At 47.1% G+C, this 114,386-nt stretch overlaps 2 protein-coding genes, 1 long non-coding RNA gene, 1 other non-coding gene and 1 pseudogene across 6 annotated transcripts; 2 read left to right on the top strand and 3 right to left on the bottom strand.

The window, feature by feature from the left end:
- Nucleotides 1-8,483: 8,483 nt before the first annotated feature.
- Nucleotides 8,484-8,575, bottom strand: LOC128109235 (uncharacterized; annotated as a pseudogene).
- Nucleotides 8,576-17,115: 8,540 nt separating this feature from the next.
- On the top strand, nt 17,116-48,111 carry Rab1a (RAB1A, member RAS oncogene family). The gene is made up of 6 exons (XM_052734754.1): nt 17,116-17,365; nt 34,051-34,123; nt 37,051-37,146; nt 44,182-44,277; nt 45,555-45,686; nt 45,844-48,111. Exons 1-6 carry the CDS (start codon nt 17,343-17,345, stop codon nt 46,039-46,041), a joined length of 618 nt encoding a protein of 205 aa, XP_052590714.1. The 5' UTR covers nt 17,116-17,342; the 3' UTR covers nt 46,042-48,111.
- A 227-nt stretch (nt 48,112-48,338) lies between these two features.
- Nucleotides 48,339-80,209, bottom strand: Cep68 (centrosomal protein 68). 3 transcript variants are annotated; one of them, XM_052734751.1, is made up of 7 exons: nt 80,085-80,208; nt 66,416-66,776; nt 63,323-64,810; nt 62,219-62,341; nt 57,754-57,850; nt 51,733-51,906; nt 48,339-50,825 (listed from the first exon to the last, which is right to left on the bottom strand). In XM_052734751.1, the coding sequence occupies exons 2-6, from the start codon at nt 66,731-66,733 to the stop codon at nt 51,737-51,739; spliced, it is 2,196 nt and encodes a 731-aa protein (XP_052590711.1). In that variant the 5' UTR covers nt 66,734-66,776; nt 80,085-80,208; the 3' UTR covers nt 48,339-50,825; nt 51,733-51,736. The 3 variants fall into 3 exon arrangements, with proteins under 3 accessions (XP_052590711.1, XP_052590710.1, XP_052590713.1); XM_052734750.1 differs by having other exon boundaries at nt 48,339-50,792; nt 80,085-80,207; XM_052734753.1 differs by lacking the exons at nt 48,339-50,825; nt 51,733-51,906 and having other exon boundaries at nt 62,173-62,341; nt 80,085-80,209.
- Nucleotides 51,913-55,150, top strand: LOC128108329 (uncharacterized). Its single transcript, XR_008217432.1, has 2 exons — nt 51,913-53,374; nt 54,540-55,150. It is a non-coding gene; the product is annotated as an uncharacterized LOC128108329 (long non-coding RNA).
- Nucleotides 80,210-90,945: 10,736 nt separating the features above from the next.
- LOC128109199 (U1 spliceosomal RNA) lies at nt 90,946-91,109 on the bottom strand. Its single transcript, XR_008217739.1, has one exon. It is a non-coding gene; the product is annotated as a U1 spliceosomal RNA (small nuclear RNA).
- Nucleotides 91,110-114,386: the final 23,277 nt, after the last annotated feature.

Here is a 114,386-nt window from a genome sequence, read left to right as displayed (position 1 = left end):
TACAGAAGGTATTGGTTGCCCCTTATCAACACAAAGGCTGGAATATCAAGTCACAAAGAAACCTAGGACAAATGGCTAACTGTGGTATCTATTAGCATATCAAAGGTTACCCTTGGCCCTAGGCCCACCTGGTGCCAGTGGTTCCTCTCAGCTCTTCTCACTACCCCCACTCTAAACCTCTCCAGCCCAGGTGCTTCCTTTCCCTTCCCCCAGCTTCTCTTTCCTATATAATGCCTTGAGCTCTCTTGGTTCTTCCTGTTAGGGTCTGCGAGATGTCCCATAAAAGACCACCAGTCACGATGCAATCAGCAAGAACATTTATTACCAACATATTGGGGGCTAGCCGTCTGACAAAGTGGCAGGGACGGTGACCCGGGAGAAGCTCACAGGCTCCTTTCACGCACAGCTGAAGGAATTCTAAAAGCATCATGATTATTGGTTAGGGCTAGCAGGGGTGGGCTAAGGCTATAGCTTTTCCATTCTTGGGCAAGTCTGGACAAATCCCCAGGCCTTGTTCTTATTTGGTTATTGCCTTGAGGTACCTGGGGGGCTGGGGAGTTGGCCCAGCGTATGTGCTGTTCTACTCACCCACTGTCAGGGGCGTTGGTGATTGATTGCCCTTTGTGAACTGAGGCCTGGTTCTCAACTGAGTTATTAGGGGCCTGTGATGATGTTTGCCTGGCCCTCTCACTTCTCTTTATCCTTTTGGGTCCTCTGCTCTCACTCCTGGTGCCCTGTCTTGCCCCTCATCTTCTCTTCCTCCACCCTCACCCAGTCTTCTCTGTTGGCCATGTTCAATTTACCACTTTCTCTCTCTGCTTTAGACTCTTCTAAATACCTCGGTTGAATTTTCTCTCCTATGTACAATAAAACCTTCTCTTCAACCATACCTCGGAACTGTCATGTCCTCATCTGCATTCAGGAGGCAGAGGTAGGCAGATCTTTGTGATTTCAAGGCCAGCCTGGCCTGTCTACATATCCAGTTCCAGGACTGGTGTCAAAGTAAATTAGTAATAATACTACTACTACTAATAATAATAAATTTAAGAAGCCTTTGAATAAAGCATTTCACTTGATCACATAGCACTAAACCCATCTTCTTCTGCTTAGAATATTTCAAGATAGGAAACAAATATTAAATAAAAATTACAGGAGGCTACTGTTTGGGCTAAAACCCACCTGTACTAGGTCTTAACTGATTCAGAAAATCTAAGTAGTGTCCTTCAAGCTGTAGTGCCTGCTTCCAACAGGAGCTCCTTATCTGAGAAATCAACCAGCTACCTGAATTTCCCCATACAGACTCACTTTAATTGGCATGATAATGAATCACACCTTTGCCCCAATCTGGCCCTAATCTCTCCCAAGAAGGCAACACCTGAAAAGAAGTGATGTCATCAGTTTCTCCGTGCCCAGGGCGGACAGGGAGAATCAGTTCTTTGTCTCCTTTCTCTCTTCTGCACCCTTTTACTGTCCATAACAACCAAGTCGTTCTGCCCACTGGGGTCTCCTTCCAGTTTACTGGATGAAGTGTGCTCGTTTGCCAAGAACATAAGGCCAACCCAGAGTAGACTTAGTGTGATTAAGGCCGTTGACACAATTTTACCCAAAGTTCCATCAGAGCAGCTTGGACCTCGGAGGCATCAGGGAGGTGCTTACTTGCAGGAGTTGACAAATGACTGTGTATGAAACTCGTCAAGGCAAAGCACATCCTAAACTCAAACAGTTAAATCGCCTTTTCCAGCTAAAGGGTTGTTGCGGCTCCTTTTCGAGTCCCTCGGGCCCAGCCACATCTCCAAACCAGAATCCAGACGACCTGTCTGACCACAGCTGGGCTCAAGCAGGAGGATGTTCTGGAACTGGTTTTGCTGTTGTTAGGCAAGAGTTTTAATCTGGCGTTGTTAAGGTAGCTGGGCATGGATGCTCATTCACCCTGCTTTTTAAAAACTTATTTATTTAAGAAGAAAACAGCCTTACCCCCAAAATGCTGTGTATTACCAGTTTTTAGGGATTTAGTCATGATTCTGGGAATGAATATTGAGATCTCAGAGCAGAACATATAGTGGGTTTTTTTGTTTTTGTTTGTTTGTTTGTTTGTTTTGTGTGTTGTTGTTATTTGATTGTTTTTGTTTTGTTGTGTTTTGGTTTTTGAGGCAAAGTCTTGCTATGTGGTTCTGGCTTGCCTCAAACCTGTGGTGATCCTCCTGCCTCAGGCCTGGTGCACACTTGTAATGCCAGCACTCAAGAGGCAAAGACAGGAGGATCAGGAGTTCAAGGCTAGCTTCAGCTACATGAGTCAAGAAAGAAAAGCAGGAAGGGAGGGAGAGAGGGAGGGAGGTACGGAGGTCACTGTAAATCACAGCAGTAAATATCAACAAGGCTCTGCCCTCCATTAACCCTCATAGTGTATCTGAAAGGATAAATAAAAAAGAAAGGCGAAGTGGGTACCTTTCATCGGGCCCTGCCAAGGTATGCACTAAACAAACATGCCACACACAACAGAGTTAGTGCAAGAGGTTTATTGGTGGTGCGGTGTGTGTGTGTGTGTGTGTGTGTGTGTGTGTGTGTGTGTGAAAGGCCATGTCAGAGTGGGGACATGAGAGAGGCAGACAGAGATCAGAGGAAGAAGAGAGGCGAGGGAAGAAAGAGGAGGTAAGAGAGGAACAAGAGGGATAAAGGAAGAGGAGAAAGGAGAGTGAGCTGTGCCTGGCGGGCACTTTTAAAGGGTGCCCATGTGGACGGTGGAAAGGCACCTGGTGACAGGTAACCATGTAACTGTTTTGGTGGCAGAGGCAGGCTGCTGCCCTGGTGGATACTAACAGTAAGTACTGTTCCCTTTCCTATCTTGCTGATCTTTGAACAAGTTCTCAAACATTCTAACAAGATTCCTTTCTGCCACAGGACCTTTGCACATGCTTTCTCACCCTCCCACTCCCACGTCTCCATTCCTTCATCTAAGCAAACACTGCTTTTGCCTCAGTTGTAACACAGGTTCTTCACAGGTGTTTTTGTTGGCCTCTGCAGAGGACATGAAGTGCCCCAGTTGTATATCTCCATAGCCCCTTATTTTCTAAATAGCATATTTTGTAATCATAATTGCATACCTTCATCTGGGCAGCTACTTCATTTCTCTCAAGGAGAGCATTTTTCATATGCTCATGGGGCCATCTTCATGGATTTTAACACGGATCTTTTGTCTGATGCTTTCTTCATGTTAAACACTATTCTAGGAAACTCAGACCTGGGAAGAGAAAAGTTGTGAATAACTTTATTGTTGATTCCAGGGACTTCCAGGAAGACCCACCAACTCTTCGAAATAAGGTATCAAGATGACAATTTGTTTAACAAGATTCTTGGAATCCCTGCATTCAACTTCTGCCCAGTCCTACCAGTCCACAGGCGACCTTCAGAAAATGTTAACCAAGGCTTCTCTGGCCTCTCTCTCTCCCCCTCTCCCTCTGTGTGTGTGTGTGTGTGTGTGTGTGTGTGTGTGTGTGTGTGTGTGTGTGTGGTGTGTTATGCTTTCCCTTGTAGCACAGGCTAGCCTTACACTGACTGTGAGGCCAGGCTGGTCTATAGCTCACCATGATCCTTCTACCTCCACTTTCCAAGCACTGAGATTAGAAGCATGCACTATCATGCCTGTCTTCTCTACCCTCATTAGAACACTTACCTTAAACTCTAGTTTTGAAGAATAGTCCAATCTTGCCTATACCTGCTGAGCTGCTGCAAAGACTGTCTAGACAATGTTCTGTCTTGCCACATAAGCAATAAACTGAATTCTATCCAACAAGCTGCTTTGGTGATGTCTAAGGAACTAACTTTCTTTCTCTTTTGATGCAGGTCTAACTAGGTTTCCCTGGCTGTCCTAGAACTCACTCTGTAGACCAGATTGGCCTTGAACTCAGAGATCCACCTGCCTCTGCCTCCCAAGTACTAGGATTAAGGCATGCACCATCACACATGGCACATAGGGAGAGATTTGTTAATACTGACATCTAACCACTATGTATATTTAGTGTTCTTCCTCTGCTTCCTCCATTTTTCTGCCCTTCCTGGAAAGTTATAATTTTTTTTTTGTTTTGTTTGTTTGTTTGATGTGTTTTTTGTTTTTTGAGACAGGGTTTCTCTGTGTAGTTTTGGTCCCTGTCCTGGATCTCACTCTGTAGTCCAGGCTGGCCTCAAACTCTCAGAGATCCACTTGGCTCTGCTTCCCGAGCGCTGGGATTATAGGCATGCACCACCACTGCCTGGCGGAAAGTTATAATTTAAACCATGGTGGAAATTAGTGATACTCTGGATTTGAAGAAATAATTGAAACTGATAGACAATTCTTTCTCATCAATTCATGTTCTCAAGGAGAACATAGACCTGGTCAGCTTTGGTCACTGATATATCTCAATGTCTGGGAAGAATAGTTGCTTAGTACATAATTGATAGATGGTAGGGTGCATCAGTGAACAGATAAATACCAAGTCCCTGGAGGATGCAAAAGCAGCTCTTCCTGATAAGACTTTTGGCTGAGCCTCTTGAAGCAAAGTAAAGGGGAGGGCCATTGTAGCCGGAAGCTTCTCTGGTCCTGACTGGTCCCACAGTCGGGAGGAATCTCTCCTACCCATGTCCCACAGCAGCTTGGTCCCAAGTAAACATGTAGAGGCTTATATTATTTAAAAACTGTATGGCCTATGGGTCAGGCTTCTTGTTAGCTAGCTCTTATAACTTAACCCATCCTATTTCTATTAATCTATATATTGTCACGTAACCGTGGCATTAACAGTATGCGGGATCTTGTTGCTCCTTCGGTGGTGGGCTGCTGTCTCCCCAGCTCCATCCTTCCTCATTTCATCTCAGTTTGAATGTACCACCTAACCTTATTCTGCCCTGCCATAGGCCAACGCAGCTTTATTTATCAACCAATCAGAGCAACACATATTCCCGGCGTACAGAAAGACATGGCATAGCAGGGCATTAGTCGCAGCCCTCAGGAGGCAGAGGCAGGCAGATCTCTGTGAGTTTCAGTTTAGCCTGGTCTACAGAGTGAGTTCCAGGTCAGCCAGGGCTATGTAGTGAGGTCTTGTCTTAAGAAAAAAAAAAAAAAAAAGGAAGAAAAACAATTTCTATCTTTGTCTGTTTTGTTTTGGTTAAGTTCTCATGTAATCCAGACTAGCCTTGAACTCACCATGTAGGTAAGAATGGTCTTGCATTCTGATCCTCTTGCTTCTGTGTCCCAAGAGCTAGAATCACAGACATGTGTTACTAAACTTGGCTTACTAACCCCCATTTGCTTGCCCTACCACTCTTACCCAGTTCCGGGAATATCTCCTCACCGAGGCAGGCAAGCGTAGGGAAAGGCTTAGCAACCTGTTTGGGCTGTACACATACCCATCTCACAACACGTCTGGCAATCTGTGACTCCAATCTGCAGGGAGCTACACACACCCCTCCTAACAATGGAGTTGTCCTCCCCTTGATAACCATCCTGGATAGATGGTTTCTATTTAATTTTTGGAGAATAAAGGGGCCAGTCTGGTCTAAACTACTTTGGGTACACATAAAATAGAGCAAACTGTGTCCCCTGAGTGAACTTTTAAGGAGAATCCCCATTTGCTACCCTATGCCTATGCATAATTGGGTATGCATATGATTAAAATTAGAGACATCATGGGAGGGGACAAGCACAGTAAAGAAAGGGTTGTATGACTCAAATCTGTCAATCAAAGCAGAGGCCCGCCCAAGCAAACCTTTAGACCACATAAAGGAAGCCCCATGCAATAACCTGGCCCTAGTGTACTCTTCCATTCATGTAGACTGCTGTCACTCTTGACAGCTTTGCATTTGATAGCATTTTCTTGCTACGTTGCAGTCTCTATGAACCTTTATTACAATTCTTTGGCTAAGAGACCAACAACTTGGAAATACACAGTCTGGACATCAACCATTGGTGACACAACTGTGTAGATGTTTTATGTTCTGGAATAGTCTTTTTGTACATTGTGAAGATGTGTTGCTCTCATTGGTTTAATAAAGAGCTAAGTGCCAATAGCTAGGCAGGAAGAGTTTAGGCAAGACTTGTGGACAGGGGAAAAGTGCAGGGATGAAGAAGGGTGGAGCTGCCAGGAGACTCAGGGGAAAAGCAAGATGAATATGCTGTGTTGAGAAAAGGTACCGAGCCATGTAGTAGAGTGTAGATAAGAAATATGGATAACTTAAGTTGTAGAGCTAGTTAGTAACAAGCCTAAGCTATTGACTGAGCATTTATAATTAATAATAAGTCTCTGTGTGGTTACTGGGGAGTTGACAGGTAGGACAGAAAAGTCAGCCTACAGTTTTAAGTTTTCAAAATTTTTAATTTTTAAGTTGTTCTTTTGTGATGCTGGGGACTAAACTTGAGGCCTCTGCTTGCTGAGAAAGTGTTCTACCACTGAGCTACATTTTCACAGACCTCTATAGAATTCTTTTTCCTTTTCCTTTTTTCTATTCTATTCTTTCTTTCTTTCTTTTTTTTTTTGAGACAGTTTGATGTAGTCCAGGCTGGCCTTGAATTCCTGATCCTCCTCCCTCTACGTCCAAAAACTCTATAATTATGTGGGCCACCACATCTGGCTACTAAAGGAGTTTCTATGGGATGCTAATAGTGGCCTCATGTTACCATATAGCTACCAGTTGTTTTGTTCTAGGATTGTTTTGGTTTGTTTTGTGCATGTGTGATGTGTATGTATATGATGGTGTGTATCTATGTTTGTGAGTGTAAGTGAAAGTGCACATTGGCCATGATTCAAGGCCTGTATGTGCTCTGGCACACACGTGGAGGTTAGAGGACCACCTTGGGTGTTGGTCCCTGTCTTCTACCTTGAGACAGATCTCTTTGTTATTGCTGTTGATTGTGCCAGGATAGCTGGCCCATGACCTTCGAGAGTTTCCTGTCTCTGCCTCCTATCTGGCCATATCGGTGCTGGGATTGCAGGCACGGGATTACAGGTACAGGCTTCCGGGCCTCGATTTCCATGGGTTCTAGGGATTCAAATTTAGTGCTCACACTTGCTCAGCACACACTTTAACCACTGAGCCCCTGGTTTTTATTTGTTTGAGACAAGGTCTCAAGATGTAGCCTTGACTGGCCTGGAACTCTATGTGGTCCATGCTGGCCTCAAACTTGCAAGGATCAGTCTCCTGGGTATTGGTCCCAGGCATCGCTATCACATCTGGCAAATTCTCTCTCCTCAGTGCCCTCAGACACTTTCTTTATAAAGTAGTGAGAAGAGCATGGGAGTCAGGACACAAGACCATTAACTTCCCACTGGGTTTGGTTTCCTGTCTAAAAAGAATCAACGGTCCTGTACTGGATGTTTTCCAGTATTCTGTCTTCTCATCAGAATTTCAGGATACAGGCTGGTGCAGCCCCACCTTGCTCCATGTGAAGAGGTTCCAGCTGAAGGGATACAGGGATGTCAGAGCCACGAGGGCTCTACCCTCCTGTCTTTAGGAAGCAGAAGTGAAGGATACTTCACCTCCCTAGGGCAATAGGAGAGTGCCTGAAAGTTTGGAGAGGAGCTGAAAGGCAGTCCAGTGGTGGAGAACACCTTAACAGGAAGTGGGGTGTGTTAAAAGGTGGTTGAGAGTATGTGGTCGGGGTAAGGCTGAGGATGGGTAGGGGCTGTATGGAGAAACTGGGTGGTGGTGACTAGGACATTTGAGTCCTGAGAACTTCTTTCCGCTTCAATGCCCTTAGACTTTTTATCCCTATTACTTACTAGTCACAAATCAAATATTGTATCTTAGAGTTATTAAGATAAAACAACTTAATTTTGCAATCATTATGAGCTAGAAGAGGAAGGGCTTGCCTCTTCCCAAATGACATTTTTTTCAGACATTTTTTTTTATTTTTAAAATTAAATTTATATATTTTATTTTATGTGAGGAGGTTTTGTCTATATGTATGTATATGTAACACATGTGTGCCTGATGCCCACGGAGGTCAAAAGAAGGCATCTGACTGGTGGTGGCGCACGCCTTTAATCCCAGCACTCGGGAGGCAGAGGCAGGCGGATCTCTGTGAGTTCGAGGCCAGTCTGGACTAAAGAGTGAGTTCCAGGAAAGGCACAAAGCTACACACAGAAACCCTGTCTCGAAAAACCAAAAGAAGAAGAAGTAGAAAGAAGAAGAAGAAGAAGAAGAAGAAGAAGAAGAAGAAGAAGAAGAAGAAGGGCATCTGATCCCCTAGAACTGGAGTTATGAATGGTTGTGAACTACCTTGTGGGTGCTGGGAATCAAACCAGGTCCTCTGCAAGATGGATATGTGTTCTTAACCTGTGAGCCATCTCTGCAGCCCAAGGACACACATAGTACCACAGGATGGGTACTATGGTATGCATTTACATATGTATATATAAATATATGTGGGACTAATAACAGCATTATGTTCTGAATTGACATCGGCAACAGCTTTTCCAGGTTCTGCAGTTATCCGAGAAAAATTGTACGGACAAAAATATATGGAACGCTTCACAGATTTGCATGTCATCCTTGTGCAAGGACCTTGCTAATCTCTGTAATTTGAATTTATGTGCTGCCAAAGCAAGTCTGCCCATGACTTGAGCCTGATCCTCCTGAATCACCTCAGATTTACAGGCTTATGAGCCGGCTCTCAGCCTTTCTCACTGAGCTATCAATCCTACCATACTGAGGACTGAATTCAAAGGCCTCTCACCAGCGACTCAAGCACTCTGCCCTCCACCGCTGAGCTATATCCCCAGCCTGCGAGGACTCTCTGAAACACAGCTAGACATTCGGGAATAAACTCTTGCTCTTGCTCCCAGCCCAGTGGGTGCCTTGTTTTAACTTCTTTCGCTAGCTGCAGTCGTGGAGATCCAAAGTTTGTTTTGAGCGTGCAGTAAAGACCACTTGCTGCTTGCTCTTCCAGAGGACTCCTTCGCTTCCTAGCACCCATGAGCCACAGCTGATAGCTGTCTATAACTCCAGCTCCAGGGGTCCGTCACCCTCTTCTGGCCTCTGTAGCACCTGCACACCTGAATCATATACTCACAAACAGATACAGAAAATTAAAAAAGAAAAGCGTTAATAATAAAAAGTTTGCTTCTCCTCCAAATAAACCCAGATGAACAAACTCAGCTGGTCTCGGTAAATGAGCCAACCCTAGCTCTGCACAGTCTTCCCCAAGACCATACATTAGCTTTAAAGCATTTCCTGCCTCATGCTTCCTGGCATGTGAGTTCAACACCCAAGTCAGCTTTGTTCACCTTTGACAGACTTCTGTTCTGTCAGCTTTAAATTTTTGGGGAGGGGGTCGTGCGGGGTGGGGGCGGGATTGAGCAGGGCCTTGCACACGCTAGTAAGAGTTTTCTCTCCCACTGAATCACATCTCTAGCACCCAGGCTTTTTGTTTTTGTGCCGAATTCAGCTGATAGTTTCTAGTAGTCCAGGTATTCTGCAGCAGCCAGCTCTGAGTCGGACCTCAGAGCATATAGCACATAGCCTTCCTTCTCTGCTCCATTTCTTTCTGCTCTCGAACTTTCCTGGGGCCTTGCTTCCCTGTTGGCAGGTAAGCTGGGTGTTCCTGTTATCTTTTAGCTCCTCCCTTCCCTCCACACTCAGTCTATCTTCCTGAGGAATCTCCCCTTCTTTCTGTTCCAGGTAGATCGCCCTTTGACTGGACACACAAGCTCTTACCTTAAGGAATCCAATTACTTTTTAACAGTTCAGTTGATCTTCCTACCTGCAGGCTCCACACAGCTCCTGAGTGCTGAGCTCACCAACCCACATTCCTCCACTTGGCGTTGCTTGTTGCTGCCTACTGACTAGTCTAAACATTTTACTAGGCACCCGGAGGCTCCCCATGACCTCACCTAAGCCCAGACATCTCTCACTTTAGCACCCAAAGAACCCGTGACCAGTAATCCTCAAATTGGTGTGCACATTCCAAGTTAAGTGGCTTCTCTCCAATTTCTGTTAATGTTCGAAACTTCAGTCTTTTATCCCCTCGACCTCGTTCGTAACAGTGACCGAGCTGAAAATCCTGCAACTGTTTTCTTCTTTCTGTACCTTCACTCACCTCTCACCATTCTCTAAATGCCTGGTTTATAACTGGAATTTTTCTCCCATGGGGAAACTAGGCCATGCCCACCCCCGCCCCACCTCTAAGGTCCCAACAACAAACAGAAGTTGGATTCCATTTACTGGACTGACTGACTGAGCATGGGTGAGTGGCTCTGACAGGAGAGGAGCTGCAAAGCTGCACTGGGAAGTCTTCACCTAGCATGGACGATGGCTCCCCACTAGTCACACGAGTGGAGCCCCCTACCCTGGTCGTCCCCAGCTTACACACCTTAGGCCCTCCCTGAGATCACCCAGGCCACCTGCGATTGCATCCAAGCAGCTGGAAAGTGTCTGCATACTTGGGCTAGAGTCCCATGACCCTCTCCACCCACTCCTTCTATGAAGGAGCGTCAAGCAGTCAACAAGTCCAGCTGGGATGATCTTTTTCAAACAGGCAGAGCTGGACTCGGGGCAGCAATGGCTGCTGTTTGGCTTTGAGGTTAGTGCTATACAATATATATAATATATAAATAAATTATGATCTTAATTTAAGGAAATCTTGTTTTTGTTGTGGTGGTGACAGTGTGTGTGTGTGTGTGTGTGTGTGTGTGTGTGTGTGTGTGTGTGTGTCTGTACATGTCACAGCACACCTATGGCAGTCAGAGGCTAACTCTGAGAAGCCAGACCTTTCTTTCCGCCTTTAGATGGAAACTCAGGTTGCCAGGCTTTCAAGGCACATGCCTTTACCCATGAGCCATCTTGCTGATCCTAACTTCTATCTTTTGGATGGATAGGACTGTGAGTCTTTTGGTGACGTTGGAACTCAAACCCAAGAGACCTGGGTGTTGACAAGCACATGTGGTTATGTAACTGGTCATCATTACAATGAAGATTCGGGATAGTTCCATCAAATCAAAGAGATGCATCCTTTGTGTCTCTTTCCAGACCATCCCTTCCTCCCGTTCCTAGCTTCTCGCAATCAGTGTGCAGGTCACAGCCTTTAAATGTATTTTTACACTTTCCCCTGTAGGCCCTGCCTGTATTCTCAGATCCTTCCAACTAAATGGTAATCTCCACAAAGACAAAGAGTTGTCTTTTTTTTTCCATTCAATTTTGTATTGCTTAAGCTTAAGTTCCAAGTGCAGCTGGGCATGGTAGGGTATGCTAGAAATCACAGCACAGGGAGGCTGAGGCAGCAGGATCAGAGGAGTTCCAAGCCATCCTCAAGGATATAGTGACTTTGAGGCTAGCCTGGGTTACATGAGAACCTATCTCAAAACAGCAAAACAAACCTACCCCTTCCCCCAAACCCAGAACAAGTTCCACATATATTTATTAAGTGCTAGGTCATATATCTGAAAAAGAGAGTGGGAAGGAAGGGAGGAAAGAAAATAACAAAAGCGGGGAGGAGCTGGGGACTCAGTGGGTAAAGGTGCCAGCTGCCAAGCCTGTGTCCCGAGTTAAATCCCAGAACCCACTTGGTGAGATAACCAAGTCCTGAAACTTGTTCTCTGCCCTCACCTGTACCCTGACATGTACCCCCATACACCTACACACCTCTGCCCTCACCTGTACCCTGACATGTACCCCCATACACCCACACACCTCTGCCCTCATCTGTACCCTGACATGTACCCCCATACACCCACACACCTCTGCCCTCATCTGTACCCTGACATGTACCCCATACACCTACACACCTCTGCCCTCACCTGTACCCTGACATGTACCTCATACACCCACACACCTCTGCCCTCACCTGTACCCTGACATGTACCCCCATACACCCACACACCTCTGCCCTCACCTGTACCCTGACATGTACCCCATACACCCACACACCTCTGCCCTCACCTGTACCCTGACATGTACCCCATACACCCACACACCTCTGCCCTCACCTGTACCCTGACATGTACCCCATACACCCACACACCTCTGCCCTCACCTGTACCCTGACATGTACCCCATACACCCACACACCTCTGCCCTCACCTGTACCCTGACATGTACCCCATACACCCACACATCTCTGCCCTCACCTGTACCCTGACATGTACCCCATACACCCACACATCTCTGCCCTCATCTGTACCCTGACATGTACCCCATACACCCACACACCTCTGCCCTCATCTGTACCCTGACATGTACCCCCATATACCTACACACCTCTGCCCTCACCTGTACTCTGACATGTACCCCATACACCCACACATCACTGCCCTCATGTGTGTGCCCTGACATGTACCCCTATACACCTACACATCTGTACCCTCATGTGTGTGCCCTTACATGTACCCCTATACACCTACACATCTGTACCTTCATGTATGTGCCCTGACATGTACCCCCATACACCTACACATCTGTACCCTCATGTGTGTGCCCTGACATGTACCCCCATACACCCACACATCACTGCCCTCATGTGTGTGCCCTGACATGTACGCCTCACACAAAATAAATACATGTGAAGAAGGAGGAAAAGGAGGAGGGGAAACTGAGAGATAGATAGCTCAGTGGTTAAAAGGAGTCCTTGCTCTTGCAGAGGACCTTTCTCATATTCTAGCATCCTTGTCAGGCAGCGCACACGCCTCTGTGAATCCAGCTTCAGTGTCCTCTCCTGGTTTTCTCCAGGTACCTGCACACATATGCAAACACCCCCCTTTTATATAAGGAAAAAGCTAACAGCCCCAGAAGAGGCATTCTGTTGTCTCTAGCACTGAGAAGCAAACCTAAGTCTCACTCATGGTGTGCCAGTACTCTGCTACTGAGCAGACCTCCACCCTCTAGAGAGGTTCTGATTCAACATCAGGGCAGCTAACAGAGTAGATGGCATTTTAATGAATTACTCTGTTTTCAAAGACATTTTGTTTTCGAGTCGGTTTCATATGTAGCTTTGGTTAGAAGGCACTACGTAGCTCAGACTGTCCTCAAGTTTCCATCAATCCACCTGTCTTAGCCTTTCCAGTGCTAGGGTTACAAGAGTGAGCCACCAATGCTTGGTTTATTTTGAGTTATTAATCTGAAGCATTGGTAAAAACTTAAACATGAACTACATTGGAGTTTGAGCCAGCAAAACTGGTTAAAGGTATGCATTTGGGGCCGGGGAGTCAGCTCAGTGGGCAAGTGTTGTATAAGCGTGAGGACCTGAGGTTTCTTATCCCCATGTAAAGGCAGGTGATGCACATCCATGGAGCTTATGCTGGAAGAATAGAGAGAATGATCCAGGAGTTCACTAGCCAGCCAGTCTAGCCAGCTGGTGAGCGAGCTCAGGTTCAGGGAGAGACCTTGTCTCAAAAAGTACAGTGGAGAGCAACAGAGGAAGACCTTTGATCTCTACCTTTATGTGCAGACACATGGTCAAGCACAATCTCCACTGTGCACATACACACATACATGAGAGAGAGCAAGAATGAGAGAGAGAGAGAGAGAGAGAGAGAGAGAGAGAGAGAGAGAGAGAGAGAGAGAGTATGATAGAGAAAGAGGCAGTCACAGGGGGGAAGGAGGGAGGGAGAGGGAGATTATTATAAGATACATCTAAGAGCTGGGCATAGTGGTGCACACTTTTGATCCTACCACTTGGGAGGCAGAGGCAGGTGGATCTCTGTGAGTTTAAGGCCAGCCTGGTCTACAGAGTGAGTTCTAGGCCAGCCAGAGCTACATAGTGAGACCCTGCCTGGGTGTAGGGTGAAGAGAGAAAAACATTCATCTAAGTTTGGAAAGGAAGTATTTAATTATTATTTTATTTATTAATTTTGTTTTTGGTTTTTCCAGATAGGGTTTCTCTGTGTAACAGCCCTGGCTGTCCTGGAACTTGCTCTGTAAGACCAGGCTGGCCTTGAACTTGAAGAGATCCACCTACTTCTGCCTCCCGAGTGCCAGGATTAAAGGGTTGCACCACCACTGCCCAGCTATTTTATTCTTGTATTTGAGTGTTTTGACTGCATGTCTGTATATGTACACCACCTGCATGCAGTCCCTGAAGAGGCAAGGAGAAGGCATTGTATTGTATGGAACAGTTATAGATGGCTGTGAGCTACTATGTGGGTTCTGGGAGCCGAACCTGGGTCTTCTACAGGAGCAGTAATTGTTCATAACCTCTGAGCCATTTCTTCAGTTTCATGGGGAGGAATCTTAATGTCAATGACACCTATGGTGCAGCAGGATACAGGAAGCTGGCACTCACCATTCCACAGCCACGACTGTTTCTAATCCACTTACGTGTTGTCACAAAGTGACTAAGACAGGAAGTTTTCTGTCCTCTGCATACAGCAGGTACAGTTAAGCTTTGGGGTGTCAAGGAAGAATTGTGCTATATAGTTCACACTGCTTCTTCTGTCACTTAGGCTGTATGTAAGTTACTAGAAGATAATTTGTTGGGAAATGAAATAGTTAATGGAAGAAAACTGAGGAAAATAACCTCCGAGGATACAGACAGAGAAAAATGGGGTTTGGGTGGTAGTGTCTCAGAGAAACCAACATCCGTTCTCTTTCGGATGTCTTTCTTTCAGAGAGTCTGCTTTCTCCGTTAACATTTAGTGCTTGAGCTTTTGTTAAAATATCATCTATAGCCGGGCGGTGGTGGCGCACGCCTTTAATCCCAGCACTCGGGAGGCAGAGCCAGGCGGATCTCTGTGAGTTCGAGGCCAGCCTGGGCTACCAAGTGAGTCCCAGGAAAGGCGCAAAGCTACACAGAGAAACCCTGTCTCGAAAAACCAAAAAAAAAAAAAAAAAAAATATCATCTATAAAACCCCAGCTTGGGCTGAAGAGATGGCTCGTCCACTCAGGGTACTTTTTGTTCTTGCTGGGGACTCACATTGAATTCCCAGCACCCACATGTTGATTCACAGCCATCTGTAACTCCAATTTCAGGGTATCAAATGCCCTCTTCAGGCCTCTGAGGGCATGAGGCACACACATGGCACACATACATATACATACATGAAAAACATTCATATACATAAAATTAAAATTAAATGATAGATTATGGGGGGGGTTTGAGACTGTCTAACTACGTGTAGCTCTGGCTCTTCTGGAACTTACTACATAGAACAGGCTGGCTTCAAACTCACTTGTCTGCCTCCCAAATCCTGGATTAAAGGCATGATCCACTACACTGGGATTAAGTGGCAAATCCTAAAAAACAAAACAAAACAACAAAACAAAACTTTGCTTAAAAAATTGAGTTTGGTGACACTTCTGAGTTTTTTTTTTTTTTTTTTTTTTTTTTTTTTTTTTTTTTTTTTGGTTTTTCGAGACAGGGTTTCTCTGTGTAGCTTTGCGCCTTTCCTGGATCTCGCGCTGTAGACCAGGCTGGCCTCGAACTCACAGAGATCCGCCTGGCTCTGCCTCCCAAGTGCTGGGATTAAAGGCGTGCGCCACCACCGCCCGGCCACTTCTGAGTTTTTATTTTGCAAAATGACAATGAGCAGGGACTACTGTAGGCTTCAGGGTCCAGGGCTATCTATACACACTTGTGTTTTACTTATTCATCTAGGGGCATTTTGGGGTGGTAACCAAGTTCATTTCAGCAGTTAACTGTAAAAGAACCCTTATGGGATCGTCGTGACAGCGCACACCTTTCTTCCTATCACTCAGGAGGTAGAGGAGGAAGGATTACTGAGTTTGAGACCAGCCTGGTCTACAGAGTGAGTTCTAGGACAGCCAGGGCTACACAGAGAAACCCTGTCTCAAAAACTCAAAAACCAGTAACAAAAAAAATAAAACCTCCCAAACCCCAAAACCTATATATAGTCTGATGAGGTTGTCAATTAAGGCACATGAAGGAACTCAAGGGGGGAGTGTAAAGATGTTCTGAGTATCTGGTTCGAAATGAGAACAGTCTCTTTTGAATAGTTTGGTGTCACGGAAATTTAAAGTAATTCTGCAGTCAGCCTCAGGAGATAATATTCTTGCTTAGAACAAGTTGGAAGGTAAACTTTGGACAGTGTATTATACTATGCCCTTTGTAATAAATAACCCAAGATAATGTGTTAAAGTTTAGTCGAGATTTAAATTCCTGAGCTGATTAAAGTTAAGACCATAAGGTCTAAAAAATGTATTAATATTAGTTCTGAAGTCCATAGTGAAGAATTGCATGGCTTAAAAAAAATCACTTTATAACTGCCCAATTTTGAAGACTGATACAGAATTAAGCTCTAACTAATAAAACGAACAAACAAACAACATCAAAACAAAACAAAACCCTCAACAATTCAACTTTAAGTCTAGGCCTCAAGTAGGCAGACTGGTTCAGGCTGACTGTAGCCTGTCTCAACCACACAATGCAGAGCCTCTGAAGGTTGGGAGGTCACCATGGAGGTGCAGTTTCAGAAAGATAAATCTGGCTGTGTGTGCAGTGGACGGGGGCAGAAAAGAGACGGAAGCAGGGTCCATTTGCAGCTACTACAACGTCAAGATGCTGGAGTAAAATGGTTTAAAAAAAAAAACCAATTCAGAAAAGAACAGGAGGGGTCGGGCTAGTGGGAAAGCGCCAGGTCTACAGAGGCGGCTTGACTTTCCCTCTGTCCTTAGAGCCGTCCGGAGGATAGGGGGGTGGCGGCCCCCGGGGTCGTGCCAGAGCAGGGTCCGCCCAGTTGTCCTCACACTTCCCTTCCAGTCCCAATGGCCCCTCCCCGCCCTGTCCTGGCGGACGTCCCCAGGAGCCCCCACCCCCTCGGCTGCGGCGCCGCCCTCCGCCGGGTTCCTTCCCCTCCCCTTCCCGTGGGGCGCTGACTCGCCCAGCTGCCACGTCTCACTGATGACATCAACACAGTCGGCTCGGCCTTAGCCAATCCGCTAGGGGGAGTCCGAGCGAAGTCCTAGCCAGCAAGCCAGCGGGGAGGGGAGCAGGAAGGGCGGGGTGTGGGGGGTGAGAGAATCGGGACGGGGCGGGCGACAAGCTCGCGGTTGCGCATGCGTGCCGGGCGCGGGGCCTAGTGGGAAGCTGAGTGCAAGCTGTCCTCGGCCCCGTCAGGTTGCCCAGCGCGCGGTGTGCTCACGACTCTGTTTCCCGGCATGCCGCGCGACGCGGCCGCCCTCTGGGCCGCGACAGGCCCCTTGGCCTAGGCTTCCCTAGTTCCTGGTTCGCCGGCGGCCATTTTGGGTGGAAGCGATCCCTGAGTGGCGGCGGCTGCTGATTGTGTTCTGAGGGTCGGAGTGGGGTCGACGTTTGCTCTACCGGAACCACTTAGCTCCTTCCTTCCCTTCCATTACCCGTGGCGCGGAGAGTCGGGGCGGCGGCTGCGTCAGCAAGGGCGGTGGCGGCGGCGGCAGCTGCAGTGACATGTCCAGCATGAATCCCGAATAGTGAGTGCAGGAGAGCCGGGGCTGGCCGGGGTGAGGGCGTCCGGCCGGGACGGGGGGTGAAGGCCGCCGGGAGGTTCGCTGCGCGGCAGCGGGAAGGAAGGTCGGCCGGGCGAGCGAGGCGGAGCAGCCCGAGGGCCCCATTGTCTGACGGCCGAGGGCCGCGGCGGGGAGGGGTCGGGCCTCCGGGGCAGGGGCCGGCGGGCCGGCGGGGAGCTGTGTGCCGCGGCCGGGCGTTGGGGACTCGGCCTCGGACGGCGGCCCGGAGGGGCGCGTCTCGGGGAGGCAGTGGCGGCCGGAGGAGGGCTTGTTTTTAAGGGAGGTAGGTGGGAGAGCTCTGTTCGAGGGCACTGTCAGACCCTGCGCCGGCTCCGCGGAGCTGTCAGCCTCGGCGGCGAGGACACCAGCTTTGCTTGGAAATCCTGAGCTCGTGAGAGCCCTCTCCCCGTCAGGGTTCAGGTAATATGGATGCTTCTCGGGACTGCGTGGGCTTGAGGGGAATGGGGAGATGGTGAGAAGCTACTGACAGTGTTTAGTTTCCTTTTCGGCTTCTCTACTTGGAAGAGTTCTTTCAGAACTGCGAGCCATGGCCCTTCTAAAATCCTAGGCATTTGTGAATTTTTTGTCTTAGAGGACACCTAAGTCTCCAAGTCACCTTTTGTCTTCAGTAGGTCAACAATAACAACAATACAAAACTGAACTAAAATTAAAAAAAAAAAGATGTCTTCCTGTACCACCAAATTAAAGTCGAGTTTGCTGACAAATTGGAAAAGACACGGATGGGACCTTTGATAGAGCTGTAGGTTTTAGATTACCTAGTTGAAAGCCTGTAGATAGGGAATGAGGTTCCATGACGTGTCATGAAAAGTTAATGCATTCCTTTTTCTTGCTTACTCAAGAAGTCACTCGAGCAAATGTGACACACCTGGCGCCTTTCATGGGAACTGGTGATCTCTCTCCTCCGGTAGACTTCGTTGGGCTCTCTGGAACGGCGCCAAAATCCTCCTATGGTTTCCATATGTGAAAGTCGGTAATAACTTGAAGAGATGTCATTCTTATTCCTCGTTAGTGTCAGAAATCTTTAAGGGAGGAGATACACACACACACACACACACACACACATACACACATATATATACACATATGTGTATATATATATTTTTTTTTTTTTGATAAGAGAAATCAGTATTGCCCTAAAAGCAGGATTTATTTGTTGCTTTAGTCAGTTCCCGCTGAGTGTTTCCCCATGAAAGGCGCCATCAGCTTAGCTGACTTGTCATGTGTCTGTCACATGGCTCTTGCAAAATGCATTCTAAGTTCAAGTTTTGAAAGACTGTGGTTTAATGCTGAGATGTTCTTTTTCATCTGTGCTAAGCAGAAGTCATCGTATCTTGGTAGAATTCTACCTTTTAATTCTATTGTGTGTGTAATGCATGTGACTGCAGGAGCACAGATGCCACAGTACTTGTGTGAAAGGTCAGGGGACAACTTTTGGGAGTTGGTTCGACCTTCCATTGTGGCTTCTGGAGATTGAACTCCGACAAGCACTCTAACCATAGAGCCATCTCACTGGCCCAGGCTTTTGTACTTCTTTAGGAGGTCGGGAACAGTTCATGTAGTGATAGACTTGCTGTGCTGGCAGCCCCTCCGGTCCCGGGCTCTGCAGGACCAAATTGGTTTAGTTGAGCAAAGTTGAATTGGGGTTCTTCAGTTAGTTTTCCTGGCAACAGTAAAGAACATGAATTTGCTAGATTACGGAGGTTTGTAAACCTGTACTATTTGAGGACTTTCCTATACGTTACATATATGCTTAAATATTATTATTTGTGTGTGTGTGTGTGTGTGTGTGTGTGTGTGTGTGTGTGTGTATAGAGCAGTGGTTCTCAACCTTCCTAATGCTGTGACCCTTTAATACAATTCCTCATGTTTTGGTGACCCCAACCATGAAATCATTTTTGTTGCCTTTTCATAACTGTACTACTGTTGTAATTGGTAGGGTCACAACCCACAAGTTGAGAACCACTGGGTTAGAACTATCCCCTGGAGCCAGAGTTACAAGCAGTTGTGAGCTGCTGATGTGGGTGCTGGGAATTGAACTCGAGTTTTCTGCAAGAACAATACATGATCTTAGCAAACACTTCTCAATCTCTCCAGCCTTGTTACTTATATTTTTTTTATTACTGTAAGAAGGTTTTGAAGATTAACTAGATGACAAAAATTTGATGTTACTCAGACTTTTAATTTGTTCTTCTTTTTGTAAAGTAGTATAAAAAAATCATTTTTATTACCTATTAAGGTAGTAGTGTGGCTCATGAGTAGGTAAATACTTGGACAGCTAACCAGAGCATGTTGTAGGTGGTGTAAATCATTTTTAAGTAAGCATTTCAGTTATGCCGGGATTTAGGAGTGTGAACCTTAACCTCAAGGGGCCTGCAACATAATAAAGAAAATAGATTTTCTACATGTCAGATACTAGTAGATAGAGCTGCATGGATCAGAGCGGTAGGATTTCAGGGGGAAGTCACTTGTGGGAGGCTGCTTTGGAAGACTGTTAGAGAAGAGACATGTAGGAAAATGACCAGTGCACCAGTGAGACAGCTCAGCTGCCACCTTGATGATGAGTTCCATCCCTGGACCTGCGTGTTCTCTGGTCTCCACATGTGCCCCGGAATAATCTAAATAAATATAAAGAAGAGACAATTATTGGCACAGGCGTGAGCCGGGGAGACTTTTCAAGAGGGAGAAGGAAGAGGAAAGTCTGGTAAATAAATGGCAAGGCAATAAGTTTTTTTAATCCATTCCTTAATTTAAGACACACTTTGTGGTGTAGCCCTGGCTCTCCTGAGACACACTGTAGACGAGGCTGGCCTTGTGTCTGCTCCAGTCTTCCTGCCTCTGCCTCCCAGGTGCTGAGTTACAGATTGGAGTCACCACGCTCTGCATGGACAATCATTTCTTCAGTCTTTGTTTTGAGGTCTCAAGTCGGCCAATATCTGACCTGTATTTGCTTTCTAGATTGTATAATAAAATAGTCCAGGTGTTTGGGGGAAGGATGAGAGGTAATGATAGATATTTTATTAGTGAATATCACAAGTGCACTCAATATACCAATACTGATTAAGTTATAATCTGTCTCTCTGATTGTGCTGTGTGTGTGTGTTTATGATCTGACTAAAAGCAATTTATTAGGCTGGTTTGGAGAAAGGAAAGCCTGTTATCTTTAAGATAGGAGTTAAGGGTAATGATTGAGTCACTTGGACTTCAGCTACAAACAAAACCACTGCAAGTGTGATCCTAACGTGGAACAGTAGATGGAAATGGTCAAAGTTTCTTTTCTTTTTTTTTTTTCTGGAGATCTGAGGAAATGTTTGACGTTATTACACTTATTTTGTGTATGGAGAGGGACACAGGGATGCTACAGGGCACGTGTGGAGGTCAGAGTAACTTGCAGGAATCAGTTCTCTCCTACCATGTGGGTCCTGCGGATTGAACTGTCTTTAGTTTTGGCTGTAAGCACCGAGCTATGGCCAAGATTTGATTTTCAGAGCTGGTAGTGAAGCAGGCAGTGATTATTCCAGCACACTGATTGGAAGTACTAAACAGTGCCAGGAGTGGAGGGGTCTGTGCTCTGAGCACTTGAGCCAGAGGCAGGAGGGTCACTGAAGGTTCTAGGCCTCCCTGGCCTACATTAATGAATTCTAGATGATCTAGGGCTACACAATCTGTGAGCTTCATTTTTATTTTGAGACAGGGTCTCAAGCTCACCCTATGACTGAGGATGACCTTCAGCTTCTAATCCTTCTATCACTGCCTGCTGAGTGCAAAGGCACAAGGGGCTGGGAGTCGAACCCATGGCATGCTGCCTAGCCGAGTTCTGTTACTAGCCTTGAACTAATGTGTGCATGAAGGCATATATGTGTGAGTATTGGGCTATGTGCACATGTGTGTGCATGCATTTGGTCTCCTAAGGTCAACCTTGGGTTTCATTCCTTGGGAGCTGTCCACTTTCTTTGTTTTTAGCCTGATTTTATGTGTGTTTGCCTGAATTGTGTCCGTACCATGTGCATGGTGCTTGCAGTGACCTCACAGGTCAGAAGAGGCTGTCTGCGTTACAGATGGTTGTGGGCTGTCAGTGCTCTTAACCACTGAGCCACCTCTCCAGTCCCCATTTCGTTTTTCTTTTGGAGACAAGGTTTCTTACTGGGACCTGGGGTTCATAGAAATTGGCTAGGTTGGCTGGCCAAGTATGCTCAGCACACCAGATTTGGCTTTTTGGTTTTTTGGTGAGTTCTTGAGACCTAACTCTGGTCCCCATGCTTGTCAGAGAAGCACTTTACCAAGGAAGCATCTCCCAGCCACCAAGTTTTAAACATTTTTAATAAATTACATTTAGAGTGTGTGTGTGTGTGTGTGTGTGTGTGTGTGTGTGTGTGTGAGAGAGAGAGAGAGAGAGAGAGAGAGAGAGAGAGAGAGAGAGAGAGAGATAGTATGTGGTGTGTGGAGGACAGCCTGTGAGAGTCAGTTCTCTCCTACCGTGTGGGTGCCAGGGATTGAACTCAAGTCATTAGGCTTGTTTGATTATTCAAGTGACAAAAATCGTGTCGTGGCTCATGAATGTAATCCCAGCCATTGAGAGGTGGAGGTAGGAGGACTGCCTGAAGTTTGAGGCCAACCTGGGCTACATAAGGCTTTGTTTGAAAAAGCTAAACCAAACCCAACCTCACCGTAGATGGGGATGATTGAATTCCTGATCTTGCAGTTCCCGTTTCCCAGATGTTGAGATTCCAAGTGAGCAGCAGCACCTCTCCTGGCTTCTGCAGGGCGGCCGTTCAGTGTGCTTCTCTCCCTCCCTTCTTCACTTTGAAATGAGTCTTCAGGCTCTCTGAACATGTCAGCAGTCCTCTGCTTTCCTCTAACGGTCAGGTCTGTTTCCAGTAAGTGCCCCCTTCCAATGTAAGTGTTGGAAAATAAAAGTGAGGTCATCAGTTGTCTGTCCGACAGGATATTAATATCATTTTTTGCTTTCATGTAGTTTGTCATTAGAATTTTTGTTTTTATTGTTGTGTGTTGCTGGTAATCAAATCCAGGGCTTGGCACATGCCAGGCAGAAGTCCTCTGTCACTCTATACTCCAACCATTCTAGAAAAATTGGAGGAAGAAAAGTAATTGGTTCTCTCACTGTGTAGAATGTTATTTTTCAGCATCTACAGAATCAACTCTGTAACTGTTGGTGGAAGGTAGCTGTGTAGAATCTTCACAGAATTATCAGGCTTGCAAATCCCAAGTGGAAGCAGGAGGTAGAAGTGCAGGGCCAGCCTTGGCTCCAGGGCAGTCTGGGCGGGGATAGACTTGTTGCAGAGGAAGCCTAGAAGGGAGGGAGGGAGGGAGAGGGGACTTAGGACAGCAGCACAAAGCTGCTGCCGTTACATGAGCTGTGGTAGATTTGACTTTGCTTTTTTTTTTTTTGGTTTTTCGAGACAGGGTTTCTCTGTGTAGCTTTGCGCCTTTCCTGAAACTCACTTGGTAGCCCAGGCTGGCCTCGAACTCACAGCGATCCGCCTGGCTCTGCCTCCCGAGTGCTGGGATTAAAGGCGTGCGCCACCACCGCCCGGCGACTTTGCTTTTTATTACTCTGTCTGAATTTTCCTTTCCAGTTTTTGTAAGAGACACTGGCAACCCCCCCCCCCCCAAGGAGAAGGGAGTGGTCAGCCTATTTCTGTTTTTCTGTAGAAGTTGGGGCTAAAATTGCTGCTTTGATATCCTGAATATGACTAAAATTTTTAAAATTAGTATTTTATGTATGTCTGTGTACCTAACACATGCCTGGTGCCAGAGGAAGCCAGAAGAGGGATTTCAATTCCCTGGAACTGGAGTTAACAGGAACTGAACCTGGATCCTCTGGAACATTGTACAGCCAGTGCTCTTAACTGCTGGCTGTCTCTCCAATCCCCTGGAATAGAGTTGAAGGAACGAAACTGAAATCTTATTTTTCGTTGCAATCAGCCCAGATTCTGTTAGTTTGGAAGTGGGGGAGCAAACCAGTAGTGGCAGCAGGGCAAACTGAGGCTCCGGGAGCCAGAGAACGTGTTTGTTTGTTGGGTGGTTTGCTGACTCAAACATGTCGGAGATGCAGCCCAGAAGTAGGCAAGGAAACTTTTTTGTGGTGGTTTTAATTTGTCATTGTGTATGTGAACATTTCTTCCATTTTTATGTGGGTTCTGGGCTTTTTAAAAAACTCATATTTTCAAGTTTGCGTGACAAGTGCTTTCTCCTGTTGAGCCTTTTTGTTGCTTCAGATTCGTGATTTTTTTATGAAACTGGGTGAAGTCCATAATTGAAGCTTTCCAAGAACAGTGATAGATGTAATTTCTGATTGAGTTTCTTGTATATAGCAGTAGTTCTTAAGTAGAATTAGTCCCTGTCCTGTCTACTCTGAATATAGTTATATTCCATTTTCTTGACGTAGGACAACTTTATCTTGTTTGATACATAGTCTCACTGTGCAGTCCTTTCCCGAGCTATACTCCAACCAACTACATGTGTGGGAGTGCTTATCAAGGCCTATAGAGGGCATTGGACCCCTGGAGCTGGAGTTACAGGGATTCGGAAGGGAACTAAATTGCTAACCTCTGGAAGGTCAGTTAGCCCTTAGCTGCTAAGCTGTCTTTCCTTGGCCCTTACCTCACCCAGGTAAACAAACGAACTGCCTCCACAGCCCCGACTTAGTTTTTACAGAAAGTATAATTGATGTTGACTATTAACTGGAGAGAACTCGAACATTGAGGAACATACTTAAGGACTTTGGTGTTGATCTTGGGACTAATAATGGATAATTGGCCAGGCGGTGGTGGCGCACGCCTTTAATCCCAGCACTCGGGAGGCAGAGGCAGGCAGATCTCTGTGAGTTCGAGGCCAGCCTGGGCTACAGAGTGAGTTCGAGGACAGCCAGGGCTACACAGAGAAACCCTGTCTCGAAAACCCAAAATAATAATAATAATAATTGATAATTGAAATTTGTACCACCTGCCCTAAAGTTTATGTCTAGACATGCCTCCCTGGTGCTGGGATTAGAGGCATGCGCCACCACTGACGGGCCCTAGTTTTGTCTCTGTTTGGGTACAGGGAAGAGTTAAATGGCTTGCACAAGTGTGTTTAGAGTAAGCATCATAATTGGAATTGTAACTAAAGGGCTTCTAATTTGTATTCACTTATTTATTTAAATTATTTAATTTCACTTTTATTTATTTTGTGTGCCCATGTGTAAGTGTATATGGGTGTACACCTACATACCAGCATGCACATGTGGAGCTCTGGACAGCTCACAGGGTTCAGTGTTCTTCACCTTGTTTGTGGGGATTGAGCTCAGGTGGTCAGGCTTGGCAGCAGGAGCCTTTACCCGCTGAACCATCTTGCTGCCTACCTCTTTTTTTAAAAAAAAGTATTATTATTGTGTGTGTGTGTGTGTGTGTGTGTGTGTGTGTGTGTGTGTGTGTGTGTGTGATCGTTCATGCAGGCACGCGTATGGAGGTCAGAGGACAACTGTGTGGAGTTGGTTTTCTCTTTCCACTTTGCCATGGCTCCAGGGATCAAACTCAGGTCCTCAGGCTTACGAAGCAAGTGCTTTACCTGCTAAGCCATAGGGCTGGGCGGGGACTTGTATTTTGACTTCCCAGGTATGTTACCACTTTCTGTATGTGGTTACAGATTTTTGTGCCACCAGGGATTGAATTTATGGCTTCCAAATGCATCCCCTTCAACCCTAAAATTTTTAAATTTAAGCCAGATAACATTTGGATGGACAGCTACCTTAAACATTAGTGGAGAGATTTTGTTACACACACACACACACACACACACACACACACACACACACACACACACACGTACATGCACTCACACTCACACACTTTTTGCACTGGGGATTTGACTAGCCCATTCTCCATGCTAGGCATATATTCTACCACTGAACTTTAGCTCTAGTTCCTTTTATTTTTTATTTTGACACAGGATTAAAAGGGGAGTTCAGGCTGGCCTGCATATGGGTAGGCCTTGAACTTGTGATCCTCCTGTTTCAGCTTTCTAAGTAACTTGAGATTAAAGGCCTGCCACCAGGCTCCAATGGAGAGATTTGAAAATAGGAAAGAGGGTGTGTTGAGCAGGGAATAATAACGTTCCTGTACACTTAGAGAAGTCAGAGGAAGTTTGGGAGTTGAGGCTAGTCTCGGCTACATAATGAGTGCTGAACAAGAAGAGTTTGTGAAGTTTGCATGGTAGCCCATGCCTGTAATTCTAGCTTCTCAGAAGGCTGAGGCAGGAGAATCGTAAGTTCCAGTTCTAAGTCTTAAAATTGAGAGATCCCCCCCCACCCCCTTTATGACAACAACAGCCTCAGCAACAGAATAGGAACTATAGGTCTTAGTGGCCTTGGCCTTCTATTTTTTTAAGTACTTTATTGGGTTGGTCTTTCTAAGTTTCCCAAATGCTGCAATTAAACATATCTATTCTGTTTCTCTCTTTCTTGCCTATTCTTGGATATTTATTGTTGGGGCTTTAGAAGTTGTGAACATCTTTCTGACAATGAGAAGCCAGAGAAGAAAGCCATTTTACTCTTGAACTCAGAGCAGCCACGCTCACTTGCATAAGACCTTGACATGATGAAACCAGGGATGTCAGGTTAGTTAGGGAGGGGCTGCTCTCCAGCATAGCCTTCCCTGAGCGTCTATAGGCAGCTAATGGTTGCTGGGGGAGGGAGATCCATTTTCTCAGTGGTGTAGCCATAAGTAAGGTGCCCAGGCTCCTGTGAATAACCCTAAAGAAATTCCTTGCCACCTTGCACCCCGCCCTCCATGAATGTAGAAGAGGAGTTGCATGGAAAGGAAAGGGATCAGGGATGCTTGAGAGTAGGACAAGAGAGGGCAGTGTGTGATCAAAGTACACACATGGAAGAATGCTGTGCTAAGTCCAGGATGTGTAATTAATGTGTGCTAACAATAGTTTTGAAAGAGCCTGTCTCAGTTTCCCAGACCTAGTGTCAAATTTGTATCCATAGAGTTTCTTGTAAAGAAAAGAATGATTTGGTTAGACTAGCTGGCAAGATGCTGCCAAGACCCTCCTGTCTGTCTCCCTGTGCTATCTTGTGCTGTGCCCAGCTGTTCTTGTTTTGTTTTTTGTTTTTTCAAGACAGGGTTTCTCTGTGTAGCCCTGGCTGTCCTAGAACTCACTCTGTAGACCAGGCTGGCCTTGAACTCAGAGATCTGTCTGCTTCCTGAGTGCTGGGACTAAAGGTTTGCATCACCACCACCACCTAGTTTTTTTGGTGTTTTTTTTTTTTTGAGACAGGGTTTCTCTGTGTAGTTTTGGTGGCTGTCCTGGATCTGCTCTGTAGACCAGGCTGGCCTTGAACTCACAGAGATCCGCCTGCCTCTGCCTCCCGAGTGCTGGGATTAAAGGCGTGCACCACCACCACCGCCCGGCTTGTTTTTTTTTTTTTTTCGAGACAGGGTTTCTCTGTGTAGCTTTGCGCCGTTCCTGGAACTCACTTGGTAGTCCAGGCTGGCCTCGAACTCACAGAGATCCGCCTGGCTCTGCTCCCGAGTGCTGGGATTAAAGGCGTGCACCACCACCGCCCGGCCCGGCTTGTTTTTTAAAACTGAAAAGTAATTTTCTTTTTCATAAAATATATTCTGATCATTCATTTCCCTTCCTTTCAACTCTTCTCAGATCTTTCCTCCCTCCCCACCACCCGACTTCATGTCCTTTCTTTCTCTCTTTAAAAACAAACCAAGAAACCCTCTCTGTCTTTCTGCCCAACCCAAACCAAGACATATAAACAAAAGACCAATAAGACAGAAAATACCCAAACAGAGCACTTTGAGACAAAAAATCCACAAAAATACCATTGGGTTGGTTTTGTATTTGTGCCCAGCTTTTTATGTGAGTGCTGGGACTCTGAACTCAGCTTCCCATGTCTGCACAAGCAAGTGCCTTACTGACTGACCGAGCCCTCTCCCCAGCCCCTTAGGGCTTGTCGGACAACCTTAAGTCACGTTTTCTGGCAGTGCTCAGATTGACTGCAGCGTGCTAGGCAAACAGTGTACTGATGAGCAGTAGCCCCATCCTGAGTGTTTCTTTTCTGGCGGCTCAGCAGCTAAGGGTGCTTACTGGTCTTGCAGAGGACTCACTCGGTTCCCAGCACCCACATGGCAGCACACACCACCTGGAACTCCAGCTCCTCCCTCAGATAACCTTAAATGCTTGATTCTGCTCCCTTAGCTTCCTGGGTGCTGGATTATAGCTGTGTGTCCCTAACCTAGGTATAATTACTATACCTAACTTGGATTTAGTTCTCTTGACATTTTAAAAAACATTTTATTTTATGTGTGTAGGTGTTTTGCTAGCATGTATGCACCACATGCTTGCTTGGGGCTTGTACAGGCCAGAAGAGGGCATCAGATCTCTTGGAACTGGAATTACAGATGGTGTGAACTGCCATGTAGATGCTTGAAATTGAACCCTGGTCCTTTGGAAGAGTTACTAGTGCTTTTTCACTGCTGAGCCATCTCTCCTGAAATGATGTTTTATTTATTTATTTTTTATTTTTAAGTATAGCTCTGGCGCACACCTTTAATCCAAGTGTTTGGGAGGCTGAGGCAGGTGGATCTCTGAGTTTGAGGCTAGACAGAGCAAGTTCCAGGACAGGCTCCAAAAGCTACACAGAGAAATCCTGCCTCAAAAAACAAAAACAAACAAACAAAAAGTATACCTCTGGCTGTCCTGGAAGCCCCCCTTTATTTATTTATTTGTTTATCTATCTATCTATCTATCTATCTATCTATCTATCTATCTATCTATTTTTAAGGATCTCTGTCATTTTACTGGTTTCTTCCTCATTAGTTTTTCTTTAAACTTTTTTTGGTCTAATTTTTTTTTGTTTGTTTTGTTTTGTTTAGTTTTGTTTTTTTGGGACAGATGTCTCTGTGTGGCCTTGGCTGTCCTGGAACTTGCTCTGTAGACCAAGCTAGCCTCAAACTCACAGAGATCTGCCTGCCTCTGCCTCCCGAGTGCTGGGATTAAAGGCATGTACCACCACTGCCTGACTTTTTTTTTTTTTTTTTTTTTTTTGGTTTTTCGAGACAGGGTTTCTCTGTGTAGCTTTGTGCCTTTCCTGGAACTCACTTGGTAGTCCAGGCTGGCCTCGAACTCACAGAGATCCGCCTGGCTCTGCTCCCGAGTGCTGGGATTAAAGGCGTGCGCCACCACCGCCCGGCCTGACTTTTTTAAAAAAATAAAATTTGAACTAAATTTAGATTTACTAAACAGTTGAAAAAATAGTGTACAGAATTCCAGTGTACTCTTCATTCAGCTTTCTCGAATATTAACACCTTGAATTCATGACACATTTATCACATTAAAACATTGGGCCAGGTATGGTGGTTCAGCGCTCTGGGGGCGGAGGCAGGCAGATCGCTGAGTTCCAGGCCTGTCAAGGCCACAAAGTAAGATCCTGTCTTTAGACAAACCACAACAACAGATCAGCCCCCTCTTTATTCTACTTCATTAAGGTTTCCACTAATGTCCTTGTTCTGGTCTAGGATCCAGACCAGATCCCATGTTATGTTTATAGCATTTCAGTTCCCTTCATTCTCCGAGGTCTCTCCTTTTTCATGGTCTTAGCACTTGTTTTGGCTTTTGTGTTTTTGAGACAGGATCTTGCTTATGTAGTCATTGTTGGCCTGGAGCTTGCTATGTTGACCAGACTGGAAACTTGTAGGAGAGCATTCTGTTGCTGACTCCAGAGTACTAGGATTATAGGTATGTGTCACTATGCTTGGCTTAATGATCTTGGCAATTAATATTTTTTTTTTGAGACAGCTTCCTCTTTTTAAATTTATTTATCTATTTATTTTTCATGTGTATGGGTGTTTTGCCTGCATATATGTCTGTATGCGTGGCTGGTGCCCACAGAGGCCCGAAGAATTGGATTCCCTGGAAGTAGTTATAGATGATTGTAAGCTACAATGTGGGTACTGGGAATTGAACCCAGGTCTTCTGGAAGAGCAGCTGGTGCTCTTAATCACTAAGCCATTGCTCTATTAGTTTATCTACATATATGTATATCTCTGTGTGTATATTTGTATATGAATGCTAGTGCCCATGGAGGACTGAGGCATGGGATCCCCCTGGAGCTGGAGTTAGAGGTGGTTGTGAACCACATGGGTGCTGGGATCCAAACTCATCCTCTGAAAGAGCAGTGTATCCTGTTAATCCTTGAGCCATCTCTCCAGCCCCAAAACAGGTCTCTTGTATCTAGGGCTGGCCTCAAGCTCTCTGTGGAACTGAGTCTGTCCATGAGTTTATGGTCCTACTTTCTCCACCTTCTGCTGGCTAGGATTGCAGCCAGTATGGGCATGTGCCTTTACCCTGGGCTTATGTAGTACTGGTGGTTAAACCCAGGGCTTCATGCATGCTAGCTAGGCAAGCATTTTGTCCGATGAGCTATCTTCAACCCTGATTTGGATATCCTTGAAGTGTGCTTAGACTATTCTCTACTTGACATTTGTCTGATGCTTTGTTTTTTTTTTTTTAAAGATTGGTTTTTATTTGATGTGTATGTATATGCACCACATGTGTTCCTGATACCAGCATAGGCCAGAAGAGAGTGTTGGATCCCCTAGAGGAAGTGGAGTTACAGATGGTTCTGAGCTGTGCCATGGGTGCTGGGAACAGAATCTTAGTTCTCTGCAAGAGCAGTCAAGTGCTCTTAACTGCTGGGCCACCTTCCAGGCCCCCCCCCCGCCCCCTTTTTGAGACAGGATCATACTATGTAGCCCTTGCTGATCTGGAGCTCAGTATGTAGACCAGGTTGGCCTGCCTCTCAAGTGCTGGAATTACAAGTATAATTAATTTATCTAGTTAATTCATTATTAGATTAGGGTTATAGATTTGGGGAAAATGCCAGAGAAACCACAGAAGTTAGTGATCTATTCATTGCATTATATCAGAAGGCATATGATATCAATATGATATTTTACTCATCATTCTGGTGATATTATTGCTGGATTTATAACTGGCTATTCTGGTGGCTTTATTTTGGGAGAATTACTAGTCCCTTTTAACACTAGTGCCCTTCTGAAGTTACCTTTTCCCTCTTTCTCTACTTTATTAGACGCTAACCACCAGATTTAATGTACAGCCCATACTCAAGGGCAAGATGGACTTAAAACAGTTACTGGGCTGGGCGGTGGTGGTGCACATCTTTAATCCCAGCACTCGGGAGGCAGAGGCAGGCGGATTTCTGTGAGTTCGAGGCCAGCCTGGGCTACAGAGTTAGTTCCAGGACAGGCTCCAAAGCTACACAGAGAAACCCTGTCTCGAAAAACCAAAAATAAAATAAAAGGTTACTGGATGGAGTATTTTTAAAGCACCAATGTAATGCCAGGTGTGGTGCGTGGCTATAACCCCAACACTTGCAGGGTGATCAAAAGTTCTTGGGTAGCCTTTGCTACATGAGACCATGTTTCATAGAAGTGCCTCCCAAACAACAACAAAACCCACCAGTGCAGTAAATACTCGGCAGGATATAATTTGAGACCACACAGATACCTTATTTTTTTCTTTAAGTTCTACCCACTAATTTTAACTTCATCTATAGTTTTTCCTCATTTAGTGATCTACTTATTTTCTGTTTTTCTTCTATATGCACATGGAAAGACAATAAATCTGAGTTATTTCTCTAATTTATTTACTGAACTATTTCTACCAGAATTTATATATTTATTATTTGAGTTATAATCCAAAATGTGGTTATGTATACTTCATGGCTCAAATTTTCCTGGCTTTGCCTTTGAGAGAGCCCTAAGAGTTATCTTGTATCCTTTTTCCCCCTTTCCCTCCTTTTTAGCCAGAGTAAAGATGGTTGTAATTTTCTTACTCATTGCCACTGTTTGCTAGTAAAGCTGATGGCTTAGAAGCCAGACTCTTTAATAATACCTCCATTTTGGTTGCCTGGCTGATTGGTTGGTTTTTGTTTTGTTGTGTTGAGACAACAGGGTCTCCAAGGTAACTCAAGCTGGCCTTGAACTGGTGGCAGTCTTGCTACCTCAGCTTCCAGAGAACAGGATTATAGGCAGGCACCACCAACCTTAGCTTCTGTAATGATTTTAAATTACTTGAAAGTCCGTGCTCAAAAATAACTTTTTCAAAACTTTAGAATATGTTAAATGATAGTTTTAAAAGTTGACTCAATTTTTTAAAAATAATTTATTTTTATTTTATGTGCATTGGCATTTTCCCTACATGATGTCTGTGTGAGGGTGTTGGAGCTCCTCAAATTGTAGTTATAGACAGTTGTGAGCTGCCATGTGGGTGCTGGGAATTGAACCCAGGTCCTTTGGAAAAATTAAGCCCATGCTCTTAACTGCCGAGCTATTTTTCCAGTCTGACTCTTAATTTCTTGATGCTATAGCTAGAAACACAGTTAGGAGTGTTTATTTATGTATGTTCCATTCTTGTGATTGTGCTGCAATAAATCGAAGTAGTTAACCCTTAGGGCAGCGATACCTCAGGCATTATTTGTGGCCCAGTTCAGTCCTTTATGGTAAGAGGACTCTGTACAGCTGATGGAGGGTGTGCTTCTTCAGAGAATTGGAAAGCTCAGATTGATTACTAAATTTCAACAACTTGTTTGTCTTTTTCTTTTGTAAAAGGCCTGGCCATGAAACTTAGGGTCTGGCATGTGCCTGGCAATACTCTGTTGTTGAGCTGTACATATCCAGCCCTCCTTTACTGATGCAAAACATTTTATTAATGACTTGTATGTCTATGAGTGTTGTGTTTGCATGTATGCCTGTGTACCACGTGCATGCCTAGTGCCCTGGAGTCCAGAAGAAAGCATCAGATCCCCTGGCCTGATGGGTTACAGATGGTTGGGAGCTGCCATGTGGGTGCTGGGAACTTCACCTGAGGTCCTCTGGAACAGCACCCAGTGTTCTTAACCACCGAGACATCTCCAGCCATGATTTTTTTTTTTTAATCCTCCTGCCTCCACCTCCCAAGTGCAGGAATTAAGAGACATGTGCAGCTATGTACGATGTGCTGGAGATTAAACACAGGACCGTCATGTGTGCTAGACCTGTGTTCTGCCAGCTGAACTGTAACACCCCCGTCCTGGTTTAGTTTTTAGAAAATTTTTATTTCCTTCTTTGGTTTCTGTTTTTCTGCTGACTAACAGGTTGGATTTTTTTTTTTAATTATTTTGCTCAGATACATTTAGGAATAAGTCTACTGTGCTAATCTGATAAAACAAAAAAGGTGTTTAAGTAATACCACTCTGCAAATAGAGATAGGTAATAATTTGAATAACCACAAAGATAATTGTCTCTAAAAGTTGTGTGTCTTGTTTACATTGAAATTATACTTTCTATAATAAAAATTTTAATTTTAATAGATTAGTAGATATTTTTTTCTGAAATTAAATCACAAAGCTAGAAATCAGTTGTACATTCTAAAAATATATATGTAAAGTCTTGTTGGAGGGACTCCTTTTGAAAGTGCTTAGATTATGGAAATGGTCAGAATTATGAAGGACTGAGAGATTCCTTTGGGAGACAGTGGACAGATAATCTGTTGTCTTCAGGTCATTGAAGATATCATGTAGTGATGGTTTCTGAGTTAGTCATAGCAGTGGTGTTACTGGGATCAGAATCAGAGCTTGTGCCCTGGGTTGCCCCAACAAGCCCGGTTCAGCCATTCATCTTTGGTAATCCAGTTAAAAGAGCCAAATTAATAGCAGAAAGCAGAAACAGGCACAGTTATTCAATGCAACCCCATTGGTACAGAGAGATCGATCCAGCAACACCTTGTGATGCCTGTGGATCATGTAATGCAGTGCCCTGAGAGGCCAGAAGAGGGCATCAGATCCCCCGGGACTGAATGAGTACTGGTGGTTGTGAGCGTCTTGGGAGTGAGTGTTGAGAATCAAACCTAGGTCCTCTGCCTGAGAAGCCAGTGCTCTTCACCTTTGAGCCATCTTTCCAGCCTACAGTGCTTTTTTGTTTTTTAAAAAGAGGAACGGTAGACCTAGATTGTAGGAAAGGATCATAGAAATTATTTCACTAGAGGATTGCTCTGCACAGTGAATAGTTTGGTCTTTGAATTTGAAGGAGAGGTGTTTGATTTGTTGAGACAGGGGCCCATGTATTCCATGCCAGCCCTATTATGTTATGTAGCTGAGTGTGGCCTTAATTTCAAGACTTTCCTGCCCCACCTCTCAAGAGTTTGCTGAGACTACAGGCATGGGGCACTAAGCCAGAAGAGGCTAATTTTACTGCATGGAGCATAGCCTTCCTTAGTCTCATAGGGTAGAGGACTGGGATTTAATTAGTGTAAGTCTCCGCAGCCCCCTCAGAATAGGAATCACGTGTTTCCTATCACTGTTTCCTTGGAAGAGGAAGTTCACTCCTGAGAGATCTTGGGTGGCACTGCCTGCCTGCCTTACTTGAGTGGGTAATTCACACATGTTCAGCTGTGTATCAAAGGGCTGCTGGTGGATCTAGTTTTGGCTTCTGCTAAGCCACACACAGACCTTGTCAGGAGCTGTAGTCTTCATTACAAGCTGTTTGTTGTTACTCTGGTTTCCTGTAGAACTTAACATGCTTTTTATTAATGTGATTTTCCTCCTTTTTTTGCAGTGATTATTTATTCAAGTTACTTCTGATTGGTGATTCTGGGGTTGGAAAGTCTTGCCTCCTCCTCAGGTTTGCAGTAAGTTGAAATTGAATTTTTTTTTACAATTAATGGTGAACTTAATTGTACAATTAGTGCAGTGTGTTTTCTAGTTAGACAAAAATTAAACAATTTTACATAGAATGACTTAACTTTCAGAATTTATGCATCTAAGGGCTCCCAAACCCTACCCCCAGTGGTGTCTTGGACTGTTAAATAAATGTTTTTAAGAGAAGTTCATGGGAAAGCTGGGTGTGGTAGTGCATTCCTGTCATCTCTCCATTTGGGAGGTGAAAGAGGGTCACTTTGGGCTTGAAGTCAGTCAGCCCAAAAAAACAAGTAAGAAAAAAGAAAGGAAGGAAGGAAGGAAGGAAGGAAGGAAAAAAACAAAGCCAAGAAAGAAATTCAGTGAAGCAGTGAAGTGTGATGATGAAGTCAGTGTCTGATACCTGTTGTAGAATTCTGACTGATGCCGATAGAGGTGGAGAGAGAATGTGGGCTACGTGGCCTTCTGACAGTGACATGAAAAGAAATCCTGAGCCACATTTCAATAGCATGGAGAGAAACATGCTGATGGTCACATGTGCCTTCTGTAACTCAGGTTAAGTTCTACAGCTCTAGTACTTACTTCTCTAATTTTTTTTTTTAACTTTAATTGAAATTTGGAAAAGATCTTTACATTTAGTTCCTCATGTCACAAGCCACGTGGGGCTGGTGGCCACCACATTGGCTGCCACAGAAAGTTGAGTTTATCAGTGCTGTTCTCAGATTCCCATCGATGAAGCCGAGGTCTTTCTTTGTTGGCAGAGAACTTCCTAGGTGTTGCTTTGCAGTTCAGGGATGCTTAGTCTCCATTCTGGTGTTTTTTCTTTGAAAATAGTGACTTGTTTTATGTGTTTGTGTGCATGGGGTGGGCGTGCACCGCTGCCCCCCCCCCCAAGCACAATAGCAGGTGTGAAGGTCAGAGGACAGTGTACATGACTGGTTCCCACCTTTCACCAGGGGGGCCCAGGGGCTGGACTCAAGGCATCAGGCTTGGAGGCAGGCACTTTTGTTCTCTGAGCCGGCTTAAGAGCCCGTGAGTTCGTCCTTTTTCTTTTCCTTTTCTTTTCTTTTTTTTTTTTTTTGGTTTTTCGGGACAGAGTTTCTCTGTGTAGTCCTGGCTGTCCTAGAACTCACTGTGTAAACCAAACTGGCCTCTCACAGAGGTCTGCCTGCCTCTGCCTCCCAGCGCTGGATTAAAGGTTGAGTTCTTTCTTTTGAGATAGAGCCTCACTACTATGTATCCTGAGCTGGCCATTAATTCCCTAGACCAGATTGGCCTCAAATTTTCAGTGATCTTTCTACCTCAGCCTCCTAAGTACTAGGATTACTGGCACTTACCAAAAAAGAGAAACATTGGGTTAAAAAATTGACAAGCAACATGATGATTAAGGAAATGATCATGTATTATTATAATGACCCCCAAGTGGAAACTACCCAATTCTTTCATAAAAAATGTCAATGGGATTTTATTCAGCTGCAAAAAAAGAATGTGGTTGAAAAAAAAGAAGTAGGGCTGGTGAAATAAATCAGCAGGTACAAGTGCCTGCCACCGCCAAGTCTGATGACCGAGTCTGATCCCCAGGACCACGTGATGGAAGGAGAGAGCCGACTGACTGCCAGAGATTGTCCTGGGACCTTCACATGCACATACTGTGTGCGGCATGCACCCGTCCACATACTTACACTAAAAAAAATTTTTTGAGACAGGGTCTCACTGTGTACTTTTACTGAACTCTCTATTGTAGACCAGGCTGGTCTTGAATTTACAGAGATCTGCCTGTCCCTGCCTCCTGAGTGCTGGGATTAAAAGTGTGTGCCACCATGCCCAACCTACTAAAGTAATACATACATACATACATACATACATACATACATACATACATATATATATATATATATATATATATATTTAAATAAATATTAATCTGAGTAAGGTGGGGCCTGCCTAATCCCAGCATTCCAAAGTCTGAAGTAGAAGGCTCATGTCTGAGGCTAGCCAGGGCTACATAGCAAGACCCTGTCTAAAGGAAAAGAATTAAGTGCTCATACATGCACCAGTGTGGATGAACATTGAAAACAGAAGGAAAGAAGTCACTTCTGAAGACTTTATTCCATGAGTGTTCCCATAGGCAAAGCTCCAGGGAGAGTAGATAGATTGATGGTTGCCGTGATCTGAAGGAGAGAAGGAAGCACAAAATGCAAAGGAGTACAAAGTTCCTTTGAGGGGGAATGGAACAGTCTGGAATTAAGTCATGGTAACAGTTGTATGACTTTGTGCGTTTACTAAGAACCACTGAGTTGCACACGGAAAGACGGATTTTCATGTGTATTGTATTTCAGTTAAAAGTGTCAACCAGGGGGCTGGAGAGATGGCTCAGAGGTTAAGAGCACTGGCTGTTCTTCCAGAGGTCCTGAGTTCAATTCCCAGCAACCACATGGTGGCTCACAACCATCTGAAATGAGATTTGGCGCCCTCTTCGGGCCTGCAGTCATACATGCTATATACATAATAAATAAATAAATCTTTAAAAAAAAAAAAAAAAAGTGTCAACCAGGATGTGAAACAGACTGGAATACATCCCTAAGAGGAGAGTGAAGTGAGCGTTGTTCTGTGGTCAGTGGATTGGGTTTGAGGAGCAAGAGTTTGACTGATTGGCAATTAGGAAAACGCATGTATCTGAGTCGGGAGCTCTGACAGTTACAGATTCTTCCTGACCTATGTAAAGAATTTACCAAGAGATGCGTACAAAAAATAAAGAACACTTGGAAAACATCCCAAGGAAAAAAGAAACATTTTTGCTTTAGAATACAAAGCATGATAGAGTCAGCTGTTAAAAACTTCGTTCATGAACTTTGAGTGTAATGCAGGGAAACTGTAACATTTTCTCTGTCGGACATTGCTCTCCTTAACTCTCCCTCAGGATGACACGTACACGGAAAGCTACATCAGCACGATCGGTGTGGATTTCAAGATCCGGACTATAGAGTTAGATGGGAAAACAATCAAGCTTCAAATCGTAAGTGCTCTTGGGGATTGGGGGTAAATGTACAGTGTACATTTAATACGCCAACAAAGTTGAACATGAAGTTTAAGAGCCATGCATTGATGATAGTATTAGACCAAAAGGCATTTCCCAGGTTCACTTTTCTCATTGAAATGCCTGCCTTCTTCCTCTTTTTCTTTTAATTACTTTTTTTTTTCTTTTGGTTTTTTGAGACAGGGTTTCTCCGTGTAGTTTTAGTGCCTGTCCTGGATCTTACCAGGCTGGCCTCGAACTCACAGAGATCTGCCTGCCTCTGCCTCCCAAGTGCTGGGATTAAAGGCGTGCGCCACCACCGCCCGGCAATTATTTATTTTTATTTTATGTATATTGAAGTTTTGCCTGCATGTGTGTCTTGTGTGATGCTGTCAGACTAGAACTGGAGTTACAGACGGTTGTGAGCTGCTGTGTGGGTTCTGGGATTGAACCCAGGTCCTCCGGAAGAGCAGCCAGTGCTCTCACCCGCTGAGCCGTCTCCAGCCCCTCCTCCTTCCTCTTGTTTGTCCCCTGTGTGGAGGATGGAACCACAGGCCTCCCAGATGCTGCGCTGCGCTGCACTGTTAGCATGGAGCTATAGCCCAGGTCCTCCTTGTTGGAGCTCTGCTTGTAAAGCAGAGGCACTCTATTAAAAAAGTCAGCCTTGGGCCTGGGCTCCTTCTCCAGCGCAAGTCAGATCTTCTCTGTCTTTACTGTGCTGAACGCTGTGGCATGTTAGAAGAAACCTAGGCTAGGCTCTTCTTCGCACAGGCATTAAATAAAGACAGCTATTTATTTAGTTCTCGGGGTATTTCTCCTTTAAGACCATAGATTCCAACTCTGTAGAACCACAGAATTTTATTGGAAGGAAACAGTTTTTCTTTTTTTTTTTTTTGGTTTTTCGAGACAGGGTTTCTCTGTGTAGCTTTACGCCTTTCCTGGAAACAGTTTTTCTAATATTCTTGTTTTACTTTCAGAAAATGGATGCTGAGAGAAAAAATGATTTGCCTAAAGCTACTGACAGAACCAAGCGATCTATAGCTCTCCATCTTTAATATGTTTCTTTGTGTCATCTTAACTACCTTATCCATTCTTCACCCACCTCCAATTAAATGTTTATCTCTTTAGTGTGGGTCTGGGTACTGCTAGCTTCTCTGTGATTTTAAAAAAGAAAAAAATCATCATGGGGTCAGCAAGATAGCTCAGTCAAGCCTGATGACCTAAGTTCGATCCCCAGGACCTGGGTAGTGGTAGGAAAAACCAATTCCTGCAAGTTGTCCTCTGACCTCCATGTGTGTGCCATGGCAAGGGTGTCCTCAGTGTGAATATCATCACATGCACGCGCATGCACACGCACACACGGGGGGGGGGGGGGGGGGGGGGGGGGGGGGGGGGGGGGGGGGGGGGAGGAAGAGAGAATCAGTAAATAGTTTTTTTTTTTTTTAAAGAATTTATTTTTATTTTATGTGCATTAGTGTATGTATGTCTGTGTGAGGGTGCCAGGTACCCTGGAACAGGAGTTACAGACAGTTGTGAGCTGCCATGTGGGTGCTGGGAATTGAACCCAGGTCCTCTGGAAGAGCAGTCAGTGCTCTTAACCACTGAGCCACCTCTCCAGCCCTACTGTTTGTCTTTTAAGTTGGGTTTTAGTTTTTAAAAATCAGAATGTCGTAGAGCAGGCTTAGTAGAAAGTAACACTGAAGAGTAGTCAGTGCGCTTTTCATGGAATTGAGTGTTTCTCTGAGCTGAAGTCCTGAAGTTTTGAATCAAAAGTACTCTTTTGAGTCTGGTTTTTTTTTTCTTCTTTTTCTGTCTGTCTGTCTTTTTTGAAACAGGATGTTTCTGTAGCCCTGGCTGTCCTGGAACTCACTCTGTAGACCAGGCTGACCTTGAATTCAGAGATCCACCTGCCTCTGCCTCTCAAGTGTTGGGGTTAGAGGTGTGTGCCCAGCCCCAGCACCATTTCCTGGTTTACTAGTTTATAAGGTAGTTTTGAGGATCACATGGCTCTTGCTGTGTGTGTTTCCTTCCCTTTGTGACCTTGGAGACAGCATATCAGTGGCTTCTGTGATATGCCCTGTGCAGGCAGGAAGTCAACACTGCTGTGAAAAGGTCCACTCAAGCCTGCAGCCTGGGTACCAGTTGCATAGGTGGTGGTGATTCTCTACAGGATTTAGATATGTGAAACATGTGAATTTGCTCACTTCCTTTGTCTGGAAAGGTTCTTGCAGATTATTCTCAGTTGGCCTTTCATCTTTAGCAGGAATTTTCTTTCCATATCTGATGCTGTTATGTAAACATATTTGGGAAATTCACCAATTTCAAAAGCAGCTGCTTCCATTCACAAATGGCTGTAGCTCTCTGTTTTTTAAATTGAGCTGGAGCCAGTGTCCTAACTTCTGTGGAATTCCTCTGAGTGAATCAGAAGCTGTGTGAATCAGAGTAATTCCTTTCTGGTGGCATCTACCCTTCAGATTGATGTCATCAACCCCTCTTCCTGCTCAGTTGTTCCTTTTTGGAACTGTTGTTAGAATTTGAGTTACTCTTGCATTTTAAAGTGCCTTTTCTAAAATGGGATTCCTAAAATAAAATACGATTCAGGATGTGAGATAAAGTGAATTAATGTCTTAAAACTTTTCTCCCTTTTGGTGTGAGGAGATGGCTCAGTGCAGTGGCTAAGAGCCTGGGGGCTCAATTCCCAGCTCCCAGGCTGCACACCACCTCCCTAATTTCAGCCCCATGAGATCCAGTGCACGGGCATGCTTGTAGTGCACAGGCATTCATGCAGGCAAGACACTCAAACACGTAAAAAAACAAAGGAAAATTCTCTCTCGGACTTCAGGGACTGGTGCTTACTGCTAATCACTGAAGATTACGAAAGCAGAGCATGAGCTTACCTTTGCTTTACCTAGTCGTGTAGGTACTAAGATTTAAGTTTGCTTCGTTTTCATTTGGGGGTGTGTGTGTAAAGGGTACATATGGACTGGGCAGATGGTTCAGGAGATAGTGTACACTTGTACATCTGAGGACCAGAATTCACCCATCAAAACGCCATGTAGGCTTGGGGGCCCACCTCTAATTCCAGTCCATGGAAGGCAGAGACAGTGGGTCCCTGGAGCACTATTAGTCAGGTCAGTGAGCTCTGGGTTCAGCTGAGGGAGGGTCTTGCCTCAATGAATAAGGTGGAGTAATCCAGGAAGACTTTACTTCAGCCTCAGATCTCCACATGCACACACCATCCATACACACACACAACGAAGATGTGCACGCGTGTGAGTGAGGGGGGGGGGGGGCTTCTGTGAATTGATGTTTTAAAAATTTAAACACAAAATTGTGCTTTAAGCCATTGTATTTCAACTTTCTGGGCTTTGTTTTCCCTTCCAGGTGTTGTAGGTCTTTTCCTTTCACTTATGTTTAGTGGTGATGGCCAGGTCTTTATCAGAATTAGTGATTAGAACATTGAGCAGGAGGGGCACGCTGATGCTGTCAGGTCGGTCGGGAGGCCCAGAGGCTATCTGTCATCGAGTTCCTTAGTGCTAACAGCCGTCTTCATAGTCTTTGGAGTTCTCAGTCTCAATTTGGACAAAAAGAAAGGAATACAGCCGACATCGATTCTGTTTTTTATTTTAGATAAGGAGCTGCTAAACCTTGTCATTATTTCCTTCCTTTTTCTTTTCTTTCTTCTTCTCCTTTTGGTTTTTCAAGACTGGATTTCTCTGTGTAACAGCCCTAGAACTTCAAGGCTGTCCTGGAACTCACTTTGTAGATCAGGCTGGCCTGAAACTCAGAGATCTGCCTGCCTCCCAAGTGCTGGGGTTAAAGATGTGCACTACCACCACACCTGACTGCTTTCTTTTTTATCTAGAAGTATATTAATGTTACAGACTCTGGGGGTGTTTTGAGAAGAGCTTACTATGTAGCCTTGGCTGGCTTTGAAGTTGTGGTAATCCTCCTGCTTCTGCTTCCTGACTGCTCCTCGGACTACAAGTGTGTGCCACCATGCCCAGTTTACAAAACCATGACTTACTACAGAATAATTGATATGCATCTATGTTTTATTATCTGTTAACCCATTATATCTAACCGCATTAACACTAATGCCTTCTATCTAGTCCTCCCATTTCAGAGAGATTGTTTTGCTAGGGATTGAACCCATGACCTTACAGTGCGAGGCGCTCTACTACCACTGAGCTATGTACACAGCCCTACCTTTATCTTTTAGTGGAGTAATTGAGTCATTTAGTTAGACAGACTTTTTTTTTTTTTTTACAAGAGGTCATTGGGGGCTGGAAAGATGGCTCCGAGGATGCTCTTTGAGAGGACCTGTTTTACTTCCCGTCACCCACATGGCAACTCACTAATGTTGAACTCTAGTTCTAAGGGATCCAGCACCTTCTTCTGGCCTCCAAGGGTACTGCACATGCATGGAACACAGACACATGTGCAGGCAAAACACCCATATATACAAAATGGAGAGAGAGAGAGAGAGAGAGAGAGAGTGTGTGTGTGTGTGTGTGTGTGTGTGTGTGTGTGTGTGTGTGTGTATGACCATTGCCTAGGAGAAATTTTTAAAAAATTCACAACCTCTCCTTTTCTTGAGCTACGTCCTCAGCTCCAGATGTCTTTATTAAAACTAAGCCTTTTTAAATTTAAAAAATGAATTTGACTCTTGATATTCTTAATACTTTTTTAAAACTCAGAACAATAATATAGTGATGTAAGCATTTCTTTTTGGTGTTAGAACCTAAGTGTAAAGTATTCTTAAAATGAGTTATATACTTTTGTCTTTAAAAAACTTATTACTATTATCAGCTAGGAATGGTGGAGTATACCTTTAATCCCAGCACTTGGGAGGCAGAGGCAGGCAGATCTCTGAATTTGAAGCCAGCCTGGTCTACAACGTGAGTTCCAGGGCTACACAGGAAACCCTGTCTCAAAAAGCAAACAAAAAAACCAAAACCAAAACTTATTGTGTGTGTGTGTGTGTGTGTGTGTGTGTGTGTGTGTGTGTGTGTGTGTGTGTGTGTTCATTCCTGTATGCATTAGAAGGACAACTTCCTTAGTTTCATTTTTGAAAGAGGGTCTCTCACTGTATAAAACCTTGTTGGCCTGGAACTTGCTGTGTAGATAAGGCTAGTCTTGAACCCACAGAGCTCCACCTGCCTTTGCCTCCCTAGTGCTGGGATTATAGGTATGAACCACACCTGTCCAGAGGACAACTTTTGATAGTTTTTTTTCCCTTCTATATCATGTGTTCCAAGGATTGATCTCAGGTTGTCAGGTTTGCAAACCTTTTGCTGAGTTTTCTTGCTGCCTTTCCTCACTTAAAAAATTATTTTTATTATTAACTATGTGTATATGAATTCATGTGCTTGAAGAAACCAGAGGCATTGGATGCCCTTGAAATTGGGGTTACGGGCAGTTTGAATCACTTAATGTGGGTGCTGGGAATTGTACTCAGGTCCACTGGAAGACCACTATGTGCTCTTAACCATTAAGCCATCTCTCCAGGCCCCTCACCCACTTTTAAAACGGAGTTTTGTTTTAAAGGTGTTTAGAAACATCTTCCTTACATTATTTTTGCTCACATTAAGATAGCACCGCCGGGCGGTGGTGGCGCACGCCTTTAATCCCAGCACTCGGGAGGCAGAGCCAGGCGGATCTCTGTGAGTTCGAGGCCAGCCTGGTCTCCAAAGCGAGTTCCAGGAAAGGCGCAAAGCTACACAGAGAAACCCTGTCTCGAAAAACCAAAAAAAAAAAAAAAAAAAAAAAAAAAAAAAAAAAAAAAAGATAGCACCTACTTGAAGTGGGTAAGTGTCATTCTGACTGGTAGGTAGGTGCCATGAGATCTTTCCATTGCTTTCTGGTGTTGTAAACTACATTAGCAGTGAGTAACACTGCCTTATGAAGGAGTATAGGTCTTTGGACCACTTTTTCTAGCCCTGACAACTGATCTTTCTATTCTTTGTGTGTGTGTGTGTGTGTTTGTGGGGGGGTAGGGGGTAGGGACTTCAAAGGTGGTTCAAGTTTGAGGGCTTAACGGGTTCCTGGGGCCTGGGGGTAAGGCCTGGCATGTACCCTGTGGGGTGGGGGGGAGGCTTCCACAACCTGGGTCTGCTTGAAATGGGCTTGCAGCCTGACCTTGCCCGAAGCCTTTGGGTGTAGCTGGAGTTTTTCTGCCTGGCCCACAGTCAGGACAAATCTCTCTCACCTGCCAGTCCCACAGCCGTCAGACCCAACCAAGTAAACACAGAGACTTATATTGGTTACAAACTGTATGGCCGTGGCAGGCTTCTTGCTAACTGTTCTTAAAGCTTAAATTAATCCATTTCCATTAATCTATACCTTGCCACATGGCTCGTGGCTTACGGCATCTTCACATGCTGTTGTTTCTCATCATGGCGGTTGGCAGTGTCTCTCTGCCTCAGCCTTCCACTTCCCAGCTTTATTCTCCTCCTTGTCCCGCCTACACTTCCTGCCTAGCCAATGGCCAATCAGTGTTTTATTTATTGACTAATTAGCAACACTCTTGACAAAAAGACCATCCCACAGCATTTGGGCTCAAACATGGCTGAGTGGCAGTAGGGCTTCCCTGCGTGCTCAGCGTGGCCCCTGCTGGTCACCATCTTTGACTTCCTAAGGCTTCAGGTCAGTGCCGTGCTTGCTCTATCGAGCTCTTCCTCTTAGTGCAGTCCACCTCCTTGTCCCACTAGGGCATGGCAGACCAACCTGCTCTGGGATGAGTCGCTGCAGCCAGGAAGGACTAGGCTGGGGGCTCTGGACTCTTCTTTTTACCGACTGCCTAGCATAGCTTTGGTTCTTAAAGAATTTAGAATTTTGGATCAGTACCACCAGCTAAATTGTCGGCATTATTTTCTGTTCTGGACTTTAACATATTTGATACTTTCAATGCAATTTAATAATGTAATCATTAAATACTGTTGTGTCAGATCCTAATAATCTACAGTTTTCTCCTGTACTTTTCCAAGCCTGTTTTAATGGAATTGTTTGCCTTTCCTGATTGTTTTCTAATAGTGGGACACAGCAGGCCAGGAAAGATTTCGAACAATCACCTCCAGTTACTACAGAGGAGCCCATGGCATCATAGTTGTTTATGATGTGACAGATCAGGTAAGGAAGTTCCTAGACAATGTGTGTGTTCTCAACAAAGCAGGAAGTTACTTTGTGTGTATGTGTAGATTTTCGACACAATCTCCCTGTGTAGTTCTGGTGGACCTGGAACTCACTATGTAGACAGGCTGCCCTTGAATTCTTTTGATCAGCCCTGTAACTTCTTTTGATCAGAAATTTATTTTTACCACTAGAGAAAAAAAAAAATTAAATTAGAACGAATTTTTCTTGTAGCAAATGTTAAATCTCAGCTATCTATAACTTAAAGCCAATTTGGAAGTAACTTAAGACATTTAGATTAAATGCTTTTACAAGGAAAAGATGGGTGAATATGAGCAGGAAAAGAAATTGCTACATTAGTGTGATGTCATATGCCTGTAGTCCGGCTACTTGGGAGCTCTCAGAAGCACAGAGGATTGAGACCAGCATAGCAAGACCTCATCTCAAAAACACCCAGAGCAAACAGAACATGTTGATTTTAAACATTATCTAGTCTATTAACATAATTTTGTTTGTTTTTTTTGAGACAGGGTTTCTCTGAGTAGCTCTGGCTGTCCTGGAACTTTAGAGACAAAGCTGACCTTGAACTCAAATCTCCTTCCTCTGCCCTCCAAGCACTGGGATCAGAGGCATGCACCACCATTCCCTGCCTACCATAAAATAATTTTAAATGAGAAAAAACAAAAGAAAAAAGCCTCACCAAAAGTTATTTCCCAGCTTTCTCCTCCCCTATCTTGTGGTGGGGTTTAAGCTCATCGCTTTCTTCAGGCCAGGCAAGTTGTCGGTCCCTGAGCTGTGCCCCCAGGCCACCAGTTTCTGATAGTAGTAACACTTACTGCTGTTAACATAAACAGTTTTTGTTGTTATTTTCGTTTGTTTTGAAACAGGATCTCACTTAAGGTAGTCCTGGCTCGTGCAGCTAATTGGCTCTGTAGACTAGGCTAGCCTGGAACTCAGAGATCCACCTGCCTCTGCCCCCTAGTGCTGGAATTAAAGCTGTATCGCTGTATGCAGCTCATAAACCAGAATTTTACTAAATTTCAGAAAATAGGTTTTGTTAATATTTCAAAATTTTAATTTAAAATTGGGTTTGCCTGTCATGAAATATTAAACAATTCCCCTTCCAGATAAGCTATTTTCATTTCAAGCCTTCCAGTCCTCCTAACCCTTTTCTTCCGATGGGCACTGTCATTGTACTGCATTAGTCCATTGCTTCCCTTGCATTAGTTGCAGCTAGGGTTGCCACACAAACTGCATCGTCGTTCTTCTCTTTTCAGGAATCCTTCAATAACGTTAAACAGTGGCTGCAGGAGATAGATCGCTATGCCAGTGAAAACGTCAACAAGTTGTTGGTAGGGAACAAATGTGACCTGACCACAAAGAAAGTAGTAGACTACACAACAGCAAAGGTATGTGTGAGAGTGGATGTTCATCCTGCACTTTCATTACGGGGACGGGAGTCATACAGTGGCTAAGATGCCTCAACCTTTGAAAGCCAGTGACTCAGTCCTTCCTTCCCATTTCAGAAAGCTCTTCTCCAATGTTCATTGTTCTTATTACTCTCAGGAATTTGCAGATTCCCTTGGAATTCCGTTTTTGGAAACCAGTGCTAAGAATGCAACGAATGTAGAGCAGTCTTTCATGACGATGGCAGCTGAGATTAAAAAGCGAATGGGCCCTGGAGCGACAGCTGGTGGTGCAGAGAAGTCCAATGTTAAAATCCAGAGCACTCCAGTCAAGCAGTCAGGTGGAGGCTGCTGCTAAAATTCGCCTCCGTCCTTCTCTCACAGCAATGAATTCGCAATCTGAACCCAAGAGAAAAAACAAATTGCCTGAATTGTACTGTATGTAGCTGCACTACAACAGATTCTTACCGTTTCCACAAGGTCAGAGATTGTCAATGGTCAATACTGACTTTTTTTTTTATTCCCTTGACTCAAGACAGCTAACTTCATTTTCAGAACTGTTTTAAACCTTTGTGTGCTGGTTTATAAAATAATGTGTGTAATCCTTGTTGCTTTCCTGATACCAGATTGTTTCCCGTGGTTGGTTAGACTATATTTTGTTTTGATGTTTATATTGGCATGTTTAGATGTTGGGTTTAGTCTTCTGAAGATGAAGTTCAGCCATTTTGTATCAAACAGCACAACCAGTGTCTGTCAATTTCCATGCATAAAGTTTAGTGAAACGTTATATGTAAGATCTGATTTGCTAGTTCTTCCTTGTAGAGTTATAAATGGAAAGATTACACTATCTGATTAATAGTTTCTTCATACTCTGCATATAATTTGTGGCTGCAGAATATTGTAATTTGTTGCACACTATGTAACAAAACTGAAGATATGTTTAATAAATATTGTACTTATTGGAAGTAATATCAAACTGTATGGTGATAAGTATTGTTTTAATTCTTATGGTTAAAGGGAAATAGAGGTTTGCATTATACTCAACAGCCATTTATGTGTGCAACAAGGGCACTGTAGACTAAGAGCACAGCATCCAGTACTTGCTTTCTAGTGTTAGGCCTGCTCAGTGACCTAGAGAAGCTTCTGTGCTGTGTACACTGAACCAGCCTCATTGGTTCAAGGAGCTCACACTGTATGGAAACAAGTTTAGAGTGTCTGCTTCCTAGCACTTCATCTCCAGGCCTAGACCCATCTGAAGAGGCTTCCCAGGCAACGCTTTTTTCATGCATCTGTGGTAGATGGAGAGCAGCACATGCCTCCTCACAAGCAGTGAGCTGGTGATCCGTGCTGGTGCTTCCTCCATGCTGAGTCAGATGTCACCTCCCCCCCTCCCCCCCCACACCCCTGGTTTGGGGATTCTTTTTTGCGTTTCGAGACAGGGTTTCTCTGTGTAGTCCTGGCTGTCCTGGAACTTGCTCTGTAGACCAGGCTGACCTCGAACTCAGGGATCCACCTGTCTCTGCCTCCAAGTGCTGGGATTAAAGGCATGCACCACCATGCCTGGCTTTTTCTTCTTTTTTTTTTTTTTTTTTTTTTTTTTTTTTTTGAGACAGGGTCTCACTATGTAACCCTGGCTGGCCTGGAACTTAGTATGTGCAACAGGCTGGCCCCTCATAGAGATCCACCTGCCTTTTCCTCCCAAATGGTAGGATTAAAGGCATGTACCACAATACCCAGATTGCACTGTTTTTTGAGACAGTGTCTCATGTAGCTCAAGAGGCCTCATTTCCACTTGTAACCAAGGATGGCCTTGAACTCCCGATCCTCCTGCCTCCACTTCCAGGTGTCAACTTTTTATTCTTTCCAATTGTATAACTCAAGTTGGAGGAGAGTTTAAGCATTAGAAAAGAAAGCAGGAAATGTTGATCGCCCTAACTGTAGAAATTATATCCCCCCAAATTAACTGAAAACATGAACTCTAGATGGGAATGATGAGAGAAATAATATATTTATTTCGGTGAAATTTTTGCATGTGTGAAAGTTTTGTTAACTAGGACCTTTGAGACCTAGACTTTGCTTTTGTCTTACTGTGGGAAACAAAGTCTCTTGCGGACATTAGCATTTAAGGTGACAGAGGTCAGAGATTGTTTCCTTTGGTTTAAGCAGCAGCCAAACATTCAATTGGGGGCTTAGGATGTGACTGCTGACAACACATTTTATTATGGGGTCTTTAATGATAAAATATTAAACTAAAAATAAGCCAAAAATTACAGGTTTCTTTATTTTTCACTAAACAGACGATTGAAATACATGGTACAAAAATAAGTGGTAAGATTATTGTAAAATGAAAATGGACAGAATAAATATTCAATTTAATTTTCCATCTATGAGAATTTCACAATAAAATCATAGTTTACTTTGTATTATAGATGTGCTTGTTGGGTCTATTCGTCCTTATATAAGATAAGGCAACTGGAAATTCCTGAGATCACCAGCAATTATATGGGTCACACACACACACATATACACACACACACACACACACACATACATACATATATTTTGTCACTGTTGGGGTTTTTTTCCTTGTCAATACCAAGGGAGAAAGAGTTCATAAACTGTTTTCTATAATAACTAAATGATACAAAAACAATATAAGACAAAGTGATGCCATGCACTTTAATTTTACAACAGCAAAAGTTGTTCAAACTGTCGGCTTATTCTTTATTAGCAGGAAACATTTATTTATAATACAAACATATTTACAGACTTTGTAAAATTCTAGTGTTTTTCCACCACAGGCAGCAAGATTAGGGCTTACAACACCATTTCAGCACACTTCACTATTTGCTTTTATGTATGTGCCAATAAATGCAGTCTTGGGGGGGGAACATATCCTATTTTTCAAGTATAAGCATTTCAAGACCACTGGGGGCTTTAATTTGTTGACATAACAAAGAAATACTATATTAGAAATAAAAAGTGGCTACCACACAGTAACTTGCATAATATGAAGAACATTTTACTCGGTGGCCATGGCTGGAATCCTGAACGAACAGTAGTCACTGGGCTCACACAGACTTGCTGTGCTTACTTGGGTAGACGTCCCCTCAAGTACATACTTGGCCATTCAGCATACCTTGCAACCCCACTCCTCTTTTGGGCTCTGTTTAAGAACAGCCCTGTCTTTGAAGCCTCTGTTTTGTGCTGGAGGTTAGCTGTAGACCCTCAAGAACCCTGCGTTGAAATGCTACTTTATTGTGAACGCAAATGAACTTTATGGGACCATTTATAAATCCTATCATGGTCATGTCAATCTACCCTGGCCACATTTGCACATGGAAATGATGGCATCATCCTACGCTGAGACAATTTCAGCTCAAAAGTTCTTAACACACAGCAGAAGATATAATTAACAATTGTGTTGATATTCCTAAGTGGCATTCACAGCCAAGGTCAGAGTTTGCACCTTTTAGTTACAAAAAAAGTATCTTTTTGTTACAAAGAGGATGAACAAATGCATAGACCATCTTCAGGCAAGGTAGTGCTTTGTTGGGAAACTGTGTATTCCAAAATGAACATGTCAGTTGAGCTGACTAATTACACTGACGAGAACAGGAGCACCTCACTGCATCCAGCGGGCACCTCTGTTCTGTAGGTCCTGCCATCCTCAGGTTTCATGCTCACTGACTTTCAGGCCTGTTAAATGGGCTTACTTTCTGAGGGCTGCTCTAACATACTGATGGGAAGGCAACTTAAAGCCACATCAAATAGTTAGTGTACTGATTTTTAACCAATTCTCAATAGCTAGAAAAGCATTCCCTTTTGCCTTTTGAAAGCACGTTATTCACCATGTACAATGTAGGAACTAAGCTTGACTCAGATGGCAGAATCAGAACAGTTTAATTTGGGTCTTGCCCATAAACATTAACCATAAGCCATACTGTGTAGCTGGGCAGCAGGCATGTGAAAACACTGTACTTCATGTATGTATAGCTTACCAAGTAGTAATCTTTTTCTCATTCTATAGCCCTGGCCAGCCTGAAACTCTAATACAGACCGGGCTGGCCTCAAAAGATCCTTCCAAGGGCTAGGATTGAAGTCTGCACCACCATATCTGTCTAAGGAGCTAATCTTTTAAAATCTTTTTGTTTTTGTTTTTAAGCTGAAAAACCCATCTTTGATACTTTGTGGAATTTGTGGTAACCAGCAATATAATCACTCTGCTTCAAAAGTTGCAACTGATGCTTTGAACTACTGATCCATGGATTTTTTTTCCCCCGACAAGGCTAGACTACCGGTTGACTCCCAAGAAACAAAGACTTCCTCTTTTCTCATCAGCACAGGCTGCTCTAATGTCTGGAAGGACAGACAGTGGCTGTAGCCATCCCTTTCCTCTGTCTAGTCTTCCAGGGGAAAGTGGAGCAGAGGACCGACCGAGTGCCCCAGAGGTAAGCAAAAGCTTGACCATTTGCTTCGTTCCCTTCCAGAAGCATGACACCAGCCTCCAGCTCTCTGATGCATTTTCGTACAATAGTTAAGGAAGAAGGTAGAGCCTAACCACTAAAGATGGCCCCTGCTGTCATGTTGTCCAAAGGGCTCTGTAGAGGGTCTACTGACTTGAGTGTCTCTGTGGCAGATTAAAGGCTAACATGTCTGCTAGCTGAGAATCTTCAGAATGTACAAAATTCCAGTCTGCACTTGATGAAGATCCAAGGTTTGATCACCCACTTCCTCACTCTTAGACCCAACATCCCCTTGTACACCTGAGAATCCATTCCAAGTACTTGGAACCTCAACATGTTTTAACTGCTGATTTTTGAACAGAAGGGGGTACATGAGACCCGCAAATCCTAGTATTTTATCAACACCGTAAAGCCATGTATTTTTGGTAGAGAAGCACCAAAAGGAAAAGCCTTAGTTTGGAGGGATTCACTGTAATGAGAACAGTAACTCAAGAACCTTCAGAGATGGAAAAGGCATCTTAAAGCAAGTACGTTAAAGTTGAGTCTCTCCCCTGCCTTCACGGTTGAACGGCTCTTCCGAGTTTTTGAGTTTTCTTCCCAAGAGCCCACTTGGCTGATGACTCCATCTCCGCCCGGGATATGCCTGAAAGAGAAGGCAGCCAGGGTTACAGGCAGGCTGCCGAGGAAGAGGTCAACGCCCATCATCTGCTTCCACTGCTGATGCAAATCCAGTCCCCGTGCACTCCTGTTGTTTTAAAGATGTCTTGGCACACAGCCCAGCTGGCTTCTCTGAGTCCTCTTGCTTCAGCCTCCAAAGGGCTGAGATTACAAGTCCGCACCACACCCCCCACTCCCTGCTGGAGTCTGCTCTGGACATACTTCCAGCATATGCTCACTGAGACATCTTCATTGATAAACATTTTGTAAAAGAGAAAGGTCTAGGAAAAGTACAGTAGAACTGTGGGGTTCTGAAGAGCTAGAGATCCGAGCATAGGCACCAGGTGACCCTCCTGTTCTCTTGGCCTCTTTCCTATTCATCCCCAGTTTGACTTTCTAAGGGGTAAGATGAAAGTGTACTTAATGAGTAGTAGTTGTCAACTCTCTGAGATGTACCGTCCCCAGTCTTTGGGGAAGGATGTGGTTGGTGTGAGGTTTGCAAAGATCCTCTGTGGGAAGGGGGTGGGGTAGAGAGCTGGCAGTTAACTGGATTTTCGTAGATGTTTGTGTTGTCAATGATGCTTGGAGACAGTGAGATGAGCCTACAGGGCAGAGGCAACGTGACCATAGCCCCCCACTGGAGAAGTGTACCTGCAGGGAAACGGCGCTGGTAAGGGTTCCTGCTGCTACTATGGAGGGTGGAGTAGTGGTGAAGAGAACTCACAGAAGTGGGAAGGTGGGGTGCTCCTCAGCAAGCACATGGAACCACAGTGGAACCACAGTGAGTCCCACCACAGGAAGTCCCACGTTCCTGGCAAGGGTGCCAACTGCCCCAGTGAGCTGCTAAGGAGCAAGTACTTACTAGGATAGCCGTGTGTCCCAGTCAGCAGTGGCTGGGCAGCAGCTTCTTGAGTTTTTCTACTTACCGAGTTAAAGTCCTTCACGCGGGTGTTCTTTAGCTGCTGTTGGTCTGTTGTCAGGGATGAGGGTGCAGCCAGCCAGCATGTCCAAAGAGGCTAAGATTGAGTCATAAAGGTGATCCGCCTGGCTCTCCAGCTCACCAGACTGCTTTGCGATCCTCCCGAGGACATCCTTTAAAACTAATGGTCAAGTAATAAAAAGGTGTAGCACTTTGCTCAGACAGGATTGTAGTAGTTCACAGTGCCTCCTTCCCTACCCCAACAGGGTCTCATGTGGCTCAGGCTGACCTCTAACCTGCTTTCTAGCTGACTATGACCTGGAACTCGTGTGTTACTCTACGTGTGTGTGCAGTTCTGGGGACTGAACCCAGGGTTTCATGCAAGCTAGTCAAGCACTGTACCAGCTGAGCCACATTCCCCGTCCGCCTCTCCTTTTAAACAGTGATGCTCCACGGGCTTAAGTAACGTCCTGGGGAAGTTTGTAGATTTGGGGGGTGTAGGGAATCAGTGACCACACCTGGAGCAATGGTGTGAGATAGGCTAAATTCACTCCTGCATGGCAGGGTACGTATGGCAGCCCCTTCCTTTGTTAAACACTACCCGGCTGGCTTCCTGTGCTCAATCAGCTGTGTTAAATGCTCCCTAGCTTCCTGCCCTAGAGCACCATCTGCCAGCGGAGGATAAGAAAGGGGAAGGAAGCCTTTGTTCTGTGCACAATGTGGACTAGATGGGCGGGGAGGGAAGGAACAGCAGGCTGGGTGTGTTGAGGTCAGCCTTGGGAAGCACGTGAGGGCCAAGTGCTGTCCTGACAACTGGAGAGCTGATGCCAGAGGACTGCTGTCAGGGCGGCCGAGCCAAGCTCTGTCCAGTCTCCTGTGTGCCACAGTGGGGTCCTGGGGGCCTTCTGTTTGAAACTTTAAACAGGTTACGGAAGAAAGGCTAGGAAGGGGAACGAGACAGGTATGTTTTCCTGGTGTGATTGTGTGTGTGTGTGTGTGTGTGTGTGTTGCTTTAGTTAATATGGGGACTCATTTGGCTTAATTCCCATGGGTTCCAGTCACGTAATTCATAAGCAGTTTGAGTATAAGACAAAATGTCAGCTTGTATTTATATAATAGTCAAAATGCCTTTGGTGGGGTGCTGGCATGGGGGCCTCTTGGTGGTAGAGTAAAGCTGCAGTCACGCGCCTAAGGTTATATTTGTAGCCAAGTAAGAAAGCAGGCTCTGAAAAAGCAGTGGTGTGTGTGTGTGTGTGTGTGTGTGTGTGTGTGTGTGTGTGTGTGTGTGTGTGTGTGTACAGTGACAGGATGCTGCTTCTGGGAGGAGGAAGTAGGAAGTGTCAAGAGGAACTTGAGACTCAGGAAAACAGCTAAGGGCTCCAATTATTCCAGGCAGAGACTTGGGAGGGGTTAGAGTACCAATTTGAAGGAGCCTGGATTCATGTCTGAGACCCAAATCCAGACGTCTCTGGCCAGTAAGACACCCCTGAGTCTTTTCTCAGAGTAGGACAAAGTGGAGTGTTAATAGATTTCTTTCCAAGGGAAAGTCAGAACAGTCAGTTTAGGAAGACTTCCATGACATGTGGCCCCTGTGAAGAGAAGGCCTGTACCAAGTTCTTCCTGCTCAGGCCCTGCGTCTTTAGACTCAGGTAAGTGTGTCTGCTGAAAACACCAGCAGAGGCAGAGGCAGGAAAACTCACTGCACCAAGTTCCTGCCCCAATAGAAAAAGGAAAACTTGGGGCTGGTGAGATGGCTTAGGGAGTGGAGGATTTACCTCACAAGCCTGGAGTCCAATCTTTAAAACCAGTGTAAGGGCAGGAGGGAACTAACTCCACAGTTATCACCTGACCTGTACACACTACACACACACACACACACACCATTCATATACACAGTTAAACACACCATTCAGGCTTAGCCACAAACCCCCTAAAGATCCTATGTAAGACAACACAGGAGGAGATTCACAACAGGCCTTCAGAGAAGCGGGGAGGCAAAGGGCTCACCAGTCCACACTGCTGGAGACCTGTTAGTGGCTGCTTTCCATCAAAACCTCTCCATGTGTTCACTTTCCCCAGGATACAACTGACACTGTCTGGAAATGTTTTAGGGTATTGGCACTGTGGAGGTGTGAGGGCTTCTGTGCTACAAACATCTTGCGATACATGTGAACCCTACAACAAAGAATTAGACAGCTCTCTCTGTGTGGCAGTGGCACTGAGCCTGAAAAACCTTCTCCAACAGTTACATTGGGGTCATCATGGTTGTTTATGCCATTTGATCCCTGTGAATGCCACCTCTCTGGAACTGGGGTAGAATATGAGTTCTTCAAGCACCCACCTGTGTACTACTACGGGACGTTAGTGGCCACTTGGGGGCCCATCACTTCAAGGCTTTTGAAGACACAGATGGGCACCAAGAGTTCAATCCTCTTGGAGTTCTCACACTTTGCTAACTTAGGAACCTGTCCTGCAGATGGTTGAGTCTGGTCTGTAAGCAACTGCAGCCTGCCTTCCTCGTCAGTTTAATTCCTTTGGTTTGGTTTGGTTTTTGAGGCAGGGTTTCTCTGTGTGGCCCTGGCTGGCCTGGAACTCAGAGATCCGCCTGCCTCTGCCTCCCAAGTGCTGGGATTAAAAGTGTGTGCCACCACTGTCCAGCTTCAGTTTAATTTTTAATTTTTTTTTATTCTTTGTGAATTTCACAGAATGTATTCTGATCATATCCCCACTCATTCCCCTAATAAATTTCTTTTAAACCCGTCTGTCCCTGAAAACAAACTGTTGACATCTTTCTTTTTCTTTTTTTTGACCCAGGAGCCCAGGCTGGTCTCAACCCTTTTGAGGCTGAGCAGTAACTGTCTACAGCTGCTATGATCGATGCTTTGTTGACAGAAACCCTTCCCTAAAGCAGAATATCAAACAGAGGAACCTGCCAGTTGAACTGGAGCTAACTCGGAAATCTGAGGGCTCCCACTGACGACCCCAGAGACAACTGAATTCTGATTCCTGGGCCAGTGAAATGGCTGGGTGGGTAAATCACTGTTGAGAAAACCCGAGGACCTGGTTTTGAGAGAACCAGCTCTCAGATCTGATCTCTCCGTCTGTGCCTTGCACACACCTGGACTGTGTCACACATACACACTTATTCAGAACATCACCAGAGACTTACAAAAGCAAAAGAATGCGTTTCTTGAGGGCTGGCACAACAGCTCAGAAGAGAAGAAAGTGCATGCTTGTGCAGCCCTGACAATCTCACTGGATACTTGAAAGCTATGTAAAAAAGTTGAAAATATGGGGGTACAGCAAGATGGCAGGCAGGCAGAGAGGGGAAGAATCCAGGGGAAGCATGCCTATGCCCTTGTCTCAAAAACAGGGTGGAAGGGGCCTCCCACACTACATAAAGAATACATCTCCTTGTAGACTTGGTGCCTAGTCTTTGACAGGCTTACTTCTTTTTTTTTTTTTTTTGATTTTCCGAGACAGGGTTTCTCTGTGTAGCTTTGCGCCTCTCCTGGAACTCACTTGGTAGCCCAGGCTGGCCTCGAACTCACAGAGATCCGCCTGGCTCTGCCTCCCGAGTGCTGGGATTAAAGGCGTGCGCCACCACCGCCCGGCGACAGGCTTACTTCTATGCCCAGGCTTACTTCTATGCCCGTAAGTAACTCTCCCACTGGCTCTGCAGGGTCCGGAGGGACAGTGATGTCGGGAGCCAGCAGGTGTTCTCTGTGGGACTCCCTTAGGCACTCACTGTGCACATTCCTGTAACAGAAGAGCCGAGCTCTGGCTAAGTGTGAAACTTGAAGCATAAGGCTGGAGATCAGCTCAGTGGTAGCATCTGTTTTGCATCCTCAAGGCCCTGGATTTGATCTCTCAGCAGTGGATTCAAACAGACAAACAAAAGACCAAAAACAACACTCAAGGCTGGAGAAATGGTTAAGAACACTTACTGCTCTTGGAGAATACCAGGTTTGGCTTCTAACACCTGCTTGGAAGCTCACAATAACCTTTTAACTCCAACACTCTCTTTTGACCTCCACATATTCTTGCATACATGTGGTACACAGACACACACACTTGGGCACGCACACACATTTAAAAACAACACCTCGGGGTTGGGGATTTAGCTCAGTGGTAGAGCGCTTGCCTAGCAAGCACAAGGCCCTGGGTTCGGTCCTCAGCTCCGGAAAAAAACAAAAAACAAACACCTCAAGCAAATACAGACAGACATTCAGGGGCTCAGTGATGAGGACCACATATAGCTCTTCCACAGCACTTGAGTTCACTGTATTAGGCTGCTCCCATCCAGCTGTAGCACTCGGGATCTAATGTCCTGGCCTCCAAGAGCACCTGTACTCATATTCATTTCCCTCACACAGATATACGCATAGTTAAAAATTAAAATAAGTCTTTCTTAAAAAGGGCATTGTAGGCTGGGCGGTGGTGGTGCACCTTTAATCCCAGCACACGGGAGGCAGAGGCAGGCGGATCTCTGTGAGTTCGAGGCCAGCCTGGGCTACAGAGTGAGTTCCAGGAAAGGCACCAAAGTTACACAGAAAAACCCTGTCTCAAAAAAAGAAAACAAACAAACAAAACCAAACCAAAAGAGCATTGCATCGGTCACCTCAGCACTCGGGAGGCAGAGGCAGGCACCTCTCTGTGAGTTTGAGGCCAGCCTGGTCTACCTAGTCAATTCCAGGACAGCCAGGGCTACATAGTGAGACCATGTATTTAAAAAAAAAAAAAAAGCAGCAAACAGCAGCACTGTAGGACCAGCAAGGCAGCAGAGTAGGTCTCAAAGGTGTTGCTGCGCCTGATGACCCGACCAAAGTCAGGAACCCACAGAGTATACAGGAATCAAACACTGCTACTCGGCTAGGAGCTAGGAGACCTTGTCTCTCCAAATCAAACTGCAGGCTCAAGCCTGTAGTCCAGGACTCAAAGCACAGACAGGTCTCCTTGCAGGTTCAAGGCCAGCCGGACCTATACAGTGAGTTCCTGGTTAGTCAGAGCCATCGAGAGAAGCTGTCTCAAAAACTAAGCATCCAGGGACAAAACAAAACGACTGGAGTAGTTTTTTCCTAGTCATCTGATTAAAAGAAATGGCTGAATGACCGAGATACTTCACAAGAGGAGGATGTTAGGAAAGGCCGACAAACCTGTGAAAAGGGCTCAGTATTACTAATCATGTGGGAAAGAAAACTACATTGACTAATCTCCAGTTAAAATGGCTAGTACGGAACAGACAAAATGACAGCAGGGACACAGACTACACACGCTGGCGGGACGCAGTCTGGAGGTCATCCCAAGACTAGAGATGGCAGCAGGATCAACTGAAGCTAGTAAGAATTCTACACTGAGAAAATAAGGGTGCCACCACATTCTAAATTCAATTGCTGTAACAGTGGCCAGTTTTTAACAAATGTGTACATGTGTGAATCCATGTGTGGGTATGTGCACATGTGAGTCTAGAAGACGACACTAGATGTCCTGGAGCTGGAGTCACAGTGCTCACAATAGCTAGGCTGTCTTTCCAGTTCCTGCCTAGTTTGTTCTTCCTGATGGTCATCCATCTCTCTCTCTCTCTCTCTCTCCCTCTCCCTCTCTCTCTCTCTGTCTTTCCTTCCTTCCTTCCTTCTCTCTCCTTCCCTCCTTCTTTCCTTTCTGTTATTCATTCATTCATTCATTCATAGATAGGGTCTCACTATGCAGCCCATCCTGTCCTGGAACTATCAGCCCAGGCTAGCCAGGAATCTAAGAGACAGCTCTGCCTCCTAAATGCTGGGATTAAAGGCATGTACCACTATGCCTGGCTCTTCATCTTTAATTTTATATTGACTAATTCAGACTTTTATATTAAAATTCACTAGTAGATGAATGGGTTGAATTCCTAAGGGCTGCTCTAACACACTCAGTGGAAAGGCATGTTCCAATTTATAGCCACAGACAGTGGACACGTATATCACACTGGACCCATAGCTAAGTACATTATGTGTCAATAAACAAGCAAACAAAGCTCTTGATTACCCACCTGGGGTGTTATCCGTCAGGCACTGAAGAAGAGTCTCTCCCTTCTCCAGGACACTTTCTGTCAGGGACTGATGTTTGTCTATATCTTTCTTAAATTGCTGAAGACATCAGGAAAGAAAAAAAGTTTCAATACTATTGCTTATAAAAGTCGTCTGAAATGAACTCTCTCCCTAGTACTTGACTTCTCGACATGGAAGACAGCCACCGTGCAGTCTGAATCCCCCAGTGGACTAGTCTAGGGGCAGCGTCTTTGAGTCCATGGAAAATTATTCACGGATTTTGTTTTCCGAGACAGGGTCTTGATTTAGTTCAGGCTGCTCTACAGAGTCCTCCTCCTTACCCTCCCTAGTGCCAGGGTCCTAGCCCTGTACCATCAAGCCCAGGCTGGAGTGGGACTCTATATTCTGTACCCCACTTCATGTTCTCTAACTCAGAGGAGGGGATCGACCCTTAGAGTGACCATGGTAGGTAAGAACAGTTTGTCACACTGCACTGGCCACGCAGAGCTGGGGCCTTACCTTTATGCCCCTTTTCTGGGGACCTCTATAGCAACACCTCGGCACCAGGGAAGCTGATGTTTTACTAAAAACTCATCCCAAGCAGGTTTTCCCTCACAGCTACAAAACATCGTTGCTGATTTTTATTTTTGTTTTCTTAAGACATTCCTGGCTGTCCTAAATCACGATGTAAACTGGGCTGGCCACAACTCTGAGCTATGCATGCTTCTGGCTCCTGAGTGCTGAGGTTAAAGGCCTGTGCCACCACGTCAGCTGTAGCTAATTTTTAAAAAACCTTTCTTTAGCCAGCAAGAACTGTGACCCAGGACAGACCTCACTGCTTAGTATTTTGAGGGTGCTGACTCTACTCTTGGATTTGTCTTCAGTATTCCTGTGCCCCAAACTTTATCCTCCTGTGCTCCAGGTAGTTTAGATGTTGCCTCAAGTCCACTGCGTTAAGATGAAGTACAAGCACAGCCGACGATGAGTGAGGACAGGGACAGAGAGAGAGGGAGGACAGGGACAGAGAGAGAGTGAGGACAGGGACAGAGTGAGTGAGGACAGGGACAGAGTGAGTGAGGACAGGGACAGAGAGAGTGAGTGAGGACAGGGACAGAGAGAGAGGGAGGACAGGGACAGAGAGTGAGGACAGGTACAGAGTGAGTGAGGACAGGGACAGAGAGTGAGGACAGGGACAGAGAGTGAGTGAGGACAGGTACAGAGTGAGTGAGGACAGGGACAGAGAGTGAGGACAGGGACAGAGAGTGAGTGAGGACAGGTACAGAGTGAGTGAGGACAGGTACAGAGTGAGTGAGGACAGGGACAGAGAGTGAGTGAGGACAGGGACAGAGAGTGAGTGAGGACAGGGACAGAGTGAGTGAGGACAGGGACAGAGTGAGTGAGGACAGGGACAGAGTGAGTGAGGACAGGGACAGAGAGAGTGAGGACAGGGACAGAGAGAGTGAGTGAGGACAGGGACAGAGAGAGGGAGGACAGGGACAGAGAGTGAGTGAGGACAGGGACAGAGAGAGAGGACAGGTACAGAGAGAGAGTGAGGACAGGGACAGAGAGTGAGTGAGGACAGGGACAGAGTGAGTGAGGACAGGGACAGAGAGAGAGTGAGGACAGGGACAGAGTGAGTGAGGACAGGGACAGAGTGAGTGAGGACAGGGACAGAGAGAGAGTGAGGACAGGGACAGAGTGAGTGAGGACAGGGACAGAGAGAGTGAGTGAGGACAGGTACAGAGTGAGTGAGGACAGGGACAGAGAGAGAGGACAGGGACAGAGAGAGAGTGAGGACAGGGACAGAGAGAGTGAGTGAGGACAGGGACAGAGAGAGTGAGTGAGGACAGGGACAGAGAGAGAGAGAGGACAGGGACAGAGAGAGTGAGGACAGGGACAGAGTGAGTGAGGACAGGGACAGAGAGAGAGGGAGGACAGGGACAGAGAGAGTGAGGACAGGTACAGAGTGAGTGAGGACAGGGACAGAGTGAGGGAGGACAGGGACAGAGAGTGAGTGAGGACAGGGACAGAGAGAGAGGACAGGTACAGAGAGAGAGTGAGGACAGGGACAGAGAGTGAGTGAGGACAGGGACAGAGAGAGTGAGTGAGGACAGGTACAGAGTGAGTGAGGACAGGGACAGAGAGAGAGGACAGGGACAGAGTGAGTGAGGACAGGGACAGAGAGAGAGGGAGGACAGGGACAGAGTGAGTGAGGACAGGGACAGAGAGAGAGGGAGGACAGGGACAGAGAGAGTGAGGACAGGGACAGAGTGAGTGAGGACAGGGACAGAGAGTGAGTGAGGACAGGGACAGAGTGAGTGAGGACAGGGACAGAGAGAGAGGGAGGACAGGGACAGAGAGAGAGTGAGGACAGGGACAGAGAGTGAGTGAGGACAGGGACAGAGTGAGTGAGGACAGGGACAGAGTGAGTGAGGACAGGGACAGAGAGAGAGGGAGGACAGGGACAGAGAGAGAGTGAGGACAGGGACAGAGAGTGAGTGAGGACAGGGACAGAGTGAGTGAGGACAGGGACAGAGTGAGTGAGGACAGGGACAGAGTGAGTGAGGACAGGGACAGAGAGTGAGTGAGGACAGGGACAGAGTGAGTGAGGACAGGGACAGAGTGAGTGAGGACAGGGACAGAGTGAGTGAGGACAGGGACAGAGTGAGTGAGGACAGGGACAGAGAGTGAGTGAGGACAGGGACAGAGTGAGTGAGGACAGGGACAGAGTGAGTGAGGACAGGGACAGAGTGAGTGAGGACAGGGACAGAGTGAGTGAGGACAGGGACAGAGTGAGGGAGGACAGGGACAGAGAGTGAGTGAGGACAGGGACAGAGAGAGAGGACAGGTACAGAGAGAGAGTGAGGACAGGGACAGAGAGAGAGGACAGGTACAGAGAGAGAGTGAGGACAGGGACAGAGAGAGAGTGAGGACAGGGACAGGTACAGAGTGAGTGAGTGAGGACAGGGACAGAGAGTGAGGGAGGACAGGGACAGAGAGTGAGTGAGGACAGGGACAGAAAGAGAGGACAGGGACAGAGAGAGAGGACAGGTACAGAGAGTGAGGACAGGGACAGAAAGGAGAGGGTGTGGGTTGGTCAAAATGAGAGCCCACACAAATCTGAGCACTCAGTCTTGGTCTAAGCAAGAGCCAAGAGAGCTCCTTCCTCAGTCCTGTCCCACTCCGAGGAAGGTGTGAGCATGCTGACATAGCTGTGTCCACACAGAGGCCTAAGCCTGACTGACATGCAGGAACAGCTCCTGGCTCAGGTCCTGGCTGGCTACAATGCACGATGCTTGTAGATGGCTACTTAGAAGTTAGTCAGTCACAGAGGGTCACGAGGGCTCAGATGGAGAAGTTTTATGCTTGTTCAGTCAGGCCAGGAAAGGCTACTGAGGTAAGTCAGACAGAGCAGTTCCTCTCCCTGAGGCTCCCTGAGGCAAGGGCTCCCTCCAGGCAGGCACAGACCGGCTGTGTCTGAACAAGAGAATCTTTAGGTTCAGCCTCCCTCTCCTTCCTCAAGTTTCTCTCTATTTCTATGCTGTATCTAGGAGCATTCCTGCCACGGCAGGACAGCTGGCCAGCCCAGGCTAGATTTTAGTAGACTGCAAAGGCAGAACACAAAGGCCCTCCCGTCCATGAGGTGTGGGCCCCCATGACGCTGAGTCAGAACTTGGTTGTCAATCTCACCCTCTTCTGCTGACTCAGTGTTAGGTTACAGAGATCTGATCTGGGTTCCCCTTCCCTGCCAGACTAGCAGCAGGTCTGGACCACACACACTGCCACCATGTGGTCAAAGTCAGCCACGTTTACCTGAGGTAGCAGTTACAGGAATTACTCTCCATTTCAATATACTTTAGTATCATTAACTAAAATTCACAGGTCTGAAATAACAGACCTCAATAACAGGCATAAAATAAAATCCTAATCCCCAAACACAGGCACAAACTGGTGTCAGATTTTGGGTTAAATTTGGCTTAAATCTGTCCTATCCTATCACACTGCCTGGTCTATGCTTGGATTCAGTATAGTTGTTTCAAAAGTACCAATCCAGTCGAGAAGAACTTCTGGTGATGCTGATGGGATCTGTGTCTCCACTGCCTTGTGTGGCAGCCAGTGCACAGCTGTGGTGCACATGTGACGTCACTGGATCGTCACCCGTGACTACTGTCTGTAAATGCCAGACTTAGGGTTCTAACGCTGAGAGATCTGCCTAAGTACCATGCAAATCCCTCCAAAGTATTTCTGATTCAAGACAAATATAATTTTCCTCTATCTGGTCTGGAAGTTCACTCACTTTATAGTGTTCAAAATTTAGAATTTGAAGAAGGCATCTTGATTAGATTTATTCAGATAAAATAGTCAACTGAGCTACAAGAGTCCAGTTACTTGAGATTTTATTTTGTAAGAAGTGACTTAACCTCCGTCTCAGGCGCGAGCAAGCCAGGAGCCAGGACCACACATTACCCGGTAAAGCTGCAGAGAAGCCTTGAGACCCGTAAGAGTGGCCCTGGGTGGAGGATTGAGGTCAGCAACTTCTGTGACACTATACAACCAGCAGATCAGCTCTTCCAGCTGACAGCAAAATGTCTGTGGAGACAAGAACACATGGTGGGCTGGACAGAGCTCAGTGATTAAGTCTGTCTACCATGCTCAGGGCCCAGTACCACAAAAACAATGTCCACATGGTGCACCTGAGTGAGCTGCTGTTTACCTTGTCTGAATGCTAGAAATCTCACCATTTTGGCATACAGATATCTTTCTAGAGTTTTCTCTCACAGGGTCATTTGTCTCCACCTCTACCCCATGACTCCAGACGTCCCGTCAGGACAATGAATGCCATACTCAGCCAGGTGACACCAAAAACAAAGGCTCAGAATACACAGTCCTGAGGGTGAGAATGGAACTATGGAGGAACAGGGACAAGGAGCAGCCGAGAAGAGCACGCTCGCCACACGAACCAGTTTTTGGATCAGGACTGTAGTGAGCAGCTGTTCCAGCTTTGCCCTGGAAGTACTACCCCCATTGAGGCTTCCGGTAACTGTCACGCCTACGAGGCGGGGCCGAGAGAGGAGCCGTAAGACCCGAGATCCGGATGTGCCAGCTCTCTTGGTCCCTGGATGCTGGAGGTAGACCAAGCAGAGTTCTCCAGGGAACACCGCTGTACTGCACTACACCTTTCCTGAACCCTGTAACCTATCCCTTCACTTGTAAGTTACCCCACAAAATAAACCTCCCTTTTAACTACGTGGAGTGGCCTTAATATTTCCACAAATACAGGACTGTTGTCAACCACTAAACTTTCTATTCAGAAAGCTGTCACATGATGAATGAGGGGTTCTAACTTCCTGCACCACAGTGAAAAAGTGTGCATCAACTTCCTTATCACCAAGGCACACGTAACATTGGTGCTACATGTGACCCAACTTCTCTGCCATCTTCTTACAACCATTAAAGGAGAATCCCTGTATTTGGGGGGGGGGGGGGGGTATGTTGGGGATGTTGAGACATGCTGTTGGTGGACTGGGGAAAGAACATTTATTCCAGAAGCTTCTCACTGAGCATCTTTACCTGCACACATTGCACCAGTGATGCTTTCTCCTGCCCTGTGTTCCGGGGAAGCTTCTCTCCAGCGACTGGCCCTGAGAACAGCCACCTGTCTGATGCAGCTAGCAAGGAGGGTTGCGTTTTCAGCAGTCCAGAAGAGACCCCGAGGGCCTGGCTGCTCATCATGCGACGTTTGCCTGTGGAGTCCTCAGGATGGACAGAGTTCACGAAGCAGGGGTTCTGGACCACAGGCCCTTGGAAGGCAGCACCACAAGGATGCTGCCTTTGGCTGGAGTCCAATGTGGGGGACACTGGCCCATCACTGTCTGAGACTTCCAGTGAACTGTGCTCCTCAGCAGCCCCAGTGGGGAGGCTCACGAAGGTGGGAATGGCACCTAAGCTGGACACCAAACTAGACACCGGAGTCAGCCTGGTGGGCAGGGCAAGGTACTCATCATCACTTCCCATCTCTTCTTCTGATGTCCACCCAGGCTTCACACGGGAGGGATGCCCAACATTCTGGCAGGCTCTCTTCTCCCTTTGTAGTCTGGGAAAGGGTAACCCCCTCTCCTTTTTCCTCAGCTGGGGAGAGCCCACACTGAGTTTCTTGCCTGTAGGTGGAGAGTCCTTTGTGTCCCTCCGGGCTGCCTCTCTCTTCTCCCAGGAAGCATTCTCAGTGCCTGAGGCTCTAGGGGTTGATGCATGCTGGTTCCAAGATGCCAGGCTTATGCTGTCCTGTTTCTGGGATACTCCCAAAGGCCAACGCTTAAGGCATGGGTCCTTGGCTCCAGAAAAGGGCAGAGCAGGTCCTTCTGCTGATAAGCAGTTGTGGGAGACATTAGTGGGAGACTTGAGAGTGCTCGCTGGGGAGACAGAAAAACTGTCCAGATCTACACCCGAGTCCTGCATGACAGGGTCAGCCAGCACATGACGCTCCAGTTGCTTTGGGAGCTGAGGCCCAGGCCTCAGTGGGTAAGTGTAGTCAAGGAGATCTTCATACTCTTTATTTGGGTTCCAGAGTGGGGAGTGGCGGTTAGGAGAGGGAGGCAGAGAATTTGGCAGCACACAGGCCCAGTACTCTGTCTGAAAGGAGAGTTGTCTCTTACCCAGGCCAGTAGCATCACCCCCAGGAGGCACAGGCTGTGGTGACCACAGGGGCTGAGGCCCTGTCCCCACCACAGAGGGGGCTCCTTGAGGTACAATCAACTCCTGAGAGGAGACCTTGGCAAAGGCGCTACTTTGAGGCTCTGCCTTCTCTTGGTGATCCTGGAGGCTGGTGCCCATTGAGGAGGCAGAGATGCTTCTGCCAGAGAGCTGAGGAGCACCTGGGCTCTCCATGGACTTCCCCTGTGAGATGTGAAGCTGCTGGCTGAGGCCCAGCACCTGAGGTGAATCAACTGGGGACAGGTCGTCTTCTCGGTCCGCATCATGCCCTGAGCAAACAGTTATAGTTCCAAGGACTTTAACCCTCTGAAGTAGGTCCTGGGAGGCAGGAAGCTTGTTTTCCTCCATCTACAATAACAAGGGAAAAGGCACTGAGGTGGAAATAAGCAGACTTTCTTTTTAAAAGAACAGTTTTCTTCTTTGAGGTAGAGAGAAGGGAGTGGGGGTAGGTCTCAGTGAAAACAAAGTAGGTCTAAGGATCCTATGGCCAAACCTCCTACTAAGTACACTTACCTGAGAAAACAAAGGAAGGAAGGGGAGACAGATGACTACAAGATGTGCCTGTGTGTCCAGAACAGTATTCAGGCAAGATCTCAGGTTCCTGCTGCTAGTGGTTAGTACCAAGACCCATCCTACCCTGGGAAATCTGCAACTGATCCCGAACCCATCTTTTCAAAAGTTATCCATTCACTTTGTGAGAGCAGAACCCAGTTATGCATGCAGAAGCTGGGAATCAATGCCTCTCCTTTCATCTCCCCGCCCTCCCAGCCCCCCACCCCACCCCCCCACCATCACCACTGACAGGAGATCCAGCAGGCTCCACCAGGGGGCACCCTGTTCAGCCCACATGCCCGTGCACTCTGGCAAAGTGAGTCCCTCAGTTTCTTTACTCTGGATTTTTAATCTCGGTGAGTAACTGAGCCCAGAGGAAGACAATAACTAACATAAGGACTTCGGAACCAGACTGACCCGATGTTAACGAACTATTTGTCCCACCTTCCAGAAGTTCAACTGAGAGAGAGCTTGCCTTCCCTGCCCTGTGGACACAGCACCAGCACTGCCTCCCCAAGGACTCACTGAGAAAACACTAAGAGCCCCTCACTAGCAGACAAGAGAACAGAAACCACAGCCTCTCTTGACAAGCAGCCACTTCCGGGCTTGCTGACCTGCTTCTTGACCCAACAAACAGGACTTAGAGGTGCCAGGGCCCTCCTTGACCCTTGCTTTCAACAGGTGGGCTAGGTACTATTCCCTCCCAGTCACGCTCAAGCCTTCTCACAGGACGGGGCTCCCGGAAGAGAGCAAGCAGCAGCCAAAGAACAAAGCACCAATCAAAGCTGTCCCTGGACCTTGACAGGCTGAACATGATGTTGTCAGAGCCAAGAGGAGCAGACCACTGGTCATTCTCCCACTACAAGGGATTCAAAGATTCAGAGACCTGCCTTTGGCCTTAGGGCATGGCAGGATTCTCTGCCTGTGTGGCTCTCACGGAGAGACTGCTACCTTGGGGTCTCCAGTCACGGAGGCCAGAGATGCTGCTGCTCATTAAAGGAGCTTCAGGGTCTGAGCAGTCCCAAGAGGGTTTGGCCTGGGAACCCACAGCCCTCTACCAAGTCTCCCTAGGGTCCCCTAGGAGCTTTCAGATCACCAAATCAGAAGCAGGATGGGGGTCCCCTTGTTAAGAGGTCCCTGACCCTAGTCCTCTGGGCAGCAGGCCCCTGATGAACTCTCACTGTCCTTAAGAGGTCCCCAGTGATTCCGGAACAGGAGATACTGCACAGAACCCCCTGCTGACTTCAAGGCCCAACTCTCCAAGGGAACCTGTTAAACACCTTGTAGCCAGGGTCCCACAACTCTCACCTTACAGTGACAGGCAGGGAACAGTCAAGGGAATACAGTGCATACCCAAAGGCTGCCCTGGCTCAGTTCCAGCCTCAACTCCTCAGTACTTACGTGGCTTCCTCCGGAGAGATGAAAGTCTCCAGTCTCCATGCTGGCAGAAGGAAGTGGGCCACTGAGGGCAGGCTCAGACCTATGTGCCACCGGTTCTCCGCTGGCAGTGTGGGCCTGTGACCAGAAAACTCCAGAGACGCAGCAGGTATCAGCCTCAGCCCTCCACGGCGGCCCTCCCTTGACTTCCAGATGCAGGGGCTGCTGTGGCTCAAGTCCTGGGGGCAGCAGCTCCTGTTCCCCGGAGTTCCACCTGCCACAGGATGGGACCTTCGTGTTGACAGATGCGTCTGCCTCGGCCACATCTTCACCTAGGGCCATGGAGCCTTCCCTAAATTGGCTTTTCCTTGAAGCCTTCAGGAACCTACAAAACAAGGAAAGGAGAGAGAAAAAGAAATTTTCTTCATGTGTCCAGGAAAACCTTGATTTTAAGTGAAGACAAACTTCACTGGCCAAAGGAAGTTCCACATTCTGGCTTTTCCTCAGCCCAGATCCTTCCAAAAAGGATGCCTTAGTACACGACTTTGTCCTCTGTCACTGTGGTATAGTCTCCTTAGAGTCAGGACAGTGTGACCACGCAAAAGGTTTGGCCAGCCTACTGCACAAGTCAAAAAACCAGGCAACAGACGAAAAAAAGTATTATAAACCAGCTGATCTGGGTTTAAGACACATATTCCAAGGCCATCTTCCATGCCTGGAGCTGAAGGGAGAGGAGTACACACGTGGGAAGGGTGAGTGCAGGCCAGCGGGTGCCTTCTCACAGGTGGAGGTCTGTGATTAAAGACACACTTGACCCTAACTGTCTGCTCAGAAGATGCTATTCAGTTCTGCAAATCTCAGAACAGGTCATTATTTCCTAGGGCCATTCTTCGCACTGGTTAGTTTCCCATTTGCTGTTCTTGACATTATACATGGACAGCCTGGAGGGAGAGATGGCTACACAAAGCCCTCTTGTGGTTACCAAACTCACTCAGGTGAAATGAAATGGGCTGGAGCACAAGGCCTTGCCTCAGTGTGCAGCCCAGATGCAATTCAGAGACACACCTGGGCCCTATGTGTGTTGCCCCAACCTCATTAAGATGTCTAGCTGGTCTTTGCCATGCACAGCCCCCAGGGGTGCTCTCATGTCAACGGAACGGCTTGTTGGTTAACAACTTGAGTCTTGTCCCTTCTACCCTACAGGATAGCAAGTTCAGGTATGCCTGGGCTTCTACTGGGCTCCGGAGGATGCTCCTAACTATTCTTGGTGGGAACAGGAACCACACCCAGACTGTGGACCAGATGGAGCCCCAATGATGATCCAATGACCAGCAACAGATCAGCACCCCTTCTTGGGCTGCCTTAGTGTAAGCTGACCTCGGCAGCCTCAGGAAGCCATGGAAAGCTGGATGACAGCGGGTGAATTCATGTGAGAAAGGACAGTAGCCCAGGCAGTCATGGTGAGGGAGCTGCTGGGGGAAGGAAGGAAAGCGCCACAGGAATTCTGGATCTACAGAGTGCTCCAGGACAACAGAGGGATACTAGGCTGGCATCAGCAGGTCTGGGCACTGGTGGAATGACAGGGGGATGTCTAACCTGGCAGTAAGCCACCTGCAGAGCACTGGGACCAACCTCAAGACTCAAACCTGGACAGGAACAGCCTTATTTCCCTCAGAGACTAGCGTGGAAAAGGAGGTTGCAAGTGGCAACACAGGAAGTTGGCAAGGAGGGTAGGAGTGGCCATGTCAGGCCCATCCAGTTTGGCTTTAGTACCAGGAAATGCAACCCAGGTAGACTATGACATTTCTACTCCTCCCCAACCCGGCACATGGGGCTCCAGGCCATTCTGACGTGACTGCAGAGAAAAGCATGGACTTGAAATGCAATCAGCTCACTCTTGGAAGTCCCGGATCCTTCAGGGGCTAATCAGACCCTGCCCTGTTTCCTTTTTATGGTAGAAACAGCACCCAACCCTTCACATAACAAGCGAAGTCTTCACCACTGAACAGTCCCACAAACAGTGGGCAGTTCAAGCAGTTCTGCAGGCAAGCAGTGCTGTTAGTTTCTGTGTGTGACTCCTATCACACGACACATATGCAGACAGGTATTTCCACACATACACCTTTAGTATAAAAGTGCTGAACAGGGCAGGACATACCATTCAAAACCTTGGACTCCCCTCACTCCCCACAAAAAGAGAAGAGTACTAGGGATTGGCCCCAGAATCCTCGGAGCTCGTTTGGAGACCTAAGGACAGCATAGTTACTGCTATCCTTATCAAAGAGCAGTCCTCATGTTAGAGCAAAGCCGTCCCCTTCAACCATGACGGACACACACAGCACAGAGAAGAAGAAAGGGGACACCTGCCTGACCAGCCAGAGCCACTTTATCAACTCTGGCTATCAATGGGGTGACAGATAAAGGCAGATTAGATTGCCCTCACAGCCCAAACCTAGAATCGTGTGCATGCTGTGGAGTCAGGGTCAGAGCTGTGTGGCTCCAGAACCCAAGCTCTTGATGAACCAAACAAGGATAAGTGAGAAAACAAACCAAAGGCACCCAGAGCAGAAGAGGGTGGAGAACAGGAGGGAGACTTTGATGAGAAGTTTCCATGGAGCCACATCCTCACCGTGGGGCTCTTCAAACAGCTGCACATATTACTTATTTGTGTGTGTGCGCGTGTGTCTGTGTGAGAGCGTGTGTGTGTACCTGTGTGAGAGCTTGTGCATGTGCACGTATGGCCCACAGAAGCCAGAAGACATCCGATCTCCTGGAACTGGAGTTACAGGCTGCTTGACAAGGGTCCTCTGGAAGATCAGCGAGCAAACTGCTGACCCACCCCATCTCTCCAGCCCCGGCACCAGTTTTGGATAACTACAGCTGACCTATCAGATGGACAATTTAGGATGAAGACAACCTAGCTATCATTTTCTGGTTGCTACTTCTTTCTCCATTTCTATCAACTCTCAATGGTCACGGCTCCCTAATGCCCCTAACAAGAATGGTGTTAAGACTTGGTCCTGCAGTAAAATGAAGCTGAGCAAGGCAAGGATCAAATACCTAAAAAAAAAAAAAGTATTTATTTGTTCCTGCAGTATAAATGCGAGCAGATGCGTATGCCATGCCATGCCGTACATGGAGGTCAGAGAACAATTTGTAAGAGTCTGTTCTCTCCATCTACCCTCTGGACTTCCAGGGATAAGACTCAGGTCATCAGGCTTAACAGCAAACACCTTTCTTTACCTGACCAGCCACCTCAACAGTCCTACTTTGTTTCAATGACAAGTTGTTAAAAATTCTGTCTTGCCTGGAGGTCATTATTCACAAAAGGTTTCACACTTGTCCTAGGGAGGGCAGCATGGAGAGCTACTGTAGCTCTCAAAGACTGCTGAGTAAACCCTCCTAAGTAACCTGCAAGGAGGCTGAATCCTGAACTAGGTTAACTAAGTGGCCAGAGGCCCTGTTATCCAGGTGTGGTGGTTTGATTGAGAATGGCCCTCACAGATGTATGTGAATGCTTGGTCCCTAGTTGGTATAACTTGCTTGGGAAGGATCAGGAGGTGTGGCCTTGTTAAGGAGGAAGAGTGTCACTGGAGGTGGGCTCTGAGGTCTTAAAAGTCCATGCCAGGCCCAGTCTCACTCTCTGCCTCCAATTTCTGGTCCGGATGTAAGCTCTCAGCTACTGCTCCAGTGCCATGCCTGCCTGCCTGCTACCATGCTCCCCACCATGACAGTCATGGAAGCACCATCTGAAACAGTAAATAAGCCATCAATTAAACGCTCTCTTTTCTAAGCTGCCTTAGCTGTCATAGTGTCTTTTCATAGCAACAGAACAGTAACTAAGACACCAGGTAAAATCTGAAATTCGGAGCTGAGGTCAAGCCCTAACCACAAAGTGCAAGGAAAAGGAGCAACTGCAAACTGTCCTCTGGCCTGCACACACACACACACACACACACACACACACACACACACTCACAATACACCCTCACCCACTCCTGCAGTGCTGCCTCATCTTCCAGAGGCCCCAAGTTCTATTCCCAGTACCCATGGCAAGCAGCTCACAATTGTCTGTAACTCCAGTTCCAGGAGATCAGATGTCTTCTGGCTTCTGTGGGCCATACATGCACATGCACAAGCTCTCACACAGGCGCGCGCACACACACAAATAAGTAATATGTACAGCTGTTTGAAGAGCCCCACGGTGAGGATGTGGCTCCATGGAAACTTCTCATCAAAGTCTCCCTCCTGTTCTCCACCCTCTTCTGCTCTGGGTGCCTTTGGTTTGTTTTCTCACTTATCCTTGTTTGGTTCATCAAGAGCTTGGGTTCTGGAGCCACACAGCTCTGACCCTGACTCCACAGCATGTACACGATTCCAAGTTCAGGAGGTGAGAGTGATCTGGCTGCAGAAAAACCAATGTAATAAACAGTTTTTCTTTTAAAAAGGCCTCATAGTCAATGATTTTCACTGAAATGGTACTTTATAGGTGGTTATTCTCCCAGTTTGGAAAGTCAAATCCTTTACAACCTGATTTATTAATCTGCCTGATAAATCCTGTTCTATCCTGTGTCAGTTACTTGTCTTGTTGCTGTGACAAATGCCGGTCATGCAGCTAAGGAAGCTGGCTCAGGAGTGTGGTCCGTCACTGTGGGGCAGTCTGTAGGAGCACCTGGGGCTGCTGGTTATACTGCATCTGCAGTAGGAAGCAGAAAGTGAGGAATGACAGGGCTCAGCTCTCTTCCTTCTCACCATCTGGGACCCCAGCCACAGCCAAGGGGGCATCCCACCTCAATTAACCCAATCTAATAATCCGATATAGGTGCACCTAAAAGACAGTTTCCTACATGACTCCACATCCTAACTCATAACATCATAACTCCACATCACAACAGTAACCATCCTAACTCCACTGCCTGTCAACTTGACACACAAACACACTTAGCTGTAAAGCCATCACCTTCCTTCCCTTGTAACCCACCCCCAAAAGATTCACAGCCATCTCATTATGCAAAATACATTCAGTCCAACATAAAAAATTAACACTCTTGCCGGGGGGTGGTGGTGGTGGTGGCGGCGGTGGCAGTACACGCCTTTAATCCCAGCACTCCGGAGGCAGAGCCAGGCAGATCTCTGTGAGTTCCAGGAAAGGCGCAAAGCTACACAGAGAAACTCTGTCTCGAAAAACCAAAAAAAAAAAAAAAAAAAAAAAAAAAATTCACACTCTTTAACCATTCCAAGCCAGGCGGTGGTGGCGCACGCCTTTAATCCCAGCACTCAGGAGGCAGAGGTGGGTGGATCTCTGTGAGTTCAAGGTCAGCCTGGTCTACAAGTAAGTTCCAGGACAGCCAAGACTACAGAGAAACTCTGTCTCGAAAAACCAAAAACAATTCCAACACTGTTTAAACATGTAACTGCTAGGGGCTGGAGAGATGGCTCTGTGGTGAAGAGCACTGACTACTCTTCCAGAGCACCCAGGTTTGATTCCTAGCATCTACATGATGGCTTACAACCATCTGTAACTCCAGTCCCTGGGATGTGTGTGTGTGTGTATGTGTGTGTGTGTGTGTCTATGTGTGTAACAGCTGATTCTCTTCTGAAACTCAGCAAATTTGTGAGCTCCTGTACAATAAAACACAAAGTTATATACTTCCAGTATACAATGGTATAGAATATATATTCCCAAAGGGAAGAATTGGGGGACAGCAAGGAATAAGACCAAAGCAAGACCAAACACAGCAGGGCAAACACCAACTGCTGCAGCTAGCTTCATGGGAGCTGGCATCTGGACCCATCATGGAATACTCTGGGTCCCAAAGGCTTAGGTAGCCCTGTCCCTACGGATGCCTACCTAGCCTCTCTCTTGAGTAGGCTCCAGCCCACACATGCAGCTTTCCTTTGCAGGTGTACTATGACCTTGGCCACTGCCAGCACAGAAAATAAACAATGAAATCTGTCCCTCTTTCTGAGAAAGGCCTGTACAGCACAGAACTGCTAACCGAGGGACCACCCATGCTTTGGCATCTTCCAGAGCCCTCTAAAATTCACTATTAAGGCCCTCCATGAGTTCCCAGAACCTGCAGAGGCTAGGAGTGACCAAGTGGCTTTCTGCTGTCCCACAGTAAAACTATGTTCAGCATCATGTGTATGTTAACACCAGGGGTGTGACACCTGCTCTTTCCTGGTATCTGCTGCATCGCCCTCAAGCAAGCTTGTCCCAGTTGTCTAGTTCCTTCCCACACATTCCTGTTCAGAGCTCCGAGGAGAGGACTGGCCAGGGGGGCGGGGCACTGTTTCACTTCTGACTTAGATGGATGAGTGATTCACCAAGAGCGGGTCTCTCAACAAAGAAAAAATCTCCTGCGATGATTCTTTAAATCAGTTCCCCTGGAAACAACTGCATTTATCCAGCTGTCAGCAGCAGTTCCATTTTGACAAGTGCTGTCCCTGTACCTGCGGCCACTGACAGCCACCTGTGCTTTCAGTTTAGGACCTCGACAATGAACTTCACACGAGTCACAGGGACAGAGAGAAATGCCACAAATACCCAGTGCAGACCGTGTCTAACAAGCAAGAATGGGGAAAGGAATGGTGCAAGAACTGAACTCGGGAGGACACGTGGCCTCAAGGTTTCTAAGAGTCAAAGTAGAGGCCAAGTGAGGCAGGACGGCAGCATGGAAGAGGGCAGACCTGGGATGACAAGAGAAGACAGGCCTGAGAGGGCCCTGAGGCTGGCTGGCTGCGTGCAGGGTGCGCACCAGCAAAACTGTGGCCATAGATTTAAAAAAAAGGGGAGGTTGCCGGGCGGTGGTGGCGCACGCCTTTAATCCCAGCACTGGGGAGGCAGAGCCAGGTGGATCTCTGTGAGTTCGAGGCCAGCCTGGTCTACAGAGTGAGATCCAGGACAGGCATCAAAACTACACAGAGAAACCCTGTCTCGAAAAACAAAAAACAAAAAAAAAAGAGGCAGGTGACCAGTGGTCAAAAGCAGCTGCTTTCCAGCTGTTCCCTCCCTGGCTGCAGGTCCTAGAACCCCCAGGGCTCTAGCTTGGCTATCGTTCCCCATGGGGTAGATGACCTGGGGCCCTGCAGACAAAATCAAAGTATGATTATGGTGTCTCCTGTGGCATGTCCACGGATCACATCCTCTCCAGGACCCTGGGGCATCATTGTATCTACTCCCTTCTTCCTCCTGGGACTGCTTCTTTACATTTTTCTTTACCTGTGGTCTCCACAGATCACTGTGCTGGGGAGGCCAGGGGTCAGGCTACTTGAGTGCCTGCCCTCCCTTTCTCAGATACTTACTTGCCTGTTGGCTGGCAGACTAGGATCACCACATAGTCTCATAGCAAGGTCAATGTCCTATCTTATCACAGCTCTGCAGATGGCTCTGGAGATGTGAAACTGCCATTCTATAAGGAGCTTCGCTGAGCTCTGACTATCCCTCAAGCCTAAGCTCTCTAGCCTCAGCAGTCAGCAGACTGTCTCTGTCCAGCAAGTCAAACACACGGACACACTGAAGGCTGACCATCTGATCACCAGGTTCAAGCTCTGCCCCTGGGGCAGAGCAGGAACTGCTGTCCAGAACTCAAGCTGCTTCCACTGTTAGCTGTTTCACAGGACTGCCCCTTATCCATCAGGCTTCTGTAATCACAGCACTAAGTTAAGGGCCAGCATAGGGGGCGAGGCAAGATGATTCAACTGGTAAGGGCACCTGTCACCAAGCCCCAGGACCCAAATGGAGGAAGGAGAGAAACGCTCTCACAAACTGTCCTCTGACCACCATACGCATGTGTGCCAACTCCAACTCCACACAAAATAAATGGCTGATGTGATGGCAATTCCTGGGGAGAGCTGGAGTGAGGGATAGATATAATCAACATACATTGTATATACACATGAAATTTTCTTCCTTAAAATTTATTTTAGAGGTTTTACTTTTTTTTGTTTTACAAGTATTTTGCTTGAATGTATGTCTGTGCATCATATGTATGTAGTACCTACAGAAGCCAGAAGAGGGTTGGATCCCCTGGAACTGGAGCTGCAGACAGTTGTGAGATACCATGTGGGTGTTGGGAGTTGAACCTGGGTCTTTTAGAAGAGCAGCCAGTGCATGTAACTGCTAAGCCATCTCTCTAGCCCCTATATGAAATTTTCAAAAAACTGAAAATTTAAAAACGCTTCAGCCTTGTGACCCTGTGATGGGGCATTGGCGGTGCCTCGACACGGGCAGGCAGTGGTGGTCCAGGGCCTGGTGCATACTATCAGAGTCTCTTCATATTGCAACAGAGGGCCCCAGGAAAGGGCCTGGGCCCCATACAAGGACAGCTGCAGGGTGTGATGGCAAGGGAAGGTGACTACCATGTGCAATCGCTATACAAACATGTGTTTGCAGGACTGAAGCTTGGAACAGTTCACATGCCCCTACTACTGCCAGGAGAGGAGACCCCAGAGCTGAACTCTAATGGGGAAGAGCGATAGGCTGCCAGGGTCACAGGCTGTGGCTGCTAAAAACCTACTGAGGTCTTCATCTTCACGTAGGCCCACTAGACAAGATCTGGGGCATGCAAGAGCTGACAGAGTACACACCCAGAAGGGTCCTGACCCAGGCGACCAGTGGCTTTGTTTTTTTCAAGACAGGAGCTCACTATATAGCCTTAGATGGCCTGGAACTCATTATGTAGATCAGGTTGGCCTTGAACTAGAGATCCACCTGCCTCTGCCTGCTGGGATTAAAGGCATGTACTTATACTATTAAGAATGGCACTCACGGGCTGGAAAGATGGCTCAGTAGTTAAGAGCATTGGCTGTTCTTGCAGAGGACCCTGGTTCAATTCCCAGCACCAACATGGCAAACTCCAGTTCCAAGAGATCTGGCACCCTCACACAGACACCAATGCACACAAAATAAAATAAATCTTTTTTAAAAAGGCACTCAGTATCAAGCATCCTGTGTGCAGACTCCCCAAGAGACTGTCAACAGAAACGCTGTTTCTCCTGAGCAGCACCCACTTTCTATTTTCTTTTTAAGACTTGTTTTCCTTTTAAATATATGGCTATTTTGCTTCCGTGTATGTCTGTGTCTGTGGTACCCACAGAAGTTAGAAGAGGGTGTCAGATCCCCTGGAACTGGAGTTACAGACGGTTGGGAGGCCCCATGGGTACTGAATCTGGGTCCTCTAGAACCCCTAACCTCTGAGTCATCTCTCTAGCCCCAGTACCCTTTAAAACTTATTTATTTCTTGAGATTATAATATTACCTCATTTCTCCCTTTCTGAGAACTGGGTTCAGTTCTCAGCACATACGTGGTGACTCACAACCATCCAGTTGTGAACGGGAGCCAGTTCCAAGAGATCCAATGCCCTCTTCTGGCCTCCATGGGCACACTGCACAGGCATGGCACACTTACAAACACAAAGACAAAACACTTACACGCACAAAATCTTCTCAATGGAATCTTGTTACAGGGCTGGAGAGGTGGCTCAGCTGCTAAGAGAATTTATTGCTCTTGCAAGAGGACCTGGGTTTGGTTTCCAGCACCCACCTTGGGCATCACATAGTGACCTGTAATTCCAGTTCTAGAGACTCTAATGTCCTCTTCTGACCTCGGTGGGCACCTGTACTCACATAATGTCCATACAGACAAGTAGGCACACACATTAAAAAAACAAAACTTATTACAATAAAAATATATTAGAAGGCCAGAGAACTAGCTCAGCAGGTACAAGTACTTGCTGCACAAGTCTGGCCACCAGCTTGGACCCTGGAGCCCACGGAAAAGCAGGACATGGTGGTGCATGTCATTCAAGCACTACTATGACAAGGGAAGAACAGAGAGGAGAGTCCCCTGGGGGCTTATGGGCAAGTAAGCCTGGAGCAGGTATGCATCAGAGCAGCAAACACAAGAGAGACTGTCTTAAAAGCCAAGGGGAAGGTAAGCAGCAACATTCAAGGATGTCCTCTAACCTCCACAGGAACACCAAGGCACGTACCCAACCACGCGCACACACAGACCACAAACACAAACACATACATACATACTTGAACTTTATTTTTTATTGATGTGTTTGTATGCTCACAAGTGTGTGTGCCTACAAAAGCTAGAAGACCCCTGGAGAGGAGTTAGAGGCTGTGAGTCACCTGACACAGTCCTGAGAACCAAACACCAATCTTCTAAAAGCACTCCTAACTACCTAGCCATCTCTCCAGCCTTAGAGGGAGCTTGAGTGGTAGTGCACACCTACAATCCCAGTACTCAGGAGGCTGAGGCAGGAGGATAGAGACTTGAAGGTTGGCCTGGCTAATTTGGCTAGTACCTTAGATACCTCAAGTAATTTTCAGGAATAAGACAAAGAACTTAGCCGAGCATGATGGCACAAGCCTTTAATCCCAGAATTAGGGAAGCAGAAGCAGACAGATCTCTGTGAATTCGAAGCCAGGCCAGTCTGGTCTACACATTGATATCCAGGTCACTCAGGACTATATAGAGAACCTGTCTCAAAAAACAAACAAACAAACAAACAAACAAAATAAGCCAGGTATGGGGCCACACATATTTTCCCAGAATTAAATAAGCTAAGGCTAGAGAAGTGGCTGAAACTCAAGGCAAGCCTGGGCTACAGAGTACCAGACTAGCCAAGGCTACAAAATAGAACCCTGTCTCATCTCACAAAAACAAACCAACAATGTCAAGATGGCCCAGTGGGTAAGAGCACTTGCCATGCAGGCCTGAATCCCAGAGTTTAATCCCAGGAACTCACAGTGGAAGGAGGGTGGACTCTCAGAGGCTGTCTCCTGCCCTCTACACATGCGCTGTGGCACACATAACCATACACGTACGCACAATGAAAAAAACCTTTAAGCTCAGTGGTAGAACACATGCTTAATATGCACAAGGGAACTGGGTTAAACCTCAACAACAGCAATAAATGAATAGTACCCGTTTACCAGTAATTCTAAAAGTTAAACTCAAAAGGAATATATTTTATGGGATGAAGCACAGTTCTATCCCAGAATTGTAAACTAAAACCAATCCATAGCTTTAAAAACAAAAACAAAAAGCAAATGCAGACCCTTAGGTTAGTATCTGCCCAAGTGTAACCTACAGCCAGACACAGTGGCTCATGCTTCTAATCCCGGCATCTAGAGGCTGGGGTAGGACCACTAGAGTGTGAAGCCAGACTCAGCTGTAAAAAGAAAAACCAAAACAATGTGTAATCTAGGACCAGGCATCCACATCACCTCAGAGTTTGCTGAGAATGCAGTCTTAAGCCCCCAGAGCCTGGAATCTGAACCCGCATAGTAGGATCTTCAGATAAATTGCTAAACAGTTCTTTCTGTTCCTCAAACCCCAAGGTAGTAAGCGGGACTGTTACAGCCTCCTCGAAAGGCTCAACTAGAATGGCTTTATGACCACGGAGTACATGCCTAGCACAGGGCAGCACACAGGAAGACATGTATGCCTGTGCAGCAGACACCTGAAAAAGCTCACCTTTGTGGCCCAATTTTAATGGTTAGCTACAGAATGTCAAAGTCTGGGGAACCCCAGAAAGAGTAAGAGTCCTTAGGAGGAGTCAAGGTAAATTTTGGAACAGTAAAACCAGAATTGCATACTTGAATCTTTCTTCTGAGTTACAAGGAAGGAAGGGAGAGATAATTTAAAGACAAGCAGGCATGCCAAAGGGAATTACAGATGGAAGGAATATATGTTTCAGTCTCTTTCCTGAGACACAGGAGAACCAAAGTGAGGCAGTATTGCCCAGGGGTGATGGTCCACATTTGTCTGCCTAGCAAACAGAAGGGTTTCCTCCACTCTTCATGTTGTCTGTGAGAAACTTTGAAGACAATAAGACAGTTTCTCCATGAGAACATATTAATAAAGAAGCTATTCACAACTCAATTTCATATGCTGTTTCTACATTTCCTTGGTGACTCTCACCCTCAGGGTTTTTTCAGTCACATTGGGCTCTCTGTACTCCTACAGTCAATCTTACCCTGAAGGCAGACAAGTGACAAGTGGCTCATCCCTTTGCTGTTACATGATGATTAAGAGACTAATTACAAGTGAGTTTATCAAGCTGGGCATCAGGCCTATAATGCCAACACTTTGGGACCCTGAGGCAGAAGGATTAACTCTAGTTCCAGACAAGCCTGGGCTACATGATTCACTAAACCAGGCATGATGGTCTATCTTATAACTCCAGCACTAGGGAGGCTGAACCAGGAAGAATGCCCAATCAGAGCAGCCTGGGCTACACAGGAAGACTGCCTCAAAAATAAATAATACAACTGTAAACTTAACCAATTATTTCTCACTTACTGATCTTGAATGGATGTTAAGACCTTAGAAAAATAAATCTCTGATACTTTGGCAGGTTGGTACTTGGGGGTGGGTGTGTGTGTTATTTTGAGACAGAATCTCTTGTGTTACTTAGCTCTGGCTATCCTGGACTTACTATGTAGACCAGGCTAGCCTCAAACTCAAAAATCCACCTTCCCCTGCCTCCCGAGTGCTCCAAAGGTCCCTTGAAATACCTCTTTTTAATCTTAGGTTTTTTATAATCCATGGAATTGCTACTATCATTCTACCTACCTACTTTTTTGAGGAGGTCGTGCTGCGCCTGAATTCCACTTTACAGAGGAGGAAACTGAGATACAAAGAAGTTAACTTATCCAGAATTAGTAGCTTGGAAGGGATTGAAGTTTGATTCGATTCGGAGAGCTCAGCGGCTCCCCGAACCTGTAAGAATAACCCAACAACTCAAAGGATTTGAAAGTTCCTGTTTTCTCAGCTTTCGGCTTCCTTCCCTCACAGACCTTGCATCCTGCTAGGGGCTGGGGCAACCACAACACAGTGCCATGTGTCGAAACAGAGGCCCATAAAGGCTGCCCAGAGAAGGTTGAGGGAAAAAGAGAAGGGTAGGGAAAAACTTTTTAAAAGCTCTCCTGATGTGAGGCTGAATTCCTTCCACTATTCCCAAGTGACTCAGAATTTAACCCAGACTGCTGGAGAGAATGAGAAGTGACTTGTATTTATTGTAACCAAGCTCAAACCGAAAAAGTGTCCCAAGCTGTCAGGAGGTATCAGATCATCCCCTTTCGCGTCTTCGCACCCCCATCAACTCCCAGTGAGGTCTACCCTGCTCCGGCACTGGCCGTTTCCCGCTCGTTTTTATTATAAACCGCACACTGAATTAAACCTGGGCTGGTAATTATAAAGGACTTCTACCAGGTCTGAGGCATGTGCCCCCGGGCTGCAGGGACTGGTTTACAGGTGGCAGCTGACAAGAACAGATCTTCGAGATAACAAATGAGACGCCTTGCTTTCCTCCGCGGCTGCGTTCACTGTGCCAGGGAGGCAGCGGCCGCCGACTTGCGAGCGGCCGTGACCTGCCGATCCCCCGCCACCAAGGTCGACGCGCGCCCAGCTGCGCGCCGGCCAGATGTGCGGCCCCGCGCGCTCCGCAGGCCGCGCCGGCCCTCGGCCGCCCGCCCGGCCCCGCCGCTCGCCTCCGCCCCGCACGCCCCGCAAGATGGAGGCCAAGGCCCGAGGCGCCCCCACCCCGGCCAGCCTTTGTGCCCTCCAGGCCGCGGGCCGCGCACAGGGCCCCACGCCGCGCCGCAAGCGCGCGGGGGCGGCCCGGGTCTCGACTCTCGGCGCCGCGACACTCGCGCCGGCTACGGCCTATTTACCTCACTTCGAACCGAACCGTCGCGCGTCCCGAGAGGCCCGGGGAGTTGGGCCGGGGTCCCAGGCGGCGCCTGCCAGCCTCCCGGGGGCGCCCGCGCTCTAGCGGGAGGAAAGACCGAGCGCCCGCCACGCCCTCCGCCCCGCCCCTCCGCGGAGGACGCCCGAGGCACCCGCCAATCCGAGCCCTCGGCGAGGAGGCTTCACCAATCCGCAGCCAGCTTCGGCTGCGAGAGCCCGCCCCCTGAGCGGCCCAGGCCTATGGGAGGTTGGGCCTTCTGTGGGCCGCCGCCACCGCCCCGACGCTCGTGCCAGGCGGGCGGTTCGCGGTCCCCGCGCCCACGAGGGTGGCCCGGCGCGCGCGCGCTCTCCTCGGGTCGGCTTGCGGAGGGCGCCGTGGGGGTGAGCCCTGCGCTTGGGCCGACGTGCCCGCGGAGGCGCGGAGGACGGTCCCCGGTCTCGTGCTCCCTTTCTGTTCGCGTAGAGACCACGGGGGCGTGGCCCAAGTCCGAGCCGGAGGCGGAGGCCCCTGGGCGGCGCGTGGGATGCCGGCGGGGACAAGGTGTGGGTCGTGGGTCCCGCTGCTCGTTGTCGCCGTTCGGAGACCCTGAGGCGTCGAGAGAGGCCCGGCCTGTCACGCCAGTGTTTGGAGAAGCAACTTCCATAGTGTCCTGCCGGTTCCCAAAATGGTCCAGGAAGGAGCGGGGCTGAAGCTGCCGTGACCGCTCAGAGACTTTGTCCGACCCAAGGGTCACAAACTTGACAGCCAGGCTGGCCTCGAACCCTCGATGGTTCTCATGCCTCGGCCTCCCGAGGTATGTCCGGAAGTACAGGCAGTCCCCATCATGCCCAGCTTTTTATTTAGCTTTCTTTTTTTGTGTGAGAATACATTTTATTGTAGCCCAGGCTGATTTTGAATTCCTGATCCTTCGTCTCTGGCTCCCAAGAACTGTTGGTTTTTAGTTAAAAGTGTATTGCCATATGCAAGGCCTTGAGTTCACTCCTCAGCCCAGAAGGAAAAAAGTAAAAAGGAATTCAGAGCAGGAATATGTCAAATGGCCAAATAGTTAGCATTTACCAGCGTGTATCCAGCTACTTGTTGAAAACAAAAAATCAAGAGCCCATGAAATCGTTTAGCAGTAAATATGGTAAATGCAGTTGAGCATCAGGATAGCCTCAACCAGATGTGTTCTGTTCCCTCCTTCGCCTATGGCCCTTCTCACCTTCTACCCAGTATGCTTTACTCATTTATTCTTTTTTAATTATTACTACTACTACTAGAGACAAGGTCTCAGATATCCTAGGCTAGTCTGGAATCACTTTGTAGCCCAGGACGACCTTGAATTTCTGAGGTCCTTCTGCCACTATATCCCCAGTGCAGGGGAATGGAGATAGGTGCCACCACGCCCAGTTGGTAGACAGTGAACCCAGGGCCTCATGTATACGCAGCAGGCGCTCAGTCAACCTATCTACATGACCAGACTCTCTTCTTTTTAATCCTTGGCACAAAAAGAACCTATTATAGTTTCATTGGTTGTCTTAATAAAAGGTCAGTTGATTTTCTGAGCCTTTCCGACATTAATGTGGAGAGTCTTCATGATTATCAGGATTTACACACGATCACAACCAAAGCAATAGAATGAACCGATGAATGAAACTTTTTTTTTTTTTTTTTTTTTTTTGGTTTTTCGAGACAGGGTTTCTCTGTGTAGCTTTGCGCCTTTTCCTGGAACTCACTTGGTAGCCCAGGCTGGCCTCGAACTCACAGAGATCCACCTGGCTCTGCCTCCCAAGTGCTGGGATTAAAGGCGTGTGCCACCACCGCCCGGCTGAATGAAACTTTTAACATTCTCCAAAACAGGAAGCTGCAATTTCTTGTGAAACATTTATTCCTATGCTATATTCATCTCAATCTCTTGTGTTTATTCATTGATACTTTATGAACATAGAAACAAATAATACATTGCATTATCTTCCAAGTCTTCTAAAGTTTTATTTACATTTATTTACTTATTTGTGTGTGTGTTGGGGGTGGGTGCCACATACCACAGTGTAGATGTCAGAGGACAGCTTGTGGGGATCAGTTCTCCTTTACTCTGTGGGTCCCAGGGAGTGAACTCAGGTCATCAGGTTGGAGCAATGGCCTTCGTTCTCTGAGCCTTCTTGTTGGTCCTATCTTCCAAGTTTTAATCCCACAGTTACTATGTTTATTTCAACTACATGTTTGTTTTTGTTGTTGTTGTTTGGTTGTTGAGACAGGGTCTCTCTGTGTATGTAGTCCTGGCTGTCCTGGAACTCACTGGTCAGTTATATTTTTATCATTCAACTAGGACATGTGTATTAAGCCACATACTCCAGCAACTTTGTGAATGAAGTGTCAGAGAGTTAAGAATTACTTATAAAGGAAACATTATTTCATTGCTCCTCATCTAATTTCAGAAAAATCACTTATTTCCTTAAAGCTGAACTCACCTCATGAAATTTGCAGCTTTTTTCTCACTAGAGGGACAGTCTGGCTGGTCACAGCTGTTGGCACCGTGTGCTGGACGTCCTGTGCTGCCCTGCTGACATTTGATGCTGCCAGAGTAAATTCCATTCTCTTACTCCGACTGTCAGGTCACCATGTGCTCAGGCCTCCAGGGTGGAGACAGACGGGAAGTCCCTGGCCCTCCAAGCTTCCACAGTAGGAGTGGTGGCCCTGCAGTCTGCCAAGATTCATGCAATGGGCATTACCCTCCAACAGGGGCATTCTGCAAACACTGGCTTAACCACCCAAATAATACATAAATAAACGAAAGATGAAAAAAGAAGGAAGGAAGAGAAAGAGAGACATCTGTGTTCACTATACTCTCTCCTCCACCCACCTGGAAAGCCACCTGCCATCTCAAGAATAACCAAGAGAGTTCCTGCCGGGGGTTCAGCTGTTATCTCTGTTCTGTTTTCAGCCCGGAGCAACCTCCTTGTCTCCTTAACGTTCCAGGGAAGATCTGAATCTTGGGCTGTTCCCTGTGTACTAGAGCGATGTCAGGTCCAGATTGGCCAACAACTTGGGCACCGTTAGAATAGTGCTCGCTCTGACAGATTTGACTTCCGCAAAGCAACCCCATGTTAGGAGCTTTAGCAGCTGTTTCGAAGCCTCAGAAGGAGGACAGCGTAGAGGAGTAGACTTGGCAGGAGCTTCCTCTGCCGTCTCACTGACAAGGAATGTGTCTAGAGAAAGAGTGACGGGGTTCAGGATGCGAAGTGAGTGAGATGCTCAGATAACACAGACAAAGGCGAAGTTAGAGCTGGAGAAATGGAGATGGAGTGGTCTGTCGTACAGATATCAGAGAACTGTAGACGGGAAAGAGAGCCCATAGCTGTAGAGAAGAATGTAAAGCAGAAAAGGCCAAGTCAGGTACTGCAGTGTCTATTCAGCTATCTTGTTTTCTAAAAATTTTATTTCATTTTGCTTTGTGTGTGTGTGTGTGTGTGTGTTGTGCCATGACACACGTGTGGAGGCATGAGTTGGCTCCCTCCTATCATGTGGGTCCAAGGGACTGAACTCCAGTCATCAGGCTTGGCAGCTGAGCTGCCCTTACTCAACCGTTTTTATAATAACTTTAGAAATTTAAGTCTGGAACAAATTGAATTGGTTTTCCAAATGTATGGTGTCAGACTGTTGGAATTCATGTACAGGCCACAGACTGCATGTCTTAACAGCCACGTCTTACAAGACCGTGTTATTAAGCTTCTTGCGGTTGGATGATGCTTTTGAGCTAAAATGTGGAACTCTCTCTTTCTGAAGTCTCTCCCTTTCCTCTCCTCAAGCAGGTAGCAGGTTTGTTTTACTTCCCTCAAGGGATCTTTATGGCAGGCTGAAAGCTAATGGTGCCTGCAGAACACCTCCCTTCCTGGCTCGTCCTTCCCTCCTTACTTTTTTCTTTCTTTCTTTTCCCTCCCTCCCTCTCTCCCTCCTCTCTCTCTCTCTCTCTCCCTCCCTCCCTCCTCCCTCACAGTTTTAGAAGTGTCTGTCTGTCTGTCCTGTGTGAAGGGCGTGTCAGAGCAGCACAGTTCACATCCTGGCAGCCAGGAAGGAGGAAGGGAATGGAGGTGCCCAGTGGCTTTCTGCTTCCCCCTTGTATTCAGCATGAGCCCCCAACCCATGGGACGGTGGGTCTTTATGCTCAGTTAATCCTCTCTGGAAATCCCTCACAGACACACCTAAAGGTACGATTCTAAAGCCAGCCAGGTTTCTAATAAGGATTAACCATTGTGGGCTCAGTAGGTAAATGCCTACTGTGCACACACGAGGACCTCAGTAGAACCCTGAATCCTCATTCTGAAACAGTTAAAATGAAAGCCAGCCGGTGCTGCATGCTTGCAGTCCCAGCACTGGGGACAGACCAGCACTGGGGACAGACGGGCAGATCCCTCGAGCTCGCTGGCCAGCCAGCCTAGCATCATCAGTAAGCCCCAGGCCACTGAAGGACATTGTCACAGAGTAAAAAGTGGGCGGCTCTTGGGGAATGACAGTGGAGGGTGACTTCCAGCCTAAGCATGTACACACACATGCATGTGTACCCACATACAAAGGAATATGCATGTACACACACGCACATGCACGTGTACCCACATACAAATGAATATGCATGTACACACACATGCACATGTACCCACATACAAATGAATATGCATGTACACACACACATGAAATGCCATAATGAAATCCGTTTTTAAAAATTACCATTACACTTGGGTATCACAGCCTGTGACTCATGCCTAAAACACCAGCATTCTTAGAGGCTGAGGCAAGAGAATTGCTGCAGTCTGAGGCCAACCTGGGCTGTGTAGTAGGTTCCGGGCCATCCTGGGTGTATTGTGCCTTCCAGATGTAAATTTTAAAACTAGAACCCTCTCAAGAGTCTGAGGAAGGTCTGGAGTTCAAGACCAGCCTAAATATGATCCAGTTTCCAAAAGCTAAAATGATAACTATAGATAAATAAAGCTAGAATAGTCTTTGGTGAGATAGAGGGAAACAGAGGGAGCCTGGAAGCTGTCAAGAGTTATTTAATGTTTCATATGACTCTGGAGTGGGGGTGTTTGCCTGTAATTCCAGCACTGGAAGGGCAAGGCAAGAGGATTAAGACGGAGTTCAAGGCTAGCCTCGGCTGTATAGTGAGCTTGAGATCAACCTGGATTACGTGACTAACGCAGAAATGTTCACCCTCACGGCTGTGGTGGCAAGGTGGTTAAGTGAGGAGACACTGGCTGCCAAGGCTGACAGCTTGGTCTCTCTCTGACTTAGGGTTTTTACTGCTGTGATAAAACACCATGGCCCAAAGCAACTGACTTGGGGTGGAAAGGGTTTGTTTCATCTTCCAGCTTGAAGTCCATCATCCAGGGAAGTCAGGGCAGGAACTCTGACAGGCACCTGGAGGCGGGAACTGATGACAGAGGCCATGGAGAGTGCTGCTTACAGGCTTACTCCTACTTCAACAGGAGGGCCACGGTGTTTATTGGGGTCTCCTGAATCAGCGACAACTCAGAGTCAGTATCAATACGCCATTTCAACCTGACCCACAATCAGGGTGTGCCTTCTACACAATTAAGGCAAGCAGGGCAATTCTTTGGGTGAAGCTCACTAATCACATGATTCTTTTTTTTTTCCACATGATTCTTATTTGTGGCCAGTGCTATTAAAACCAACCCCAAGAATCTTCAGGAAGCATGTAGAAGATGAGAGAACTTACTTCCCTCAAGTTGTCCTCTGTCCTGTGTTCAGACATATACACAAACACAAACTGAATACGATGAATGTAATTTTTCAATTAAAAAAGTCCACACATTGGCCGGGCGGTGGTGGTGCACGCCTTTAATCCCAGCACTCGGGAGGCAGAGGCAGGCAGATCTCTGTGAGTTCGAGGCCAGCGTGGTCTACAGAGCGAGATCCAGGAAAGGCGCAAAGCTACACAGAGAAACCCTGTCTCGAAAAACCAAAAAAAAAAAAAGTCCACACAGACCCCCTCCATTTCATATGAGCTAGGAGGCAAGGCCAAAATGAGGTCATGAGGTCATGGCTGTGGGGAAAGAGGAACATTCCACTGTCCTCCAGATGAGATCCAGAAGCCATTTTTTCTGCAGATGGATGGAACAGGCAACAATCAAGGCCCCTTTTGTAAGTTCCCATGTGTGAACAGAGCAGAGGGAAATCCTATCCGCTAAGAGGCAGTGTGGTTTGGTGGAGTCTATTTCATGGATCTAACTGATATCTCTTGGGCCAGCATGTAAAGGCACTTGATGTCATGCCTGATGACCTGAGTTCGACGGTAGGGACGTAAATGGTGGAAGGAGAGAACAGACTCCTGAAATTGTCCTTGACTACCACATGAGTACCATGTCACATGCATAGTTAGCCCCACCCCATATATAAATATATCTAATTTAAAAAATACAGACCCTACTCAAATTGCAACCTCCCTACTAAATGGTCATGGCCACGAGCCGGCTGCTGAAACTCTGAGCCTATGGGCGTAAACGTCCTTGTTTGGGAAGGAAGGATAGTTAACTTTGTCTCCCAGGTTACAGAGAGGACTAAGCTGAAAGTGTGTTGAAGAAACTGGCTGTGCTAGTTGGCTTTTGTCCCTTGACACTAACTACAGTCATTTGGGAAGAAGGAACGTCTGTGGAGGACTCGCTCCCATCAGATAGGCCTGTGGGCACGTCTGAAGCATTTTCTTGATTAATGGTTGAGGTAGGCGGGCCCAACCCATTGTGGGCGGTGCCACCTCTGGTCAGGTGGTCCTTGGTTGTATAATAAGGCTCTCTGAGCAAGTCAGTGAGCAGGACTCCTCTGTGGGCTCTGCTTCAGTCTCGCCTTCTAGTTTTCTTGTCGTGGCTTCCCTCAGAGACGGCCTGTAACCTGAAAGCCCAAACAAGCCCTTTCCTTCACAACTTGTTTTTGATCATGGTGTTTATCACAGCAGCAGAGAAGCTAACTAGAGCAGAGGCCATAGAGTGTCGGGGAAATTAATGAAAAAGATGTATAGAGCTTAGAGTGGGGTGAATATCTATAATCCCAACACCGAGGAGGCTGAGGCATGAGGATTGCCAAGTATTTGTGGCTAGCCTGGGATGTATAGCAAGACCCTCATCCATCCATCTATCTATCTATCTATCTATCTATCTATCTATCTATCTATCTATCATCTATCCACCCATCTGTCCATCTGTCCATCCCTCCATCTATCTACATGTGTATACGTTTGGTTCTGGATCAATTACATTTAAAGTGCATGTGATTCCATGAAATAGGTTTTATCTTTTTAGGTAGGAGGGACTAGCAAATAGGGCAGCTAGAACCGGATGCTTTGGGTATGTGACCCTGCTAGACAGTGGTGCAGTGCTACAATACCACCACAAGATGGAGTCCATTGTATCCTAAGGAGCTCACATGGCGACCCTTTTCTGTAGGGAGTGCCAAGTACCTGGGCCTCGGCCTTCCAGAATGTTGTGGGGTATTTATGACAGAAGACTGCTCAGACATGGGTTTAAGCCAATAGAAAGTCTTTATTAGCTAGCTAACAACTACACTGGGTGTTCAGGACTCAGTGTGGCCCCGAGCCTTTCTCAAGGTGAGCTTTTAAGCACAAAAACCATGTTCAGGGTTGACATACTGTAGTTAACAAGAACACTTAGCCAGAAGCAGAGCTACAGAAGCCAAAAAGCAAGGTTAGCACGTTTAGAGACTTTCCCGTACTATGGACTTTGATGGGTTAGGTCTTTGTTTTCATTTTTGGTGGGTGGTGCTGTCTGTGTGCTGAGTTTTACATGGAGTCGGTCGTGCTAAGGTCTGGGGTCCTGTTACATTTCCCCACTGGTCTTTAAGTGAGTCAAATCATGGACTTGGTTTGTTTTAGTTTAGAGGCAGGGCCCTGCTGTTAATCTAATCAGAAGGAGGGTTAAAGGCCCAGCCAGTGCTGGTAGCAGAGCAGCCCAGGGGAACCAAGAGAACAGAGGCTGGTTCCAATTATTTCCCCAACCATGGCAAGATTTTTTTAATTATTCTTAATCAATTAGTATAGAAACAACTGGTTTTCCCCAAAGCCAGACATAGTTTTTTGTTGTTGTTGTTTTTTCAAGACAGGGTTTCTCTGAGTAGCATTGGCTGTCCTAGACCTTGCTCTGTAGACCTTGTTGGCCTTAGATTCACAGAGATCTGCCTGCCTCTCCCTCTGGAGTGCTGGGATTAAAGGTGTTTGCCGGCATGTTTTTGTTGTTGGGTATTTTTTTGTTGGTTGTTGTTTTGTTTTAATCTCAAGAGAAGTAAGTCTAAGCCTCTCCAATTTTTAGTATCATTTTTGTAAGGGAAACTATGTTTTTCTCAACTTTTATTGATTCTCTGTGGCTTTTACATCATGCATCCTGATCCCACTCACCTCCCCATCCTCTCGATTCTGCCCTCTGCCCATGCACCCTGCCCCAAAACAAAACAAAATTTAAAAGAAAAACCAAAAACCAAACCAAACCAAAAAACAAAAACAACAAACAAAGAAGAATCTCATCGTGGAGGCTGTAGTGTGGCCCTTGGGTCACATAGTTTACCCGTTAGTCCGTTCATCTTTACTTTCCAATGTTCATTGCCACAGTCATTTGTCTGGCTCCAGGCCTCTGCTGTCTGCTGCACCACTGATAACGGACTCTCACTGGGGCTCCTCTTGGATACTCTGCTGTTGTCTTGTGTCGTGGAGATCCTGCTGTTTTGGATCTGTAGGTCCGTCCCCTTCACATGCTCCTGCAGTTCACAGATGGGACGGATGTTGGAGTGGACCAACTCATAGGCCTGGGTGGTAGCTGGGTTGGTCAGCCCGCCAGCTTTCCCTCATCATCACTGCCGGGGCTAGCTCACACAATGCAGCAGACAACAAGGAGCCAGCTCTCAGGTCCCCAGACCGGCCCACTCACACTCACACCATTAGGCCAGTTCTACTGTTTTGCCCAGAAGAGGTGCAGGGCCCTCCTTCCCGACTGCTGCAGGGGATGTGTGTGTGTGTGTGTGTGTGTGTGTGTGTGTGTGTGTGTGTGTGTGTGTGTGACGAGCTCGGGGTGGGGTGGGGTGGGGTGGGGTGGGGTGGGGTGGGGTGGATGTTGGTCAGCTCCTAACTACTGTGGAGAAAAGGGTTTATTGCAGCCTACAGTTCCACATCACAGTCTGTCACCATTGAAGGAGGCAAGGCAGGAGCTCAAGGCAGAAACTGGAACAGAGGCCATGGAGGAGGGAGTGCTGCTTACCGGCTTGCTTGCTCCTCATGGTTTGCTCAGCCTGCCTTCTTATCGCACCCAGGACCACCAGTCCACGGGCAGCACTGCCTTCTATGGGCTGGGCCTTCCCACATTCACCATTGATTAAAAAAATGCCCTGTAGGCTTTCCTGCCTACCACCAATCTTACAGAGGCCGTTTCTCAACTGAGGTTCCCTCCTCTCAGATGACACCAACTTGTGTCAAGTGCCAGCTTGAATCCCAGCAGCACTCAGGCGGTGCAGGATCACTGAGTTCAAGGCTGGCCTGGTGTGCTGGCTAGATTTATGTCAGCTTGACACAAGCTGGAGTCACTGGAAGGGAGGGAACTTCAATTGAGAAAATGCCTCTATAAGATTGCACTGTAGGGCAGTTTCCTTCCTTCCTTTTCTTTTTTCTAGACAGAGTTACTCTATGTAGCCCTGGCTGGCTGTCCTGGAACAGGCTGGCCTCAAACTCAGAGATCCATCTGCCTCAGCCTCCGGAGGAGTGGGGTTAAAGGTGTGTGCCACCACCACCTGGCTGTAAGGCACTTTCTAAATTAGTGATTGATGTGTGTGTGTGTGTGTGTGTGTGTGTGTGTGTGTGTGTGTGTGTGTGTGTGTGCGTGCAGCCCATTATGGGTGGGGCCATCCGTGGGTTGGTGGTCCTGGGTTCTATAAAATAGCAGGCTGAGCAAGCCAATGGGAAGCAAGCCAATACACAGCACTCCTCCATGGCCTCTGCATCAGTTTCTGCCTCCAGGTTCCTGCCTTGCTTGAGTTTCTTAGATGTGGAAACATAAGTCAACAGCACCCTTTCCTCCCCAAGTTGCTTTGGTCACAGTGTTTCGTCACAGCAATAGAAACCCTTACTAAGACACCTGGTCTGCATATCTAGCTCCCGGCCAGTCAACAAATAAGTGAACGAAAATGCAAAACCCCAAGCCAAACAAATAAGACATGGAAGTAAGCAGGAGTACTGAAGAAATGACTCAGCTGTTTAGAACAGTGGCTGCTTTTTGCAGAGGACCAGGGTTTGATTCCCAACACCAGCCACATGGTGACTTATACTTACCTATATCTCAGTTCTGGAGATCCCACACCCTACCCTCTTCCTGGCAAACACACAGACTGAAGTATTGTTTTCCTTTCTATACTGGCAATAATGATTTCCATGCTGTATAGGTTTCTTGTTGGCGGTGATGACTTAGTCGATTTACACTTCCATACCTTAGTCCTGAACAGGAAATCCAGCGGGGGAAAACCAACGGGGAAAAAGCTGATGCAGAGACCATGGAAAGGTGTTCACTGGTTTGCTCAGCCCACCCTATAGAGCCCAGGACCTTGGCCCAGCCGCAGCTATCACTAGTTAAGGGCAAACGTCCATATGACTGGGTAATCATCACCTGGATTCCGGAGGAGCCAAGCCGCTACCTCAGATGACTGGAGTGCAGAACTCTGCACTCTCAAGAGCTGAGCTCAGTTGTTGCTTTAGCACCGTCGAAGTTCGCAGCAACTCACTACTGGTAAAACACAAGCCAGCTTCGGATGTCTTCACAAAACGATAAACCAAAAGTCCCAATTATTCTAACTTTCAACAGCAACACCAGGGGAGAGCGCGAACGCAGTCCCCCACTACCACAAATTATGCAGTCGAGTTTCCCGCATTTGGGGAAATCGCAGGGGTCAGCACATCCGGAGTGCAATGGATAAGCCTCGCCCTGGGAAAACCACCTTCGTGATCATGGTATCTCCCCTGCCAGGTAAGTATGAGTTGCTTTCGCCGTGCGCACTCTCTCCCTCACCGCGCATACCTTTTTAACACACGGTCATTGCCCTCGCGCGACCACCTCACCTTCACGCCATCGAGACCGCTGATGTGCTCCTCATTCCTCATGGAAATCACATTCACGATGCACGGATTACTCACCACGTGGGACACGGCCCTCCGAGTCCTGCGGGACCGGCAGCCCCTGCGCTCAGCATCATCTGCATACGCCCCGCCCCACGGGTTTTTTTTTTTTTTTTCTAGGCTACGGGATTGCGAACAGGCAGACAGGGTCTCCCCCTTGCTGAGCTCTCTTCCAGCGCAAGATGTAGCCTAGGATGGCCCTGAACTTCTGATCCTGGGTGTGTGTCATCGTCCACTACTGGGAATCGCACACTCCGGGTTTTTTGCCCCCCCCCCCCCCCCCCCCCCCCCCCCCCCCCCCGCCAGACAATCTCTATGTCGAGGTCCGCCTGGGCTACAGAGTGAGTTCCAGGAAAGGCGCACAACTACACTCCGTTATTTTTAATACCTCTAGGTCCTGATCAACCTGTCTACTTAGTTTGGAAAGCATCAAAAGAGGCATATTTAGTCAAACTATTAATGCAGGCCCATTGAGTAGTCTCAGGAGCTCGGTAATATTGTTGTCCAGATGAATTAACCCATAAGGCAGACTAGCAGGCATCAGAACAAGGGGAAGTGCTAGATTAAAGGTTTAGGATATCAGACAAGTTTCAGCCCCTTGTAAGTCCTCTGACATTAATCTGGGCAGTTCCCATCACAGTGAGTTTTGTCAGTCAATGGGCTGACAGTCTGGTTAGTTCCTTTCCTGTATAATACCGGGACTTCGTGTCTAAGCATGACCAGCCATCCTGGCTGACTTTTGGCCAGGAATGATTAATTCTATCCCCAGGGTCCCTTCTTGTGGCATAGAATCTGATACCCCAGCTTTTTCCTGTTTCCTAAAGGTCAGAATCTTTTAAAGGAATTCTTCAGAAAGCCTCAGTTTCACAACCCTAATTTTTACAATGGATATGCCCTTGTTTCTGGCAACTAGGGGGTCCAGCTGTAGGGTGTGCATAGAACTGTAAATTTTGTATTTTTATTTCAAAAGATACACTCTCATATCTTTTTCTTTCCTATAACCAACCAGACACTTAAAGTGGGCATCAGTAAGTAAAGGTCAAGATGGAGTATGGGTTGCCAGTCTGTAGTCACACTAGCTAATGCCTTCCCTTGTATCTGTCTTCCTCAGTTTCCAGTCCAAGCCTGAGCAAAACCCTTCAAGACTCAGGAGGAGGTAGAGGGCGAGGCAGGGGAAGGGGAGGTATGAAACCCTGGTTTCAATGGGTCCGTAGTCCGGGAGACAGTGTCTGTGGCTTCTGCTTTCTTGACCTGAGTGTGGTGGATCCACAGTGCAATGCCAGCTGCCTTCGAAGCCACAGGAGTGGGGAGAATCGCCGTGTAGGGTCCTTTCCAAGTCGGTTCCAGTGTCCCTATGATTGACTGACCCAGACAGTGTCATCAGACCTGAACAAGCTGAATCGACTGGTGGACTTGGAGGTGGGCTGGGTCTCTCGGACAGTCCAGTGAAGAGCTTGTATGGAGGACCAGGGTGCCTTGAGAAAGGAATGGCTAGAGAGCACTGCCAGCTGCTGGTCTCTGAGCCTGGGAAGCAGTGGGGAGGCCCTCCACACACAATCTCATGGGGTAGCCCCCCACACACTCTCATGGGGTGCAGCGGCCAAAGCAAAGCAAAGGAAGGGCCTGTCCACTCTTCGCTGGACTCCAGTGAGAGTTTTCTTGGAGTTTTTGTTTGCTTATTTTGTTATTGTTTTAAGCCCCATTTATTCTTTTTACCTGACCAGAACTTTGGGGTCTACATGCACAGTAAAGTTTTTAATCTATGTCTAAAACTTTAGCTACTCATTGACGGGTTTTGATCATGAAAGCCAGGCCATTGCTGGACCCCATTGCTAAGGGGAAGCCAAGCCAGGGGACCAATTCCTGGATGAGCTTCTCAGCCGCTGTCTGAGCAGTTTCAACCCAGGTGGAGAAAGCTTCTACCCACCAGGAAAAGCTGTCTGTAAAAACTAGCAAGTGTTTTTTTTCCTCCCCCAGTAGGTGGGATCACTGTGAAGTCAGTTTTCCCTAAGTTTGCTGGGGTGTTGTTCTCTTATTCGATCCCTTCCTGGATAAGGGCACTAGACTGTCCAGCCTAGGTATAACATCCCTTGGTCTGAGGAGCTCAGGAAGTTTTGTGAGCCCAGATGAGAAGCCTGGTGAAGGTCAGTTTCCAGGTCCTGCCTGGGTTTCTGGGGAAATGATCTTTGCCTCCGGCATCCCCATCAACCCGTGGGTTTGTGCTGTCCATTTCTTCCTTACCGCGGAGTCTCAGGCAGCACTGGGCCGTGGTATGCCATCAGAACATCAATAGCTCCCACTGGTCTTAAGGATGTTTGTTGGGCAGCCAGGTCAGCAGCTCAGCAGTGGAGGACAGCGATTTGTAGAGAAGCCAAATAGTCTCTAGGAGGGACACAATTTTTCTTTTCTTTCTTTCTTTCTTTCTTTCTTTCTTTCTTTCTTTCTTTCTTTCTTTCTTTCTTTCTTTCTTTCTTTTTTTTCTTTCTTTCTTCCTTCCTTCCTTCCTTCCTTCCTTCCTTTCTTTCTTTTTTTGATTTATTTATTTATTATGTATACAGTGTTCTGTCTGCATGTATGCCTGCACACCAGAAGAGGGCACCAGATCTCATTACAGATGGTTGTGAGCCACCATGTGGTTGCTGGGAATTGAACTCAGGACCTCTGGAAGTGCTCTTAACCTCCGAGCCATTTTTCCAGCCCCAGGACACAATTTCTTAATGTCTTTTTTCCCAGCAGTGAGAAGCCCTCTTTTCCTATGGATCATACCATGGACATGCTTGGTAATAAAAGCGTACCAACTGATGGTCCCTGTACATGCTGGTGGACTTCCCATCTAGGAGCCTGGGTCAGATCCCTCAGTTCTGCTCTCCAGGCCAAAGTACCTAGCTTGGGCCCAGATCGTTTTGGTCCCAGTAATTACTGCAGCTCCCACGTAGCGGTTTCATCTCCTGACAGTCATGGCTGAGCCCCTGTGTCAGCAGGTAGCCGAATTGATGGCGGTGGGCTTCTCGAACTGGATTGGAGGATGAGTCAGGAGCAGGGCCTGGTACTGGTCACACAGTCATTAGACAGCCAGTGCTCTGGGGCTCCTCAGAGGAGGGCCTCAACTGCGTCGTGGGGCGCTGGGAATATACGATCTTGACCCAGAGTTAATTGTCCCTCCCCCCTCCATTAAACTAGCAGCAGCCACCCCAGCCCTTAGGTAGGTGGGCCATCCTGCAGCTATGGGGTCCAGTCTTTCGGACAGGTCTGTCACAGGGTGTTTCCATGATCCCAAAGTTGGGGTAAAACCGCTTTTGTGATGTCTTTTGTCTAGTCTCAGTCCAGATAGGGGCTGAGTGGCCCCTTTGTATTGGTGTGTAGAGGCCTTGCTCTTTCCACCAATTCTGGTATCCGGAGACAGCACTATCGAGCTGCATCTAGGAACACTTGAACCTGTCTCTGAGTCTTTGGAGTTGGGATCTGAAGGATGACGGCAGCAATCCCACTCTGAGACAGGCTCCTTTCGCCTCCCCTCAGCTGGTGGCCAGTAGCCTCCTCTAGAGCGAGGCTTTCTCAGCTGACATGGTGTAGCTCAAGGTCTGTAACTCTTGCAGCAGTCCCTCAGTGGTCCGTTTATAACCTAGTTTCCCAGGAAACCTCTGACGGGGGGACAGGAAGTCTGCATTAATGTCTTTAAATTCTGGGGTAGTCTGGTCCAGGTATGTCACCCCCCACCCCCAACTGGGTCTGTTCATTTAACAGCAAAGATGGACCTGGTGGTAGTGCTCCACCTCTTTAATCTTAGCTCTCAGGAGGCAGAGGAGGCAGATCTCTGTGAGTGTGAGCCCAGCCTGGTCTACAGAGCAAGTTCCAGGATAGCCAAGACTGCCCAGAGAAACCCTATCTTGAAAAGAAAAAAAAAAAAAAGCAAATGTGGGGTTAACTGACCTCTGCCATTAGAAGGTTGGAGAATGAATGAATGCATCTTTCAGGTCCCAAACACTGCACACCTGTTTCTCTGGAAGAATCAGACTCATGAGAACCCGAGGTCCGGGTTTCTTCATAGGCAGGAAATGGTGTAGTAGGAATTTCCTTTGGGCCACCAGCTCACAAATAACGACACAGAGACTTATTATTAATTTTGAAAGCTTGGCCAACTAGCTCTGATAACTTAAACGAACCTGTTTTTGTTAATCTACGTTCGGCCACAGGGCTCGATTACCTCTCCTCTCTACCGTATGTCTGACTCCCTCTGCATCTTGCTGCCGTCTCTCCCGCACCTAGATTCATCCCAAGATCCCTTCTCTGCCGGGAAGTCCTGCCTATCCTCTCCTGCCTAGCTATTGGCCGTTTCGCTCTTACTAAACCAATCAGAAGGTGCCTGAGGCAGAGACACATCTTTATAGTATAGAAAAAGATTATCCCACATCAGGAGAGGTGTATTCCAGGGTGACTGGCAGGGCACCAGGATGCCCGTCTCTTCAAGTCAGGCAATATGGACTGCAATTTTCCCTTTTGTTTCCAAGGTCATAGGGTGTTGTTTAATCTGGAAGGAGGTAGCTGAACTGGTTAGTTGAACAATGGTAGTAGCTTGGTGTTGGGCCAGTGCTGGGGGGTTGGTTTGTGCCTATACCCCTGGGAATCTTTGCTGTCAATCTTTGCTTTACAGAGATAGTCCAACTGTACCCTTTGATGGGAGGCAGAACTTTCAGCTAGGAGGTATTCTTCTGACAGGGCAAGACGCCGACATTTTTCTGGCTGTCTGTAGGTCTAACTGCGTCTCATCATCAGAGAAGGTGACAGTGGCTTTCAGTTTAGGCAAAAGGTCTTGTCCCAAGCAGTTCTCTGTTGTTGAACACCTTTTAAACCCCTCCAGCAACTGGGATCTACTTTACCTTTAATTTTAAAAACTTTTTATAACTTTTTTCTAATATATGGGGCCAACGGGGTAACAAGGGAAATCTTTTTAGCAGCTGTCTTTAATCCTTTAAAAAGGACCTAGAAAAAGTTGTTTCAAGTCTTCTTGGTCAGTGTTGGACAGAAGGGAAAGTACGTTCTGTCCAGGCTATATCGGCTGGCAGCAATCCCCCTGCACAGCCGGGGGCAGTTTTTCTACTTTTTCCCCCCAGAGAATGGTGGGTTTTGTGGAGATAAATTGGTTTAAAAGGAGATATAAATCATGAAAGAGAAAGGAGTGGAGCTTTCTCTTTTCCTTCGGGCTCAGCCCAGGGGAACTTTTCCCCTTCCCTGGGGCTGCTTAGAGCAGGCACAGAGCAGAGCAGAGGGAATGTTCACCTTGGGGAACTCTTTCCCCCTCCCTGTGTGCATTCTGCTTAGATGGCAGGGGACCCTGGTTGAGAGGCTTGGCTTCTCCCCACCCCACACAGGGACCAACCTTGACCATGAGCAGGAGTCAGGCAACAAAACCATCGAGAGTTCCTGCTCCTGGAGTCGGGGGTGGGGGTGGGGGTGGGTGGGAGGTGGGGCAGGTGGAGGGTTTTGGGTTTCTCTGGGTGACCTGGCAGAGTCAAAAGGATTTGGGTCCCCAACCTAAGGGGACATGGGTCTTAAGCTGGGTTGGGGGAGGGTCTCACACCTGAGAAAGCCACTGGTCAATACAGAGAAACAAAGCTAACAGAAACACATAGAAAGACACACACACACACACACACACACACACACACACACACACACACACAGAGAGAGAGAGAGAGAGAGAGAGAGAGAGAGAGAGAGAGAGAGAGAGAGAGAGAGAGAGAGTAAAGACAACCAGGGGAGGCCACCACACACTCATAAACCTGAACAGACGAATCCAATGACGTCTCACATGGATCCCAGACGCTGGGTCAGCAGGTGCGTCTGACCTCTCCTAAGTGTCCAAACAGAAGGCACCTTAACCAGACTTGCCTCTAGAGGTGACAGACTAGACTGTTCTCTAGTTTGTTTTTGGTGGAGGTGTCTGAATTGTCAGTCAGCGATTAATCGAAGGGAGCCTTAGGGGTCCGGAGCATCTCTGGTTGCTCATCCTCTAGGAGACCCTGACACCACACTCTTCCTCGATCCAAGGGGCCCTGAGAGCCCCAGTGTCTCAAGCTCTGGTCTCCGGAGTCTCCAGAAATGTTGTGGGGTGTTCACCAGAGAAGACTGCTCAGACACGGGTTTAAGCCAATAGAAAGTCTTATTAGGCAGCCAGTGACTACACTGGGTGTTTGGGATCCCAGTGTGGTCCCGAGCCTTTCTCAGGGTGAGCTTTTAAGCACAAAAACCATGTTCAGGGTTGACATACTGCAGTTAACAAGAACAGTTAGCCAGAAGCAGAACTACGGAAGCCAAAAAGCAAGGTCAGTACATTTGGAGATGTTCCCCTAACTACGGACTTGGATGGGTTAGGTCTTTGTTTTCATTTTTGGTGGGTGGTGCTGTCTGCGTGTTGAGTTTTACAGCCTGAATGAGACTTCCATCATGGAGTCGGTCGTGCTAAGGTCTGGGTCCTGTTACACAGGGGCTCCCTGACTTGGCTGGGACGGCAGCTTCGTTGGTTTCAGGGATTTGTTTTTCGGCTGGTTGGGACAGGATTTCACACAGCTCAGGCTAGCCTCTACTTGCTAAATATTGGGATTATAGGAGTGAAGGAGGCACCATGCCCAGTCTGAAGCAGGCATTTTTAAACTTTCCGTTTGTTATCCTTTCATACTGTTAAGCCCAGCAGACAGGAGTAAGTGACCACCAACCCAAATGTCCAAATTGGAGCAAGCTTTTTTATTGTGCCCAGGAGAACACAGTCTGTCTGGAGGCTGTGTCCCCTATGTGGGTTTCAGAGAGTGGCCCTGGACATGGGGAATATCAGGTTTTCATAGCTCAGGAGTGTGGTGTTTTCAAATAGGGGATTTTGCAGGCAAATACGTGGGAATCACAGAATCAGAACATAAGCATAACAAGTTGGTTATCACAACCTCATCAAACAAAAGCGTGATTGCAAGGTGGTCATAACAAGGTGGCTACAATACAGTGGTTATAACAACCTCTTGAAATAAAAGCCTGGTTACCATTTCCTGGAACAGGCAGTACAGAACCAATGTAGTTACGGTTACAGGTAGGGCATAGCCCAGTCCTTGAGAAACAGAGGTTTAATCATAGACAGGAACAAAAGCTAGTTTGTCACTTATAAGATGGCTTTCAAGCCCAAGATGGAGGCATTCTGGTTTATCAATACCCAAGATTTTTTATGGACCCTGGGTATATGGGAATATAAGCTATGTATACAAACTGATCATTTACTGATGATAAATCATAAATTTATTTTAAAACAATTCTTTGGTATACATATATTTTACCATTTACTAAAAATGAAAGCAAATTTGCATACTGATGAGATGGGTGTGCTTATTTATTTTACATAAAGAATGAAGTATTGGCTGAATATCTGATACTGAGGTTATAAAGCATCTTCAGCATTTTTCATTATATTTCTATAATAGAAAACCATGTACAGTGAAAACAATGCAATTTTTTTTTGTTTTTTTGAGTCAGGGTAGCCTTGGACGTACACTATATAGACCAGACTGGCCTCATACTTATGGAGACCCACCTGTTTCTCCAGTGCTGAGATTAAAGGTGTGTGCCACCATTCCCAGCTATAATGCAGCTCTTAAAATACAATAGTCTAGAGGCTGGGATGAGGTGTTCAGGCAGTGTTTGTTAGCAGGATGGCATGCACAGTAGTATGAAGTGTGCATGTTGTGTGTTCAGAACTAAGGCTGCAGTGAAGATCACGATATAATACCACTGAGTGCTGTTGCAAACAGCTGCATTCATTACGTGTTTGACATTGAATCTCGGTCATTGTGGATTCAGAAACCCTTCACTGTTGCCAGAGTTTTCACAGCCTCCACATTCACTCAACCTATGGATCATAACCCACAATTTAAGAAGCTATGGATTGAGTGGGGCATGGCAGCACGTGCTTTTATTTCCAGGACTGGGGAGGCCAAGACAGGAGTTCAAGGACAGCCTCAGCTGTGTAGTGAGTTCCAGGCCAGCCTGGAGTGCGTGAGACTGTTTGTTTTTCTCTTAAGGAAGCTGTAGGTTGGAAGACAGTTTCTATTTTAATCACTGCAGTTTCAGCCTGTCACCTGACCAGGAAAATTTCCTTCCAGAACAGTCTATGTACAATTACATAGACAAATAAAGAATAAGTTCACATGCTACATGTTAGAAAGGCAACAAATGAGGTTCCCAGGGAGAAAGGTATTTAGATCTTGTGGCCAGGGGAGGCTTCTTTGAGGTGACTGAATTTAGACAGAGGAGAAGGGACCCACAGGTTAAGTGGGAGGGCAGGAATTCTGAGCATCCTGATGCACAGAGGCTCAAGAATGGGCCCAACTCAAGACAGTGGTGGCCTGACGGAGGTGGGCAAAAGAAGAGTTCCTCGATGAGGCAGGAGGGAGGCGAAGGCAGGACTCTGTGTGCCCTTCCTGTGCAGAGAAAAACCCTGAGGATCTCAAGAGCGATGAGATAATCTGGTTTGTGTCACGCTGGAGGGGTGGCTCCGTGGTTGAGATCATGTACTGCTCTTTCGGAGAACCCAGGTTCAGGTCCCAGCACCCATGTGGGGTAGTTCACAACGGTCTGAGACTCCAGCTCCCCAGGGAGTCTATGTCTTCCAGCTTCCACAGCCACCTGCACTCCCAGGCAGGCACCCCCACACATACACACACAGAAACACACACACACATGCATAGTTTTTTTAATTAAAAAATAAAAACATATTATGATCACTTTGACCAAGTAGGATGTCATTAGGAAAACACTGTACTGTCCAGGTAAGAGGTGGCAGGGCACCAGCTGTGAGGACGGAGGAGACCTAGCAACCTGAGAGACACTTTGGAGGCAGAGGTGGATGAAGTGGTGAGCAGGGGTCAGAGGTGAAAGAACAGAGGCCCACTCCTCAGCTGCTGGCCTGCATACTAAGTTATGGGGAAAGGGACTAGTGGCCAGAAGGACCACCCAGTGCCTCTGGGTCCCAACAGCAAACTCCAGCAGGAGTCTGAAAGGCTCCCTTGGGTTAGTGGCCGCCTGGCCGGCTGAGGTGGTGGGAGGAAGGTTGCTAGAAAGCCAAATGTGAAGCCCGGGATTCCAGCCTACCTGCTGCTTCCTCTCGCCAGGAGTGGTTCCATGTGCCCTGGGGTAGGGACAGCTGCAGGAAGGGGGCGGGGTGCTGGCTGACCAAACCAACCGAAACACTGAGTAAGAAACAGAACTCCTGGCTCCGCACCCTGAAGTCCTAAGGTGGCTGCACTGGCCCTGCTCTGGACTCAAGTCCCCTCCCAACCCGTGTAGCACAAATGCCTGGTCATCTCACCAGAACAGCTTTGAAAAGTGTTTCTCAGATTATCATATGTGTCTGTTGAAACTTTCTGGCTGCTTGGTATACCGTCGGTATCTGTGGAAACTTCATCACGTGACTCTCTGAGGATTCCGGGACGCTGGTGTCCCAGGATAGTGTCTCTGTCTGCCTGACTAGAGAGGTACAGAAGCATGTTGGTGATGCTGGGCAAAGTACCAAACCGGCAATTTGCCCTTTGTAAGGTGGTGATTACGAGGGTGGCAGCTCCACTGAGTTGTTCTGGGGATCAGGTGGGGTCTCTTAGCATGGTGTCTGGCACCAGGCAAACCCAACACTTGGTCACAGTTGGCAGCTAGCTAAGTAAAAAGGCAGAAAGCATGTCTCTAAATACCACCTGGGGCAATTTCCAAAGTTTATTATGAAGTTAAAAAAGTAACAAAGAGCTGTGCAGCGATGGTGCCGGGCGGTGGTGGCACACGCCTTCAATCCCAGCACTCGGGAGGCAGAGGCAGGGGGATCTCCGTGACTCCGAGGGTAGGTTTTCTTGTCTTCTGAGCATTATATTGGTTGTATTCTTGTACCTATTCTACTTACTGAGTTATTTACCTATATTCCACCACATTTAAAACTTAATTGTGATTTTAAGAAGCAAAATAGTCAGGGGCAGTGGTGGCACACAAATCCCAGCACTAGGGAGGCAGAGGCAGGCGATTTGTGAGTTCAAGGCCAGCCTGGTCTATAGACCACTGGGGGGAAAAATGGTGGTGGTTAGCATTAAAAAATAACACAGAGAAGAGCATGTGGAACATTTTGAAAAACAGATCATTTGAAGAAACAATTATAGTTTTGCTAGCAGAATTGTTATGGTATGATAAAGCACTGTGAAATGTAACCTTATTCTGCCATTCCCCAAGCAGTGAAAACTAGGCATCTGGGGCTGGAGATGTGTGGATTTCAGCTGATGGTGTGCTTGTCTAGTACACAGATGCTCATAGTTCAGTCCCAGGACCACATATAAACCAGGCACGGTGACAAACATCTGTGATCCTAGCACTGGGGAGGGGGGAAGGAGGATCAGCAGTTCAGGGCCATCCTGGGCTACATGACACCCTGCCTCCAAAAAAGAAAGGAAGAAAGAGAAAGAAAAGAAAAGAAAATTGATGAACCTAAAGCAAGAACCTCCCCAGCCTCCAGATCGTGGTCTGAAATGGCCATTTCCCACAAAGAGAGCCGGAATCTTTGGGGACATCACTGCATCCGGGTCTTGGGAAGGGAATACACGAGCTGAGTCTGGAGGAAGCTTGCAGAGGTGACTGGGGCCGTCCAGAGAGGACTTCGGAGCCAGCGTGAAAATCTGCCTTGGGGCTGAGGAGATCTTCAGCTCAATAGAGTGCCAGCCATGCGCACATGACAACTCAAGTTGGGATCCCTGGAACCCGTGTAAAATAAGCGGGGTGTGGTGACGCATGCCTGTGACCCCCAGAGTAGGGAAAACAGAGATAGGCAAATCCCCAGAACTCCCTGGCCAAGCAGGCGAATCAATAGATGAGCTCCAGGCTCAGTAAGAGACCTTGTCTCAAAAAATAAAGTGGAAACTGGGCGGTGGTGGCTGCACGCCTTTAATCCCAGCACTCTGGAGGCAGAGGCAGGCGGAGCTCTGTGAGTTCGAGGCCAGAGCTGGTCTATAGAGGTCAGAGCTTCACAGAGAAACCCTGTCTCAAAAAACCCAGACCAAACCAAAGCAAACCAAAAAAGTGGAGAGCAATAGAGGAAGACACCCGTATCTACTGTGGCCCCTACGTGTACACATGCACACATGGGTATGTACCTACACACATGTGCACACCATACGCAAATATATACATACAAAGAGAGCCTCCACTGTCCAAAACTAGGAAGATTTTAGTATCAATAAGGGCAAAAAGTGCAAGAAATTAAGTCACCAAGTATATTTAAAACTACAAGTTAATAATATTTCTAAAAAAAGAAAATGCTGTCCTGGTTAGTTTTATGTCAGTTTCACTAGTTTTATGTCAACTTCACACAAGCTAGAGTCATCAGGGAGGAAGGAGCCACAATTGAGAAAATGTCTCCGTAAGACTGGGCTGTAGACAAGCCTGTAAGACGTTTTCTTAATTAGTGACTGATGGAGGAGGGCTCAGCCCACTCTGGGTGGGGCCATCTCTGGGCTGGCAGTCCTGGGTTTATAAGAAAGCAGGTTGAGTAAGCCAGGGGAAGCAAGCCAGTAAGCAGCACCCCCCATGGCCTCTGCATCAGCTCCTGCCTCCAGGATCCTGCCCTGCGTGAGTTCCTGTCCTGACTTCTTTCAGTGATGGACTATGGCTATGGAAGTGTAAGTCACATAAACCCTTTCCTTCCCAAGTTGTTTTGCTCATGGTGTTTTATCACAGCAGTAGAAACCCTAACTAGGACACATGTATTGTTCCCTTTTAGAGGATGCCGAGAAGCCAGGTCATTGTTTAGAAGACTGGAAGATAAAGACTTAAGCATTTATCCTGGCTGGGTGTTGTGTTTTGTTTCTTTTCAAGACAGGTTCACACCACGCAGCCGAGGCTGGCCTGGAACTTTAAAGTCTCCTCTTCATTCAGCCTTTGAAGTGCTGGGATTGCAGACATTTCCCACCATCCTGGTTCCTTCTCCTGGTTTTCTGTGTGAACTGTACACCCCCTACAGATAGATAGTTGATGGTGTTTTCTACTTAATGGTGAGTAAGGAATGACGTCGGACTGTCATCGTTTTTTTTTAAAGATTTATTTATTTATTATGTATACGGTATTCTGCCTGCATGTGTCCCTGAAGGCCAGAAGAGGGCACCAGATCTCATCACAAGTGGTGGTGAGCCACCATGTGGCTGCTGGGAATTGAACTCGGGACCTCTGGAAGAGCAGTCAGTGCTCCTAACCACTGAGCCATCTCTCCAGCCCCCGTCATCATTTTATAGGTTATCACGTATTACGGGACATTTGTTTTGTCATAGTAAGAAGTAAAGGACACTGCCAGGCACAAGAATACTCTGATAGAACACATCATTACTCATGAAGTACCTTTACGAAGCCCAAATCTAAAGAAGCCTTTGGTTTCCACCGGCGGTTTATCCAGGTTGAAGGCAAGGAGAAGGGGGTGTCCAGATGATGCCACCATGGAGCTGAGATCCGCAAAATACAGGCTGCAGGAAGCTCTCGACCAAACGGAAACGTGTGGACCGGAAGATACAGCAACCACCTGCAGAACTCGATGATGATTGTGAGAAAAGGTCTTACTGTGTAGCCCAGGCTGGCCTTAAACTCGTGCTCTTCCTGCCTCCGCGTCTCGGGTGCTGGGATTTCAGGTGTGTACCAGCACACTGGACCACAAAATGTTGTTGAGACAGGGTCTCACTCTACAGCTTAGGCTGGCCTTGAACTCAGAGCAGTCCTCCATTCTCAGAGTCGCCGGAGTTATCAGTGTGAGCCACCACCATGAGCTAAGCGGTAGAGGATAATACCCGAAATCCTCTGGTTTTTTGTTTGTATTGTTGTTGTTGTTATTGCTTGGTTGGCAGGGCTGGCTTGGGATCAGGACTAGAATATTGTGCACACTAAGCAAGCATTGATTGCCACCCCACCCACCCCACCCCCGTCCCCCGATATTTTGGGACAGGGACTCACTATGTGTCTGTGGCTGGCCTGGAACTCACAGAGATCCACCTGCCTTTGTTTTCTGAGTGCTGAGAATTAAAGGCGTGCACCACCAGGCCCAGCTTCTGAGCCATATTTTGTAGAATTTTCTAGACACATTCACCATAACATCCTATTGGAAATGAGGTTGTCTAGATGTAAGTAATCATTTAGGTCACTAAAAATGCTGCCCTTATGTTAAATGCTAATTGTTTTGATTGTTTCTCCTAAAATGTCTTATAGTTGCCTGTCATAGAAAACTGAGCCACTAACATCTTCGTTCTTTTTTAAAATGCTATTTATTTTATTTATTAATTGTAGTGTGCGTGTGTGTGTGTGTGTGTGTGTGTGTGTGTGTGTGTGTGTGTGTGCACCTTTCCAGAGAAGGTTTCTCCTTCCATAGAAGGTTTTGTGGCTAGAGCTCAGGAGGCCAGGCTCGGGTGGCAGGACAGGTGGCTGGCACTTTTACCTGTTGAATCATCTCACCGGCTGTTTTCTGATTCCCTGTCCCCGCCCCCCCACCCCCTTTTTTTGACAATGACCCTGTCATTGTTGTGAAACCTCAGGTACCACCCTGGCTGTGACCCAGTGGAGGGAGCCATTTCATTATCTGGCCTCACCATAACCACGTGGACGCTCAGAGACTTACTCCTGTCTGTTGGAGAGTTTCCTGCTTCCGTCCTTGCCTCCGGAAGGAAGTCGGCTTCCCCGGGCCGCCGCGGAGTTGTAATCTCTGCTCGCTCTCCACATTCAGCATCACACTCGAACAGGGCCCTCTGTGCACTGTGAGCATTCAAGCCCTGGCAGAATGAGATAAGGCTTGGGAAGACTGGGTGACTCCCAGAGGAAGCCATTTAATTAACGTGTTAAATCATTAACCTTAATCTTAGGCACATCTGTGAAGCTCTTGAGTGTGGCTTGGGAACCCATACACACCGGAGTTCAGCATGGTTGAGTCTGACTGCTGAACGGCAGTCGGGCACTACTGTATGTGAATGTGTCTGTACACAGACCTCACCGCGGCTGGTTCATACAGCAGGGGAACAAAAGTAGACACTGACAAAAGAATCCGGTTTCTGCCAGGGGGTGGGGGCACATGCCTTCAGTCCCAGCACTTGGGAGGCAGAGGCAGGTGGATCTCTGTGAGTTCAAGGCCAGCCTGGTCACCTAAACATTTACTTGTAACTGTGTGTCTGTGTGTGGGTATGCGCATACCAGTGCTGGAGGCCAGAGGCATCAGATCCCCCCAGAACTGGAGTTGCAGGTGGTTGTCAGCCGTCCACATGGGTGCTGGGAACCCGACTCCAGTCTTCTGCCAGAGCAGCGCCTGCTCTCAGCTCCTGAGCCGCCTCTCCAGCCCTGACCACCTTAAGAACAGCCACTTTCATGACAGATGACAGTATAGAAAAGTGTCACCATTGCAGTCCAACACCACAAAGTTCAAATGTGTTCTCATAAAAGGAGATCAAGGGGCTGAGGGCTGGCTCAGTGGCAAAGAGTGCATGCTGCTTTATCTTAAGCACCAGAGTTCAGATCCCAGCTCCAGGGGATCTGATGCTTTCCTTCCTGGGTCCCTGTGGGCACCAGCACTCACCCATATTCGTACATTCACACAGATAAAGACACAAGACACACACACACTAAAAATAAATCTAAACAACAAAAAGATAAGATATTTTGTCTAAAACAAAACCAAGGAATTTGAGGGGTGGGGTAATAGTTCAGCCTGTAAAATCCTTGAGTTCGGATTCTGGCACCTACATGAATAGCAGAGTGTAGAGGTGCTCATGTGTAATCCCAGTGTTGGGGAGGTCAAGACGGGTGGATATCTGGTCCTTGTCAGCCAGCCAGCTTAGCCTAATCATCGAGCTCCAAACCCCAGGGAGAGACCTTATCTTACAAAACAAAGTGGACAGTGTCTGAGGAGAGACAAGATCTGTGGTTCCCCCCCTACACGCTCACACGTGAACATGCTCACAAACAAATAAACAAGGGATTTGGTGGATTGTATTGAATTCTAAAACAACCCATAATCTTAATTTTACTGGTTTCCTACTAAAATATTTGTTTAAAAAATGGTACACTGGGCTAATTGACAGTAATTTGCCAAGTAATACTAATTTCCTCTGGACTGAGGAAAACACAGGCCCTTCTCTCCTAATACAATTTAAAAAGTCCAGGTGCTCATACAGTCCCAGTGTACATTGATAAATTCATAGGGTGGCACCTTTTTACTTTGAAGAATAAGATTTTCTCATCTTGTGCCGTGTGTGGTATTGGGTGCCTGCCAAGGTGCAGAGTTACCTACCTCTGTGTTTGCACAGGATTAGGCACCAAAAGTTGTTCATAGAATGGATTATTCCAGGCAAGGCTGAAAAGCCACTGTGTTACACAGCCTATCCTAACTCATCTCAACATATGTATAAAACAGTGGTTCTCAACCTGGGGGTTGCAACCCTTTGGGGGTCCCCTAAGACCATCAGAAAACACAGATACTTACATTACGATTCATAGCAGTAGCAACATTACAGTTATGAAGCAGCAATGAAAATAATTTTATGGTTGGGGGTCACCACAGCATGAGGAACTGTATTAAAGGGTCGAAGCATTAGGAAGGTTGAGAACCACTGGTTGAGGGGGGAGGTCACCACAGCATGAGGAGCTGTATTAAAGGGTCGAAGCATTAGGAAGGCTGAGAACCACTGGTCTAAAGGAATGTTACTTGACTCTGGACTCTGAGGATGCTGACAAAGTAAATCTGGCCACTTGACACCAAAGACCAAATATCTCAGAGGAAGGACTGGTAGGGATGACAGTACAGCCAGCCAGCTTCGACTTCCCCCTGGGCCTCAGCCAGGGTGGTCTCTAGGTCCCTGTAACAGGGAGACTGCTCCAGGAGTGTTTGACACTTAACCTCAGGTGGCTCCTAGATCTAGTTATAGCTTCACGGGCCTCCAGTTAAAACAGCTGTTAGTGTTTGGAGAAGTTCTAAGCCATTTCTCTGAAAGAGAGCAAAGGTGAATTTGGATCTGAGACTATCTTTCTGTGTGCGTTTGAGCCCCCGTGCATACGTTCGTGATTTGGCGTATGTATGTGGTCCGTGTGTGTGTGTGTGTGTGTGTGTGTGTGTGTGTGTGTGTGTGTGTGTGTGTGCAGGTATTCATACAAGCACTAAAACAGGACATCAAGCATCATTCTCTGTCACTCTTTCTTACTGACCTGAGTTGGGCTCTCACTAGCCCCTAAGCTTGTTAATTTGGCTAGACTGGCTAGCCACTGAGTTCTCAGTGTTCTACCCCCCAAATGCTGGGGTTACAGACAGAAGGATCCATGCCAAGCTTTTTGCATGGGTGCCGGGCATTTGAACTCAGGGCTTCATGCTTGGAGGGCAGCACTTTTAATCACTGAGCAACCTCCTCGTCCCAGACCAATGGTTTACTGTTTGCAACAGGCCAACATGCAACATACTGGGGCATGTTGGTGTTTTCCTGGGCAATGGGAGTCTGTGTTCAGATGGAAGTATCTAACGTCAGTTGGAAATATGTGAAAATAAGTTTGTAAGCCAAACATGGTATCCCAGCCTCCCTGGTAATCCCAAAAGTGGGCCCATGCTCAGGGCAAACATCCACCCACAAGTAGTTCATGGTGCCATCCACACAGTGGGCACTCTGTAAGCGTGGATCACCCACTCACTGGGAGAACAGTGGCAACCCCACATCGCTGAGGACCCTTCCCTTCAGTTTCCAGCTGTACTTCTTTACTACGTTCTGCACTCCCAGCCAGACAAGGGTGAACAAGGATGGAGGCCGGCTGGCCGTCCTGAAGTGCCACCTTCCGGGGCTCTCACGCTGGCATTGTTCTGGTACTGAGAAGGTGGAGTTGGGCTGCTGGGTCCAAATGGTGAGTGCTAGGAGATGCCCTCCCTAGTGGAGCAACACAAACTGTCCTGAGATCCAGGTCTTCCCTCCCCACTCTGTACCTGTTCTGTTTTCTTCCTTTGCAGAGAGAGCACACTCTCATACATTAGTGAAACCTGGAAAATGGCATCCAAGTGAGAATATGCAAGAGTTAAAAATAGCTTTGCACTCCTAGAAGACTCCGCAGGGCGCTGTGTTCAGCCACCACGTTCTCCAGTAACAGTTGGAGCAGCGGAAGCACATTCTTGGATGTGAAGAAATGCTTTTCCAGCATCAGTGTAGCTGAGACTGTAAATCAACCGAGTCAGGCACTGCTGATAATTACCTGTGTGGAAGTTTTGTTAAATGTGTGCGACTTACGCTCTTCGTGACAAATGTCATTACTTTTAGTTCTCTGCTCCTCGCTCATCTGAGGTGTGTGTGAGTGTGTGTGTGTGAGTGTGTGTGTGTGTGTGTGTTACATGTAATAAGCTATCCAATGAGCTGTAATACAAATGTTCTCACCTAAGATGGCGACACCACAGAAGCGGCACTCTGACAGAGGTTGAAACATTCACGCCTCGTCTGTGAAAGTCTGCATCTGTCACGTAGCAGATGCTGCTGAAGGGAGCCCAGAGCTTGTCTGGAAAAGGGAATGTGCCCTGCAGATAGAGTGACAGCTGATACTGCAGGCTGTGTGCAGGCCCGTTCTGGGTCCCAGCAGGTGTGCCATTCTGAGCCTGGGGGATGGATGGCACTAGGCGGGACGCCGCTGTGTGGCTTTTCATTCTCCTTAGCGGTCTTTGAGTTGTGATGCGTCTCCTGGTGCAGTGCCTTCTGGTTCCAGCTCACAGATGTGACCTCTGCCCCCTTGCCCAGATGTTTATCCGTTTCCTGAATTCTTTCTGACTGCTGGTTCTTGTCCGCAGTTTCTTAGGCGGTTCTTTGGGGCCTTTCGTCTTGACATTAGCCTGACACATTTACTTGGCACTTGACGGAACTACCATTTGTATGGTTGTTTTGTTTGTGGTTATTGTTTTATAGCTATTACCACAGAAACACAAAGATTATGGGGAAGTAAACATACCAAGCTGCATGACTCACCACGAAATCACCTGTGAGTGAGCCTTGACCAGCTCTCACTGAGCCTTGCTGTACTGGCTGGTGCAGAGCATTGAAAGAAATCATGCTAAACTTGCTCCATACTGTAACATCTCACATGAACACCGCTGTCAGCTTCTCATCCAACAATACTTACTGCACCGTCATACAAAGGGGCAGAAATGCAACTCCAGGGGGTTGCTCTAGGGGTGCCGACGGTGGTGGGAGCATCTGCATGGGAGTAGCACCCACCAGACTGTGGGAGAGGGCACCTCTGTGTGCTACAAGGCAGCTCTAGAGCGGCCTGCCCCATGGTTTGCAACCTTGGATGCACATTGGAGTCACCTAGAACATTTTCATGAAAGCCAGCCCTCATCCCCCAGCCTGGCTTGATTGGATTGGAATCTTGGTGTGTGTGTGCACTGGCAGCTGTGGAGTCTGGGTGACTAGTGGGTCATCAAGGTTGAGAAGGGCTGGTTGGAGCTTTCTCCCTATTCCGTTTTGTTAAATCTCTGTAAATGTGGCTCTTTCTTTTTGCCTCACAGGTGTTCTTTGAGGCTTTCCGGTGAAGCCATCACATAGAATTTTCTAGTTAGTACCATCTGTAGCAAGAGGCCAGCTTCTTAGCCAAAGACTATTTCTCTGGAAAGAATTCAGATACCTCTATACAACATCCGGCTGGGGACCCTCTGATCCTTAATGGAATCATAGGCAGTCATCAAGATGAAAAGTGAAAACCAGCCTATAATTATCCTCGGATTAAAAACCAGGGTAGAAAGTTGGGCATGGTGGCGCACACCTTTAATCTCAGATTTGGGAGGCAGAGGCAGGTGGATCTCTGAGTTGGAGGCTAGCCTGGTCTACAGAGCGAGTTCCAGGACATCCAGCGCTACACAGAGAAACCCTGTCTTGAAAATCAACAACAACAACAGGGCGGAAGTGCACTATAGTCTTATTTTCTTTCTATAATTAGTTTCCCCGTGTTAATATTCTGATCCCACCCCTTGGGGCCACCCTGCATCGTCCTGATGAAGGAGCTGCTTCTTAAGGAAAAACTCCGCCCCCTTCTCTACCTCCACTCCCACAAGGTGTGCACCCCGACCTCTCTCTCTCTCTTTCGCTCTTCTTTCCTATCTTCTCTATCTCTCTATTATAATAAACCATTTCCACGTGGATGCAGCCTCTGGGGTGTGAATATCCACCTGCTGCCCCACTGCCATGCTCGCATGGAGTGGGTCACCCGCCAGACCGCAGCTGCATCTGCCTAGCATGCCAGCATGCCAGCATGTCAGCATGTTTCCCTGCACACATGGGATACCCTTGGGGCAGCCAGATCCAAAACTCAAGAAATGAGTCCATTCCTGGCTACCCTAGTTAGAAGCTTTTGGAGAATTATGTGGAATGGAGTTTTCTAGCAAAGACCATGAACCAGGAGGGCCTGTGGGCGCTGAAGCTGCTGGGTCTGTGGTGCCCAAACAGTGGCATGCCCAAGAATCAGTGGAGAGCTTCCCAAACGCAGAATTCATCAGCCTACCCACATGGCTGCTCATCCAGTAGTTTTCCGCCTTAGATACACATCGGAATCCCGGCGGCTTGAAAAACACTAGGGCTGGGTCCTATTCCCAGAAAACTTGATGGTCTGGTTTGATTGTGTATTAGTCATGTTTACTGTTGCCGTGAGTGGTAATTTGAATGAGAAATGTCCCTCACAGGCTCATGTATTTGAGCACTTGGCCCCCGTTGATGGTACTGTTTAGGGGAGGTTATGGAACCTTTAGGAGGTGGAGTTTTGCTAGAGGAAGTATACCACTAGGGGCCCCTTAGAGGTTTTTATATCCTTCTTCCACTTCCTGTTCTCTCTCCGTCTCTGTCTATCTCTGTCTCTGTCTCTCTCTCTGTCTCTCTCCCTCTCTGCTTCTTGTGTACGGTTGGGATGAGATCTCTCAGCTTCCTGTTCTCTCTCTGTCTCTCTGTTTCTCTCTGTATCTCTCTGTCTCTGTCTCTCTCTGCTTCCTGTGTACAGTTGGGATGAGATCTCTCAGCTTCCTGTTCCTGTCCCCATGCCTTCCTTGCTGTTGTGGAACCGTAAACCAGACTAATCTCTTCAATGAATTGGGTTTGGCCATGGCATTTCATAATCTCTATTCACTGGCAGAAATTGCCTGGAGAGATTTCAGCCTCCAGGAAAAGGTCCGCTCCCTCTGCCATGGCCCAGTCCTCAAGCTCACCTTATGACGTAATAAACACACAACTAATGTCTGTGCAGCAAATGGAAGGAATGAGCAACGATGGAGGATCGGTTCCCCAAGGACCTGAAGAGGATGCTCACAGGCAGCTCACAACAGCAGAAATGTGTGGGCAGGTTTTCTATTAGCAATTTTGTTTTCAAATAAATGAAAGGGGCAGTCCTGCAGAACCAAAGCTGTAGATCTCCATGACACAGGGCATCAACAGGCTATCCCAGAGGGTACCAGTGAGGATCCGGTCCTGATAGCATATCAGAAGCCAGAGAGGCCTCGAACCAGACCAATGACTCATTGCAATGAACATTTACAAGTGAAGCTGTTTATATATACTGTGTGACACACTGAAGCTTCCATGGCGAGATCTTTGGTTTTGTTTTGTTTGTTTTCTTTTGGTGGGGGGAGGTTGCAAGGGCAGAGGATAGATATGGAGGGACAGGGAGATGAGTGGGGTGGGGTGCATGATGTGAAGTTCACAAAGAATCAATAAAAAGTTAAAAAAAAATCCTAAATTTGTCCCAGGGGAGGGCCGTTATTCCCTCCAGAGTAAGCTGTGTACACTTCTCTCCAAGAGAACATGGAAACTGTGGCCAGGCCTGGTCAATAGAGAGGGAGCAGAGACTCACAGCTTGGCCCACAGACAGTCAAACCTGGGGAGCCTGTGGAGACAGAGCATGCACACACTCACACACATACACACACTCACACAGTCAAACCTGGGGAGCCTGTGGAGACAGAGCACACACCACACACACACACACACACACACACTCACACAGTCAAACCTGGGGAGCCTGTGGAGACAGAGCACACACCACACCACACCACACCACACACACACACACACACACACACACACACACACACCACCTAAGCCACTCAGAGCAACAAGAGACAGCCCTGGCTCTAAGAGCCTGCCACAGGCTGCGAGGGGCATGGCTCCTGCATGACGATGAGGAGTTAGGACAGCTCACAGAGGACAACTGTGGATTGTGGGTGCTAAGGGAGTGCCTCCCACCCACACCACCGTACCCTGCATTGACCTCCTGAGGAAACAATGGCTACAGAAGATGGAACCTTCTCATGCTGTGTGGGCCCTGCAGGCCTTTCTCTTTAGTATCTGCTCAGCTGGTCACTGCTGAGACCAAGCGACATTTGTTTGGTACAGAGGGCAGTGGGACTTCATAACCCTGCATATCCTTTGCAAACTTGTTTGATTTCATAGATGATAGACTGCTAACCTCTCAGGTTTTTGGTTTTGTTTTTTTCTTAGAAAAGCATCCGGAAGACGTGTATGGAACCTAAAGGAGCAGGGACAGGGAATCAGCTCATCTAGTCGGCCAGGGTACCTGTGGAATCCTTGGGAACTTTGTATTTGGATAGATGAAGCCCTCTGACAGCTGGCCCCCACTAACATTAAGACTACAGCTAAAAAGTCTGAGCGGAAGTGCCTCGCGCACAAAAGTCTGAGCGGAAGTGCCTCGCGCACATTGAAAAGGAAGCCCCTAGAGCCTTCCGGTTAGTAGATGAGAATCCCAAATCTGTCGGTCAGGGAGGTCCCAGGATGACAACACAGGCTGTGGTCACTGTCGTTGCTTACCGAGGTAGAACCCCAGGGCTGGAGCCACCCTGCGCTCTGTGCAGGCACAGGGCTGGGGCTGAGCTCTGAGCTCCACCCCACTAGCTGACGTTCACAGGCTTGCAGGCACCAGGCAGGCCCGAGGAGAACTGTCAATAGTCCTGCTCAGCCCTGGATCCTGTGTGCTGGATCTACAACCACTTTACCAGGTAAGACGGTTCCATCGTGATGTGGTTGCTCTGCATGTAGCCAGCAATTTTCTGATTGGACTTACGGCCCATTCTATACAAGGGAATTCACATCTGGTTCAAAGCCTGTGGCCGGGAGGTCATATGCTCTAGTGGGGAGCTACTGCTGTTTTGGTTACTGGGTGCACCTGTCAAATTGCCTTCTAAATATATGCTATTGCCCATAGATTAGGGTTGCTGTCATCAGAGAAGCTTCTTTTATGAAGGGTAGCAGTTACTGCAAAGACTCGTAAGTCATCAAAGTCCTGAGAGTAAGTGATTGTGGAGTACTCGTAACGGGATATCTGTACATTTCCAAGGCTCAGGGCACGGCAGGGGAGAGGGAGTGGAGAGGATGTGAGCTGGACAAGAGGGTGGAGTGCTGCAGAACACGGTCTTCTAGGTGTAACACAGCTATTGTGTCAGCAGCTGCGTGTGTCTAGAGGGGACCTGCTCAAGAGTGAATTAAGTGTCCATTAATTCTCCATCACAGACAGGTAGGGGTAGGGCTCATGAGGCTGTGCTCCAACCCAAGATTGACAGGCAGTTAACAGCGGTGGGGAAGAGAGGTATTTCTATCTTCTTCAGTGGTGTAGCTGTCCGTAAGTTGCCCAAGATTCTGTGTGTAACCCTAACTAAATTCATCGTTTCCCAAGCTAGGCTTGAGTGGAATCATTTCTTTGGTCTGTTGTAGGTGCCCCATCTGGGTAACTAGATGTTTGGCTACACGGCTAAACACACACACACACACACACACACACACACACACACACACACACACACACACACACACGTTTGCAAAACATGGGCCCAGCTACAAAGGGACACAGGCTGGTGAGGAACATTTCCAGCCACGGTTTGATGTGAGGACCAGCTTGCACGCAGCACATTGTGTGTGCCGTGTGCTTTCCTGAAGAATCAACACTCCTGTAGCTTGTCTGCTCTTCACAATGACCTGTCACTGCTGCAGTTGCGGGCCACATTTCAGTGTGAGGAGGCTGAGGCACTGGGAGGTGACTGTGCTCAGCATCGCAGAGAAGCTAGCAGCAGTCAAGAACTGAGAGTGTACGCTCCTCCTGGCTATG

This window comes from Peromyscus californicus, unplaced genomic scaffold (assembly GCF_007827085.1).
Source record: "Peromyscus californicus insignis strain IS unplaced genomic scaffold, ASM782708v3 Scaffold_13__1_contigs__length_99412109, whole genome shotgun sequence".
Classification (NCBI taxonomy): Eukaryota; Metazoa; Chordata; class Mammalia; order Rodentia; family Cricetidae; genus Peromyscus; species Peromyscus californicus.
Note: the sequence above shows the minus strand (reverse complement) of the source record. Positions and strands in the feature narration are given on the sequence as shown.

What these genes read in the sequence shown, in the direction of transcription:
- Cep68 (XM_052734751.1), bottom strand. Translation starts at nt 66,733, where the DNA reads ATGGCCCTAGGTGAAGATGTGGCCGAGGCAGACGCATCTGTCAACACG. An exon ending in ATCTCTCCGGAGGAAGCCAC is followed by an intron (nt 64,811 to 66,415) that starts GTAAGTACTGAG and finishes TTGTTATTGTAG; the next exon opens with ATGGAGGAAAACAAGCTTCC. An exon ending in CACTGGTGCAATGTGTGCAG is followed by an intron (nt 62,342 to 63,322) that starts GTAAAGATGCTC and finishes TTGTCTCCACAG; the next exon opens with ACATTTTGCTGTCAGCTGGA.
- Rab1a (XM_052734754.1), top strand. Translation starts at nt 17,343, where the DNA reads ATGTCCAGCATGAATCCCGAATA. An exon ending in TCCAGCATGAATCCCGAATA is followed by an intron (nt 17,366 to 34,050) that starts GTGAGTGCAGGA and finishes CTTTTTTTGCAG; the next exon opens with TGATTATTTATTCAAGTTAC. An exon ending in TAGACTACACAACAGCAAAG is followed by an intron (nt 45,687 to 45,843) that starts GTATGTGTGAGA and finishes TATTACTCTCAG; the next exon opens with GAATTTGCAGATTCCCTTGG.